The sequence below is a fragment of the Pleurodeles waltl genome, chromosome 2_2 (genome assembly GCF_031143425.1).
Source record: "Pleurodeles waltl isolate 20211129_DDA chromosome 2_2, aPleWal1.hap1.20221129, whole genome shotgun sequence".
Taxonomy (NCBI): Eukaryota; Metazoa; Chordata; class Amphibia; order Caudata; family Salamandridae; genus Pleurodeles; species Pleurodeles waltl.
In genome coordinates this window covers 489,557,767-489,701,945 of record NC_090439.1, presented here as the reverse complement: position 1 = coordinate 489,701,945, position 144,179 = coordinate 489,557,767, and positions in this window count along the sequence as shown.

Sequence of the window (144,179 nt, the reverse complement as noted above, 5' to 3'; positions counted from 1 at the left end):
TTATTGATCCTGACGGTGCTCATAGGGGGTGGTCGCCGTTTATGTTGTCTCCCTCCTGTGAACGAAATGACAAAAACGTCCTCTTCCTTGTCATATATTGGCATTTTTGTGTCCCCTTGTGTTTGGAGTGTGTGTTCTTCTTTTTCTATGTTCTTGACTGTGACCGTTTTCCCTCTGGAATCCCGTAGTCTGACTCTTCCCATCTGGCACACTTTGGCAAAATGGTTCCCCTTGCCGCACTTGTTGCACACTTTGCCCCTCGCAGGGCAGCCGCCCGGCGTCTTGTGTTCGTACCTGCAGCTGCCACAAACCCCATCTCCCTGTTTGGAGGTGCTCGGCTGCTGCCCCGGGCCTTGGCAGGTGTGATTGGCGTCCACCTGCTCTTCTTTTATGGCGAGTTGCCGCGGGGATGGTGGCGCTGACATGGTTTGTCCCCTTACGACCGCCATTGCGTCCGCCCGGAACACAGAGAGCTCATGAGTGCGTGCTAGGATGAGGATTTCGTCGGGGGTATAGCAGGCTGCTGCATTATAAATTTGTGCAACATGTTGGAACGGCACCCTTGGATGATTTGTGCCCTTATTTCTTCATGCTGGTTAAGTCCTACGCACGTTTTGGCAAGTTTTCACAGTCTGGCATAAAACATGTCGACAGACTCCGTCTCCATTTGCTGAGCTTGGGGCAGTTTAAACCTTTCGTAATTGGGATTAAGTTGAGGGTCAAATTGTTTGTTCAGTGCCGCCACTGCGGCATCAAAATCTGCTGCGTCCTCCGTGTCGGGTAGAGAGTCAAACTACTTGTGAAGCTCATCGCCTTCCATGTGCAGCATTAGCGATCTGCGGACTGCTCCATTCTTCTCCCTCTTTGCATAGAAATAGTTCTCTAGGTGGCCAAGCCAAAGGCGCCACATTGGTGCCGCTGTGGTGGGGTCTGCTAGCTGGCTGAAGGGGAGCAGCGCGGCCACCGATGAGTGAGATCCTGCAGGAGCAAGTTGTGGGCTGTTGTTCTTCATCACTCATCGTATCTATATATATATATTTTCTTTTTTTGTATTCTGTTGATGCGTCCCCTTTTGTGCCGTCCTTTCCCCAGGATGTGTGTGTTGTGTGCTGCACCTGCTGCACACTCAGAAGGGTCAAACCTCTCACACCCCCTGATGCTTATGAAGTGTCTCTATGATGAATTGTAGAGTTAGGCCCTCATTATGAACTTGGAGCTTCAGACCGCCATGCCGGCGGTGGCTGAAAAGACCGCCACCGGCATGGCGGTCTGAACCGTCATATTATTAACTCAGGGAGGGCTGCCTGTGGCGGCCCTCCACCACCACCAGGCTACCACCGACAGGCAGCAGGACGATGACAGGTTACATTATCCAACAGGGCAGCCCTGCAAGCAGCACTGCCTTCCGGATAATGTACCCTGTTCCCCCCAGCCTTTCTCTGGCAGGTTCCCCTGCCAGAAAACAGCTGGCGGAAGGGGTGCTCTGGGGCTCCCCTGGGGGCCCCTGCACTGCCCATGCACTTGGTATGGGTAGTGCAGGGGCCCCTGTGCAGTGCCCCGTCGTGCAGGTCACTGCCCGATTTACAGGCAGTGATCTGCGCGACAGGTGCTGCTGCACCTGCCGCACAGCGGCATTGACTGCGGTTCCATGTGGAGCCGTCGGCAATGTCCCAGCCCAGCAGAATGTTCATTAAGTGGCCGGCAGGTTCTAAGGGGGGCTGGCTGTGTACGGAAAGACCGCCAGCATGAACACGCTGTGTTTAACGCCGTATTCATAATGACACCCTAAGGGGCATATTTATACGCCGAATGTGCGTCAAAAACTTTGACGCACATTCAGCGCAAATGTTGGCCCATATTTTAACTATGACGCCCGAGCACGCCGTGTGCATAATTTTTGGGATGCGGCAACCCGCCTTGCGTTAATGATATGCAAGGTAGGCGTTCCCGTCCAAAAAATGACTTAAACGGCTGTGCGTCGTATTTATGCTTTTGGGCAAAAATGACGCACGGCCGAGAGGCGGAGCTGGAAAATGACGCACGGCCCGATTTGCGTCAAAATGTAATGCCTGGGTCAGGGCAGGCGTTAAAATGGGGCAAACACACCTGTATTTAATCAGAACACACAGAACAAACAGCAGAGCAGCAGAGCAGCAACAGGGAGCCATGGAGGTGATTCTAATCCAGTGTGCACACAGACGCAGAGCCCAGAAGCAACAACAGCAGCTATAACAACACCAGCAGGGACCCCAAAGGCAGCGCAGAAGGCAGGAGAGGATATTCCGCCCCAGAACGTATTGATTTGTGTGCTTTTACCTGACAAGCACTTCCCCCTGAGCACTCCCCAGCCCTTCCTGTTTTTGGGATTCCCCGCGCAGTCGAGCTAAGGGCTGACGCGGGTCTGAAATCTCTTGGCGCCTTTTCGCCACTCAACTCTGGCCACGCCCACACCCGTGAGGCCACGCCCACTGAATCCTCTACATAAGGCGTGCTGAAGCCAGAGCCCGCAGTAGAAGATACTAACTCCTGAGGCGAATAGCCGGGAGCACGCTCGCTTTTTTTTTTTTTAAAACAGAATTGTATTGATTTGTGTGTTTTTACCTGACAAGCACTTCCCCCTGAGCACTCCCCAGCCCTTCCTGTTTTTGGGATTCCCCGCGCAGTCGAGCTAAGGGCTGACGCGGGTTTGAAATCTCTTGGCGCCTTTTCGCCACTCAACTCTGGCCACGCCCACACCCGGGAGGCCACGCCCACTGAATCCTCTACATAAGGCGCACTGAAGCCAGAGCCCGCAGTAGAAGATACTAACTCCTGAGGCGAATAGCCGTGAGCACGCTCGCTTTTTTTTTTTAAAACAGAATTGCATTGATTTCTGTGTTTTTACCTGACAAGCACTTCCCCCTGAGCACTCCCCAGCCCTTCCTGTTTTTGGGATTCCCCGCGCAGTCGAGCTAAGGGCTGACGCGGGTCTGAAATCTCTTGGCGCCTTTTTGCCACTCAACTCTGGCCACGCCCACACCCGGGAGGCCACGCCCCCCCTCCCTATAAAATCATGTGCCACCCCCGGACGCGCAGGGGGCGCGCCACCGGCGCGCCGAAGGCGCGCCAAAGGCAAGCCCGTCTGCGCCCGTCCGCGGCCGGACGGGGACAGGGGCCACCCCCCCTGTCCCTCGCCCCATGATTCAATATAACCCAGCTGACCTTCTCAAACATAATCCTCCCAGGGAAGCTCTCTGCCTCCACCGCTACCACCCCCTAAGCCTTCCATCCGTCTGCCAATCCTGCAATACCAGACTAAACAGCACTCAGCAGACATCGGACCAGCAAAATTATTCCTTATTACTTTTAAATTGTAGATCTCTGCCAAAACATAGTGCAGATATCTCCCTATTAATAGAAGACCGGGCACCTGATGCCATCTTTCTGACAGAGACTTGGCTGACTCCGGATTGTGACCCCGACGTGATCCAAGCACTACCCTCTGGCTACAAGATCTCACGTAGAGATCGCACGCAAGGTAAGGGAGGAGGTATTGCAATTATTCATAAATCCCAGTATCATTGTTACTGTACCCCAGACCCACTTCAGGATTGCGAAAGCATGGCTTTGTGCCTGAAATTTACCCCCAATGACAGTCTAACAGGAGTCCTCGTGTATCGTCCCCCAGGCTCACTTTACGACTTTCACTCCCTACTCCCTCCGCTAGCAGCAGAATACGTAATGTCATCCTCCAACTTTACGATTCTTGGAGATTTCAACATGCACTTTGATAATATCAATGACGGCACCACTAGGGAGCTAGTCGGAAGCCTGGCTGCGATTCAACTGGAGCAACTAATCCAGTCTCCTACCCACGACAAGGGCCACCTGCTTGACCCTGTCTTCACTAATTGCCCCAACCTTTCGGTCGGCACCATCAAACATCTTTCCTGGACCGACCACTTTCTTATCCCCCTTGACTGGAAGATCCATAAATTCACTCCTCCCATTCCTACACCATGTAAAATGAGGAAATGGTCTAAGCTTCCACTGGTACAATGGTCAAATCTATTATCTGAAACAAAGCCGTCTCTATCCCAAGACACCATACTTGACAATAGCAAAGTCCACAAATGGATCGAGGACTCCATCGATTCCATTCTCCCCATGAGGAGAACCATTCTAAAAAGAGCACGAGCAACCACTCCGTGGTATTCAGACAAGCTTAGGAAGAAAAAACAGCAGTGTAGACAATCTGAAAGAAAATGGCGCATGGGATACGACCCCGTCGAAAAAATCAGGTATAGAGAAGCCATTAGGACCTATAAACTGGAAATCAATACAGCCCAATCCATCTACTTTAGAGAGAAGATTATGTCCGCCAAGTCCAAACCAAACGAAATCTATCAAATAGTTAAGAGCCTTTCCAAGATCTCCGCTCCGGCCGCTCCAGCCGAAAACCCCACAGATAGATGCAACGAGTTAGCTGAATTTTTTTACCAAAAAATAAATAAAATCTATTCGTCATTCTCAACCCCTGTACCTGAACCCATAGCCACTGAACCTTGTTCTCCTACGCTGAATGAATCCCCCGCGCAAGCAATGCTAAACAAATTCCCACTAATGGACTCAGACTCACTTCAATCCCTGGCCTCACAAATAAAGTCTGGCTCCCCCGTGACCCTGTACCCCCCCGTATGATGAACATGGTTAGCCAAGTCATTTTCCCCACTATCTTGGAATTCCTCAACGGCTCTATATTAAAGGGCGTAGTGCCCCCAACCTGGAAACAGGCGATGGTGAGAGCACTACTCAAAAAACCTACCCTCAACCCGAATGACCCAAATAACTATCGTCCCATCTCCCTGCTACCCTGGATAGCCAAAATTTTGGAGAAACATATTAACATTCACCTCACTAAATTCCTTGAAGAGAACCAGCTTCTGGATTCCACCCAGACCGGATTCCGTCCCAAACACGGCACAGAAACAGCCCTCCTAGCTGTGACGGAGGAATCCAGGAGGATCCTGGATCAGGGGGGATCAGTGGCAGTGGTCCTCCTGGACTTAAGCAGCGCGTTCGACACTGTCTGCCACAAAACTCTTCTTTGCCGGCTATCTCATCTGGGACTCGCCGGGGCCACCCTTGACTGGCTGAGCTCCTTTTTGAGCGGAAGGACTTTTCAGGTCTTCGATGGCGACTCCTGCTCCACCAGTAGATCCCTGGATTGTGGAGTGCCCCAGGGCTCCTCCCTAAGCCCCACGCTGTTCAATGTGTACATGAGACCGCTGGCTGGGGTTGTCCGCCAATATGGTATTAAAATCATTTCTTATGCGGACGACACCCAGCTGGTGGTCTCCCTGGCACAGAAGAACAGCGGGTCCCCTCGGGACAATCTGGCGGCCTGCATGGAAGAGGTGAGGAAATGGATGACAGCATCCTCATTAAAATTAAACGGGGATAAAACCGAGGTCATGCTCCTCGGCCCCTCCACCCTCACTGACTTCGACCGGCTATGGCCCCCTAGTTTAGGCCCACCACCTACTCCGAAGGAGAATATTAAAAGCCTGGGAGTGTGGCTTGACAACTCACTCACTCTGAACACCCAGGCCACCAAAACTTCAGCAACTTGTTTCAGCATCATCCGGATGCTGAAGAAAATTTTGCCTCTCCTACCTTTCGAAGCCCAACAGGTGGTTTTTCAGGGCCTCATCCAGTCCCGGATAGACTTCAACAACGCTCTCTATCTGGGATCCCCTGAATTCGTGCTGCAAAAACTTCAGCGAATCCAGAACTGTGCTGCACGTACGCTACTTAAGATACCGAGAAGAGAATCTGCCAAAACGGGAATTCGATCACTCCATTGGCTCCCGGTGAGGGATAGAATAAAATATAAAGCCCTATGCATATCCCATCAAGCATTTCACAGAGCAAACCCAGAGATCAATCATTCTCTTCTCACTCCCTACCTCCCCGGGAAAATGCTGCGCTCATCCAACGCATTTCTAGCCACCGTACCTAGAATTAAGAGGTCAAGAGCAGGAGGTAGGGCATTCACCCTCAACGCCGCCAAATTATGGAATTCACTTCCCCTATCCCTTAGATCCAATCCCACCCTCCCTTCCTTCCGCAGGGAATTAAAAACTTTCCTGTTCAGGAGCTAATTCCCCATTGACTCCCTCAGTGAACCGTTTTTTTCTACTCAGCGCTTGGACGCCTTAGGGCAGCAGTTGCGCTTTATAAATCCCCTTTCATTTAATTTCATTTCATTTCATTCATTTCAACCACCCTTCAGGGCCTCAGGGAACACGACATCATCCAGAGGTACCGGTTGAACTGGCAGGCCATTCAGCAGCTGCTGCACAACATTGAACCGCAGTTGGCCCCCACTTTGCTGACACCCCGCACCATCCCAACAGAAACCAAGCTGCTTGCCATACTTCATATGCTGGCAAGTGGCTCTTTTCAAACAACTGGTGCCCTGGTTGCTAGAATATCACAACCATCATTCTCCGCCTTTTTGCCCTAAGTACATGATGCCATCATTGGACTGACACCCCGCCACATCTGCTTCCCTAACACACTGCAGAAGCAGCAGGAAACAAAACAGGGGTTCTACCTCATCAGTGGCTTCCCACACGTCCTTGGTGCAATCGACTGCACACATGTACACCTTGTGGCACTTGCTGCAACTGAACACCTCTACCGCAACAGGAAGCACACACATTCCATCAACGTGCAGGCCATAGTCGATCACCAGGGATTGATCACCAACATCGTGGCTAAATATCTTGGGAGTGTACATGACTCCTTCATCTTCCGTCACTGCACCATCAATGAACACTTCCAGGATGAACGGTATGGCAATGGACTACTTGTTGGTAAGTACAAAAACCTACTTATATACACACTGCACAGCAACCCTCTAGGACACACAACACATACACCACAACAGCAACATGTGAACAGGAACATACTGAGGTTGTGACATCGCTAGCCATGTTTCTTATGTCACCATTGAACCTGTCACACATCGGAAATTACTGTACAGCCTAATGTTAAGGCGTCAAAGATCACAACGTGTGGAGTGGGTTGCCCAAATGACACCTTGCAAAATGTAAGTGTCCCAATGACCTTTACATTAATCCATTGCATAAGTCTAAAGGTATGGGATGTCCAGGGTACATTGATATGAACGTGTTAACAACACTGTCAATTTTAACCTGTGTATGGAACTATCACCTCACCCCCAATGAAGACACACGGACACCTGTATCATAAGTCACAATGCTAGGGAGGGCACACTGTACTGCAAATCCCAAAACATACTGCTGACAAACGGTTATCAGACAAACACTTGTTCAGCCAAGGAAACAACACAATGCAGATGGTACATCCTACAAGCCTATGATGCTACATTATAACACAAAAGGGTCACAGACAACACAAGACAACTACTGCCATGAAAGGTGATTTCAATAGGGCCAGCTACATCAACATGATCCCAATCATTTTCTCTTGCAGCTGATCAGGGGTATGGCATCCAGCCATGGATTATGACACCATTTGGCAACCCAAGTACTGCTGCAGAGCGTGCCTACAACGACGCACATAGGAGGACACGCAGCATTGTCGAGAGGACCTTTGGCATCCTCAAGTCAAGGTTCCGGTGCCTCGACATCACTGGTGGTAGCCTCCTATATTCGCCGGAGATGGTCTGTAGGATCATCCTAAGATGTGCAATATTGCACAGCATTTGCATCAAAAGGAACATTCCCCTCCTGGAACCAGAGCCACACATGCCTGAAGAGGAGGAATAGGAGGATGCTGGCCTGCAACATGAGGGGGAACTACAGAACACAGCCGCTGGTATACGCAGGCGGCAACAGATCGTCAACAATTTCTTTTGAATATAATCACCTTCACCACTTTAGTTAACTAATTTAAATAAACACCTATTATAATCACCATGTCATGGTCTGGCTATTCATTTTTGCACATATTCATCTCTACTTATCATAATAAGAGTGTTGCCTCATGGAGCATTGCTGATATACTGATTAGGACACTGAACATCCCAGAGCTAATGTGATGCCTAACATACAATGGTCACATACACACACACTGTTAATGACATTTATCATGTACATTTCTCCTTTGAAGGCCAACAGCAGAGGACCACAACTATTTCACACATACATGTTGAAATCAAGGTCCAACGCAGCATATGGCACACAACTAAAACACCATCACTCAATAAGGGGAAAACAAGCCTCATACATGAGGCAGTCAATGTGCTTTGGCATCAGTAACAGGAATGCCTGACCAGACCCTTGACAGCAGTAAGTCCAACTGCATCCAATATTTGCAAGGACTATCTGTGACCAGAGTTCCATAGAAGCAGAACATAGACAGCGCAAGTGCCACACATATGAGCAGCATTGCACACATGACATTCCATGTACATGTCAGCCCATTTCCTAACTCCTGGCACATCCATGCACCTGGTCACAACTCACCTGTCGGAAGAGGTCCCTGGAATACTAAGATGTGTACCCTGATATTCCCTCCTCTACACACACAGACCAACATTAGCAATCCAGTGTGCCACACCCTTTCCTATGGTATGCCATTGTCATAGAACATCTGACTGGATGGACGTCAGGTTAATTTATACACTGTCTTCTAGTTTCAAAGCCCTGTTAGCACCTGTAGATTGCTTCCCATGTGAAAATGTCTGTTGGCCCTTAGAATGCAAGTCTCACCTACAGGACTGGTGAGAAACAGATGCAGCCCACACCTGTGATCACCTCCATGCACACCACCCATTTCAACAAGCACTGCCCCTGCTGATGCCTGGAACAGCATAGGAGTTGCCATTTAGTCAATTACACCGTTAAGGATTGATACTAATTAAGCTGTGTAACACAGCCCTTGGGTTCATTTGTCACCTTCAAAAACACAGGACATACACAGTTTGACATGTCAGCTCTCTAGTTTGTCCTCCAAACAGTCTGAGTCAGACCACTGATTATGTAACTTGTCAAATTGCTGGATCCTGAATCACCCTGCATTCTGTCAGCCTGACTGGCATCTGTCTGTGCGTCACACTAAAGTATCCCTGTGTCTACATATGTGCCACACTTGCGTTAGCAAACCTCTCATTCATCGGGGTATTGGGCATGGGCTTCTTCAATGCATACACAAATACATTGTATAGCATCATCTGCCTTTTAACTGTACCATTTGAGTTTAATCCTCTGGGAAAAGCTAAATTTATGGCCCATCCCTTGTCTGGGTCACATTTATGCATGAATGACAAAGTGTGACAGTGTCCCAGGGCCGTAGGCAGGGATTGGGTATTTGGCTTTCAGCACAACCAGCAACCTCTGATAATGTCCATGAAAAATACACATATGTCAGGACCATGACAGTTCACACAAAGAATCACAGTGCTCACAACATAGTGATGGGCTTGTGTGGTGAATAGCTGCGAGAATAATCAGCACAGAGGCTATGATGTTCTTAGATGCAGTGGGAATTGCAGAGGCTAACCTGTGTACAAATGTCGTAATGACACCTGCTGGAACATGACACCTGAGACATTATCTCACTCAGCACACCAAGGTTGCCCTGTTGACTGTCTCATTACACGTCTTTAGTGACAGGGTGGGACCATCCCCATGTAGGTTCACATGTCCACATCCACTTTACTCACATTGATCAACCAAGGATACTCAGTAGATACAGGAATAGCTGCCACTGACTCATGATGAGTCCTGGACCGAACTGTGACAAATTACACCCCAAACAATATACAGGATCATCATTGGACCACACACATGAACAAGACACCTATGTGCAATTGATCACTGGAAATATGTGGACACGTGCTGTCTTGTATGCTGGTCCACCACAGCCACTTGAGAGTTGGGGCTCACTTCTATGGCCTCAACTGTGGTGCCATCATACATTTGAGATTCACCCTTGTCTGTCTGTGCAAACAACATGGTACCCACTTCCTCAATGCATGTGTATGACTCACTGTGGGATTCACCAACTAGTGCCTAGGAAGCTGTTACCAATACTCTAGGACATAGGATGTAGAAAATGTGGACCATTGACATGAACAAGCGTCTGCCATCTATCTGGTGCATGCTATGTCACATGTGGTGTCTACGTGACCCTAAATCTTGGAAGTCCACTTTCCGGATGTTGCTACATGTATGACTAACACATGCCCTCTCTCATTTCCACAATGACTTGAATCTAAGGATTGGACACATGGACGTCACATTCATACAAGCATATGTACAAATATGCTTCATGTGATACACACACACTTGGTCAACAAATACTTTAGTTGCCAAAGCACACACTTTGAGCCAAAGGCATTTAGGTATTGTACATATGTGCATCACATTGCTATCCTCTCCTTATGCCAAACATGCACAATTTGTGCAACACATATATGTAGGCCACACTTATGACCAACTATTGCGTCAGCCAACCGTAAAAATACTGTGAAGGGAGAAGCGGATCATGGTCCGCTGCAGTATGATGTCACACATGTGAACATACACCATCAACACCATAGTGTTTTCAATCAGCCTATCTCTGATGTGTCCCAAATGTAACGTAACCAAAAAACAAGAAAAATTGCCCAAAACCAGTTAATGCACTGTAATTTTGACGTTCCTAGCGTTATGCGTAATTTTTTGTCTACCAAAACTGTATTTGCGTTATTTTTTTTGACGCACAGGAGTGAAATTTAGCCAGCATCCAGATAATAGTACAGGCCATGTACTATTATGTGGATGCGGGCTAATTTTCACTTCTGTGCGTCAAAAAAAAAATGACGCAAATACAGTTTTGGTAAACAAAAAATGACGCATAACGCGAAAAAGGCAGGACTTTTCATACAGGAAGTGATGTAATAGGATATCCTGTTTACAGATCATGTACAGTGGGTGTACTTTCACTTTCACTTTGCAGTCTATGATCCTTCTAGACTGTGTGGCTTTGTGGAGAGTGGTGTCCTGAGATTTTGTGCTTTTTTGTCCTGTGTGCTATCTGTAAAGTCAATTTGTGAAATACATATTGTTGCTGTTAACTGTACTACTGTGTTTTGTCTACATTTGTCCATTTATCTAGGGTTTTTGTTGTTTGTGGGAGTCTGTTGTGGGTAGTGTTAGTTTGGGGATAGTTGGGATCTTTTAGTGGTTAAGTTTACTTTTCATCTGTCTTTGTACCCTACTTTCCCCCTTTTCCCCTTTCTATTTCTATTACCCCTATTCCCTTTCACTTCCAAGTATATCTGGTAGGCCACGTCTTGGCAGGATGGGTGAAGAGGAGTTGGGGGGGTTCATCTGGCTTGTGTGCCATTTCTTGCCACTCATGATCCAGGCAGGGGGCAGGGTGATACAGGGGTATCCAACAGAGGCGCACAGAATCCGGTGGGGAAAGGTGCTGCATCACCTGCAGCGTGTGTATGCCAGCCAGAGGAGTGACCACCAGCTGAAGCACATGTGGGCTGACCTCATCACCAGTGAGCAGGATCTCTTGGACCACCTGGGAATCATGATTGGTGGCACTGTTGGTGAGTACTAATCATGTAAATGTGCACGATTAAATGCTCTGTAGTGACATAAGAGGATTTGTGCAATGTCTGCCAGCTAACTTGCTGACTGTGTGCAATGCTGGGGAAACATAAAGGGATAATTGATGAACTATGGCAAGGATCACAATTGCTAGCTGTCAGGTAGCACGTGATCAGCAAACTTACAGGATACTTTTCCATGAAGTAAATTGGTGCGGCCTTTTTGTCAGAAAACCAAACAAAATAGGAGCCAATCATGTCTATATAGGGTACTATTGACAGAGAAGTAAAGATGTACCAACATATTGGCTAACTTTGTTGAGGCAATAGCTAGACTGACTTTAGAATCACTATATGATGCTGAAAATGAGTGCTGCTTTCACGTCAATTGATAATAGCAAAGTGGCTCAGACATATGTCTCATGTGAGTCTGGTGAGTGTGGAAGGAAAGCGTTCACGGAAGTACTGTGAATGCTTGGGATTTTTGTGTTCCTTTATCTTTTTGGATACATGTCAGATCTGGATTTGAAAACATCGTGAAAAGTTGTAAGTTGCCCTCAGCTAACATCTTAGAATGTTTGTTGGAGTTAGTTGTGCCACATTCCAAATATGGATGGCAGTCCAAGTGTATGCACATGGCTTCACATCTCCATGGTTGGTGCAAATCACCATAGCTGGGCCACATCAATTGAATCAAATGTAACAACAGGGCGGCTTACAAAAGTCCCTGCCCCTCCCTCTGTACATTGTACCTATGTGTCATTAATGTGTCATGGCCATGAGGCATGTTTGACTGGTAATGCAGTCCTCAAGTAACAAGGCTTTGGATGTCTCTCTTGGATGCACATGATGAGATGATTACACTCCATAATTGTTCTGCTCACCAATTACGGGGCATGTTTGCAACCACGTGATAGTTAGGGCCAATCTATGTGTGCAGATATGTGTGTAACTGTCACAGGAGACCCATGCTATGTACAAGTTGGCCGTGATATATCGGATGCATTACCATCATGTCTGAATGGCTGCCATTTCCTTATTCAGCCTACACATTGTATATGTTTATGAAATTGTTGCGCTGTGCATTGAGCACATTTATTCCTTCCATACCTTAGAGGTGGACCGGCACCCTACACTGTGGGAGAGGTGGCGACATTTGAGGACCCCGACCACTCCAATAAGGGTTGATATATCTGTTATGTGTTGTGTTTGCTGGTTATGGACTCGTGTGAGTTGAAGGCATAGCAAGGTGTGATGCGTTGGGCAAGCTTTTCTCTTGTTCCATGAGTGAGAATTCAGTTTCTCACATGTTTTGAGTTGGCCAATGCGTATCCAATGGTATTTTGTAGGGATTGTAGGCCATTCCTGTAGGCCCCACTGTGAGTACAGGGGTTAGTCATGTGGATGACACTTGTATCAACAAGAGTCGCACTGGAAGTCAGCTCCGATTTAGTCAGCCTGTCAGACCCACATTCTCCAAGATTGGTCCAGAAAATTGCTTTCCAATAGACATCTGCTTCCTTATTTACCTACGTAATTATGAAACAGTAGGTAGAACCTCCTAGCAGCATGTACTTCCATATGTAGTGCTACAAGTATGTGGAACTTGAGTGCAATAGCCTAGGTGTGCATGTTCATGATCATGGGTGTTCTTGCAACTCTGTGTCTGATGTAAGTTAGGCCTTACTGGAAGTATATGTTGTGTACCAAGTTCTGCATTTCCTGACATGTGTGGCCCTATGATTGCTCTAGGGTTTGCTGACTCCTAATTGTTGATAGACCTTACCTGTGGTGTGTGTGTAGAGCCAAACATGTGTGGAGTTTTCTATACACTCCTCGGTGTACATGTTGTTGGAAATTGATAGTTGTTTATCCACCCCCCACCCTCAAACACGGGCATGGGTTTGTGAATGGGGTATCTAGTACTGATGCTACCAGTATGTTACACATACATGTGAATAAGTGACGGTTTGGTTGCAACCTAGTATACACACTCAGGTTTGGCACTTGGTACTATACGGTCAAGTCCAGTTACAACTTGCAGACCATGTGGCTTTAGTTTTGCTTTCCGTACACTGACATTTGTAGCCCAGGTCTTGGCGGAGGATATGCAGCACGATTCTTAGCTGATAACTGCCAGAACTCAGATTGCAAGTCAAAGCCAGTTGTTACCCATCTTGTAGGTTATGGATGTGCTATGTGTGATGTGACCTTTGTAGGCTGGCCTGCCATGTACTTCCTCAGGGACATTCAATGATCTGTATTGTGATATGAGCTGTTACAAGTACAGTAGATGTATTGTCTGATTAACTTCTTGTGCCATTTCACACAATGCAGTTACTAATGTAGAATATCTGCATTTGTCTTCACAGCTGCAAACATGACTCCAGACCAGGTCTGTGAATTCCAGCGCCGGGCCATGAGATACCAGCACATTAGTGGGTGGGGGTCCAGATTCTTTATATTTTTACTTATTAAGTGTGTGGGTGGGTGTTGGGCTATGTTGGGGTTCTTGTGTGCTTAAATAAAAAAAGCACACAAAATAAAAAAAATAAAAAATAAAAATAAAAAAAATAAAAAAAATATATATTTGTTTAGGATAGTATAGTATGTGTTTAGGTTAGTATGTGTTGTCCTCCATGTGTCCCGTCTCATAAGGGGGGTGGGGGGTGGATGTTTAGAACGTTTCGTTGCATGTGATAAGTAAGTGTAGCTTAGGTTAGTTAGGGACAGTTGTGGGTAATGAGTAGTCAGGGTAGATTAGGGTAGGTAAGATTTTTCCCTCAGTTTCCTCTTCTGTGATTAGCATTTAATAAATATTTGGTTAACCCTTAATAGTATGTGTTGAATGGTACTTGATTGTGGGTTTGGATTCAGTGTACATACATTTTGTACTATAACATCTGTGTCCGATGCTACAAACAAATCTCAACTGAGCTGTACGATTGGCAGCTAGCCCAGAGCTACCTTGCAAAGTGTCGACCCTTCGTTGCAACCACCAATCACAGTTAATATGGATGACAATGTGTTTCTGTTGATAAGTGTGTTTTGAAAGTCACAAACAGTGCTTCCAGACTTGGTATTGGGGAAACAGTTTTAGGTCTGACTGCAGTGTGATGATCATGGACACCCTTATAAGATGAGTTCTCATTGGCAATTTTGTATTCTTGTCTTCATGACTCTCATACATCATTTGTGACACAGTTCAGCATGATTACCTATTTGTATGTACACTCAGACACCTTCATTTATGCAGTTTTTGTAGTGTTTGCTTAGATTAGTGTGCCATGTTATTTGTGTTATTTTTGCATGTTGACAACATTTTGCGGCCACTATTTGATGACTTAGTTATCCCCTGAGGAAGCATTCTTCTGTCCAACATAGCATGATGGTGTATGGTTTCTCACTTCATCAGATTTGTCCCTCAGGATGGGCAGAGTATGATGCAATCATGGGCACTGTGCAGATTTCTCTGACTACATATTATCAGGACAGTTGTATTGACAAGCTGCGTAATTTGACAGTAGGCACATTTAAGTTATCTACTGCACAGTTGATATGTAACATTACCCAGAGACAGATTTGTTTTGTAAGTGCTATTTATTGAAAAGTGCTGTAGTGCTATCTGTACATTGTCCATGATTGTGAGTCCATTATAGTGACATCTTACATTGTGATCCAACACAAGGGTTTACCAAAATTCTTTTGATATGCTGGGGTTGCTGTTTCAGACAGTGCAGAGGGACAGAATTTGCCAATGAGTTGGAGAGAGACAATCACTGGGCTAGGTGACAAGATATACAGTGGTTTGCAGAACAGTGCTTGAGTACAGCTGTTGCAAGACTGGCAAGTTACAAAGTGCAGGACCTTGGTAAATGTTGGCCATGTGGCAGGGACTAGTGCTTTCGGGTCATTTTCCTTGTAAATGTGATCTGTTCCATGTCTTCTTCTTCTGATGTGTGTGTTGCCTCCTTTGTCCTTGGTGGTGGTGGTTGTGAAGGGGCAACACACACCTCAGTGTTAGAAGACGTGGAGTCAGACATCCCGGTCGCTGCTCCCTGTGAAGGTCTTAAGGGCAGTACTGCAGCAAGGAGTATCTGCTGGTTCTTGAGAATAGCAGCCACATCACGATGGTAGGCAGCAAGGTCGGCCCTGAGGGGTTCAATGTTGCATTCGTGCACGCGTTGACAGGATTGCTGTTGTAGGTATTGGGTCAACTGAATTACAGCTGTGCTGATTTCCTTCTGGGTTTTCTGCAGTTCCTGCAAGTTAGATGTTAGGGCTTGTATAGCTGCTGCCTGATCTGCAGATGACATCATGCACGAACACATCCCCTCAAGGCTGGCTGCCATATTTTGCATCCCCACCCGCACCTCCTTGGCCAGCTCCTGCTGTACTCAAACTACAGTTCTCTCAAAGCTGGTGCCAGTGTTGTCTAAGTCCTCAGCTGTATTGGAGTTGGCAGGTCTTACAATTGGGGTGGTGGGTGGGTCCTCTGCGATGGCTGCTTGTTCTGTGCTACTCCTTGTGACTGAAGGTGGGGTCTGGAGGGTTTCAAGGACCTTTTGGATAGTCTCCTGGGGAATGTTTATGGGCTCTTCATCCATGTCATCAGGGAAATCTGGGACAGGCATGTCCGCAGGAGATCCATCTTCCTCTGCAATGAAACAGGGTACAATTAGTGTGTCTGTGTTGTGGCAATTTTGATGTGACGTGCCTGCCTTTTGATGAATTCACTTTGTGATCTTGTTTTGTGTTAATTGCTCCAGTCCTTCAGATGGGCATTCTTCCAGGCCTATGGCCCACCTGCATGTCACATGTATGTTATTGAGTTATTAGACTTGTCAGCATCATCGCCTCTAGGTGTTGGTTTAGGCCAAATAGAGAATTGCCACCTACTTTTCCTACTCAAGCCTCCGTCTACATCCATTCTCGTGGTGAGACCTTTCACTGGCTGTGGATGTTCTGATGGCCCTGGCAGCACACTTAACAATCTGGACCTGCCCCAATCTCTGATCTTTCACATCCACTTAAATGTATTTGACATGTGGCATATCCTATGCATGGCAATGTTATGATCTGATATGGATGTTGACATTGGTAATGTGTACTGCTGATGTTAGGGAATGTGTGTTACATTGGATTGCCCTGATAATCGTATCAGTGTCCTATTTCCTCCTCTGACTGTGCAGGTGTATTTCAGTGACCAGTTACATGTGTCCCCCGTCTTAATGCTGTTGTCTGAGCAGTATGACATTTGGGATGTTGCATTGTTACCCAGGCACAGGATGGACCCTGACATGTGCAGCATGGGTGTGTCCTTAGTGCTGTGTAGCTTCTATTGTTGTTTACATTGGCTGATGTTTGCGACAACTATGGGCATTGACATTTGAGAGTACTGGGGCCTTTGTCTTGTTTCTGGGGATTGTTGAAGTTGTCTTCCTCACCCCCTAATTAAGGTGTATATGATCCATGGGGAGGTTACTGCCATTGGCTACTTGAGCTGCACATAGAGCGGAGGTGGTAGTGGCAACTGTTGTCGCAGTTACACTCCAGTTGTCGGTATGGCTAGAGGTTGTTAAGAGGGCCCTAGTTAATGTAGAGGTATGTTGGCTGACGTGTGCTGGGATGTCAGTTTGACGTTGTGACCTTCCCTCCTGGCGTGCCTTTCCCTTTGCTCCATCGTTGGCATGACAGCATGCCCCCATGGAACTGTTGTTGGTGTTGTGTAATGGTGTGCCCCAGGTCTTCTCAGAACGGGCAATGCCCCCCTGCCGTGCCCCTTTACCCATGCCACTCCATGTATAAGATGACTTCCGTGCATTTTGTGGTCGGTATCCCTCCCCCCCGGTTGTAGATGACATTTGTGCATTATAATTCCCCATGCGACTTACCCTGCATGTGCGTTGTCTCCTGGTAGTCTGCGCTGTCCTGTCCTTGAATCCCTGTGACGATCTCCTCAGGGATGACGGCTGCGACCATCTCTTCCATGTGGTCCAGGGCCTCCTGGTGTGCTGGACTCCCCCCTCCAGTCTGCAGTGCTGCCTTCCTGTTCCTGGCCATCTTTTCCTTGGTCCTGCGCTTGCAGTCATGCCAGCGTCTCTTGCACTCGATGACTGTTCTGCGTACTGCAGCCACACTGTTAATCTTGTCGACAATTTGTTGCCATATGGCCTCTCTCCTACTGATTGGCAACTCTGAGGTGACAAACAGTTGGTGCTGGTGTTCTGTCACCTCTTTAACCAGAATTTCCTGCTCTTCTGCACTAAAGCGACACTTTCTTTTCTTCTTAAAAGTGTCCTGGTTCTTGTGTGGGTCATCCTGGCTGGTTCCTGGTCTGCTGTCATCTTCCTTGGGTCTGTAGTGGCATATGGGATCCATTTTGGCTCTCCTCTGGTGAAATGGCAGTGTTCGCGGTTTTTTTTACGCTATTGCGTCAAAAAACGGCGCATATCTGGTTTGCGGGGTTGTAAATCGACCCACAGTCATTTCCGCCGCATTAACGTCGTTTTGCTTTACGACTTGACGCTGCGGTGTGCGTCAAAAATAATGACTCCCACCTGTGGTTTGCGCCTTGCGTCAAAGTATAAATATGATGCCCGCACGGCGCACCAAAATGGCGTTAGCCGGCGGTAAAACAGTTTTGCGTCAAAAAGTATAAATATGGGCCTTAATCTCTAATCAGCCCAGTATTGTAAATGCAGCCCACGTGGAGAGGCTCCCACTGGCGTGGGATGTGAGTCTGGAATGTCTTTGGGGAGAAAAGGCCTCTCACCTGGTGCACACGCTGAGGGGTGTGTGTTGCCACGTTGATTAATACGTCTTTCTGTGTTTTTTTTATTATTATTTATTTTCTGTCAGGCCCCGTAGTGGCCCTCTTTCCGGGGCCTCGCAGTCAGGGCCTCTGAGTAGTATGGCCGTGTCTCTTGCCGCCTCGACCGAGGCCTCCTGCACGTAAGCAGCGCCACCATGCGCTTCGCCTGCCGTGGCCAGCGTGAATCCTGCGGAGCAAATGCAATACCGACGATGGGCCCATACAGCCGCTGCCTTCCTGCGACACCGGGTGCACCTCGCACGCACTCCCCGGATAGCAGGTGAGCCGACGCGAGGTGCAGATGCTGGTTTCTACCTCCGCACTGTGTTCGGTGCGGCCTTGAAACGTTGAAAAGCAACCTCGAAGGGCAACAAAGTATTGTAGAACCCGCATGGCTCTCTACAGCCGGGAATTCTATGAGATCATGTCCTGTGGGCAAGGATTGTGGGTTTTGGGGGCTTTAAACAGTAAGCTCTGCAGAGTTGGTGAAATGATTGTTTGGGGGACATTGCAGCTTCGTAATGTGGAGAAATATGAAAACTGTAGTCCCATTTAAGATTGTTGTAGCTACTCAATCTGGGCCCATGGTGTTCAGAACTTTCAGCAACATATGTTTATAATTCACAAAAAGGTAGACAGAGATTTCTTTAGTAAGCTGTAAATGTTATGAAGTTTTATCTTATTGCATAGTTGTGTTTTTCCTCCTTTTTCCCTTCAAAACTTTTTCTGATTTTTTGTTACAGTCTGTTTACCAACTTGCAATGTGATTTAGAATTCGGCAGACTGATATACGTTACCGTTGTGACAGTCTAACCCCTCCGCCAAGTTCTAAATCGGGCCCTTAGAAATAATGTGTTAATATATATTGCTTGATAAACGTTTTCTTGTGGGCATACTTTGTGTACTGATATTTTTTCCTCTACATTGTTGTAATTTTCGAATCTGATACCTGTTTAATGTAGTGCTTTTAGATTAGAAGGGATGTATTAAGTAACGCATACTGTTAATCTGTTATTTTACAGCCCCGAAGAAGCAATGTTGTAACCCCGAAGCACATGTTGGCTGTGGCTGTTCATTCTCTTTTTGTATTAGGCATAGGCTGTCCATGTGCTGCTTCTATGATGGACTTCCTTAACAATGTTGCTTGACGAGTTATATTAAATTGGAATATGTAACAAGTCTACTCTCCACCGTTATTCTTTGCAAGAAGTGGATTTGTGATTAGACTCATTATTATGGTTCTTCACTTGAGTTATGTGCTTTATGTAAATTAAAATTGAATTTGATCGAGTAGAGTTTACAGCCAAATGACAAATAAATGCTTTTTCATGTTTTATGAATACTGGTGACAGTTGTGTGTATAAGTAATATTACTCCTGATGCTTTATTTCTATGAGCTGGAAATGCTAAGAGCCAGAAGGGAAGCTAGCTTAGTGCGTCTAGGCCTTCTGTTCTGTCATCCCCAAAACGGGTATTTACCACCTTAAAGGAAAAACCTGGTCCGATATTTATGCATTCCTGGTCAGACATTTTTATACGTCTGCTCATAGGGTGCCAAATATTATGCAGCAATTGTTACACTAAATTGCACAAGGAAAAGAGGAATATTTTTAACCTACAAAAAGGTACAAATGTAGTTTTAAATAGAAACCAATGTACTGGTACAGGATCGTTCAATACAAGAAAAAAAGAGCATTAAGACTACATTCTTTGGCGGACCTTGCAGAGAAATAAGCTGAAGACAAATCGATGGTGCAAAAAATTCATTTTAATTATCTTAGAGAGTACTGTGTGTAAAAGTTGCCTTGAATTCCTCTTAATATCTCAATCTCTGAGTTTTATATGTTGATGAGAATTTTTGATTAAATCATTTTGTTCCCCTGAGTCAATGAAAAATGTAAGTTCTACTTCTCTGTTAGTCAGATATCCAGGTTTTTGGTTTCCAAAATCTGGCCACTTTTTTACATATGTGAGATAAGCAGAGGAATCTACACACACGAGAAAATAGTACACGGGAAGAAAAATCTAATTTAATATATCCTTACCAAGCAGCTTAGTTCAATCATGCAAATTTAGACATTTTTCAAGTGTTCTTCAGGTATTAACTTTCTGACTCACCTAACCCTTCCGCATAAAAACTTCTGTTTCAATTTCATTAACAATAAGAAGTTAGGTGGTTCGCCGTCTTGCACCTTGCAAGACGGCCACTGGACTCTAAGACTCCCGGTCAGCCAAGGATAAATACAGGGAATTTACCCTATGCCGCCTCCTTCAGGGCCCAGATTCTAAACTCTGAAGGAGAACGTCTTCTTCCTAAATGCTTGGTTCGCTTCTGGAGAGAGGCGCTGTGCAGATTTCTGCATGTGACCATGCACTCCAACTGACCAGCTGCCATTTTGTTTGCCTGACAGAAATTCATGAGGTGAAGGCACAACAGCCCCAGAAGATGACTACCTCTCTTGCCATCGTGAAAATTAGTAAGGTAACAAATACTTCGTATTTGAGGCAACTGATATGCTCCATTAAAAGACGCTCAACAGCTCTTTATTATAACCATTATAGTGGTGAAATAGGCTTTCTTTTCCCATTTCTAGTAGAGTATTTTAGCTCAGCAATCTAGACTCTTACTGAAGTTATTTTCTTTGAGGATCATTATTCTCAGCGATGTTGCCGGGACCACATCTAGTGGTCAAAGTTCCTGGTGAGTTGATACTTGGCATTTTCAATATTACAGTTTTTATGCTCTATCTTCGTATATGGGTGAACCTTTAAAACAAAAAGACAAAGACAGACCTATTGTCTCCTCTGCACTCGTCTAAAAACACAGCAACTGGACCTAATTCCTAAGACCTTGTTGGTCCTAATAGAATGTGCAAACGAAATAGGAATGAGCTGTAAAGCTCGAACATTTGGTGGCATCTTAAACAAACCTCTACTTCAGGCAAACGCCACAAGAAAGACTCAGAATCAACTCCTAAATAACCTTCACCTTTCACTTTGGAAGGCGTCATGATGGAAATCAGAGCTGTTTTTGTTGGCCTTAGGACTCTGTGTACCTTACCACTGCTAACTAGTGCTTGCATGTGGTTTACTTCCTGATTAAGACAGACCACAGGCCCCTCAAATGACTAATGCAAATTAGGAGTGAGAACCTACAATTGTTTGAATTGTTCCCTCTCCCTACAAGGAATGGAATTTATGGCAGAACACATGCCTGGGTCAGCTTTCTCCAGTGACTCCAGGTTCGTCCACCTTAGTGATGAGAGCTCACAACAAGTTAGGTAGTTCTTCTCATTTTCATCTGGGTGGCATACATGTTAGTCCTGTCAGCCTTATGGTGGTCTTCCCCCAAACATTTTGTCTACTTGCATCCAATCCATTTTGATGGATTATGTTTTTGTTGGCCTTCGGACACTGTGCACTTCACCACTGGTAACCAATGCTTGTTTTGGACTTACTTCTGGGTTAAGTGATCCTGCAGCACTTATTATGCCACATACTTAAATAGCACCCTAAACCATGTCCCAGGCCTGCCATTGCAGCCTGAAAGCAGTGTTGCACTGCCATGTCGACTTAATCCTCCTTGCCAAGCCTCACACTCACCTTTTATAACTTAGAAAGTGTCACTAATGACTTAAAAAGAGTGGTAACCCTAGAACGACCAAAATGTGACATTTTTGATTGAAGCAAGATGTTCAAATTGTAAGAGAAAACCTGCATTGTACAGGTATAGGCAGTGCCCAATCATTGTAGAAATGTATTTAATTAAATAGAAGGTTTAATCAGTGAAAATTTTTAATGACCCCAACGTAACCTACTTGCTCCATTAACCCTTGTGAACATTACACCAATAGATGAGAAAATGTCCATTTGACCTTTGATACAGCCCATTTTATGGCATATATTTGTTATCAGGATCAATTAAATTATCTACATGGGGTCATGAATTGTTGTTGATGTGGGTTTCAGAGTTTTCTTTATGCACAAAATTTTATTGTAAAAACTTTCCTTTCCTTTCACAAAAAAAGTTTTTTATTCTGATATTTGTTACAGATACTGCTCATTACCTCCTCTGTCTTCCTGGTCTTGTTTCTTACATCTTGGACTGTTTGTTTCAATGCAGAGAATCAGCGACCTATCCATCCTTTAATACTTTCATAACCTTCCTTCCAATGTTCATTGTCCACCTTTCCTATAAAGAAGAAAGCCTCCATACATCACTTCCTGTTTTATCGTTTCTGTACCAGTGGTGCCTGAACTTATTTTGGCAATGGCATTATAACATCTGCTTCGGATGCGAGATTTTGTTACCTAGGAAACAGAGCAAGTGGAATACCCCTAGCGAGGACAATTAGCATCTTTAGTGTTTTGATCCAGTCAGTGATGGTGTTAAGTGTCTTCCTTTTTTTTTAATGGAAGAATTCGGGCCCATAATTATGGGCTTTTGGCTCAGGGAAGTGCAGCAAGTCATCTTGCTGCTCTGTCCTGTGTCAAAAGGAAAGGGCAGTAATGCACTGTATCTATGGCATACTGCACATTCCAGTCATTTCCCACTGTGCTTGTGCCATTTTGGCAGCCTAGTGCCACTGCAGACAGCCTTGCACTAGGTGCAATGGTGTCTATGGTGTAGTCAGGATTGTTTCTGTGCAGGAAAGGGCACCTTCCTGAACAAAAGCAATCATGGGCGTTTTTTTCCAGAATGCAGCGCACAAGGAAAGAGGAAAAACAATGAGAAATAAAGATATCTCTGCCTGTTGTACGTCTCCTGGGGAGGTGGAAGATTTTGGTGCATCACTAGGTTTACATGTCTTGTAAATCTGGGGATGCGTAAAAGCCCATGGATGTTGCGTGACAACGCCCACCACAACACCTATGGAATGCCTCCATTGCTCAGACTAACTAAACACTGCAATTTGTGCTGCCATGCCTTACTTCCCAACTACAAGACCAATAAAAGCCACGCAAAGTGGCTTTGTGTGGCCTCATAGATATGACTTCAAGATTTGCGAAGCCATTGCCTCACAAAAAATGATGCAATGTTGGTACAAGGGGCCCACAAATATGCTCCACACTCTTCAAAAAGAGGTACATTATGCGGTAAAGTAAAACATGTACCAGGAACAGAAAGCATCAGGAAGTGGGTCTTTCCCCCCACTCACCCATGGCTGAGCAGACTGAGCATGAACCTTTACAATTCCACATATAAAATTCAATATTGAGAAGGCTATCACTGCAGCAAATCCAGCGAAAGAAGCTTTGAATCCTAAAGATGCATTTTTTTCCTCTTCATGATGCATTTACCATTACATTTGATCATAGAAGGTGTCAAATCCCTAATGCAATTCAGTCTTTTTTTAAAGGTCTCCTAGACAGTGGCAGACCATATACAGCAGGAGGGGGACCTTATTGGTATTTTGTCCATGATGGACCAACAAGTCTTTGTTTATCTTGGATATTTCTTTGGATGCTTTATGATCATCATGGCTGTTGTTGGTGCATCCATTGCTGCTAGAAGGCATATTTAGATTATTTTGTCGACAGCAGATGCCATGCAAAAAGTATTGTCAATGAGTGTTCCTTTCACCAGTTACAAACCTTTTGGATTTCAGTTAGAGATTCATAAAGCAATTTGCCAAGGACAAGAAATAAATGAGTCACCAGTGTTCTGTTTCTAAAGGTCTGGGTTTTGGTTACAAAATAGCTTTTGGACCAATTTTACTTTCAGACTATCTAATGAACCATTTTAAGAGGGGGTTTGTGGTGTGGGGCACTACCTCATATAAACTCCAGTGCCAGGCAGTTGCAGCAACAGGAACAATCTTTCTTTTTCATCCAAAAGAATGACTATCAATGGCAACAACCTCTTCTTTCAGTCTCATTTTCTGGTGGCATGAAAAACATCTATCTCAGAGAGTTGTATCTGTTAACAGGGAGAACAATGTTCAAAAGATGCAGTTTTTGCAGACTCCAAAGCACACTTTGTAACAAATCCCTTTTATGTGAGTTCTGTGAAACAACAAGTTTAGTTAAATGGGAATATGGCATCTTCTAAACAATGCACCAATTATTATTTTGCAAAGGAAAGGTTGTCACTAAATCCCATTCATGGAATGGAAGGTGTTTGAGGCCTCAGGTACTGAAATTAAAGATTGTCAACACATTCATTCATCATAAAAATTTCAAAATAATGCCTCATCAAGTGATTATGCATTTATAAAGGAGACTTGTTAGTGCCCCGGGATCTGCTGGATACACAACTATACATTCCACTTCACAAATCCTACCTTCAATGTTCATACCTTCAGTTTTCAGGGAATTCACTATCAATCCCAAATTCACCTCCATGGTTTTTACCAAAGTCTTGGTGCTTCTAGTAGGTGTGATCCATTCTAGAGCTATCCAAGTTTTTTCTTTGCTTTGATGATTGGTTAATTTCCTGTTTTCCTAATACATGGGAACACGTAACACAAATTTACAACATATATCAAGATTCTGGATTCCTAATCAACATGAAGAAATCTCATCTCAAGAGATTCAGTACATTGGCAGTATTTCCATAAAAGACATTAAGGAAATTTGATTCCCTATAGCAAGGCAACAGAAATTGAGAACACATATTTCCAAGCTTCTGAGCAAACCGGCTTCAACAGCCCAAGCTCTGGTTGCATACTTAACTATTCTTCAATTTGTGAGACTACAACTCCAGCCTTTTCTGAAGCATGTGCACCATGTCTTGGATCTGGCCTCCCAGGAGTGAGAAACCAACATTTCCAGTGACAACAGAGATAACTCACAGTCTTCAGTGGTGGCTAATCCCACTGAATAGGGACAGGTGATATTCCCTATCATCTGTTTCTCTAGTGACAATGGACACCAGCAGACTGGGTAAGGAGAAATTCTGGAAGGAATATCAGATCATGATCAATGGACTGTTTAGGAAAGTAAAAATTAATAAAACAGGAGCGATTTGAATACTAATGCTGTTAGTATTACTGCACTTTTCTCACATTCAGAAAAGACCCCTCTACAAATAAGGGTGTGAAATTTAATTGTTCATATCTCAACTAACCAGGAGGGAAATGTGATGGGGATAGAAGAGGCAGATGGTGCAGTATCCCAGTTCTATGTTAGTTAGCACATTTTGAAATGCTCCTGGACTGAGGTTAGCCACCCATCCCTTTCAGTAATATATCTTCTGGTGAGGGAGAAGAAGTCTGCAACCAATTGGCACCAGTTTATCATTATTTGATGATTCAGGGCCTCATTTCGTGTTCGGCAGATGGTACGACAAGTCCACCGAACTACCGAAGGGGAGGTTGCTGCCTTACTGGTGACCTCCCCACTGGACCTCTTATGACTTTCCTGCTGGGCTGACATGGGGAAACCAAGTTTTCCGCCTGTCAACCCTTTGGGAAAGTGGTGGCAGCATTGTTGCTGGCTTACAATCTAGCCAGTGGCAATGCTGCCGCTCGCAGGGTGCACCAGTACCCTCGTAATGCCCACTGTCTGCACGACAATGAGCATTGTGAGGGTTCTGCGCAAGGGGACCCCTGCACTGCCCATGCCAAGTCCATGGGCAGTGCGGGGGCCCCCGTGGCTCCTGCACTGGTTTTCTGCCAGTCTATTCATGGCAGTGAATCCACCATGAAAAGGCTGGCAGAGAACCAGGTCGTAATCAGCAGGGCGGCGCTGACTTCAGCGTCGCCTTGGCTGATTCTGACCTCTGCCAGAATGTAAACCATTGTTGATTTTAGTAATTGTGTTTTTTCACTATTTTTTGCATAAAGACATATTCCAAGTTAAAATATAGTGCTATGTCTGTGAAATTACTTACAGTAGCACAAAAAACATATCAGACACATTTTGCACACTCCTACTATAAGGAAATCACTTTTTGTTACATGATCCTGCCCAGTTTTCAACCCTGTAGGCACACTGAGTCCTATCAAACAGGCTTAAGTGTCAGTGTTCTGACCATCTAAAAGGTATATGTTTGATTGGCTCACCCACAATCGTCATAAGTTCACTTACTTATAACTCCCTAGTATATGGTACCAGAGGTACAGAGGGCCTGTATGCTAAAGTGCCCCTCATGGACTGCAGCCCCTGTTGTGCCACCACAAGTGTGACAAAGCAAAGCAGGACTCCCAGTCAACCATTGCAGGCTGGCAGAGCAGTTTGTACACTGCTAGCTTGACTTTACCTTTTAATTTAATGGCAAAGGCTAGATTTTGCCTTTTAAAATAGATGCCACCCATAAGAAAGGCCTAACAGGCCCTGAGGCAGGGTGCTCTATAGTAAAAAGCAGAACATGTCTTTATGTGTTCTGACAGTAAAAACACTGCATTGCCGTTTTTACTGTGGAAAGGCTACTATCCCCATTGGCAAGGACAGAGTTACTTGCTGACAACTCAGCAGTGCTATCATCTGAATAGGATCAGTAAATATGAGACTTCAAGGTGTCAAAAGAATTGTTGCATTTAACCCTACTTGGTGCTCCAGTAAAATTGAATGTCCCTTTTGCAGAAATGACAACTTTAGAACATTGCTGACCTCAAGACAGATTTCTGCCCTTCTGAGGGGTAATATGAATAACTCTCAGTAAAAACCATAAAGGGGCTGTCATTGGAAGAGGTGTGAGATCAAACTGCCAGCTTTAAAGGAGAAGCCGCCTTTGAAAGACAAATGGTAGTCACACACAAGAAGGGCTGATCTTTTGTTTCAGAATACAGGGAGGCATTGTGGACAGAGTGGGGGAAGCTGCTGCCAAAACATTTTTTCTGTGGATGTGTAGCCCCAGGTAAAAACACATGTGCAACAGGTTGTTGGGTTTGAAAGGAGATAGGGTTGAATGATATTTAAATTAGAAGTGATTGTATTTTAATGTTAATTTGTTATTGCCAATTGATTCGATTACTAGTGATCTAGTTTTTTAAGCAGTATGTTCTGCATTTAAAATTTAAATTGTAGTTTTTATTTTATTTTTATTATAACTAATAGTAAATTATATTTTAGTAGTGGGTTGTGGCTTTTAAGTGGTGTAGGGTAGGAAGTTAATTGAGCTATAATAATTAAAATATTTTGTTAGCTTTTATCTGTTAATTGAGTATTTAGTGGTTTTTTAACTATGTAACCAGTTTAACACTGTTTATTTATGTATTTTTTAGTTTATACTTGTTGGTCTTGTAGGGGAATATGATCAGAATTAAAATAAAATTAAAGGTATTTTCATTAAATGCTAAATTTCGTATTTTAACTAAGTCTAAGTTGATTTATTTATATGTTAATTACTTAATTTACTGAATAAATGTGGTACTATTTTATTTTAGTTTTTACATGTTGATTTTTCATATATTTCTAATGTTATTTTTTAGGTAAGTAGCTTGATAAGAAAATAGAAATCTGTTCTTTATAATAATTGGTATTTTAAAATATAATTTATTAGTGGTGATTAATTGTGCCTTTTCCTTTCTTTCTTTTTTTAAATGTATATATCACTTATATATATTTTTTACTTATATAGATTTGTTTATATATATATATATATATATATCTACATATATACTATATATATATTTATATATATATATATACACACACACACACATATATATATTTCTGTATGATGTATCTTAATAATATTTTATATAAAGTGTTCACAAATGAAACCCCTCTAAAGTCTGAAACTTTCCCTACGGTTGCTTGACTGGAGAAGGAATGGTAAACGTAAGCCCTTTCAACTCCAACACTTTCTCTACAGTTGTTTTGGTTGGAGTGTGATTAGTAAATCTAAACCCTCTGAAATCCTACATTTCCCTTATTATTGCACAGTCTGGAGTAGGAATAGTTAATTTAACCAATCTGAAGTCCAACACTTTCCCTTACTGTGTTTAGATTAGAATTAGGTTACTGTAACTATTCTTTCTGGCGTCCATACGTTTCCCAAAATTGCTGAAATACACTTTCTTTCATTATTTGTTTATATTTTATGCTTAATAGGGTTTGTTTTTAATTTTTTATGTTTAGATTTTTTTTAGTAAATATGTGTTTAGGGGTTTTGAGATTTTACTTTTTTCATATTGGTGAAATTAATTAATGTATTTTGTAAATGAAGTATTTATATTTTTTATGTTGTTTTTTAAATTTGTGTATGTACTTGTGTATATTTTATACTACAATATAAAATATAAAAAAATATATAATGCACAATAACCATTTTAAAATTATTCTGTCTTACTATATGTGTGTGTGTGTGTGTGTGTGTGTGTGTATTTATATATAGTAAATCATAATTAGTGGAATTCATTTTGTTTACCTTATATTCATTTTATATATCATTATAATGTTTAACATGTACTTCTTTAAACTGTATATACATTAAAAACATTGTTTTTGTATGTTTGTGGACAATTTGTCCTCAATATTTTAATATGTTTTGTCATTTACATTTTAAGTATAGGAACACAATATTGTGGTAAACAATATTTTTGACACAATGGCTCTAATTATGACCCTACTGGTCTTCTGACTGCCAGGGCTGTGGTGGGAGTCTGAGCATGGCCAAAGCGGTCGTTCAACCGATTTGGCGGCGGTCAGACTGCCACATAATGACTGTGGCGGTCCGGCCACAGTAGGACCGTCAGAACCACCAGATTCCCTCCACTGGAGGGACTGGCAGTGCTGGTGGTCCTAATCAACCAGGGCAGCTCTGCAGGCAGCGCCACCCTGGGGATTACGAGCCCCCTCTCCACCAGCTTTTACATAGTAGCAGAGGGCCCCATGTGCATTGCAGGAGCCCCAATAGACAGACCCGTTGTGCTTGAAAAGCACAAGTGGTGCTGTTGCACCCTACGCACCGCAACATTGCCGCCAGCTCAATTATGAGATGGTGTCAATGTTGTGGGCTGTTCCCCGCTGGGCCAACGAGCAGAAACACAGTTTCCACCCGCTGACCCAGTGGGAAACTTGTTATAGGGCCCAGGGGAAGGTGACCACACTGGCTGCAACCTGACTGCAGGAGTTTGGTGGGTGGGCTTTTCCCCAAGACAATTTATCATGTTTTTATGTCAATGAACCCAATCTGGGCTATCTGGATACCAGTCTTCACAGGAAGGTGTCACTTGTAGTAAGGCACCTGGTAGACCTATAGCTAGTAGTTGATGCACTTCTGGAGGGCAGGAACGGTACATAAAAGTGGCATCTCTAGCACCCAGACCTCAGACAACATCTGTACTGCAGAGAGGCCAGACAAAGGACTTCTCTGCTGTTCTCTGGACTCAGAAAAAAGAGGCTGTGCCAAAGACTGGAATGCACCTGCTACTCCTTGGGCTAGCAAAGAGAGGACTGTCTCCTGCTCAAGGAATAGTCTTACCCGAGCCCCAGACTGAGAAGGTGACTCCAAGAGTCAGTTGGCTGACTTCCTGTTGCAGCTATAGGGCCACAAAAACTGAAGAAGCTCCCCTTAATGAGTTGGTGGCCAAAAGTGCCAGACTGCTGTTGACCATCGGAGTCTAGACCCTCAAAAGGTGCACCTGTTTCTGGTGGACCCAGGAGAGTCTTCAGAGTGCAGATTGATTGTCCAGCATGGAAGTCACTGACAGTTAAAGTTAAACAGGTTTTGCGTAGGCTTTACCCAGACTTTGAGGGACATCAAGCCCTGTGGCCAAAGGTGCCCCATGGTATGTTCGTGGACCAAGTGGTGTCTCCAAGAAGACCTCTGTTACTGGCTCAGCAGCCTCAGTATCTTTGAGCTTCTTCAGCATCCTGTATCTCTTGTATCATGACCACTCCATTAAGTCAATGGTGGTTCACCCATAGGGCCTGAAACTGGACTGGAGACTCCCTTGGCTGTGAGATAACTGTTCTATTTAAATGTAGTAGTCCAGTGACTAGCTCCCTGTTGTAGCTGGTTACTACAAGGGTACCTTTAAAACTGTTTTCAAGTTACTCTTCATGGCTAGCCCTAAACCGCAAGTCATGGTAGATTACAGAAATGTATTTGGTAAGGTAAAATCTGTGATTTATTGTTTCTGTGAACATTTATTTCACAAGAACCCTCTGTTGGCTTTTTGTGTTAGAGGCATACATTGAACCCCTTTGCTGCCAGGATTTTTCCCCCTCGGGTGCCAAGCCTTTTTTGGCTATTTGGGGCAGTTTGTGATTAGGCCTCATATCTTTTTGTCCACATAAGCTACCCATGCTACATTTGCATCCTGTTTTCCCACATCCTAGGGATTCTAGAGGTACACAGACTTTGTGGGTTCCCCTGAAGGAGACCAAGAAATTAGCCAAAATACAGCGAAAATTTGGTTTTTTTCTAAACAATGGGAAAAAAGGGCTGCAGGAGCAGGCTTGTGTTTTTTTCCCCTGAAAATAGCATCAACAAAGGGGTTGTGGTATAAAAAATCACCATCTTCCCAGCTATCAGGAATAGGCATAATTGAACCAGAAAACCCTATTTTCAGCACGATTTTGGCATGTTACTGAACATACCCTATTTTTACTAGTTTTTGTGCTTTCAACCTCTTTCCAGTTAGTGTCAATAATGGGTGTGAAACCACTGCTGGATCCCAGAAAGTTAAACATTTCTAAAATGTAGACAAAATTCCTAATTCAGTAAGGTGTAATTTGTGTAAATCCTACAAGGTTTTCCTACAGAAAAAAACAGCTGAAATAAAAAAAATATTGAGATTGTGGTGAGAAAACAGCAATTTTTCTCCATGTTTTAATCTGTAACTTTTTCCTGCGATGTCAGTTTTTTTAAAGCCATATACTGTTACGTCTGCTGCACTCTTTTGGTTGAGTGGATATATAGGGCTTGTAGGTTCATCAAGAACCCTAGGTACGCAGAGCCAATAAATGAGGTGCACCTTGCAATGGGTTTTCATTCCATACCGGGAATACAGCAATTCATTTGCTGAAATATAAAGAATGAAAAATAGGTTTCAAGAAAACCTTTGTATTTCCAAAATGGGCACAATATAAGGTGTTGAGAAGCAGTGGGGTATTTGCACATCTCTGAATTCCGGGGTGCCCATACTAGCATGTGACTTACAGAGCATTTCTCAAACAAATGTCTTTTTTACACACTGTCTTCCATTTGGAAGGAAAAAATGTAGAGAAAGACAAGGGGCAATTGCTATTCTGTGTTCCCCTAAGCCTTCCGATAAAAATGGTACCTCATTTGCATGGGTATGTCTAATGCTTGGAACAGGAAAAACAACATGGACTCATCACATTTTTGCAATGAAATCTGATGTGTTTTTTGCAAAGTGCCTAGCTGTAGATTTTGGCCTCTAGCTCAGCCAGCATCTAGAGAAACCTACCAAATGTGCATTTTTGAAAACTAGACACCTAGGGGAATCCAGGATGGGGTGAACTGTGGAGCTCTGACCAGGTTCTGTTACCCAGAATCCTTTGCAAACCTCAAAATTTGGCCAAAAACACACTTTTTCCTCCAATTTTGGTGACAGAAATTTCTGGAATCTGAGAGGAGCCACAAATGTCCTTCCACCCAGTGTTCCCCCAAGTTTCTAGATAAAAATGGTACGTCACTTGTGTGGGTAGGCCTAGTGCCTGTGAAAGGAAATGCCCTAAGACACTATCTGGGCACATCAAAAAGATCAAATACAAAACTACCTGTTTTTGCGGGGGCACCTGCGTTCTTGGTCCTGGGCTCAGCAGCCATAGAGGGATACCTACCAAACCCAGACATTTCTGAAAACTAGACACCTGAGGGAGTTCAGGGAGGTGTGATTTGTGTGAATCCCCCAGTGTTTTCTTAACCAGAATCCTCAGCAAACCCCAAATTAGGTAAAACATCAAATTTTTCCTACATTTCTGTGTGGGACCAATGCGCCAGGACAAATCTCCTACCACCCAACGTTCCCCGCGGTCTCCCGGTAAAAATGTGTAGGTAGGCCAAGTGCCTGTGACAGAGAAGAACCAAAAACATGTTAAAATTGAGGGGGCACCAAAGCTGGTCCAAAAGGGCAGTTGGAAATAAATGAGCTGACAACTGGGTCAGAATTTTTATTGATATGGATGAGACAATGCTGGGTGGTAGGAATTTTGTGGATTCCTGCAGATTCCGGAAGGTTCCATAACAAAAACGGGGAAAAAATTTGTCATTTCCAGCAAAGTTGTATTTTTGCAGGGCATTGTGGGTAAGAAAATGTGAGGTGCATGTGAAGCACACCACTCTGGACTCACCCAGATGTTTAGTTTTCAGATGTGTCTAGGGCTTGTGGATTTTTCTACATGGCAGCGTCCCAAAGTCCAAAAAGTGCAGCCCTCACCATTCCAAGTGGCACGATTTTGAGAGTTAGCCAAAACCCAAAATAATCAAATGTCCTCTGGCTTGTCGTGGGATAAGATGTTGTAGTGTGTGGGGGAGAGCTGAAAGACTGTTACCACCTTCAGTTGAGGTGGGGGCATAACCAGGCCCATACTGGTTGGTAGCCACCACCCTACAATTTTTTTTTAATTCCCTGGTATCTAGTTGACCTGATGCTGCCCCCGTGGTGTGGATCGGGGGTAATCACCCTCTCTGCCCACTGGTGGGCAGAACAACTTTGGCCCCATTTTTTTTGGGGTGGGGGTATAGCCATACCCCCACCCTCTTATTTTAGAATCTATTTTTCCCTGGTCTTTGGTGGGCTTTATGCCCCCCTTGGGGGCAGATGGGCCTTCCAAAAATAGGCCAATCTGCCCCCAAGGGGGACAGATATGGCCAACAGTAATGTGCCCCCATGGGGAGCCACCCATGCCCAAGGGGCTGTCCCCTCAAACAAAACACACACATACACACACACATCAATCCCTGGTGTCTAAGTGTTTTCTGCCCCCCGGGGGCAGATCGACCTAATAGAAATAAGCTGATCTGCCCCCAAGGGGGGCAGAAATGGCCTAAAAACAACCCCCCCAGGGGAGCGACCCTTGCCTAAGGGGTCGCTCCCCCTATCAATATAAATACAAAATAAAAACATCCTTGGTGCCTAATGGCTTCTGCCCCCCGGGAGCAGATCGGCCTAATTAATAAAAACAGCGATGGGTGTTTCCTTCTCACCCAGCTACGCAAATCCCTCTATGGGTTGGTGGGAAAAACATGTAGCATGGGGAGAAGACAATGAAAAACTAGCGGAAAAGGCAGTAGTCTAGTTGAGATACACTGATGATCTCTTCATTATTTGGAATGGTACAGAGGCGGAATTTGTGCAGTATTTTGAAAAACTTAATTGAAATTACATGGGTCTTCAATTCACGTACAATATAAGCGACACATGCGTCCAATTTCTGGATGTGAAAGTGTACATAGAGAACAATCAGACTGAGGCAACATTATTTCTAAAAGACACCTCTACCAATAGTATACTGCATGGAGACAGCTTCCATCCAAAACCATTAAAAAGGAGCATACCATATGGAGAATTAATCAGGAGGAAACGTAACTGTTCAACTGGACAAGAAATGGAACAAAAATTCAGTGAAACTAGGAAGAGATTTCTTCAGAGGAAGTATAGAAGTAAAGATATAAAATCTGGAGAACTTAAGGCAAGAGCTCGGACAAGAGAAGAGCTATTGAATACTATGAAGATTAACAGCTCATATGAGGATCAAAAAAATCGATTTATCATGACATATAGCAAAGAAAGTCATTTGATTTTGAATATCTTGAACAAATATTGGGATGTTTTAAGGAAGGACCCAGATGAGGGCTAAATGGTGGGTGACAGACCAATGATAACCTATGAAAAGGTACCCTCCTTACAAGATCTATTAGTCAATAGTCATTTCCAAATTGATAAACAGTCAAATTGGCTTACAGCACAAACAACTGGCTTCATATGTTGTGGTAAATGTAAAGCTTGTCGCATAGGTCAAAATACGAAGGAGTTTGTGGACTTTGTCAGAGAAAAGGTGAAGATCAATAAAAGGATCACTTGCAATTCTAACTATGTGGTGTACATAATTCATTGCATGTGCGGACTATGACACTTGGGCAGCACTATTTGCCCACTCAGGAAACGGATCCTAGAACACATTAGAGCTGTCCAAAACAAGGATTTGACAGATGCCAGGGAAAAACACTTAATGACCCATGATGGAGCCAGCTGGACAGATTTGAAATTCTATGGAATTGCAAAAATTGACAGTAATGAAAGAGGAGGTGACAGGGAGTTGAAACTGAGACGTCTAGAGTCTTGATATATTATACAGTTAAGAACCAAGAGCCCGTGGGGTCTGAAAGGGGATGAAGAACTCCACTATCATCTGTTGTTAAAATTGAGGCTATGAGTATATGATTAGGTAGTGAGGATGTTTGAAATCAGAAATGACTCAATACAAAATGTAAATGGAAGTTAAAAACTACCACACGTATTGAATACCCCAAATTTAAGAATTAGTGAGTGTAAATGTGATTTATATCTCATATAAATCAACATATAAAGGCTGCAATTGATGGCTGAGAAAACTAGAGTTAGTGGCTTTGTAAACATCTCTTACACTTCACACTTTGGGTGGTTTGGTTTGTCGCACTGAATGGAATTCTTTAAGATTGATCTAGTATTATGTTTAAGTAATATAGGTAGTTGGTATCCTTGGTATAAAATGTGTGTAATTTCTGTTATTTTTTTATTGGACTACAACTACCAGAATGCATCAGCATGGGTAGTAGTGAAAAGAATATAAATAATAGACATTGAAGAGGGACTTAGTTATTGTGATCAAGACCAGTGGGTCGAAACGCGTCGGTGGTGGTGGTTGGTGACACTTGACTGCAAATAAAGAAAAGAGTAAAGCATTCTCCTGGAGTGCGGTTTTACAGTTGTCTCTATTGCCTCAACTCTTTTGTTTTTTAATTTTAAGAGGCAAGGTCCATCCCTCTGAACTGCACCAGCATGAAATAGCGCACCATAAAAAGGACCGGAATGTTTGTATATATATATATATATATATGTATATATATATATATATATATGTATATATATTTTTTTTTCAATGTATTTAAATGTGGAGTCAAGAATAGTAAATCTATACTTACCTATTTGCACTTGCCTTCTCAATATTTTGGTTCAGCTAATCTGCCAGTGATCCAGTGGAAGAACTTAGGATGGCCATCTGTATTGGCCTGGTCACTCTTAGGTCTGTTTTCCATTCCAAAGACCATACCATGTATGGAATGTATGGAAATGAGCCTCTCGCCTGCATAAGCCACTTGAGAGGTCTCTGGTCAGTTTGAACGCTGAAATGAGTCTCAAAAATACAGGATGTCAACTTCTTCAGGGACCAAACCACAGCAAAAACTTCCCTCTCACTGGCACTCCAATGCTCCTCTCTAGGGAGAGGTATCCTACTAATAAAGGCAACTGGTTCATACTGGTGCATACTATTTATCTGAGGCAACACTATCCCAATCCAGTGTTCAGAACCATCTGTCTGGACAATGAACACCTTTATGTAGCCGGAAGCTTTCAAGGCAGCTTCTGAACATAAAGCCTCTTTCAAAATGTCAAAGGCCTTTTGACAATCTCCAGTTCAAATAACATTACATGGAAGTGAGTTCTGTGAATGGTGCCACAGTGGTGCCATACTTCTTCATAAGCATTCTGTAATAGCCGTTCAGGTTAAGTAACATTCTGACCAGGTTCTAAGTCTTAGAAGCCTCACAAGCCAGGATTTTCCAGATTTTGGGCTGAAGAGGTTGTACATGGCCTCTCCCACTTGGTGACCCAAGTACACCATAGAGCATGGGTACTCGCAAACATTTTCCCAGGGGCCAAAAAGTTTGGTCTGTGACGTGCCTGGGGGCCGCATTGATGTCAGGGCATTGGCAGTAGGGTGGGGTAGCTGGGGGTGATTAGTGGCAAGGTAGGTGTAAGAGAAGCAAATTATATACATTTAGTGGCTGAAAAAAACAATGGGAAACCAGAAAACCTGGAATTAATCCTGGTTTACCCACTTATCTAAATTGTGTGATCCTAGGCAATTGTTTAGTCTCACTTTCCCTCCTTTTTCTACATTATCACATTTAAGATGACCTCGAAATATATGATTCATGGTGTGCGCTGCACAAAACCTGCTTCTATGTTTGATTTATTAAACTACGATGCTGTTAATGTATGATAGGAACCCAGGCCACCAGTAAAGGGCACATACCAAGTGGCTTGCCTCTTTAATTTACTATTGATGGTGTTCTCAGGGTAGAGGAAAGAATTTATGTTTCCAAATTTATGTATGAAAACTATCACTTTTAAATGAATACATCTCAATGCACTGATAAAATAAATTGTACTAAGGCAAAAAATTTATGAATGTTAACTCAATACACTTTTTAATTTTGAAGAGACTGTCTTAGTTTTACACTTGTACTGCAAGATGTCTTTAAAAATGAAGCTGTTTCTAAAGTTAAGTGCAGCAGTCCCTAGTTACTTCCTTTCTTTAACACCAAATAAGTTTGAAAGAAATGATTGTGTGTCTATTTCATATTTTTGTTGTTAGTGCGGAGTCGAGCAAACAGCTGCCCAGTGCTCCTGTTGCTCGAAGGGCCACATGTAAAGGTCAGAGGGACCGCATGATGCCCGCGGGCCGTAGTTTGAGTATCCATGCCATAGAGCCTTGCTTTTTTTTCATCTGACTTGCCCTAATAGTAATGCCTGCCTGATGCAGGGCCCGAAGCCTGTCCCTCAGGTAGACCAGGTGCTCCTCTAATTGGAACAAAATACACCTATGTCATCAAGAAATGCGGCACTGAAGGTTTTTAGATCTGAGAGAACTCCAACCTTTGGAAGGTTGCAGTTCATTTCCAAACGAGAGTGCATCGCTTCAAACTAAAAGTGGCCTCCAGAGGTTGAAAAGGCAGACCTCCCCATGTCTCCTAGGGCTCTGTCATGATGTGGTTTAAGTCTAGTGATGTTTCAGTCTCTGAGGGTGTCTTGAGTTCCTGCATATGCCAAAAAGGTGACTCCTCCTTTTTTACCAAAAATTTGATAGGGCCATGTCCATGTCTCCTAAAGGTCCCTGGGAGGTCCAGGCTGCAAAACCCACACACTGACTTGGCTTGTACATCACAAAGGACATACAGTGGTTAACATGTCCCAGGTTCGCATCTAGGTACTTGTTTGCCTTATTCATATACTCAGCCATTCTAGAGCAAAGGCCCAGTACGTACTGAACTATGTCCTGTTTCGGCTCCTTGATGACTTTCCCCAATCCTTCTCTTACCAAACCTTGTGCAGCCTGCACAGGGTGGCCAAACAAAAGTTCAAATAGGCTGAAGCCCACTCCTACAGTACTTCCCTGCAGACAGACAGTAGCTACGAAAGGAGAACATTCTATCTCCTTCTCAGTTTCTTTGGTAGACTCATAATCATGCCCTTCATGATCTTGTTATTTTATGTTATGTTAGATTTGTAAAGTGCATGTTTACCATTCGGTTGCATGGCGCTGAGGACAGAGTGGTGCTGAAGGTGATGAGACTAAGGCCCAGATATATGAAAAGTTTGTGATGCCTTTGCGTAATTTTTTTATACTCATAAGCAGTGCAAACCTAACGGCATATTTATATTTTGACGCTAAAACCATTTATCATCAAATTCACTGAGTTAGTGCAATTTTTTTGGGAGCACAAACCCACCTAGCATCGTATTGTGACAATTATATGCAAGGTAGGAGTTCCCTTCCAAAAAATGACGCTAGCCTCCCAGCGCCTTTTTTATATCACAACACAAAAAAGAGGCACAATAAGGAAAAGGACCCAAAAAATGATGCAAAGGTTGATTTGTTTCAAGTTTTAATGCCTGGTTAGACAAGGCATTAAAAAGAGGCCCACACACCACCACTTAAGGAAAACACGTAGAAGGACCATGGGCAACCTCCTGGACAATATGGAAGTGTTACTACTCCAACTTGGCACACGTCGCAGACATAAGCTACAACAACAGGTCCCTCCACCACCACGGCAGCAGCCCCAAACACCACCACATCAGCCACAAAGGCAGCTCTGAAGGTGGAAGAGGATCTTTTGACAGCATACAACAATCCTTGGGCTTAGGGAACAAGATGTCATCAGGAATAATCATCTGAACTGGGAGTCAGCACCTGCTGCACCACATTGCACCAGACATCACTGCAAGGGTGGTACCATCAACAAACATACCACCCATGACCAAACTTCTTGCTGTCCTCCATATGCTGTGCTGGCATTAGGATCTTTTCAGACAACGGGTCACTAGTGGCTGGTATCTCTAAGCCATCCTTCTCGGTCTTCCTCCCAATGGTTCTGGATGAAATCATACGCCTCACACCCCACCACATATGCATCCCAAACACCCAGCAACTGCAGCAGGAGACCAAGCAAGGTTTCTATCTAATTGCTGGGTTCCCGCGTGAGGTGTCCAACTGGTGCCATTTGCAGCAATGAAACACCTATACAGGAACCACAAGCACACCCATTCTTTAATGTGCAGTCCATTGTGGACCAGAGTAGGCTTTTCTCAAACACCCTTTTCAAATACACCGGTGGCGTCCATGATGCCTACATTTTTCAGCATTCCACCGTCAACAAGCGATTCCAGGATTTCCAATATGGCAATGGCCTTCATGTAGGTAAGTCGCCATACCAAACAAGATACAGACAAAACACCTACCATGTAGGACAATCAAGACATACACCACACTATACACATATAGGCAGGGGAACGCAGATGTGAAGGAAACAACACATATGCCACACTACACCGCAGTCATTGCATATCACAAACACATATACACCCACATGTACATAATACAGCCACAGCCTGACTGACACACCACAAGAGAACAGGTGGATCTATGTCCCCTTTGCATACAGAAGCTGGGCACAAACCACTACAAGTGTCCACTGTTTGACAACTAAATACAGATCCAGACATATTACACCTAATAATGTTTAGCTCAGCAATGTGAATGGCATAGGCCATGTCTATCTAAAGAAAGTCACACATAGGCACAGCCCCATATCAGTCATGAGGTTCAAGCATCTGGCGCCACCAACATCAAATGCCACCCAAGTGTTGCTATTACCAACTAAATATCACCTAAACATACCTGACATACCTGTAGTGTGCACATTCACTTGTCTGCTGCATTGTGACCCACACATAGAAATACAACATTACCTGCCATGAAAGACCATGGGGCAGAATGATGAGAAGTTGGGTAGCACCTAGTACAGTGCTACCTCACATGTGCCCTTTAGTGCCCCCTAATGCCAACATGTGTGTGTCAAATACAATAAATGGTCCACTGTGGTTCAGAGTTTGTGCAATGCTGGAAAGATCATGGATGCTATTCTATGACTCTGTAGGAGTAGATGACATACCTGACCTTTCATGCACCATGGATAGGGACCCATGTAAAAGAATGGTGTGCCCCCTCCCACTGCCAGCACTGTGCATATGCTGAAAGTGTCTATGGTAAATCATGTATAGGAATTTTGGAGATTCACTGTAGCAGCTTTTGATCATCCTACAAATGTGTGATTCAGAGCCTAGCACACTTGATTGCTGGCACATCCATCACATGTCACAAAGGGTCACTATGTGTTGCAATGCATGCATAGTGCCACATTGTAACATGGAGGTCAGAGTTTGGCTTTGTAGGGCTACCATGGTGTTTCTACATATGACACTATTGTGGTGCAAGTAGGTGGAAGGTTCCACCAATAATAGGACACTGGCACAAATATGGACAACACAACAAATATTGGCAAGGGCAAAACCATGTGCTTGAATTGAATATTACAATCCCCAGGTCCCTGAGCCACAATCCAAGATTGGCTTATCCATCAACACAGACCTATGAAACCATTTCACAAAACAGGAACATACACTATACCAGAAACAAGTCTGAGTCACCACTCAACTTATAACTAACAACTGCTAAGGTATATATACCAAAACACTATCAATCTTCACCAACACATCATCTCTCATTCCTTTGCAACCAACAGAGTTTACAGCATCCAGCCATGGGTCATGGCTCAAATGGCAACCCCACAATGGTAGAAAAGAGTGCATATAATGAAGGACACACAAGAACACAAAATGTGGTGGAGAAGACAGTTGGGCTTCTGAAGTCAAGGTTCAGGTGCCTGGCCCTGACAGGGGAAGACAGTTGTAAGCTCAACCACTGGCGTGTAAGATCATACCGGTATGTGCAATCCTGCATAGTATATTTATACTGACCAATGTTCTCTGGAATGAACAGGGAGATGTCCCCGATGAGGATGACAATGGTGCAGCACATTTGCAGGAGCTCACAACTACACATAGTCATTATATAAATATAATCACTTTGTAAATATCACCATAAAATTACTTTGCACCTGAATCTCCATGGTCTAATGATTCTCCACTACATATACCATTGGAATGTAACTCATACGTTAGAGAGCAGGAAAGAAACACAACAGTTGCAAGTATGATAGCAACTTAGTTGGTGATGTAAGAGGGTCTAGTGCCTCCATGTCACACATCAGTGTCACATAACTCATGGGAATGTGGCTCTGGCGGACCTAGATTCATGCACCACAGCATGTGCCATTAATGGTCAATGTGCAAACTTGAAGCTCTTTCCCCCCACATCACCACGCTTGGCAGGATGTGTGCAAAGTGGGCATACATAAGGTCGGGCTGTTATCAAATGGCATTTAAGTAATGTAGGAACTGAACAGTGTCACATCTCAGGCAGATTGCTGCTTTGCCAGCGCTGTGCAAGTGTGACAAGGGGGGACATCATTGGTAACTATGGACCGTCAGTTACTGTATAGGGTTTGTAACCAACGTTAGAGGTAGAGCCTGCACTGTATCCATAGGCTTTTTGGGCACAATCCTGGCACATGGTGTGCTGTATCTCACTTATGGCACAAACATGTTGGCAGCGGAATGCACTATGGGTTGCCAGACAAATGAAGCAGCAATAGGTGCTGAATCATTATCCAAACATATGGCCCACTGTCAGGATCTAAGAATAAAATGGGACAATGCACCAGCAAATTATTGTCTGGTTGGAATGTAGGCAGAGTGTATACCACTCCCTTTGTACATTCTATACACACTTGTCACACAAATATGCTGTCTTGACATATGCATACAGCAAATCCAGATATACATGTGAAAACTGATGTATGGGTGTACAGCTAGGCAGCAAAGGGTTTGCAAATACCAACAATGATTGACATGTGTCAGCAAGGTAACCTAGTATGGTCTGCATTACACCAACACACAGCACGCTGCAATACACATCACTCATTGTCACTCACATGCCAGACCAAGAGCAAGGTAGAAACAGTGACAAAATTCCCTAACATGTTTTGGTCTCCAACATGCCAATCAGGTGTGGGTTGTGCAAGTATGTCTAGCAATGTACAAACATGTCACAGACCCATTCAAAAATGAATGGGAGTAGAAGTAGACATATATGTTGCATGTGGCTAATGAAAAAAGCAGCACTGAGATGATTTCATGCATCAACATCAGACAGTCATAGTAAGAGTGACATAGGTTGTGGAATACAGGAATAAATGACCATGTACAATGAAGGATATGGATGGACAGCTGAGAGATACCCACAGATACTGGGAAATACAAAATGGGAGGTCACTTGAAGACGACACAAGTGTTGTGGCAGGTGTAATGTCATGTGTGTGGTACTCATTTTAAATCTTGCAAAGCCAGGCAATAGGATGGTAATTATCATGTAACCGATAGTAGAAGATGTGTACAGCTACAATTTACACAAGTCACACATTGCATCGTGTCCATGTATGACCTGACAATGGTGCTGTAGAACAATTGTACAAAGTGGAAGCAGCCTAAAGATTGGAAGCAATGTAGCACACAAAATAGTAATGTGGTAAAATGTGGAGAAGGAACACCCATAGACCAATACTGACTGTGCAACACATCAATGTCTACATGTGACCACCCAACATATCTACAGAAAGGGTGGCTAGATAGCCCACTCATGTTTGTCACTACTATAACCTAGTAGTTGCCCATTGCATACCAACATGACTGGAGGCAGTGACAGATAACACCATCTGTCCCCTGGCATGTTCCCAAAATAGAAGTCACAACAGAGATACAAACCCTAACCAAGCTGCCCATGGAAACTCCTAAAGACATCAAATCATCTCTGTCAGACCACAATGAGACATATCCTACGCATGCAAGTAGGCAATCCTCTGTACATGATAGGGCAAGGCTGACATCAAATACCTCACAGGAAAAATTGATATCCCAATACAGGGAGTGCAGAATTATTAGGCAAATGAGTATTTTGACCACATCATCCTCTTTATGCATGTTGTCTTACTCCAAGCTGTATAGGCTCGAAAGCCTACTACCAATTAAGCATATTAGGTGATGTGCATCTCTGTAATGAGAAGGGGTGTGGTCTAATGACATCAACACCCTATATCAGGTGTGCATAATTATTAGGCAACTTCCTTTCCTTTGGCAAAATGGGTCAAAAGAAGGACTTGACAGGCTCAGAAAAGTCAAAAATAGTGAGATATCTTGCAGAGGGATGCAGCACTCTTAAAATTGCAAAGCTTCTGAAGCGTGATCATCGAACAATCAAGCGTTTCATTCAAAATAGTCAACAGGGTCGCAAGAAGCGTGTGGAAAAACCAAGGCGCAAAATAACTGCCCATGAACTGAGAAAAGTCAAGCGTGCAGCTGCCACGATGCCACTTGCCACCAGTTTGGCCATATTTCAGAGCTGCAACATCACTGGAGTGCCCAAAAGCACAAGGTGTGCAATACTCAGAGACATGGCCAAGGTAAGAAAGGCTGAAAGACGACCACCACTGAACAAGACACACAAGCTGAAACGTCAAGACTGGGCCAAGAAATATCTCAAGACTGATTTTTCTAAGGTTTTATGGACTGATGAAATGAGAGTGAGTCTTGATGGGCCAGATGGATGGGCCCGTGGCTGGATTGGTAAAGGGCAGAGAGCTCCAGTCCGACTCAGACGCCAGCAAGGTGGAGGTGGAGTACTGGTTTGGGCTGGTATCATCAAAGATGAGCTTGTGGGGCCTTTTCGGGTTGAGGATGGAGTCAAGCTCAACTCCCAGTCCTACTGCCAGTTCCTGGAAGACACCTTCTTCAAGCAGTGGTACAGGAAGAAGTCTGCATCCTTCAAGAAAAACCTGATTTTCATGCAGGACAATGCTCCATCACACGCGTCCAAGTACTCCACAGCGTGGCTGGCAAGAAAGGGTACAGAAGAAGGAAATCTAATGACATGGCCTCCTTGTTCACCTGATCTGAACCCCATTGAGAACCTGTGGTCCATCATCAAATGTGAGATTTACAAGGAGGGAAAACAGTACACCTCTCTGAACAGTGTCTGGGAGGCTGTGGTTGCTGCTGCACGCAATGTTGATGGTGAACAGATCAAAACACTGACAGAATCCATGGATGGCAGGCTTTTGAGTGTCCTTGCAAAGAAAGGTGGCTATATTGGTCACTGATTTGTTTTTGTTTTGTTTTTGAATGTCAGAAATGTATATTTGTGAATGTTGAGATGTTATATTGGTTTCACTGGTAATAATAAATAATTGAAATGGGTATATATTTTTTTTTGGTTAAGTTGCCTAATAATTATGCACAGTAATAGTCACCTGCACACACAGATATCCCCCTAACATAGCTAAAACTAAAAACAAACTAAAAACTACTTCCAAAAATATTCAGCTTTGATATTAATGAGATTTTGGGTTCATTGAGAACATGGTTGTTGTTCAATAATAAAATGAATCCTCAAAAATACAACTTGCCTAATAATTCTGCACTCCCTGTATGTTTGATCACAATTGTGCATGTGATTGTGCATTGCTCTGCTGAATAGCAATAATGAAGAGGTTATATCCCTGTCCGAAACACCCTAACACCACTGCTCTGGCTACCAAGACTATTGACAATGTCATGGGCCTGATGCATGTGCACAGTGGACTGAGCAGTCTGGAGCTCTGTTAACCTGTGCCTTCACATGCAACCATGTGTCTGTGTTGGCATAATGACTCCCACAGTATTAATAAAGAGTAGGCTGTCATCTTTGCCAGACTGCAACACTGCTACACAGTGGTATTGTATGTGACAGTCATAACAAACATGATGTGGATGATTGTGAGTACCTAGTTGGTGGGGGGCACACAAATGTCACATCTCTCAGCACACATGTACCACTTAAATGGCACAGGGCTGGCAATGTCTATTGGAGTCTGAACAAAAGGCAACTTACCACAAATGTAAGTGCATATGTATCACAAGATCATTGACAGAAATAAATGACCTTTGCATGTGTTCCGACATACGGAAACATAGGTGCCACTGATGTGTCCATGCAGGAAGAAAAATATCTGAGGTTTCATACCCATTAACACACCGCTGCAGTCATATGTTACTGAAATGACATTATCCATATCTTTACACACACACATGGCATATAGCAACCTTCATTGACACATGTGTGTACACCATCTCCTGCAACTAAGATGCATGGGGAACTATGGCCCTTATTGCAACCCTGGCGGTCGGTGATAAAGTGGCAGTAATACCGCCAACAAGCTGGCAGTAAAAAAATTGGAATGATGACCATGGCGGAAACCGCCAACACAGACAGCCACTTTAACCCATCGACCTCCACGGCGGTAGCAATGAGCACTGCAGTGGTAACCACCAACAGCCAGGCGGAAGACAAGGTTCCGTCCACTGTATTATGACCAGCCTATCCGCCACCTTTTCTAGGGCAGTACCAATGACAACAAAAGCACGGCTGAAACAGAACACAGAAGTCAAAGGACTCACCTCTGGACACTCAGGGAACAACCACGACACCATGGAGCCTGAACTGCAGATCTTTCCTATGCTGCTCTACCTCCTCCTACACCAGGAATACCAATGCCGGCGATGACGACCTCGGTGAGTACTGCCGCCTAGCACACAGGGGCGGGGGAGGAAAAAAGAGTGACACATGCAACACGCAACACCCCCATCCCCAACAACATACACACAAACAGATGCAGTAACAATACATATTCACCCCCATCCCTCAGGAATAATGCAAGGACAAAAGGAAGTGATTAATGTGTAATAAGATAAAAATCCATAAAAACATTCTCTAAATTCAAAACAGTATTTAAAATATACAAATGGAGGGACACTGCCCAGTCCATAATGTCCGTGGGCCACAAGGCCTCATCACATAGGCCATGGCCCCATCTTACTCCTGCATCAACATGGACAGAACAATGCTGGGGCATCAGGTCAAAAATACACAAGCACCTCAGGGGGACCGGGTGATGGGGGGGGCACCTTAGCTGTAAGATGGTGCAACATCACTGGTCATGGAGGTGGCAACATGCCCACTGCTTGGTCCTGGGGAGTGCAAGGCCACAGTCTCTCTAGTGGGTGGTTTGCCCACTGGTTGGTCCTGGGGAGTGCAAGGCCACAGTCTCTCAAGTGGGTGGTTTGCCCATTGTTTGGTCCTTGGGAGTGCAAGGCCACAGTCTCTCTAGTGGGTGGTTTGCCCACTAGTTCTGGAGGGAGCCTTGTGCCCAGTGTGCTTCATCCTGGCAAGGTTGCAGTGAGTGGATGCCTTCTTCCATTGGTTCTGGAGGGGGCCTTGTTTCCATTGTGCTTCATCATGGCAAGGAAGCAGTGAGTAGATGCCTTCTTCCACTAGTTCTGGAGGGGGCCTTCTGCCGAGTGTGTTTCATCCTATCAAGGATGCAGTGAGTGGATGCCTTCTTCCACTGGTTCTGGAGGGGGCCTATTGCCCTGTGATTTAGATCTTTGGGAGTGCAAGGTCACAATCTCTCACCTGGGTGTCACAGCCACAGGATTTTCAGGGGCCAGGACGCACTACAGTCCATGGAGGCAGAACTCTACACTGCCTGCCGGCGGTGATGGCTGCCCACTGCGGCTGCTGGCAGTGCTGCCAGTGGTGGGGGAGGATCCAGCCCGTCCCCTGCAGCCTCGGACGGCTGCCCACTAGGGCTGCTGCTGCTGGCAGTGGTGCTGGGGGCAGTGCTGATGGCAGTGCTGGTGGTGGTGCTGCTGGCAGTGGTGCTGGTGTCGGTGCTGCCAGTGGTGGAGGGAGGCTCCAGCCCTTCCCCTGAAGTCTCGGATGGCTGCCCACTGGGGCCGCTGGCAGTGCTGCCAGTGGTGGGGGGAGGCTCCAGCCCGTCCCCTGCAGCCTCGGACGGCTGCCCACTAGGGCTGCTGCTTGCAGTGGTGCTGGGGGCAGTGCTGATGGCGGTGCTTGTGGCGGTGCTGGCAGTGGTACTGGTGTTGGTGCTGCCAGTGGTGGAGGGAGGCTCCTGCCCATCCCCTGCAGCCCACTGGGGCTGCTGCTGCTGGAAGTGGTGCAGGTAGCAGTGCAGGTGGCGGTGCAGGTGGCGGTGCTGATGGCGGTGCAGGTTGCTGGTGTCAATGCTGCCAGCCGTGGGAGGAGGCTCCAGTCCTTCCCCTGAAGCCTCCGACGGAGGAAGTGCCATGGTTGGTTTTGTGGGCTCAGATTCTGTCACAGCACCAAGCCTCCTGTCCCTCCTGCCGGCAGGGGCAGGCCCTTTGCCCTTGCGGTGTGTTGGTGCCTCCTTGTCCTTGCTGTCTGGTGGTGCCTCCTTGCCCTTGCAATTGCTGTATGGTGGTGCCTCCTTGCCCTTCCCCTTTTCAGCTAGTGGTGCCTCCTTTCCGTCTTGTGGTGCCTCCTTGCCCTTCCCCTTGGCAGCTGGTGCAGGCAAACTACCAGTGCTGATGGGTGTCTCCTTGGACCCTCTCAAACCTGCAGTAGCTGCTGAAACTACAGTGGCCGTGGACTGGGTGGCTGAGGTGCTAGCCTGGGTTCTGGACACCCTGGCCCGACGTGAAGGACAGAGGGGGGAGAGGCAGGGAAGAGGTCAACGGTGGAAAGGAAAAGCTTCTTAGGAAAACGGGGGCGGGAAGAGGAAAGAGGGTGAAGGTTTGGGAGTGGAGGAAGAGGGAGTGGTTGTAGAAGGTGTCTGTCTGCTGTATTTGGGTGCAGGTGCATCGCTGGATGCTGTTGTAAGGTGGATGGCTGTTGGGTGTGTGAGTGCTTGCGTTTGTGTACTTTAGGAGAAGGGGGCACAGACACAGTGGGAGAGGACACAGGGGAAGTGTGCATGGATGTGGGGGTGGTAATTGCCAGTGAGGGGAGTATACTGATAGGTGTGATGGTGATGGAGGCAGTGGGTGTGGATGTGATGCATGCAGGTGTGGGTGTAGAGGCTACTGAGAGGGAGGTGGACGACATGAAGGAGGGGGACACAATGGATGCAAAGCCGAAACTTAATACTTTCCTATGCAGAAAAAAGATACCTGGCCCCTGAGCATCAATCGCAAGTCTAAAGACCTTGTCAGGCACAATGGGAAAAAAATCATTTCATGACAGTCATGCGTCAAAAAAAGGACGTTTAGCTGAAAACGTGACACTCAGGCCCAAGAAGTGATGAAACAGGACATCCTGCCTGCATACATAGTACAGTGAGTTCACCTTCACTTTCACTTCACAATCTTATTGTCTGTGACTGTGTGAGGATATGTGAAGCTGGTGTGGATGGATTGGAGTTTTTGAAGTGTTTTGTGCTGTTTCCTGTTGCTGTTGTGTTTTATTTGTCTTTTATTCAATCCTTTGTAGTGTATTTGTACTGTACCTCTCACTGTATTGTGGCATGTTTGGCTAGGGGTAGGATAGTTTGTGGGGTATTAGGGGTAGCTGGGGTAGTTTTTTCTTTTTTGTTTTCCTGCAATTGCATTTGCAGTTTAAAAACCCTGCATGATGTCTGGGAAGGGGAGGAAGTAGAAGATGACAGCTAATGAGCTTTATATGGCTTATGCAGCATTACCTGCTGATGATGCTTGTATTGGGTGTCCGCGTTATCTAGGGCTACCCCACAGAGGCCAGGAAGCTGAGATGGGCCAAGGTGCTCCAACACCTAACAAGAGTATTCGGAGCATGACGTAATGACCACCAACATAAACACTGTTGGGCTGACCTGATCTCAAGGGAGCAAGACCTACTGGATCACCTGGGGATTGAGATTGGTGGGCCGGTGGTACGTATCCCAATTGATTAGCAATACCATTATTTGAATGTGCATGAAAGATGGTAATGAGGTTAAGTGCAGCATTTTTCGTCAAAGGATCTGGACAAGTAGTATTGTGCCTGTGTTAGACCTGACAGCCTTAGGGTGGTCACCCCTAACTCTTTGCCTGCCTCCCTCCACTTTTTGAACACAGTTTTGCTGGTTTTAGGACTCTGCGCACTTTACCACTGCTAACCACTGCTAACCAGTGCTAAACTGCAAATGCTCTCTACCTTAAAACATGGTGACCTTGGATCATACCCAATTGGTTTATTTAGTTTACTTGTAAGTCCCTTGTCAAGTGCACTACATGTGCCCAGGGCCTGTAGATTAAATGCTACTAGTGAGACTGCAGCACTGATTGTGCCACCCAATTAAGTAGCCCCTTAACCATGTCTCAGACCTGCCATTGCAAGGTCTGTGTGTGCATTCTCAACTGCCAATTCGACTTGGCATTTAAAAGTACTTGCCAAGCCTAAAACTCCTCTTTTTCTACATATAAGTCACCCCTAAGGTAGGTCATAGGTAACCCATAGGGCAGGGTGATGTGTTGACAGAAGGCAGGACATGTACACTTGTAGTTTACATGTACTGGTAGTGTAAAACTCCTAAATTCGTTTTAAACTGCTTTGAGGCGTGCTACTTTCATAGGCTAACATTAGGGCTACCCTCATATATTGTTTGAGTGTAGCTTCTGATGTGAAAGGAGTAACAAGGTCATATTTAGTATGGCCAGAGTGTTAATACAAAATCCTGCTGATTGGTGAAGTTGGATTTAATATTACTATTTTAGAAATGCCACTTTTAGAAAGTGAGCATTTCTCTGTATTTAAATCCTTCTGTGCCTTACAATCTATGTCCTGGCTAGGTTTAGTTGACAGGTCCCTTGTGCATTCACTCATGCAGACCCCAAACACGGGATGCTCAGTCACACTTGCATACATCTGCATATTAAATGGGTTTTCCTGGGCTGGGAGGGTGGAGGGCCTGACACTTACATGACAAAGAACAGTAGCCTGCCCTCACACAAAGGACTGCCACACCCCCTACTGGGACCCTGGCAGACAGGATGAAACTGAAAGGGGACCTTGTGCACTTCTAAGCCACTCTTTGAAGTCTCCCCTACTTAAAGGGCACATTTGGGTATTTAAACAGGGCCTCTGCCCCTACCACCTCATACACTTCCTGACAAGATACCACTGTAGAAGAAATCTTGAACCAGAACCTGCAACCTGCCAAGAAGAACTGCCTAGCTGACTGCTTTTCTGAGAAAGACTGCTGCCTTGCTGTTGCCCTGCTGCCTTGGTGCTCTCTGGCTGTGCTGAGAAGTGCTCTCCAAGGGCTTGGATAGAGCTTGCCTCCTGTTCCCTGAAGTCTCAGGACCACAAAAACTTCAGTCCTGCAAGGGAACTCCCTGTGTGGTGAAAATTGACTCACAGCCTGCAAGAAACAACACACAGCTTGCATCGCAGTGAGAAAATTACTGCACGCCAAACCGGAATGACGCAGCACGTCTTCGAAAGTAGAAGATTGATGCAGTGCCAGCGTAGCAACCGGAAATTTTACCACGGCTCACTGGATCTACGCAAAGCTGAGCCATAATGACGCAGCCCGACTTCCTGAGAGGAATTGACACAGCGCCTGCCGTGTGGTAGACATTTTCACGCAACGGGCACCGGATCGACACAGCCCCTGTGACTTCATCCTGCAAGCGCCGGATTTCAAAGCATCATCCCCAGGGTATCCGAAAACCCCACAACCCGAAGAGGATTCCAAGCTATGCGCCAGAAATGGAAGCAAAGCTTGCCCTGCGTGAAACTCAATGACGCATCATCTGTGTGCACCTGAAAAATCAACGCACACCTGCCTGTTTTCCACGCATCTTCTCCCCTGTGGTCCCTCGTGGAGAATTTGAACGCAAACCAGGTACTTTGTGCTTGCAAGAGACACTTGTTTTTTTTTAAGAGACTAAAGGCACTTTATATCATCTTTTACAGTGATATTTCAACATATACTTATTGCATCTTAATCGTTTTGACCTGCGTCTTATCAGAGAAGTATTATATATTTTTCTAAACATTGTGTGATGTATTTCTGTGTTGTTCCACTGTGTTGTTGCATGATTTATTGCACAAATACTTTACACATTGCCTTCTAAGTTAAGCCTGGCTGCTCAGTGCCAAGCTACCAGAGGGTGGGCACAGGATAATTTGGACTGTGTGTGACTTACCCTGACTAAAGTGAGGGTCCTTGCTTGAACAGGGGGTAAACTGACTGCCAACCAAAGTCCCCATTTCTAACAGCCTGTGATAAGAGCCCCAGTGCCTCCTTAAGGCTGCCATTGTAATGAACATTTATGAAGCAAAGCCAGGGCAGAAGTGACCTCTTCCCTGCGCAATCACAACAAAGTTGTGCGATGCATGCATAGTGCCACTCAGTTTAGACCAGTACAACATGAGGCCTGCACCAGTCATCAAGTATGGTAGGGGGCCCTACACCTGGTTGGGGGGTCTAAAGAACATGCCTATGGGGAATATGAGACATTTTCTCTTGCCATACTTCCTGCACTTTGAATGGCTGCTCAGAGCAGGTGTTATAAGGGTGCATATAACTGTATAAGATGGGCCCCTATTACTCAGCAGAGGTCACGCTAATCATTTTGTTGCTATTCCTGCTGAGTACATCATTTGTGTCCATATAAATTTACAAAATCTGCACCATGCTGCGCCGTATTTCTCATAAGGTGCACACATGGCAGTGGAAAGGGGTGCACTATGGGCCACAAGGACTGTAGTGATGCACTTGGTGCAGCACCACTTTCCTTTAATCTGCCCCTTTGTGTCATTGGTCAATGCCATTTAAGGGAGCTTGACTATGCACTGGGTCCAGAATCCTAGAACTTTCCTCTTCCTGTACATTGTGTATCACATACACCCCAAAATGTGTCTATTAACCCACACATATGCTGATTTTGTACCACAGTCCTGCCTCAACTTACTGACAGCGTGGGCCAGGCATGCAGTTGTACCAACACTAGCACATTACTCAGAAACCTGCACCAACACAGGCATCCTTGGACCACAGAGCAAGTGTGTCTGTGTTGAAGCATATGTCTATGCGCATGTTTGTATCCCTTCCAGGACAATTAATGGAGTACCATGGCAACAATTTCTGGCCACACAGTATTGGCAAGACATCTGTAATTTCAATCAGTTAATGTGCAGGTAGGAACAACTAAATAAACATAAGTAAACTGCCATGGCATTATAGCTCAAGTGTGTGTGCATTGTAATGGCACACATATTAATAACTAGAAACATGGATGTATCAAAGCATTCCTCACCACTTTGGAATACTGACACAACCCCTGGGCAGTTGTCCGTCTGTTTGTGGTGACAGTGAGTTAGATGTCTTCAACATCTGGGGCAGGCTCAAAAGCTATGGGTGTCTCACTGGGACGGCCACTGCAACATCCATTGCATGCCCCTCCGATGCAGAATACAGTGTCATGCAGCCCCATATGGTCATGGGGTTGTAAAGCAACAAAAGAACTGCATGACACTTCCATGTACATATGGTGTGGTGAAATGTACCACAGGAGTGTCAGAGAACGTGATGGTTTGTAGGTACCAGGGTCTTCATTATCTGAGACTATGTGTGACTGACTGATTATAGAAATTTGACAGTTGGTCTGATCTACCACTAGGTTGACTTGCTCACTCAGCCTAACAAGATGATTTTAATACTGTCATCCATGCACAAAATGTCCAAATATCACAAAGCTATGTTTTCTTTTCATGTATTGCAGGTGGACCTCCCCCCTACATCTGTGGAGAGGTGTGCAGATTTGAAGACCCCAATGCTGCCAGTAAGTGTCACCTTTTGAGTCATGTGTGGCAATCCAGGGTTTGGTGTGAGGCAGACTGATGTGTGCAATGAAATGAATAAAGGTTTTGTGTGAGCAATGCTATGATATCATCGGAGTTAGGATGGTGACATCATGTCTGATGCAATGTTGAGCATTGAGAATGGCTTGATTGTTGCACAAGTGAAGTGTGCTGCTATGGAACTGTTGGTGTTAAGAAATGGAAAGCATGGCCACATATACATTGATGGCTATCATGATAAGTGTCAGAGCAACTGTTTATGTGAATAGCATGCCTGTTGACAACAACTTTGTCACTGCACTTTTGACAGCAGTATGTGCCACACATAGCTTACAGTTACTCATGAAATGGTACAGACAAAGGAAATGTATAGACACTTGCACCACTGGTGCCTCAGTACCCTTCAGGTATAAATTGAGGTTGCAGTCGTGCAAGGAGCCATATTGTGCTAGACAACAATCAATAGAGTACACAATTAGTATACAACTCAGCTCCAGATAGTTGTGGATAAATGTCAATGGATTGTGGCAAGCTAGATCTCAGCAGATTTACCAACATGTCTTGCCATCATGATATTTGTGAGTGACCTTGGTCACATCACATGTGCATCTGATGTGAATGCTGAATGTGTACCTGATACTTAAGTGATGTCTGACATGCATGTGCACATGTTGTTCAATAGATACGAATAAGGTAGCAGCACCCAGTACAGTGCCAATCTTACGGTGGCCCTAAGAGAACTCATACAGCCACTATGTGTGAGACACATTACACATTTTGCACAACATAGCACAGGGTAGGGAGCAATAGTTACGTAGGCTTTGGCCAAACTTCATGGGGACTTTGCATTATTTGTAAATGTGGACACATCATGAGCAATGGTGTACCCGCTTGTAATGTATGCTCAGACCAGGTCTTAAACCAGGACACATTAATGTAGCTTTAATAAATCTTAGAATAGCCGGTGGAAAGTTTCCAGCCCTACTATCAGATGACCCCCCACCTTGCATCCATGATGCCTGGCAAGGCTTGATGTAGCACCAGGGGTGTCAAAGTGGTGATATGCATACAAAGTCACTCATATTGACAATGGCACAAGGACTCTAGACTTGTTGGGCCACGTGATCCTCACTAGTTTGTTAACACAAATATTGAGCAATAACGCAGTAGTCCACTCACCTCTGGGCCCTGATGGTCAACAATGGATAGCTGTCATCCCAGTGACATGTACATGATACCCTAGATGGCTGGTAGTAAATAGTCATAGATTTGGAGTAAGTCATTGTTGAGGAATGTGTGGTGGACTGTATGTGTCATCTGCAGATGCTGTGTATATAACATACCTGTTCTACCTCCACCCAATGCTGAATGTAATACTTTATTCTCCTCATCTTTCAGCTGCCAATATGACAACAGCAAAACGACATGCATTCCACAAAAGGGCAGACATATACAGGAACATTTTGGATGTGAATGCCGGGTCCCAGAGGATGGAGAGGAGGTTTGGGAAGGAAAAGGCCACAGGGGCATGGCACGCTTTCCCACATGGGGGACTTCCGCATCAGCCACACAAAAAACAGACCAAAATGGGGAAAACATCAGGGGTCCAGGTGGCCTCTGCGGGTATGACTCTCTCCACATCAGCTGCACCTGTCACAAGCCAGGCACTCATACAGCAACCTGCTGTAGTCATCACACCTAACTTTGAAAGTGAAATGAGATGGGACATGGCTGCCATGATGGCCAGATTGGAACGTTTAGAGAAGGAAAGTGCTAAGAACCACAAGTTGTAGAAGTACATAAAGAGGAAACTGAAGAAAATGTGAAGTAGCAGTGCGCAACCTCCCAGTTCCTTCCCTCTCCCTTTTACAATTCATAGAGTTTTCGATTGGGGTTTAGATGGGTAGTGTTAGGTCAGTGAAATAGAGTTGGGTAGGCATTAGGCTAGAGTAAGTATAGTTGGGGGTGGGTTTTATTTGGGGGTATATATGTATTAAAAAAAATATATATATATATGTATATATATATATATTTCTGTATATATATGTGTATATATATATATTTATATATCTATGTGTGTATATAAATATATATATGTGTGTGTGTGTGTTTAGGAAATAGGTTAAGTAAGTACATGTGTAACCTTAGTTTATACTGTCCAACTTGTATCTTGTCTCTTAAGGTGGGTGGGGGGCCAATGTTTATTGTGCGGTGTTAAATGTGTAAGATTAGTTTAGAATAGATTACATAAGTGTAGTTGTAAGTTAAGTTTAGTTAGTTTAGGTTAGTGGTGTGTAAGGTCATTTTTACAATAGTTTTAGGTACGAAGTTTTAAATAATTAAAAATAATAAATCCTGTTTGTATTAGACTATTTTTTTCTCCATGTTGATTGAGTGTCTGGGTGTTCTCGTGTGTACACTGGCCAAATTGGAGGAATGGCATACTGCCTTTGTTTCCATTGATTACCATGTGCATCCACTATGACCAAGGAGCTGTCAGATTGGTTGCTAAAATGACATCAACTAATCCCTACTTTTGTCATCCACTGTTCCAGCCATTCACATTGTGTATATGTACGTTATCTTGAACAGGTAAGTATGGAACTTCAACTGTCATTGGCAGGGTCTTGCAGTATCATTGTTGGCAAGTGTGGCACATATGACAACAGCCAAATTTGGGACTGTATCCTGCAACACTGACAGGTGCCCGTCGCTTCAATGATTAGTCTCTTCTGTACCACACAAATTAGTTGTACTGGTTTTCTTATCTGGGTAAATCACCATTGCCTTGGTTCTGAGCCATACATGCCGTATGTCAACTTCCAAGGATTTCTGTTCAATATATGTATTGAATAATCTGTAAGTTCGTTGTAGCCCACAATACCATCATTCACCTTTCTCATGTTAGGGTCCTAGTGTGTAGCTTTGTGTCTGACAGTATTGCACTCATGTAATGATGTTCTGTACTCATTGACATGATTCACACAACACATTCATTTAGCAGAGTTGATGGATCACAGTAAACGTGGAAATGTTACAAGTGAACACAGTGCTTTATTTACAGGTACAGGTATAATTTCAAATGCTATTTAATGTCCGGTTCACTGACCCCATGAGAGAACCTTCACCGCTTCTAGAATAAACAGAGTTCAGGGGTGAGGTACATGTAATGGGACATGGTTAAGAGAAGTGTGCATTAGCGAGGAGGTGTCAAAGTTGCCAATAGGTAAGAATTGAGACAACAATAGTACACAGCAGACAAGTCAACAGTGGTTGAGTGAAGAGAGCACATTTCATGCTGTCACAACACTGGCATGATTTTAAGCCCAGAACAAAGGAGATACTGTCCAAGTGGCACAGACTGGTGCTACCGGGTAGATTTCCCTGTGAATTTTGTTCCTTCCACATCTTCATTCTCTGATGTGTGTGGTGTCTCTTGTGCCACTGGTGGTGCTATTGTTGAGGTACAGGGGGCACACACACATCAGGGGTACAGATGTGGAGTCAAAGGTCTCAGCATCTACCATTTCTGGGAACACATAAAGCATCACTGCAGCAAGGAGGAACTGCTAATTTCTCAACACTGCAGCAACATCACGTGGTAGGCAGCCATGTTTTCCCTGAGGGAGGCCACTTCCCACTTTATTGACTCCGGTGTATTCTGTATACCCCCCAGCCTATTGTCTATCATGCTGCTGCCACTTTGGGAGGGCAATTGTTGAAGCTTCTGTCTCATGGCAGCAGCTAAAGTGGCCAGGGACTGTTGGAGTACATGCAGCTGGGAGTGGGTGCCTCTGATGACAGCTGAGTTGTCATTGATTGGACTGAGGTACCTCTGCACTCCCTCTAGGCTGCCTGCAATGGTCTCCATCCCCACCCGCACCTGCTCGGCCAGCTCCCACTTGACTCCTACCACTCTCCTCTGGAAGGTGATGTCTGGGTCCTAGGAGTCCAGGACTGTGTCAGTACTGGCTGGTGCTGTGTGTTGGTAGCTGGGTGGTTCATGTGGAGATCCTGCAATGCTGTGTTTCCTCGCTGCGAATGGAGGTGGTATCTGGAGGGAACCTAAGACATCTTGGAGAGTCACTTCATTGATGGTCGACAGTTGGTCATCCATGTCTTCTGTAAAATCCAGGACATGCAGGTCGGCAATAGGTAAGGCATCATCCTCTGAAATGAGATAGTGAAATGTCAATCTTGGATAGTGGTGGCTGTGACATGGCACATCATTTTCTTGCTACTAGAGGCTCAGTGACATGTGACAGTCCTAGGTTACAGTTGTATATTATGTGTAGCATTGTGCATCATGCTTGGGTCAAGCTCACAGGTTATTTTGGGGCATATTTAGGTGCCCCCTAGCGCCACTTGTATGTTACTTTTCGTAATGTTCCGGTGGCACAATAGCCTGTGACGGTTTTACAATGTGGTGCAAAGTGACTTATTGTGGCTTAGGACCATCTTGTAAAAAGGGCCCTACACACACAGCACTTTGCGTGGTAGGGGCATGCAGTGGGCATTGCTGTGGGCTTGCCACAGCAACACCCATTACATTTTCACAGTGCCTCAGATTTACGTGTTATTGTAAACCAAAGTCTTTGCCTAAATAATAAACTACCCCTGGGGTGGCATTGGCATGGTGCCATGAAGTTATTTCCCATCTTTTATCCTCATTTTGTACTTGTTCTATGTGTGCTGCATTTAGCAACACACATAGACAGAGCGAATGAGCTTTTAAGTATGTTTTTGTGCAGAAAAGTGTTCCTTCCTGCACAAAACAATCTCCCCTCAAAGCAGCCATCCTTCCACTATAGTGCAAGGGTTGCTGGATTGGCCCACGTCAGCTAATTTAGCTCTGGCACAGGGAGTGACACAGGGGTGCCCCATATTCCACTAAATACTGGCTCTAAATACTGGCTATCAGTGAGTTTTTAAAATGACGGTGCACAATGCTGCCAAATTTGGGGAAGCGCGGCACACCATAATTTCCTATTACATCTGGGCCTTTGCGCTTTGATCCCACACAACCTATTTCCTTACAGGCTCCTTGTCCCTGCCACTGACACCATGGTGGCATGTAATTAGCCTTCCTATTCACCATGGTGGACATTGTCACATTAGTGTGATGTGTAATGTGTACTGTCTCTCTTTTGGTGCATTGATGCATTGGCACAATGAATGTTGGGACTAGTGCAGCATAGCACAGGTAGGTCCATTGCATACAATGCTTTTGTTACATTCTCATATGCCTGTAGCAGGCCCCACACATGTGCTAGTTGGAAGGGACAGTGAACCTATTATGGATTTATCTGCACTACTAGATTGTCCCTCCCTAAATTTTGTATATTTCCTTGCGCACAAGATATCAGCAACAGGCACGTGTTGGTGTAAGGATGTTGAATGTGGATCAATGCATGCATTTTGTGACTTTGTAGATGTGGCACAAGGGGAATGTGCAGCTTAGTTCCACATGGGCTATTATTAGAATGATGATACAGTTGCATTATGGGCTACTGACATTGTGCCGGTAGTGCAACACTGATGCTACTGGTGCCAGTTCTCACGCTTATTGATTGTACCACTAAGCAGTAAGCCAGCCATTCAAACAAGACATTATGGCCCTCATTATAACATTGGCTGTAAATGCCACTTACCGCCGCACTGACGGCCACCAACTTACCGCTGCGCTGGAGAATATCTGTTCACAATATTATGACACACACACACCAATCCGACAGAATACAGCCACATAGATACACAAATCTGCCAGACCAAAGGTCAGTGATAAAGTGGTGGTCCCAAAACCCATACCGTTGTGCCAACAGAACAACGCCCATCACATTATGACTCACGAATCATCACTACGGACATTCAATAGCAGTAAACCATTGGCAGTACATACCGCAGCGCTCACAATGGACACCCACATACAAAACAACACTACATTGGCCAATTCAAACACACACCTGACACCCATATACACACCACACCCACACACCCACACCACTATAAAATACACACCCACATTACCCACAACCCTTTACCAACAACTATTGCCACCATGAGACTGAAAAGAAAAGCACAGAGACAACCAGACACACACACCACTCACACCCATACACCCCTAACGCACTCCACATCACACACCCCACCACATTACCCAATACACCCTTACCAACACACATCACACAACATCCATGGCACCACAAAGGCATCCCCATTTCACTGAGGAGGAGTGAAGAGTCATGGTGAAGGAAATCATCAGGGTACAGCCATACCTCCTTGGAGCACAGGTGCAGCAGATATCAATAGCAAGGAAGATAGAGCTATGGCGGAGAATGGTGGACAGGGTCAAGGCCGTGGGACAGCACCCAAGAACAAGGGACGACCTACGGGGGAAGGTACGTTCCATTGCAGCAAGACAATAGCCCTCCATACATAGGACTGGCGGTGGACCCCCACCTCCTCCCCCACAACTCACAGCATGGGAAGAGCAGGTACTGGCATTACTGCATCCTGAGGGACTCGCCGGATTGAACACTGGTAAGTCAACATTTAACAATTATCACCCCTCATACCTGCATGCCATCCCACACCCTCACCCAAACTCCCATCACTCCACCACATCCCACACACTCCACCAACACATCTCACTAATCCCAATGCCAGGCCCTGCATGCTGTACCAATGCATGGACACCCCTCCCACCCCTCATGGACACTCATCACCAAAGCATGCACAGCATAGGGAAACTAACATAACCACAATAAACCAACATACACAAGCAAAAGCTGGCAGGGGAACAACAACCATAGAGGGGAAGCTACAGAAGTACAAATGTCAGACACCTGAAGCATAATACATGATTTACATCCCCACAGGTACCCCAGCCAATGTCACTGGAGAGGAGGTGCCACCACTATCCAGTCCCCCAATAGAAGAGGTCCACAGTGATGACAGTAACTCTGGATTTCAGGATCTGGATGATCTCCCTGGCCCATCAGGGACCACTGGACAGCCGGCCACACAAGCTCACTCACAGACCACCACAGAGCCTCCCCATCAGGAACGAACACCACAGCACCCACCCAGTGTACCCACACCTCTGTCCCCAGGACACGTCAATCAGCAGTGTGCCCACCTGTACAGGTACCCTAGGCCACAGCTCGCACACAAGACAATCAGGCACCTGGAGTCAATGGCAGTGGGTACACCGTTCAGGGGACAGAGGCACAGGCCAACAGGGACACTGGGAGATGCGCCAGGAGGAGGACAGGCCCAGGGAACCGACTCTTCAGAAGGCACTCTCCGAGATTCTAGGAGCCGAACAACATTCCCAGGACATGATAGGCCAGATCTTGGAAAATGTGCAGGAGAACAGGTGGCTGCAGAAGGGATAGTATTGGGGGATCAGGGAGGACTTGCAGGCCATTAACAACACCCTGATCTCAGGGTGCTGGCAGACATGGCCAACATCATGAGGGAGGCAACAGCACACCAGCGGGCCTTGCCATTAGCCAGTCATCCGAACAACCCCCCACTTCAGCTGCCGCTAGTGGCCAGGGTGCCCCGGTACAGGACCAGCAGGCCACCAGCACCCCTCCCCCTGCAGAAGGTGACCACATCACAAACATTCCCTGCAAACCAGACAGAAGCCAGAGTCACTTGCCAAGACCACCGCCATGAAATTAATCTCTCCTGATTGTCCCCCTTGTGTCCCTTGAACTGCTATTGCTCCCCTTCCCAGGTCCCCATGGACAATGCACCTGTGCTACAAACATATTGGAACAATACCCTGGACTTTCCTACATCATCACCCCATCCCATAGCACTTCCCCTCTATATTTTAGCACTACAATAAACACCCTTGGATAAAAATTGACTACTAGTATTTCATGTATTGCAAATTTGTATTGATTGAAACAGCTTCAACCATTGCAAATGAACTGTAAGTAGTATGAGCATAGAATTAATGACCTGTAGCTGGCTGTTGTGATCACACCAGGAGAATGTTGTCATATCACCAACATCTGCAAAGTGAATATCCATAGGTAACAGTAAGAAGTGGAAAGAAGTGGGTAATACACCAATAGTCATAGAAAAGTTGCACTGTCTCACCTGTGTGTCATTGGAAGTACTGACGTATCACTGATGTTCTGTTGTCCATATCCTCATCCTCTGCCTCCTCATCCTCACTGTCCTCAGAGTCCACTGCTGTCCCATGGGCATCTCAAGTCTCCTCCTCCTGCAAAAAAGGTGCATGGTGTCTGAGGGCCAGGTTGTACAACATGCAGCATGACACCACTATCTGGCAGACCTTCTTGGGTGAGTAGCACAGGGGTCTACCTGTCAGATGGAGGCACCTGAACCTGGCCTTCAGGAGGCCAAAGGTCCTTCCAATGATCCTTCTGGTTCACCCATGGGCCTCATTATAACGTTCTTCTGCCCTTGTCCTGGCATTCCTCACAGGGGTCAGCAGCCATGATAGGTTTGGGTAACCACAGTCACCTGCAAATATTGAGGGACAACATTTAGCCGCACACTATCCTATGTGGCCAACACCATAGGCATACAACAACATATACTGGGTGGGAACCAGGGCTCACCTATTAGCCTCACCATGTGCCTCCATAGTTGGGACATCACATTTGGGATGCTGCTATTCCTTAGGACAAAGGCATCATGCACTGACCCTGGATACTTAGCATTGGCATGGGAGATGTACTGGTCCGCCAAGCACACCATCTGCACATTCATGGAGTGGAAACTCTTACGATTCCTGAACACCTGTTCATTCTGGCAGGGGGGACAAATGCAATATGTGTTTCGTCAATTGCCCCAATTATATTGGGGATATGTCTCATTGCATAAAACCCGGCCTTCACAGTGGCTAAATCCTCAACCTGGGGTAAAGCAATGTAGCTGCACATGCTTTTTATCAGGGCAGACAATTGTTAGTACAATTGAGAACATTGGCTGTGACATTACTGCTGCCACGCCCACTGTCACTTGAAAGAACCAGTTGCCAGGAAATGGAGCACTGATAGAACTTGCACAAGAGTGGGGATCCCAGTGGGCTGATGGATCGCTGATATCAGGTCAGGTTCCAATTGGGCACACAGCTCTGAGATTGTGGCCCTGTCCAGTGTAGCCAAGTCCACCAGGGGTCTGTACACAGGGGTATGTCTCCATCTCCTATTTATCTGAGGTGGTAAGTATCTTAGGGACACAAGAATGAGTAGGCTGTCACAAACTGAACAATGGAGCCACAACTGCAGTTCACATTGTGCAAACATGTTATGGGACAGTGTAATTTATAAAGTATGTGCCTATTTATCCTGTGATGCAGCAATTATGAATAGGCCTGTTCACCCCCCTGAAATAGCGACCGCCTGTCCTGTGTGGAGGGACAGGTGGAAGTGAGGTAATGAGGTTGTGTGCCGTGGCGGCAGGCTGGCGTAAACTGCTGTGTAATTCCTCATTGGATAATATTGGGCCCTATGGGGTACAGTGGTCAACGGGACCTATGCCGGCGGTGATTGTATGCACAGCCACGGACGTGACCGCCATTATCTATCTCAATCCTCACTTGTTTCCTGACCTTCCCTAGTAGAGGACCTACACTGCATGTGCTGCTGTGACCTGTGTCTGGAACCTACCATGGCCTGTGTATCTGGGGAAAGGGCCCCAGCCTTCACTTCTGAGGTGTTGGACCGACTGGTTTATGGGGTCCTACCCCAGTATGGACTGCTGTTTGGGCCTCCAGACTAACAGGTAAGTACACTGTGGGCACGATGCATGTGGCATGAATGCATGCAGTTGTGTGTGAAGACATCATGAAGGTGGGTGGATGACCTCTTGGCGGTGTACATATTGTGCGCTGGGATATGTGTGTGCCAATGGTGATGCAAACGGGTATGGTGGGCCATTTGTGTGACAGGCTGGACTGTTTTTCTAATGGTGTTCTCCTGTCTGTATTGCCTCTGCAGGTCAGTGCCCATCAAAAGAAAGGAAGGTGGCATGCCATCACTAAGGAGGTGTGGACCCTGGAGATCTACAGCAGGTGGAGCACCCACCGTCCGAAACGGTGTGAGGACCATAGACACTGGGCATGGAAGACCGCGGAGGCACAGCTGGGGATGGCCTCCCAATGAGGATGGGGTGCCCGTCGGACCCTGACCCTCCTGATGGCCTGTATACTGTTGGTGGCCTACCCTGAGCTGGATGGGCGCTTGAAGGCATCACAGCAGCCGCAAGGGGGTGAGTACAGTGGCTATCATTACAACTTACGGCTGGTTGAGTGGTATCCTGGTGGTGGTTGTGTGTCCTTGTGTGCCACTAGGCCAGGCCAGACATAGCAGCGTAGGACCTCTGGTGGCTAAGGGTTTGAAAGTAAAATACTGCTTACCTAGCTTGTTAGTATTCACTTCTGGGCAGGGCTGCGTGCGTCCCAGGTGTGCTGCACTTGGCAGTGTCTACCCTTCCTCATTCCTTTATGGCTAGCCATTTCACTGGTAGTGCAATGCATAGTGCGTAGGCCTGTTCCCTGTGTGGGAGGGTGCTGTGTATGCCAACGGTGGTGTTGGTGCAGTCATTGACTCTGTGTATCTTTTGTCTCTGTCCCCCCCTTTATTGTTTTGTCATCCTATCCTTATGTGCATTAGCATCATCTGGCAGAGGAGCAGAGGCATCGGCGACAGAGGGAGCTGCATCCCACAGGACCCTGGAGGCAGAGTCCACTGACCCTGAGGGAAGCAGTGGGATGGAGGGCGAGGGGAGCACCACGGCAGGGGCTGGAGGGGACAGCACAGGTTCTGATACCTCCTTCAATGGGAGCGCCCCAGGGTGGCAGACACCACTGTGACCACCCCAGCTGCAGGTACAGCCGCTACCCCCGTACCAGCACCACTCTCCCGGTAGCACCTGAGCGAGTTGCCCGTGTCCGCTCACCCAGGAGGGTGGGCATTTCCTTCACCCCAGGCACCTCAGGCCCTGCCCCAGTGAGCTCTGCTGCCCTGAGTAAGGAGGCTATTGACCTCCTGAGATCCATCTCTGTAGGGCAATCAACCATTGTGAATGCCATCCAGGGGCTGGCAGCACTGGAGGGCATTCACGGTGGATTGGTGGCCCAAAAGAGATCAATTCAGGCTCTGACCTCCTCTCTGGTGGCAGCCATTGTCCCTGTTTCAACGTCCCCCCTCCTACTTCCACTTCCCAGTCCCATTCTCCTCAACCCCAACCTATCCTAAGCACACAGACAGACCAACATACACACAATACAGCACACAAGAGTGGCACAGGCAAACACAAGCACCACACTTCATCCCACAGGCACTCACACAAACACCATTCAGTTGCACACGTGACAACATCCATTTTCTCCAACATCTCCCCCTCCTCCTCCACCTCCTACCTAGTTACGTCCACACTCACACCTGCATGCACTGCATCAATATCCAATAGCAGCATCATCACCACCCCAAGCAGCACACACACCTCACTGGCAGACACCTCCACAACATCCATGCACGCGTCCCCTGTGTCCTTTCCCACCGTGTCTATCCCCCCTCCCAAAGGACACAAACGTAAGCACTCAGACACCCAACAGCCATCCGCCTCACAACAGCATTCAGCCCAGGCACCTGTACCCAAATCAAGCAGACATACACCTTTGACGACCATTCCCCCATCCTACACTCCCATTACTCCTCCCTCTTCCCATCCCAACATACCTAAAAGGCTTTTCCTCTCCACAATTGACCTCTTCCCTGCCCCTTTCTACATCCTGCACATATGGGCAGGGTAGCAAGAACACAGCCCAGCACCTCAGCCAAACAGTCCACGGGGACAGTGGTAGCACCACCTACTCGTGGTGGTAGAGATACCAGACCAACAACACTGAAGGGGAAGGGGGCAACACAACCTGGGATGAAAGGGAAGAGTCTGGCACCATCTGTGAGGAAGGGGAAGGAGCCTGCACCAGCTGGGAAGAATGGGAAGGAGCCAGTACAAGCTAGGACGAAGGGGAAGGAGCCTTCACCACCAGGCAGAAGGGGGAAGAGCCCATCCACCCCTGCCAGGAAGGTTAAGGGATCCCCAACCCCTGACCAGGAGGAGAAGAGGCACTCTACGCCAGCGGACGCTGTCAGGCAAACACCGCCACCACCACCACCAGCTGTCACAGGGCCCCCACCACCATCCGTGGTTGTGCTGCCATCACAGAGTGCAGGGACTGTCCAGGAGCCTTCCCCTACCACCACCAGCATGAAGTCATCACAGAGTGCAGAGGCTGTCCAGGAGCCTCCCCCAACTACCACCAGCATGCAGCCATCACAGAGTGCAGGGGCTGAATAGGAGCCTCCCCCAATCACCACCAGCATGCAGCCATCACAGAGTGCAGGGGCTGACCAGGAGCCTCCCCCAAACACCACCAGCATGCAGCCATCACAGGGTGCAGGTGCTGTCCAGGAGCCTCCCACAACCACCACCACAGTGCAGCCATCACTGCTGGCGGACGCCATGTAGTCCACCCTCCAGGAGCTACTGTGTGGTCTGCCCCCTCTAGAACAAGTGGGCAAGTAACTCACTCAAGAGACTGTGGCCTTGCACTCTCTAGGACAAAACAATGGGCATGTTGCCCCCTCCAGAACCAGTGGGGATGACACCCACCCGGGAGACTGTAGCCTTGCACTCCCCAGGACAAAACAATGGGCATGTTGCCCCCTTTAGAACCAGTGGGGATGACACCCACTCAAGAGACTATGGCCTTGCACTCCCCAGGACAAAACAATGGGTATGCTGCCCCCTCCAGAACAAGTGGGCAAGTAACTCACTCAAGAGACTGTGGCCTTGCACTCTCTAGGACAAAACAATGGGCATGTTGCCCCCTCCATAACCAGTGGGGATGACACCCACCCGGGAGACTGTGGCCTTGCACTCCCCAGGACAAAACAATGGGCATGTTGTCCCATCCAGAATCAGTGGGCTTGTTCCTGCATCCAGCTGAGGTGCCCCCCATCCTCCTGAGGGGCCTGCCTATTTGCCTATTTGACATCTGATGTCCCTGCAGTGTTCTATTCGGATTTGGGCAGGATTCAAGTTGGGCCTTGGACTGTGCCCTGTGGCCATGTAGGCCCTTTGAACTATGGACTGGGCAGTGTCCCTTTTTTATACAAGTTTACATATTTGTTTCATGGCCAAATCGGATTATTGATTTTGTTGTTGAACTGATTACAATCACGTTCGTCAATTCCTGTTGTCCTTGCATTATTCTGCAGTTTGTCGGGGTCAAATTGTTTTTATAATGTAGCTGGTTGTGTGTATGTTTTGTGTGTGTCGGATGTGTGTTGTGCGTGTATGTGTCATTTTCCTCCCGCCCTCCCTTGTGTGCTAGGTGTCTGTACTCACCGTTGTCGTCTTCACTGGCGTTGGTATTCCAGGTGGAGCATAATGTAGAAGATCATCTGGAAAACTTGCAGTTCGGGTTCCATGGCAGCGTGGTTCTTCCCTGTGTCTCCAATGGTGAGTCCTTTGACTTTTGTGCTCTTTTTCAGCCACGCTTTTGATGGGGTTGGTACCACCCGTAAAAGGTGGCGGTTTCCTGTGACAAAATATGGTGGGAAGCACTTTGTCTTCCGCCTGGGAGATATTACCGCCATGGTCTTAATTTGGTGGTGCTTACCGCCAGCCTGTTGGCGGTATTACCCCCACTTTATCACCCACCGCCAGGGTCTTAATGAGGTCCTTTATCTTGTCAGATGGTGAGATTGCAGCTTCTTGTACAGCTGCACACATGATGTTCACAAACTTGCCCCATGTGCTGTATGTGTTGACTTTTGTGGTCATTCCAAAATGGCGTGTGGAGTTGTGTGAGAGGTGTAGTGGGTTCATCCTGTGTGGTTTGTGTTCCACAGGCTGCACACTTTAGGCCTGATTTCTTCCCAAGTGGTACAGCTCAGTGCAGCAGCAAGATGTGCATCAGTTTAGAAATGCAGGGATGTGCCATGTTTACTGGAATACGGTCCATCCCTGCAATTTCCCCCTGCACCTGCGCAGATTTGTTCTTCCTGCACCAACGCAGCCATTGCTGCAGCATAATGAAGGGATTGCCCCCTGTTTTGCCACTGGCTTGATAGATGACACAGGAGCGACAGAACTCCTTCACTTTCTCTAGCATTTGAGGCCAATTAAAATAAATGCCCAAACTTTTCCAGGTTTTGGTCTCCTCCAGATAACCATGAGCTAAGTTGAGTAAAAATACTGTTTATTGTTGGGGGGCCACCACTCCTGGTTACCCCTAGTTGGGGACCCTTGCCTCACTCCACAAACTACCTCATCCCTGTTCACCCTGTGAGTATCACTTTCATCCCCTGTTATTGCCTTTCAGCTAATTGCCTAAGGTCCTCAAGAGTGGGGCAAGTGCTTCTTGGAAGGACCTCCTGCCAAGTTCTGCCAACTGTAGCATGTCTCTCAAGGACACATGTTTCTCTACAGACACCAGGCCCTTCTCTTCAGGGTTAGATTTCTGCTGGGTCTGAGGACTAAGGTTTGCTGGCAGACCTCCTGCCCTTTCTCAACATTTTGTAGCTACCTGAACAGTACATAGGGGAACCGTTATAAATAATGGTGTGCCCCATTTCAACGCCTGCTCTGAGCAGGTGTTAAAAATTGTGGAAAAAATTATGTAAATAAATCTCTAAGAGGGGAACACCCCCCTTGCATACATTATGCCTAGCGCAGGCATAATGCAGCACAACTTTGAAAATATGGCATGGCATTTTTGGCCATCTAACCCCACATTAGCGTAAGAAAATGATGCTAAAGTGTCATTAGATGGCACTAGACCTTCTTAAATCTGGGCCTTAGCATTTTTGTTAGAGTTTTCTATCTAGTACACTTCATCAGGTTTAATGTATACGTGCTGCTTTCCTGTGAGTATAAGACTCTTCCTACTCATCCTCTTGTGTCAGGAGCCTCTCTCTCCATCTCTCCCCACTTCTGGAACAAGTTTTCACAATAAGGACCCCCAGTGCTGGCCACCGACCTTCCTCATCCTGAGAGTTCTCTCATAAATGCCAGCCACTTATCTATGTCACCCCCCTCAACATACCTAGGCACAATAACTTTGGGCAGTGTGGGATCATAGACAACCCCTACAAGTTCCTCTGGCACATATTTATCAACAAATCATGCAGCACTGCAAGTAACCTTGAACTGCTGTGTGATAGGGAAAGGGGAGAAATGTGCCATACTTAACATTGTATAGTACATTCCCGGCTTTTCCCTGTGCTGGCACACAATGTGCATGGTGCAAGGGTACCTGCATTTTAAGCAGGATTGTTTTTGTGCAGGACTGAACACCTTCCTGCACAAAAACAATCTCCTGAGACATATTCCTCTTTCTAAGTGCAGCACACATAGAAAGAGGAAGCAATGAGGAGAAATACAAATGTTTCGCCTTGTTACTCATCACATGGGGAGGCATAGGTTTTTGATGCATTCCCAGGTCTACCAGTGGTGGTAAATCTGGGAATGCTCTAAAGTCCATGGGTGGATGTGTGGAAACACCCACACTCCACCCATGGAACACCTTCCCAGGGCAGAGTAACGAAAGCAGAGATTTGCTTTACATTGCATTACTCTAGATTTATCAAACCAGGCAAGGCCATGCAAGGTGGCCTTGCCTGGCTTGATAAATCTGCCTTAAAATGTGTGTCGCTCTTGCACCATGTGTGTGGTACAAGAGTGCTGCAAATCTCTTATAAATATGGCCCTCAGTTTCTTTGTTGCCTACACCATTCTCTGTGGATTTTATGCCCAGCTTGATCCTCCTCCTCTCTTCTTTCTTCCTTGGTCAATCTTCTCTCCTTTAGATACAGAATGCTTACTTGGGTGTCAAGGTCCCTCGGACGCTTTCTCTGAGGTTGAGCACCTCTCAGTGCCAGATACCTAGGGGAGCCTTGGACGAATGGTAGGAGTCAGAGTGTAGTTATCCCCCTCATCCTCATATCTGATGACTGTAATCATCCTCTTTCCCACTGTCTGGGTGTGATTTCACTTTCCAAAAGTGTCTGGGCTCTGTGGGTTTCTTCTCGGGCCCTGAGGAGCTCCTCAAGATCTTCCTTCTTAGCAAAAGAGCACAGGTTAATCTTTTTATCCTTACACAGTCCTCTCTACTCATTGATCTTGAGCAAGGACAGAGTCACCAAGTCAGTCTCCATGTTTCCTGAATATCTGAAGACTTTTAGAAACTGTTGCAAAACCACGTTAAACTTTGTAGAACTTTATTAAACCTTTTCCAAATGTTTCCTCTTTTTTTAAACTTTCTGAAACTTTTTTAATGTTTGCAAACTCTTAGAAATGGTGCCCTGGAAATTTCAGAACTTTGCTAAACTGATTGGAAATCACAAGTATTTCCTTCAAGGTGGTGACCTGGCTATTTTCTAGGTTTTCAAACTCATTAACTGAATAGTTTTGCAAAACACAAGTTCTCAATCTCACCACTGCCACCAAAGTGAAGAAAATTGTTTATTATACAGTGTGCTTGTCTAAGTTCACCATGAATAAATTCACAAACCTGTATCAAGCCCGGGTACTTTCATTTAAAGACCTTAGCTCAATCCTGTGTAGCTGAAAATCAAATCAGAGCAGTCCGCCTTTATAAAAGGAACACATGTAAAGAATTTAGAGGTACTAATCAGTGGAGTAAGAAGAAAACATAACACAATAAAATGTATATACTAATATATGAAAACAGGGTGTATTTTTTTTTAAATAGACAACTCAATGACAAAATCCCTCAAAGCATTCAGGAGAGACAAATTTTTAAAGAAACAGTAAATCACAGAATGGATCATTTCAATCTACTGTGTCTCGCCTTTAGGTTTAACCACAACAAGTAACTTGAAAATGACCAAAAATGCACTCTTCCAGCAACCTGCTCCAGCAGGGAGCCAGTCACTGGGACAAATAAGGTTGGGTAGAACAGTTACCTCGCATTTAAAGTTGTCTCCAGTCCAGTTCCAGGCTGAATGGGCAAACCTCCATGGACTTCAATAGAATGGTCCCGATGCAAGGCATACAGGATGCTGAAGATGCCCAGAAATGTTGAGTTGGCGACAAGGTCTTCCTAGGGTTACCCTTCTGCCCGCAAACATGGTGTGAGAGGAGGCCTCTTTTTGCATGGTTAGCCTCCACTTTTTGCCTGTTGTGGATGTGTCCTAGAAGTTTGTAGTGCCAAGGGCCCCTGCTAACCAGGTCCCCTGGGCCAGAGCTCATTCCCTAAATCTTTTGTGATGATTGGCACAATTGGATACACTTTTACATATCACTGTAAGACCCTAGTAAATGGGTACCTTAGTACTCAGGGCATGGGATGGTAGGAGTAGGCCCCTACAGGCAGTAGCACTGATTGTGCAACCCTCTAGGACCCTGCACGCAGATGAACCCAGCACTGTCAGTACAGGCTGAGTGTACTGTGGCAAACCTAAAAAGGTAAACTTGACAGTGCACACTCCCTGTGTGCCCTGTCCACCCTACACTGCATATGATATGGTTTAGTCACCCCTCTGGTAGGCCTTACAACTTAAGGCAGGGTGCGCCATACTATATGTGAGGGCATAGTTGCATGAGAAATATGCCCCCACTGTGTCCCTGGAAACCCTGGGACATAGTGAGTGAACAGAGCAGACATTTTCAGTACATGTACTGGACACTGGTCAAACACGAGTTCTCCAATTATATGATGGCCACACTGTACCCTGGGTTGTTTGGTATCAAACAACTCAGAATATTAAATCCAAACCAGTACCAGTATTGGATTTAACCCCAAAAGCACCCAAAAGCTAACCTAACTGGCATAGTTGCTGACTGGTTCCATCCAGCCTGCCACTTCCAGACAGCCAATATACAAACCTGGAGGAGAGCCCTGGCTCTCTGGTTTGTAAAACAATGCCCTTCCTGGGTGGAGGAGCAAATACTCCCTCCTTCAGGAATGTACACTCTCCTGGTGGTGAGCCTCAAAGGGCTAACACCCTTGAAACTTGAGCCCCCAGGTCTGCTGATAGTAGCAGATGGCTTCCCCCTTTGTTAACCCCCACTTTTGGTGGGAGCAAAGGTGTGAAACCACACAAAGAGTAGGAGGAGGGGTCTTACTGAGCATGCACCATCCCTAGGGGCTTGCAGTTGAAGTGGACTCCCGATTATTCTGCATGTTGGATGGCAGGAAAATATCCAATGAGGTTTAGGGAAGTGACCCTTCCCACAGGAAGTGGTCACTGTAGTGGGTGTGGCCACCCAAAGGTAACTGTCCCATTGGACATTACCAGGTTCCCCCAAAAACACCCACTAAATTCAGTATTTCGTAGGCTCCCCTCGACAAAGAATTTAGATTCATCTGGAAGAAAAGAAGACAGCACCAAAGAGCCCGACAGGAAGAGAACAGAGGACCTGTTGCACCAGAAGAGGCTCCAAGACCACTAGAGTCCCGACAATCGCCGCTGCGGAGGAGCTGACCACTGGACCGACCTCAAAAGACCCTGAGGGCCTCCAGGCTTTGCAAATTGCCCAAGATCTCCCTCCAGAGTGGAGGCACCACTCAAGAAACCAAAGGAATCTTCAAGGAACCATCAAACCAGTGAGGGTCACTTCACCAGCTGGATGATATTTCAGCAACCGGAAGTCGCAGCCACACCCAAGGACACACCAACAACAGCCCAGATAAGACCTGCAAGTCTCCCATGGCTGAGTTGTGACAATACACCAGGTACTGGTCAGTGCACATCGGACACCCCAAAAACAGCTTACCCAGAGCTGCAACTGGACCAAGAGGAAGCCCCGGTCGAGGGACTTCAGTGACATCATGGACCTCCCACCAGAGCACCCACGGCATCCAGAGAGGCCCACGGAAGAAGACTTACCTCCAGCTCCAAAGGGTCCATTTGCGCACAGCATCCAAGACCTTCAAATCGCCCTGGACCTGGCAGCCCTGAGCCTTGCATCACAGGATCTGCTGTGTGCCCCAGGTCCCCAACCCCTTGTGACCTCAACAGCCCAAGGTGATCCTTAGGCACCATCTTTGAATCTGCAAACCAGCTCTTTTTCCAAGTGGCCTTCCACATGGCCGTCTGCCTCTGCAAATAGACTTTCCAATGCTGCTCCCGCCAGAACCAGGAGACTGGTAACTCAACTGTACGATTTTTAATGCATTTTTAAAAGTGACTACCTTTTGATTCCTATGGTGCGTAATTGCACACAGATAGACAAACTTTATGAAATCTTTAAAAAGTCATATCTCAAAAAGTACTTAACGTATCTTAAAGATTTTAGTTTTAAAATGCATATCAAAGTCTGAAGTATTTATAAATTCTGGTCTCAAGTTATTCATTGAGTGTGTGTGGTGCATGACTGGATTTGTGAGTACAGCAAATACTTAGCACATCTTCTAGATTAGCCTAACTGCTCGACCAACTACCTTACAAATTGGAGCATTAGGTAGTCTAATTTTGACCTCTGGAAACCAACATGTGGTTGCCTGGACCACCTGCACAGTGTGCCTAGTTTTGCACACTACATAGGGGGCCAGCCTTCTACAGATGGTGGCATACCTTTGACCACAGGGGTCAATGTCCCTGAAAGTCTGGATAAAGCATCAGCAAAAAACACTCGCCACTGGTCAACTGGTCTCCAGTTAAGGCAAAACCAGTGATTACATTTTACTGGTTCTGACTGTCTCACTGGCTGACCAAACTGCACTCTGATGAATCTCCTGGGGCCAACAGACTTCCGTGCAACTTTTTAGAGTCATGACTCCCTGGCTGTTCTTTGTCCGTCAGCAGTGGCCAGGCGTTCTTGGCTATCAAATCACCAAGACAAGTTTCTTTAGCTTTTGTGCCCGGAAGCTGTAACAGGAAGTCAGCTTACTGACTCTTGAAGTCACCTTCTCTGTCTGAGACTTTGGGACAACTTTTACTCAGGCACAGTCCTTTCTTGACTAGTCCAAGGAGCAGCTGACACAGTCCAGTATTTGGTGCAGGCTCTGTTTGCTGGGTGCCAAGAAGAGCAGGACAGTCCTTCTTCAGTCCTCTCTCCAGTAAAGCTATGGTCTGAGGTCTAGGTGCCAGGAGTGCCATGTTTATGCCTAGTTCTTACACTCAGAGAAGTTGGGATTACTAGCCAATAGACTACCGGGTCCTCTCCCGCCTAGTGATGACTTCCTGTGAAGTGTGGCATCTGGCTTACCCAGATTGCATCATTCTGCCCTCTCCCAATATGGACTTTTTTCTTGGTGTGTGGAGCTCCTTAAACCAATCACTGAGGTGTTGCTATCTCAGGGCTACACATCCATGGAAAAACAGTTTGGCAATGGCCTTCTCCTCTCTCCACAATACCGGCCTGTCTGCTAATACAAAAGAGCAGCCCCTCTCATGTGTGATTACCATTTACCCTTCAAAGGTAGTATTTTGGGGTCACACCCTGTTTGGCCATCCTGCCAGGAGGGAGTCACAACTCTTGCAACAGCAGTTCCTTTGTGTTTCTTCTTGATAGTCATTCTCAGTTCTCCTCAAGAAGGGCAGGAGGCTGCCTCAAGGATAGCAACTATAAACTGCCACTGCAGAATGGGGTTTTTCCTGTCAAGACATGTAAAGACACATGTCCTACTTTTTAATACACAGCACCCTGCCTTAGGACTCATTAGGCCTGCCATAGGGGTGACATATATATTGTAAGGGAATGTCTGGGCTTGCCATTAAATTAAATGGCAAAGTCCAGCTAGCAGTGTACAAACTGCTCTGCCAGCCTGCAATGGTGGGCTGGGAGTCATGCTTTGGTTTCTGACACTCCTGGTGGCACAATAACTGCTGGGATTCCCGAGTGACAATTTGACTACAAGCCAGAGGTACCTCTGGTACAATATACAATATACTAGGAATTTGTATGTACGTTAACTTTTGAAAATTGTGACTGAGCCAATGAGGCATATACCTTTTAGTAGGTTAGATCACTGTCACTGAGGCCTGCTTGATGATGTAAATATGATGAGGTGTTTTTGGCCTTCTAACGCCACATTAGCATTAAAAATGACACTAATGTGGTATTGGAATGGCGCTAGGGGCTCTTAAATATGCCCCTTCATAGCTAAAAGAGAACAACAGATGTATGCCGAAAAAGTGGTTTATCTGATTATATGAAGTCTGCACGTATAGGTGTGATTCTTCACTGAGCGCGACATTGTATGTTTTCTACAAGCTACGTCACTCTGAGAATTTAAAAGGGCTGTGCTACTAAACTGATGTTCTTTTATTTTAAAATCAGAAAATAATGTTGGTGAACAGCGTTTTTAAAAGAATTCGGTGATTTCATAGATACCTTTGCATTTTTCATTGGTTTGCGGGTCCTTTGTTATTCATTTGTGCTAAAATTACAAAATAGCTAACTCTCCCACAAAATGTGTTACATAACGGTGCAAAGTCAACCTTGCTGAATAAATTCGTTTTCTACTATTGCTGGCCATGGTTAGAGTTTGTTGGATATGCAAAGTAATGCTGGCCTGTCCACCTTACCTGAACGGGACTACAAATATTCTATTGACATTTGAGCTGAGAATAAGATGGAAATTTATTTGCTTGTTTTACTGTGAATAATTACAAGCCCTGCGACTATTCATGCTCTTGCAGTGGTTGTATTTCCGTTTCTGTAACAAGCAAGGAGACAGCAATGCATTCTCAAACTCTCAACCCGTAGCTCCCCTGACTCTCATTCTAAAATGTTTGTTTATTCTGACCCTCCTACTTGGTCTCGGAGTGAGGGCTAAGGCATGATACCTACGTGAGGTTTGGAAGGTGCTACTGTTTTACTGATCTCACGATGATGGCCTCTTGTTGATTGTCCAGAAGCCATTTAAGAACAAAACAAGTTCCTCGTTGTTGTGCCCTTCTGGACTCCTCCAATTCTTTTACTGCACACAGTATTTTGCAAAGGAGGTTGCAGGCCTGTTGACTGGCAGTTGACACTAAGTCAGACTCTCTATGAGGGCTCTTCGGCCAGAATACATGTGTTCAGATCTCTCTTTTCCGTCTTTCGTTGATGATCTGGCCAGTCCAAGATGGCAGCGGCCTTCCAGCAGACACCTGATGGGTCGAACACTGTGCAGGGCATTACTGTCTCACACATTTCATTGGGTATATGGAGTTAGCTGCTTGTAGATAGATGGGGCATAAAGATAAAGTACAGTACATATATCTCTAGACTGCTGCAGGTAGGTCTACATAAGAGCTGGCAATAATTACATGCAGCTGCCAAGAAGTATATAGAGATGCAGATAGATATAGGTGGGGTCTAGGCCATCTACATTTAGGTAGCTGCAGATTTATGATAATTGGAGGTAGCTGTAGAGTTATGTAGGTATGGATAGTTGGATGTCGGTAGCTGCTTATGTATATCTGTATGTATAAACGGATGAGTGCTTGGGAGAGTGCAGGTATCTGTGGTTCAATGGATGGATGCAGGTAGCTGCAGATGTATGTATGCATGGATGCAGGTAGCGGTATATGTATGTCTTTTTAGATGGGTGAATGGATAGATGAATGTAGGCAGCTGCTTATGGATGGATGAATGCAGGTAGCTGCAGACGGATGACGGATGAGTGCAGGTACCTGCAAATGGACGGAGGTAGGTAGCTTCAGTTAGATGAATTGATGCACGTAGCAAATGATGGATGCAAGTAGCTGCAGATGTACGACTGGATAGATGGACGGATGTGGGTCACTGCAGATGTATGAATAGATGGAGGGGATGCAGGTTTCTGTGGATGAATGGGTGGAAGCAGGCAGCTGCAGATGGATGGATACTGGTAGTGATATTGGGTGGATGGATGGATAGATGAATGGATGGATGGATTGATTGATAGACGCAGGTAGCTGCTGATGGATGGACGCAAGTAGCTGCAGATATGCATATCGCTTGATGCATGCAGGAAGATGTAGATTTATAGATGCATAGAGCTGCAAAAGGATGCAGGTAGCTTCAGGCAGAGGGATACAACTAGTTGCAGATGTAGGGATGCATGGATATAGGTGACTGAATGTATGTGGATAGAGGGTGCAGGTATGGATGGATGGATGATGGATGGATAGATCGATGGGTGGATGGATGGATGGATGGATGGATGGATGGATGCATGGATGAAGGTAGGGCCAGATGTATGGATAGATTAATGAATGCAGATAAATACAGATTTATGGCTGGGTGAACAAAGGTAGCTACAGATGCATGGATGCATGTAGGCAGGTTCAGCTGGCTAGCTGTTGTTACCTGCATAAGTATTTATTTATAGAGGTATAGATGCATGGGTGGATGCAGGTAACTGAAGATGCATGTATGTATGCAGGTAGCTGCTGATCCTTGGTTGTGTGCATGCAGGTAGATGCTGCTGCTTCCGATGGATAAATGAATGTAGTTTGCTGGAGATGGGTGGATGCTGGTTGCTGCAGAAGGATGAATGCATTGTGGTGCAGATGGATGCAGATAACTGTATGGGTGGGTGCAGTTAGTTGCTCATGGATGGATAGATGCAGGTGGCTACAAATGGATCGATGACTGCAAGTAGCTATGGATAAATGGCTGGGTGCAGAAAGATCCATATATTGATGGATAGAAGCAGGTAGATGCAGATGTGTGTATGTATAAATGAATGCAGGTAACTACAGATGTATCCATGGACAGATGCAGGTATCTGCACATAAATGGATGGATGGATTGATGCATGAATGGATGAAGGTAACTGAAGATGGGAGGATGGATGGATGGATGAATGTAAGTAGCTGCAGATGGATGGATGGCTGGCTGGATGGATGCATTTAAGTAGCTGCAGATGGATCTGAAGAATGCAGGTAGCTGCAGGTGGATGAATACATACAAGTGGATGCAGATGGATGGATGCACCTTGGTTTGCTGATGATGGATGGATGCAGTTTTCTGCATTTAGTCTGATCCAGTTCATGGATGGATGAATGGATGGTTGATGGATGGATACAGTTTATTGCAGATAAATGGCTGGATGCAATTACTGATGTGTGGATGAATGGATGCAGGTAGATGTAATGGATGAATGGATGGATGGATGGAAAAATGAATGGATGGATAACTAGGTGGTCGCTGGAAGCTGCAGCATATATTATTGGATCAATGCAGATAGCAGCAGATATATGTTTGAATTCATTCAGATAGCTACAGATGTATGCATAGGCGGATGCATTTAGGTGCAGACGTGTGTATAGACAGGTGTGTACAGGTGCAGATAAATGGATGCACGTAGCTGCAGATGCTGGGATGAACTAGATGGTTGTGGGTGGAAGAAACACAGGTCACTTCAGATGGATGGGTGGGTACAAGTGCCTGCAGATAGATTGATTGATGGCTGGATGAGTGCATTCCTGGTAGTTGCACATATATATATATATATAGATATATATATATATATCTATATATATATATATATATATTACGCACTTCTTCGAAAACCATATAAAAGATTACCCGGACACAAATGAAAACCCAAATTTCTTTAATCACCAATGCTTCCTCCCAGTACAACGCGTTTCAGCCGTAGCCTTGCTCACTAGGTTGTGTCTTGGCACCATTCTTATTTGCACTATATATTAATATGTTGGAGGCTGCCTTATGTAGTATTTATTATGAACCACCCCTCTCCCTGATCCGTAATAGACACATACCTTGTTTGCTTTACACTGACAATGCTGTGTTTCTATCTCGTACACCTCGGGGTCTGCAGCTGATACTCAGCGGTTTCGCAACCTTTATAACCAATCTTGGCCTATCAAAATAGGGAAAACATGTGTTATGAAATGTGGCAGGCTCAAGCAAAAGTGCCCCGATTTTAGGAATCAGAATGTCAAATTAAGTTTTACGTTAACATTTTGCTGCCTTGGTATTTTATCTGATGAACACGGCTCATGGACTTCTGTTGTAGAAAATATGTTGCAGTATTTTAACAACTCTATATGTGCTCTAATGTTGCTAAAAAGCAAGGGGCAAAATCGGCCAGAGAATTGTTAACAGTCTATCATTCCAAATGTGTATCTATAGCTCTTTACGGAGCAGGACTCTAGGGTTTTAAAAAATACCTTTGAACTTCGGAAACCACAGACGTTTTCTTTAGGAATCTCTTGGCTGTCGCCAGTAGCTGTTCCAGCTATGTCTGCCACACCGAATTAGGAGCACCCTTCGTAGTCGACCTAAGCAATATCCAACATTTACTACTGTGACACAAGGTTTGGACCAGTGATTTTACCGCCTTGAAATGCACGATTTTGGCTGACTGTTTAAAGTTCAACTTCTAGTGGCTCAAGTTTGTGAAACTCTTTTGTGCGAATCTTGGCCACCCTTAGGGGCAAATTTATACTCTGTTTGCGCCGGATTTGCGTCGTTATTTTTGACGCACATTCGGCGCAAATACTGCCCCATATTTATACTTTGACGTCCGACGCAGCGGGCGTCAAAGTTCCACCATGTGCGCCATTTTTTAGAAGGGTGAATCTGCCGTGCGTTAATAATATGGCGTTCCCTTCTAAAAAATGACTCCCAGGCCTGTGCGCCATATTTACACTTCCGTGCAAAAATGACGCACGGGAGTGGGCGGGCCTTAAAAAATGACGTCCAGCCGTGTCAGCGTCATTTTTTAACGCCTGCTCAGGGCAGGAGTTAAGGGACCTGTGGGCTCAGAAGGAGCCCAGAGGTGCCCTCCCATGCCCCCAGGGACACCCCCTGCCACCCTTGCCCACCCCAGGAGGACACCCAAGGATGGAGGGACCCACCCCTGGGACATTAAGGTAAGTGCTGGTAAGTATTTTTTTTTGTGGCATAGGGGTGCCTGATTTGTGCCCCCCTACATGCCACTATGCCCAATGACCATGCCCAGGGGACATAAGTCCCCTGGGCATGGCCATTGGGCAAGGGGGCATGACTCCTGTCTTTGCTAAGACAGGAGTCATGTTAATGGCGTCTGGGCGTAAAAAAAAAATGGCACAAATCGGGTTGAGGCGATAATTTTGCCTCAGCCTGACTTGCCCAATTTTTTGACGCCCAAGCTCCATTTTCCCCTACGCCGGCGCTGCCTGGTGTGTGTCATTTTTTTTTACGCACACCACTCCGCAGCGCCGGCTAACGCCGGCTAACGTCATTCAATAAATACGGTGCCCGCATGGCGCTTTGGAATGGCGTTAGCCGGCGTTAAATTTTTTGACGCACAACTGCGTTGGCGCAGTTGTGCGTCAAAAAGTATAAATATGGTCCTTAATCTTTTGACATGACTGATGTTTTATCTAATGTTGGGAGAAAAAAACTTCAAAAACCTATGCTCATTCCATCTTAGTGACCAAAGGTTCCTTCGAGAAATGGCCAGACCTAGTGTCATTATAAATCAATTAACGCTGGTCACAGAAGGGGTACACCTCACTGAAAGAAGAACTACCCACTATAAGCGCCGCATTTACGTCGTTTTTTGATGCAAAATCGGCGCAAACTTACAAAACACAATTGTATTTTTTTAGTTTGCCCCGTTTTTGCGTCAAAAAGCGGCGCGAATGCGGCACTAAAAAAGTATAAATATGGGTATATGTTCAACGTAAGGTCTGGGATGAGAGGGAAACAAACAAGAAATAAGCGTACAAAATCTCACACAACCAGAATTTCTTCCCATATGGCTCAAAACAGCTCAAATGGTCTGACCAGAAGCATTGCTATTCTTACAAATACATTTGTATTGTTTTTATTAATTTTTAGCATTTATTTTCATATTAATATAATTCGCACAGTTTATTTCACAATATTGTACATCTTCATACGTAATTCCTCTGTACGATTATTAGTTCTTTACATCATATTCCTTCTTTTTTTCTAATAACACACATTGGTTACCAAAACAATCACTATTAAAATATTTTCTTAAAACTAGACATATATTGTTACATTACACGTCTGCTTTTACCACTCCCTCAATATCTTACCACTCACTCCTGCATTTGTACTGAAGCATTCATTCACTCACATATACCGTTCATACCCACCGAGCCACTCATCAAATAATTCCTTTTATGTCGTGCCACGTACTTGCTTTATTTTACCTATCCTATCGGTGCAGTATTTTAGGCAATGTCGATATGCTTTGCTGTTTTTACAACAACTTGACTCTTAGCAATTTTCAGTAAGGTTGCTTGCTTTTTATGCTATGTGATATTTATAAGGGGAAGTTTGAAGATTTGTAAATTTTTAAGAAAGTCGAATAAAGCTGCTTTTAATTTGTTTTTTGATTTGATTTGAACATGTCCTAGCAGTGAACCCCCCCCAAATCATTTTTCACTGAAGCAAGGCTAGCTTCCCCATAGACTAATACTGGTCTACCTTATTACACTTAACAAGTGATACCTTCATTTTAGGAGCCCATAAGGAAATACTTCTACGACTCATTTGATTTGTAATTTGAAATCGTCTCTAATGGTAAAATCAGATCTTAAATTACTATTCTAAAAATGTAACTTTTTAAAAATGGCATTTTCATGCCCAAAACATATGTGCCTGTCTGACAGTGCCTGGGGTCACATGATGAGGGGACAAAAGGACCTTGGGTGTGGGAGTGGGTATTCATCTCTTGAGAAAGGTGGCCCAGGTGCTGTACTCAGGCCTTCCTGAGCGTCAAATGGTTGCTTGAGGGCCATGCCCCACCCCTCCTGACTCCTGAAGCTACCTGCCCTTCAACTGACAAATTCAGCTCACACCTGAGCCTACCTGTCTGCCTTATATTGCACTAGACAGGTTGGAGCCAGAGCCAGGGACAGGGGATGAAATGACCAGAAACAGTTTATTGTTCGGCAAATGGGGTGACCATCATGCACAGGCTAGCCCTGGGTATCAAAGTGACATCTTCAGAACCTCTTCTCAGAACACTCCTGTACATGCCGAGACTCAGAAAAAGGAATACCCTACTGCCTGAAGCCTGAAGGATGATTAGACCTGCTTGCCTTAAATCTATGATCCAAAAAGTGACTTCAAGAATCATTTGGCTGACCTCCTGTTGAGATTCAGGAACACATAAGTTTCCAAAGGTCTTCCCTGCAACTGTACAACTGACTGTGGAACCTGCCTGAACTCTGCTGCATGCTTCTGCTGCAGTGAGTTCTAACTCCCAAGAGGAGCCCTTCAAGGTCCTGGACTCTTGGCTGGTGTTAGAGTATACTCCTCCACCCTACAGACTGCAAGAACTGGACTCCAAGTGAAAATTCAAAAGTTCTAGTCACTACAATTACAATCAAACTTTACAGAGGCAAGTTTGGTATCTGTATCCAATTACTGATGTGACCCTCCAAGCTACAGATTTCAGACTTCACCCACATGGTGCTCTTCGCTTCAGCAATTACCATCCGCATTTCCCACAAACATGAAGTTCTGATCGACAAACATCTGTTCACACCAACAACCATCTCCTTTCTGTACATTGCCAATGCAAAGCTACGAATGAGGCAGCTTGTTAGAGCACTGGACTAATTTAGAATATAAACTCTCCACTGGGGCAAACCTGGTCCATATATCTCACCCATGCTCCATTGCAGTCAGCCTGGCCTTTTGACTTTGCCCTATTCCAGCACACCCAGATTACCACAAGTGACACTGCATGCTAGTTGATGCTATTTTTACCCTAAACTTTAAAAATTCATAACTGTAGACTACTTTTTGGAAATTTGATGATTTGGTGCACTTTTACATGTTAAAATGCACTCTATTTTTTCTAAGTTGGTTTGGGATTTTTCTTATGTAGTGTTTTCCTTTTATTACTGTCTGAAGATCCCATGAATACTTTACACATTTCCTGTAGGTTAAGCCTGGCTGCTTTTGTGCCGAGCTACATCAGGGTTTTTTCTAATCTACAAAAATGCAGTAGAAAGGAAGGTACATACATATAACACTGATGGAATCCACATATTCAATCGTTTCTCAAGCAAAATAGCATTAACTGCATGATTTATTTTCTTGTTGATATTCCCCATGACCTAAGTTGTTTCTGACTTCTAACTATAAGTAGTTGTAAGCATGGAGCAGCACAGTGGCAATCTGATTATAACCCGTGAACTACCATGTTGTATTTTATATGTCTTTTGTTGGCGTTATGTTGTGTCTTTCAAGCCTTTATGTTATTTGCAGCAGTCATATGATTCCCAAGCGAAAGCACATTGCGTAGAGGTGGTTGCACATAAAACATGAACCTAAAACAGACAATGCAAAATTAAGGGTGTTTGAAGATTTTACTGCCAGTGTGTAGATATACAAGCCTGAAAATATCCTCATGTTGCATGTTTCAAGCATTCAAAGTAAAATGTACTAGATACATCCTGGCATTGTTAAATGTGATTTCAATGCTGTGCCTAGTATTGTCTGAAGTGCCACATTTTCAGACTTTCTGAACTTCATATGGTTGATCATCATGCAATGGTTAAGTCTTTGGATCCAACAGAAAGTGAGCAGTGGTAATTAGTCGGGGAGTGTGGCAGTTAAAAAGCTGTTGTATAAAGCAAAGACCTTTATTATGCAGTGCCTTAAAACATAGGCAAGGGCTTTCAAACATTACAGCCTAGCATTCAAGATGGCACAGGGCAACTGAAAGGCTTATTGGGAATTTAGAAAGCCATGCAAATCAGGCCATGCCTGGCCTGATTTGCATGGTCTTGTGTGGCTTTGTTAAGAAATGCAGGGCAAAGCAGCAGCTATGTGGCATTGCACTTCTTAGTGGTAGGCATTCCATGAGTGTAGGGTGGGTGTTTCCGTGCATCTATTATTGGATTTCATGCAATTCCAGATGTACTTAGGTCCATGGTTATGGGCGTTCGATGCAAGGCAGCACAGCTAGTCACCTAGCTGTGCTGCCCTGCATCAAAAGGAAAAGGCAGGAATGCATTGTGTCTATGCAATATGGTGCATTCCTGACTATTCCCAATGCACTGAAACCATTGTGACTGTCTAATGCCAATGCAGGCACCCTTGCACCAGGGTGCAAGAGTGTCTGCATTGTAGGTAGGATTGTTTTTGTGCAGGAATAGGAAACTTCCCGCACAAAAGCAATTCTGTGAGGCTTTTTCCTCTTTCCATGTGTGCTGCAGAATGCCGGTGGCAAAGTCTATTTCCATTGAAGAGAGCGAAAAAAGTAAGTTTAGTGCAGTGACCAGGCCTAACATCCATTTTTTTAGGAAGAGGTGGCGAAGAATCATCTTCTCCTCTTCTAGAAAAAAAAGAAGCAATCAAGCAATGTAAGGATCATGGAATATTTGGCCTTTTAAATTGTATGTAAAAAACCTTTTTAATGCAATTTTAATGTGATAGTGAACAAAACACCAAGAACAATACAATTTAGTCCATAATCTAAACACCACAGGCTCGATTCACAAAGACAAACTTAGACTTAGAGCTTTGGACTAAGTTTAGTCCAAAGGTCTAAGTTTCCGACTTTTACGTATTCACAAAGGTAAGTTATGAGTAGTATCTTTAAGTCCACACTTGTGGCCGAATCTCTGCACACGGAGTGGAGATCCACCCTGAGTGCAGAGATTCTACTGTGGGTCCAGAGATTACATTCTGGGTGCGGAGTGGAAACTCTTCACTTGGGGCAGAGATTTCCCCAAGTGCAAATGTAAAGATACTACTCATAACTTACCTTTGTTTGTACAGAAAAGTCATAAACTTAGACTTTTGGTCTAAACTTTGACCAAAAGTCTAAGGGACTCATAACAAGTCTGGCAGTCTTGCAACCAGCAGTCTTGCGGTGGCAATCGGACCACCACACACCTGGTGGTCCGACAGTCACATAATGACCTTGGCGGTTGGACCAACAGGGGACCACCCTATCCACCAGTGCTGAGTTCAGCACCGCCGTGCTGATCACGAGCCCCATACCTGCCAGCCTTTTCATGGCGGTTAAAAGGCCTGCAGAAAGGAAGTGCATGGGGCAATGGGTGGCCCCTGCACTGCCGCAATGGTGTTGTGGGCTGTGCAGGGGCCCCCTACTCAGCACCCTTGGAATGTGCACTTTGCAGACAGTGCGCATTCCGAGGGTGCTGTTGTGCTACGGTATTGGCCTCAGCACCCTTAATGGAGCTGAGACCAATACCGTAGCACTTTTCCCGGTAGGCTAACTAGTCAAACTTGTATCCAGGCCCAAAATGTACCTTTGTGAATTGGGCTCCACATCTCTAATCCATGTATCTAAGACGGTAATCAGATAGGGACATATATCCTTTGAACCTATCCACTGGGCAATTTTTTCGCAAGTTCTTGGCCACTAAATAGGAGCTGTCAAGATTAGAATGTACTATTTGCATCTTTCTGTTTAGTAGTATTTTCCGTTTGCGTAAACGTAAGGTTCAACCCACATCTGGAAAAGGGAAATCTTTGTTGAGGTTAGAAATCAGTAAGTTCAAAATTGCAGGCCTCCCTAGCTAAAAAAACAGTTGAATTTACCCTTGTTTGTAGTATGCTCCAACAATGTAGGAATAGCAGTCTTCCCAAGCATTAGTGAACACGTTTCCTGTATCAAGATGATATTCAAAACAAACAGTTTTAAATTATCGTGTTTGTAGAAATCTCAACAATATTTTCACACACTGAGCTTTAAGATGGCCCATCAAGCACTTTGGTAAATTTGAAATAATTCTTGTCTAGTTAGAACGTAGTAACTCCCATACTTGGTGTTAATCCTTCTCAGGGTATTAAGGGGCATATTTCGGATCCCCTAACGCTATGTACTGCACCGCATTTACAAGGTGGTGAGAAGGCACTTTTTGTGGCTTAACGCCACCTTGTAAATATGTCCCCTTCACACGCAGCACTTTGCGTGAAAGGGGCGTGCAATGGGTGTTGCTGTGGGCATGCCACAGCAACACCCATTGCATTCTGACGCTTCCCCAGATTTAAGAGTTTTTGTACACCTGAGGCAGCGCCAAAATCTAACGCCACCCAAGGGGTGGCATTAGCAGGGCACAACGAGGAGAAATGCTTTCATTTCTCCTCGTTTTTTGCTCTTTCTATGTGAGCTGCATTCTGCAGCACACATAGAAAGAGCAAATCACCATTTAAGATTGTTTTTGTGCAGGAAGGTGTTCCTTCCTGCACAAAAACAATTTCCCCCTCCACATATGGTGCAAGGGTTGCTGTGTTGGCGCACAGCAGCAAATTCAGCACTGGCGCAGGGGGAAACACAGGGTGCACTGTATCCCACTAAATACAGCTCATCTCTGTATTGTGAAAATGACGGTGCGCGGCACTGCCAAATTTCTCACAGTGACACGCACCATAATTTCCCCTTACATTTGCCCCTAAATGTGCCCAATAGGACAGCCTCAAAAAAGAAAATTGTGTTGATCAACTTGATTTGGACATTAAGTCCTGAATATTTAGAGCCCTGGACCTGTTCCAGACCTTGCTTATTTAAATACCACTGGAAGTTAGTCAGCTTTGCAGAGAAAATTAATGTTTTGTCGACATTAATAATAAATTTGCCTTGTCCCCAGTATATAAATCCTGCCTGTTGTCTTTCAAGGTTTCTTTTGGAATATCAGTTTCAGAGATTACTGATAGAATAGCAGGGTTTCCATTTCCCAGGGTCCAATATTCCTCCTTCTCCTCCCAATGGGGTTTGAATTAATAATTTTCCTATGGACAAGATGAACACTATACTTAATTTTAAAAATGTTTAAGCATGATGGGTAGAATCACAACTATCCTTTTCAAACTTCTGCTGAAATCTACAAAGGCCCTTTCTGACTTTCTGGCAGCAACATCAAACCATCCACTAGAAGAATAAAATAATTTAGACACATTGGCCAGAAGGCATAGTATTATATTTAAAAAATTCTTAAAGTTTTCAATAAAAATCTTGTGAGAAACAAAGTCAAGACAATTTAGAGGGACAACTACAGGGAGCTGTTAGGTGTTTATATGAGTTTTAATAAACCATGCTTCTAAAGTCACATGGCCGCTCTTACTTAACTGGATTACTCTAAAGAATTTCACGTTTTGAAAATCTTCCATTGAGATAAATACACTGGGGTATATGTATACTTTATTGATGCATTGCAATGCAGCAAGAAAACCTGCTGCACTGCATCAAATAGAGAAGGCAAGAATGCACCATATCTACCAAATATGGTGCATTTCTGTTCTCTCTCTGCGCTGGTATACTATGTGTTGCCTCCTAGTGCCAAAGCAGGCACCCTTGCAATGTGGTGCAAGGGTTCATGCATTGTAGACAGGATTATTTTTATGCAGGAAGGATTACCTTCCTTCACATAAAACAATGCTTAGAGGCGTTTACTCTTTTTTAAGTGTGCTTCAGGTTGCAGCATGTTTAGAAAGAGAAAACAATGAGGAGAAATGAAGATATTTCTCCTCATGTTGCCTCTGTCAGGATGGCATCCAATTTTGATGAATTCACAGGTTTACTAGTCTAGGTAAATAAACTTGTGTGGTTTGGTACCAAAAAACCCAAGGTCCGTGGCTTAGGAATTTTGACTTAAGAATTGTGTTGCCTTTGCAACAACCTGCTTGACAGTAGGGCAAAACAATCCTTTGATCGATCTGAGCTCTAGTCCATCAGAAAAGGTCCGTTTCCAAACTTATAATTGGGTATTGCAGGGCTTTCAGATCTAAAATAGCCATTTAAATTAATCAGGTTATGTGTGGCAAATAAATAATAAATATTCTGCATGAGTGCTACAGTTATATAATCACACAATGGATTCAGGAATCTCATTAGCCATTAATAGGTCTGAATACACATCATCCAATTTACCAAGAAACAATTTTAAATTCAAATCACCAGGTAAAATAACAATCAATAAGAGGTGCATAGATGTTAATTTTACAAGAATGTTGCCTAGTTTTTGGCTTCCATCTGGAAATTGATTGCTGATGGAGGAATATATTCTTTAATAGATAACAACCTGTTCTGTAAACCATCCTCAATCAAATTCCAAAAATACAGCCAAAATCCAACAGCAATTAGTGGTAGTTACCACATCTCATTTTAATGCTAAAATATAATTAGTAAACCCAATGTAACCTTGGGTAGGGAGGTTTGCCACAAGCCACATCTCTTGGAGTAGTAAGAGCTCAAATCTCTTCAAATTGTTTCACAGTGGGTCTGCATTGTCAATGGAATTAAGCCATGAGCATTTCCAACAAAGATCTGCCCCTTTCCTTGCCCCAACCTACCTTATTATCAGACCATACTTGTTGGACTTGTCAGTCTTAGGGTAGTCTTTCCCCAAACCATTTGCCTTTGATCTCTATTGTTTACTGAATTTAATCTTTGCTGGCCCTGAGACTCTGTGCACTCTACTCATACTAACCAGAGCTAAAGTCTGTGTGATCACTCCCTAAAACATGGTAAGATTGGCTTACACCAAATTTGCATATTCCATTTATGTATGTGTCCCTTGTAGAGTGGCATATCATATACCCAGGACCTGTAAATCTAACCTTCAGCACATATTTTGCCACCCACTTAAGTAGCCCCTTAAAATGTCACAGGCCTCACACTGTAGCTTGAATGCAGTTTAAACTGCCAATTCAACCTGACAATATAGCCCCATTGCCTAGCCTTAAACCCGGTATTGCATAGAGCAAGGTGCACTGTACTTAAAAGATTGGACATTTACTTTAAAGTTTATGATGCCTTGGTAATGAAAAATTCCCCAATTTATTTTTCACTCTTGTGAGGCCTACCTCTACCATAGGACAGCATTGGGTTGCCTTATTCCTTATTACTGATGATCGGGAACAGGTAAACATTGTATGTTTGATGTCTGAAAATTTGTAATTAAAAACCTCTTTAATGGAAAAAGTCTGACCTTAAGTTACAATTTTGAAAAATGCCACCTTTATAAAATTGACATTTTCCTGGCTTAGATATTTGATGCCTGTAGCCTGCCCTAGGTCCTATGACTGGGTGTAGTTGGCTGTTGGATTTTGTTTATTTCTCCCAGACAGCCAGAAAGTAGAGGCATTAGAGGTGCCTGGATCATCCATCAACTTGCAGAATCAGGAGGAGCTGGGTACAGCCCCACTTGCAACTGAATAAGCTGTGCTCTGTCTTTATGCAAAGGACTTGTGTTCATGCAGCCAGCTTGTACCCAGGGCAGGGAGTCGGGAAACTACAAGCACTTCAAAGGGAATTCCCTGGAAACTTCTTTAATTCCAAGGAGGCAACAAGTATAAAAGTATGACCTTCAGACATTCTCTGCAGTACACTTCTGGACCTGTGAAATACTCAGAAGGGTTGCTGTGCTGCGCTTCAAGAAGGACTGCTACTCTGCTTCACCAGCTGTTCTGCTTCCTGCTCCCCTGATGCTTGAGCGAGGTACTAGACCTGCATCTTGAACCCAAGAGCAACAGAATGACTCTAAGGAACAATTTGTTGACTTCCTGATGAGAGTCTCAGGGACAGAACATGATCTAACCACCTCAACCCCAGCACCTGGTCTATGCCTGCTATGAGGCCTAACTCCCAAGAGATGCCACCCCAATCTGGGGCCCTTGGAATGGGCCTGAAGGTATTCTGCCAAACCTTCTGTGATACTGTGAGCAGAACTGATGCAGTGCAATGCATCTTCTCACAACCCTACTTCAAAATTGCTGCTGTGTGAAGCCTCCCTGATGCAGAAATTCACACCATGGCCCAATGTTTTCTCAGGACTGCCACTATGGGACACATCCTTAACACACTGATCTGTCAGGAGCTGCTTTCACATGATCCATATGGAGCGTGAGAGACTACAAAATTAGAAGGTAAGGGGGGGGCATGCTGGGTCTCTCTAATAGAGGGCAGATTGGGATTTTTCACATAATGCAGCAGATGTGCTAAGCTCTAAGCAGGGTAAATTTAAGTGGGTTCCCCACAAGTGTTCGCATCATTTGGGTTTCGGTCCATCAGTACTACACAGAGGACTGTGTGACAATGAGATTGGTGAAGGGTATTAGTTAATACAAATCATGAGCCACCAGGAGAAAATATAACATTTGATTGATGACAAAGTCATGAATTGATTTACCCACGTGGATGTGTGGTCTGTATCCTTAATATGTTTTATTTCTTCATTTTAGTGTTGATCCAGATACCTACTGACAAATACTACCCCAGCACGTGAAGAATGAGTGCTCCTTGGTGGTCTGGTTTCAGTTTATTAGGTAAAGTTTCATTAAAACAGACTTTTCTGATGCATATATAGTAAATTAGCCTCTCTCTATCTTTTTTTCCCTGATAGATGGTGTGCCAGACGCCATGTTTTTTACTGAGGAGATCCTTTTAATTTGTTTGGAGGTTTGAAAAGTCAACATTGTTCAAGAGGATTGTCTATCATGCAATTACAATTCAAACAGGAACCAGTGAATACATTTTGGACTGCTTTGTGTGTATTACATTCCTGAGACATTCCTGACGTACATAAGTATCATTTTAAATGTTGCACACCACTGCACCATTGAGCACTGCGCCTCCTACACCTAATTTGATTCTGTCTATGTTTTGAATTACACCTATTTGGAAGAATAAATGGAGTAAGTTCTTTCCTATACCATGAGAGAGAGTTATATTGATTGCATAAGAAAAGATTCCCACAGAACCATTTTGTTTGTTTACACATTGTATCCTGGTTTTGTTATTGGGCATAAAGGTTAGGTCCTGTAAATTGTTATGCATCCTCAATGACAACACAGACTCTGCATCACCGCCCTGCAACTTCCTCAGAACTGCTGGTGTGCATGCATCTTTTATGTAGAACATAGCTGTGCAAGCCCCTCATCAATGCCACCATTGATGATGATGATGTAGGACCTTGCATCACACCCTTGCAGCTCCTCTGAACCACTGCCGCGCAGTTGATCCTCGAGGTGGGATTTCGCATTGCTCCGCAACCAGCTTCTAAGGTACTTTGTTCAGCAAGCCTAACCTACTCCCTGTGTCCAGCCCATGCTCCATCATGGTCAGCCTGAACTCGTGACTTTTTGCCCAGTCTGGCTCCTCTGCTCAAAGGGCAAGTCTCTTTTGAATTAGAAAGAAGAAGGGGTGTCAGACCCAAAGGAGGGCTAGAAGCAACAGAGACTTGTATGATCCTATCAAGGAAATTCATTTAATTGTGTCCATTCCAAGCACCTTCTACCTTTCTGCTGCCCATCCCAGCTCTTGTCTGGGAGGGTTTAGTCCTCAAGCATGCTCTCATGGGACCTGCCATGGAAAAGAGTAAGCAAGAGGTGAGAACACTTTCAATTGCTACTGCTGGCCAATGAAGACCTCTAAAAGAACATGAAGCAATGTAGCAGTTTGTACAGATATATTGATATCTGGACATGATTTTGGCTTAACAAAACTAGGGTAAATCATACAGAATACACAACCTTTCAAAGACTTGTAACTCCTCACAGCTCCTCACATGGCAGCCCCTCACAGATTCATGCCTCACACTGTTCTCAAGGGGCATCTTCCTGAGGCACCTTACAGGAGACATCAATCAAAGGTCCATGTATCCAAGCCCAGTCCTCTCAGCCTCATGAGATTTCACCAAACTGACTGGGCCCCTGTCCTTCTATGCACCTCCTCCTACTCATAGCTGTTGCAGCATCACCTTTCTGATTCCATCATTTTTGCTGAGGCCTTGTGATTTCTCTTTTGGTTCTGGACCGTTTTCCATCTATATGGTCTAAGGTTTTTGTGAGTACGTTTAGATACTCAGAGGCCAGGAGCTCACTGATGTGTCCTCCATCTCATGCACAGAATAAGGCCCATATTTATACTTTTTTAGCACCGCATTTGCATAATTTTTTGACGAAAAAGGAGCGCAAACTTACAAAATACAAGGGTATTTTGTAAGTTTGCGCCGATTTTGCGTAAAAAAAACTACATAAATGCGGCGCTAAAAAAGTATAAATATGGGCTTAAGTTTCCAGGCGAGATCTCAGCTGGTGAAGAGTGCCCTCCCAGGGGAACACAGTGAGGAAGGGGTGGCTCTACCAGTTCTTGACTCCTTCATCCTGAAGAAAAACAGTGATTGGTCGAAACTCTTGTCTCCTTTGCAGTGCAACGGCTTATAGGTCCTGGAAAAAGCTGTTGTGGCCCTCGAAAGTGATTGGAGCTGCCGCCCTGGCTGTCACTATCATGAACTCTTTCTTGTTGACTGGTGCTTTTGTAAAGTTTGCAAACTTCACAAATTTGACAAACAAAAATGTGTGCAGTTGCAAATTCACAAAATGTAGAACTACGCGCTACCTTGTTCAAGTTCAGTTTTACTTTTCTTAAGTAATAGCTAATTCTAATACTATGAAATGTGCTTCCTTAAAATATTCAAGGTTGACAAAATCTTGACAAAAGTAGAATAGTACCTACGCACTTGCTCTCAGAGACCCATGTAAAAAATAAATACATTGGAGTGAATGTCTAAAAATCGGATTTCGGTGGAAAGCATGGCACAGCCACTGTATTTGTTGAAAGTCTTAATGCACAGATACTAGTTTATCATATTGATCGATGTTGATGAGATGCACTTTGCAAGGGTTATTTACAATGGCTAAAAAAGATCAGAAGCTACAAAGCAAGAGGCTGCATTCCCTTGCGGAACTATGCCATGCTCTTGGACGACCTTGCCAGCACTTCTAAAACATTGAATCAAACAGGTTTCTGGGAGATTGATCACCTACTTTATATAAATGGGGCGATGCCCTTCACGGATATACAACAGAAACATGATGCTGAACATGATAAAATGAAATTCCAAAGCGCTCATGTTAAAATTGTATCTGAATAGCAATTTATTTATTTGATTATTTGTTTCTTCTTGTTTCCTTTATGGACATTTGTAACAAACAACTTCCCTTGCACCTTTCGAAAATTAGTATAGTGCTAATATAAGATTGGAATTATCTGTGTTTATATTAGTGTGTTAAGTAGTAGCTTTCCTGAATAGATTGGAAGCTTTTTTGCAGAACAAACTTGATGGAAACTAAAAAGGGCAAGACAAGAATTAATCAGCTGTCCAGGATGCTGCTGTGATGTGCTCAAGATGACGCTTTGGGCGCTGTTTTGTGTTAATATACTGTCAACGGATTTGATAACGTCAACATCGCAGTCCATTTGAATAGAAACCGTACAATAAGAAAACAGTGGGTAAATAATTCATCTCATGGCTTAAGATGAGGTCTTAGCCAAAATATGGATGAAGGGCTGCACAAGGTAATACCTGAGGCTATGAGAAAAGTAAGAACATTAATGGTGCCAGATTGATCACGATGCAAAAAGTGACACAACTCAGCACAAAGGCTTGAGTTTCTGATTTGTACTGGGAAGTAGTACTTTGCCCTACTTTGGGCCAACAGAGCATCCCATGGATTGCACATGGGCGTTCCCATGGAGACACCTATGTTTTTTTATGCTACTAAGGCCCTGATTTATTCCAAAATGGCGCAGAGCGGTGATGTGCCATAAATAGCAGCACAACGCTGCACCACTTTGAAATGCAGGGATGTGCGGTATTTACAGGAGTACGTTGCACCCCTGTGCGTCCCCCTGTGCCTGCGCTGAATTGAGCTGCCTGTGCCAACATAGGCATCCTTGCACCATGGTGCAAGGGTATCTTTCTTGAAGGGATAGATTGTTTATGTGTGTTAGCGCGTCAATCCTTTATAAGTAAATTTACAAGGGGACGCGTATAGGTCAATGAACCTTTTGATTTATTTAAGGTGGTCTTGCCATAGTTTCAGCACAGAATCAATAATCAACCCACAAATAATCAATAATCATTAGTCAAATCAACAATCAATGGAGTCAGTACATTTCAAACACCATGCCTCTTCAGCCATGAATTACCACACCTTTAATTATAAGTTTAATAATTTTATTTCCCTTATGTTAACAATACTAAGTCATGAATCTTAATCATCAACTCAAATCAATTATTGTAATAATGCTTGTTAATCAACAAGTTGCAGAAAGCATGATCTAATCAAAGCTTGAATCAAAAGACATTTTAAGGCATCAACACAGACCATTAGTAAACCCCATTTCAGCAAAGTTATGAGGTCCATAAAGTTCAGCAAAATAGTCTGTCAACCATTTGTCTCTGTAATTCGTCAGTCGTCATGTGAGTAGCCTCTACTAACACAGATAAGCATCAGAAAGTGGGGCTTCGTGCAAAACAATTTAGAACACCAATATGGAAAACATCTACCAAAAGAAAGTATTTAGACAGCGCAGTTGCTACCTAGAAAGCAAAAGACAAAAAAATGCAATTCAGTCATTGTCATACCTACCTAGCCACAGTGTGGGTCAGCTAGCAGAATCAGTCTTCGTCCTCAGGTCATCAATCAATCAGCAAAACATCAGGCTCTCAGTCAGAGAGTATGAGCCCAATGACAGAATCTCAAATCTCTTCTTCTCCCAAATATCGGCCCACAAATCAGAATAAGTCTGAAGACTTTTTCCTCTGTCACATTATATCAAAGTTCCCCAAAACTAACCCCAATTTCCAATTGGTCAATTAATCGTACAATATTACCTTGCCCAATGATGTCCATATACCAAATCTATAAATTCTAATATTTCACAGTTCACATGTCTTACGATGATCTCATCATCTGGCTCGTCAGGAATCAATTTTGTTGTATCTTCGTCTCCAGCCAGTGTCTTCATTGTTTGCGTCCTGGGAAAGCACATCTCATACACATTACAGACGATTGGATACATTACTAGAGACTTCATCTCCTGTCCGTCGGTTCCCATAGAAAGTTTCTGCTAAGCATTTTATTAAAACAATGAGCATTTCACAGTTAGTTCACCCTGTCAGCATTTTGTATTAAACACAAAGAAATACAGCTTCTGCATGAGGCCTGGGAAAACTAATCCAAGACACTCGCTAAGTTAAGGCCTACAATTAATAAGCAAGAACATAATTCCTAACCCATAATATGACATATTACTACATAAATCTAATACATTTTCAATATTTCGTATAGATTAATTATATTTTAGTACATTTCGTGAACACTGGTGTCCATTCTTCGAGGTCACATTTTCAAACATGCACATTATTCTTCTGCGTTATTCATTTTTCTACATAAGTCATTATTCAAAATACATAAACATTCATTAAAAATTTCTAATTAAGACATCTGCTTCAGCAATCCCTCCTCCGATGACTAAATATGTAATCACACCAAATTTACTACTCACAATTTTTCATTTCAAGTTCTTCTACATTTTGTCTTTTCAAATTAATTATTTTACATAATTTACATAATCCCCATATTCCTAATAAGAAAACCTATGACAATTAATATTCCCTGTATGATTTTCAATAGTACCCCATTCCAAATACTACTAAGGCAATTTCCCACTGAAGCAAACCCCTTATCAACCTTTTCCCAAACACCTGGTTCTTTCAACTCCTTCAAATCACTACCTGCGTTAGTCAGATTAGTAAGTAAGTCTCTTATCTCTTTACTATTGTTAGGAATGTAAGAACAACAATGCCTAGAGTTAATCATTTTACAGACTCCGCCATGTTTCGCTAAAAGAATATCTAAAGCAAGACGATTTTGAAGAGTCATAGCTCTATCGGCAGCCAGTTCAGTATCTATCAGGAGTATAGCACCTGAAAGTGTTTTCAGCATGTTATCCACAATAGTAGACAACTTTCAAATCTTGATTGAATTCAGGATGACTCCCACTGAAGGAATCACATCACCAAATATATCTCCCACTATCGCGGAAGAGGTTTCCCTCCTCTGTCTCTTACAATGTAATTCTGTCAATTTCGGAAACCTTTTCAAATCCTCTATCTGATAAATCTTTAGGAATACTATCCCCAAATAACATGTCCCATACCATCCTCTTGGAAGACAGTAATAAGCATTAAGTCCACAAATATAATAGATCCCCAGAATCTTGCCCATTCAACATAAATGTCCATTTACTCTGAAACAAAAACACATGCCTACATTCACTCATACCCTCAAATAAAGTGTCAGTGCGCAGCTTAGGCCTATATATACAAAGATTCCCTACGTGCAGTGCATCTAAATCTAATTTCCCTTGTGTTTTAATTGCAGTGTAAACATAATCATTTTTGTAAGTCCTTTTCTCTAAGACTTTTTTAATTTATCTTTCAATGCCTTTCTCCTATCATCACTATGATCTAAGAAGCTGTTCTCCAGAGGTGTAAGCAAGCATGTAAGATTATGTTTATGAGCATAGGCTGTCCCAAATGTTAGTGTAGGTTCAAAGAATCCTCTAAGTAATTCTATGTTATTATCCTTAGCTACTCTACTCAAGTAGCTAATAATAGGAACAAACGAAAACACAAGGTCATGATAGGAGTAGAAATACTGGGTGTACTCCTGATAATAGAACCTTGTTAGTAACAGACTACAACTTATCCCATTCGCTATTGGAAGACTATGGTAAGTGACTCCTTCCTCGACTGATGAAGGAATCTGTGTACACAAAAGTCAATCCTTTACATCCATCATCTCAAGATGCTCACTCAGCAAACAATAGAAAACATTGGAAGAAATTTCTCCTTGAACATTAGACAAGTCACGCAAATACTTTTCATCTAACTTGATTCTTACTAAGGCCATTAATGTAGTAGTCTCAAAAGCAGAAGTATGGTTGGCTCCTTTCGCGTCAAGAACAGACATTTCCATGATCAATACTATAAACAAAATCCCACACATAATTGCCAAACCAATGCTCATATTTTTACAGCACCTAACATCCTTAATTTGTTAATTTACATCAGCCATGATCTGTAAAGAATCAGAAAGCAGAAGTAACTTAGAAAACGTGCAGCAAAAATAAAAAATAGACAATTCTTTCAGCAGATCAGTTTCACTTCCAGGAACCCTTCTCCTTGTCAGAATCGGTTAGCAGCTTTGTCAAAATCAGGCTTCAAATGTCAAATCAGGTTATTAGTGTCTTTTCTGGTTATTTGCATCAGTCTCTTTCTCAGAAATATTTCTCAGATTGTTTCAACAGTTCAGTTCATTAATCTTCTTCAGGTCACCTCAAAATACTGACTTAGAACTTTCCTATCGAAACAAAAATACATAAACTTGTGTTGCCATTCGTTTGTAGTTGCATATGCCCATTTAGAACCTGCGTATCTTTGTCTTGCTATTCTCTTTCTTTTCAACTTTCGATCATCATCCAACTCACCTTTACTTAATTCCTCCTTTCTAATAGTATTTACTTCTTTCTCTATTGATGGTTCGAAATTCACCTCTTTCCTTTTCTTCACTTGCAAATTCGGCCACTTATCTCCTTTTCGTGTACCCTTTGTTAATATTCTCTTCAGGATTGAACTTGAATCTTTTTCTTTCTCTGTGGTGTTTTTTCTTGACGGACCTGCAACAGGTTCAGGAGGAGTCCAATCACTTTGACTTTGATCCAGCAAAAATCCTTCCCCATCTTGGTCTGGCACTTGCTCGGTTTGTCTCTAAGAATCGTCTGCTTTTGGGAGAGCTCGCTCAGTACTCTGCTATTCTGCTGGTTCAGTTCTGATAGGTTCCTCAGCACCCTCCTGGAGATCGTCACCTTCGTCTCTCACAGGAGTGAGGGAACCTTCCTTAACGAGCTCAGGTTCAGTTTCAGTTCTTCCTTGCTTGATCATTTTCTTGTTCAGGTGCTGTAATTTGTCTCACAGTTATTGGTACTCTCAACAATGCTTCTTGATGATCTAGTGGACATGCCACTTTCTTCGTGTGACTCGGGTGAATCCAGTTCGGGATCCCAGAACACTTCACAGCTGTCGTAGTTGTTAAAACCACTTGGTATAGATCCTTCCAACGAGACTCCAAGCACGTCTTGCGAAAATGTTTTTGAACAACAACCCAGTCACCAGCTCTCAGGTTGTGACCTGGATCCTGGATCGGTGGCAGTGTGGTGGCCTCCACCTGCTGAGAGAAAGAGCGGACTACATCAGCCAGACCCTTGCAGTAATCCAACACCATATCATCTGTAATGTGGACAAGTGCAATGGCTGGAACTGCTGGCAACCTCAGTGCTCTACCCATGAGAATTTCGTGGGGTGACAATCGTGTCTTTCTGTTAGGTGTGTTTCACATTGACATCAACACCAAAGGCAATGCATCAGGCCATTTAAAATTCGTAGCTGCGGACATTTTTGCAATTCTTGACTTCAAGGTACTATTCATCTGCTCCACTAGTCCTGATGCTTCAGGGCAGTAACTACAAGGCAACTTCTGCTCAATGTTCAATGCTGCACACAACAGTTTAATCACTTCATTATTGAAGAGCGTTACCCTATCTGATTCTAAAGAGAACAGAAATGTGAAGCGCTGCATCTGTTCCCTAAGCAACAACTTTGCTACCGTGAGGCCATCAATTTTCTGTGTACGGTACGCTTCAATCCAGTGGCTAAAAATGCACACAATCACCAACACATATCTCAAACCTCCACATGTAGGCATCTCAATGAAGTCCAATTGTATTCTGCTGAATGGACCTCCTGCTCTTCCGATGTGGCTCAGATTAACCACTGTCCCTTTTCCTGCATTTAACTGCTGACAAATGACACAATGATGGCATACTGCTTTAGCTGCTTGTCTAAACTTAGGGTTAAACCAATCGATTTTGAACAGGCGAACCATGGTATCCCTCACAATGTGTGCCTTACCATGATAGTACCTCGCCATCTGAGATAACAGACCATTTGGCAATACCATCTGACCCTCCTCAGATACACACAAGTCATCCTGTCTCTGAACACATTTCATTTTGCTCCATGACCGTTTCTCTTCCTTGTCGACATTACTCTGCAGAGTTTTTAAGTCCTCTAATGTGTCAATCACTTTTAATGCAAAGCTCGTACATGACTTGTCCTTGAACGATATACAGTTCAATGCGCAAAACCTTGCGACTTGATCTGCATATCCATTTCCTAGTGACACGAAGTCCTGTGACTTTAGATGCGTACTGCATTTCAACACGGCAATTTCTTCAGGCAGTTGAATCGCATATTACAACTCCTTTATTCTCTCACCATTTCTCCCTGGTGATCCAGTAGAGGTCACGAAACCTCTCTGCGACCACAATTGACCAAAATCATGACCTATTCCGAATCCATATTGGCTATCCGTGTAGATAGTGACTCTCAATCAAGCAGAAACATGCTACCTGAGCAGAATACACTCCTCGAAGCCAGGAATCTTCTAAAGTACCTGTAATTGTGCACTCTGCACATTCTGCTCTCAGTGTCCCTATGCTGTCTCATTGACAAAAACTATTTGGTCATTTTCTTTCAATCAGGTGTCTCTAATGTCAGGTCTCGGTTTCATGAACAACTCAGTTACTTTGAGACAATCATGTTCAACATCCTCTTCTTTCTCAATTTCAGTAGTATCACTTGAAAGTAAAGTTGCCGGGTTCACCACTGTACATCTTTTCAGTGTCACGTTTGGCGCACCCAAGATACTTGTCTCATATCAAGTCAACCTAGCACCAGTCAAGTATTGGGTTTTCGTCCTTGTCAGTAAAATCTCAATCGAGTGAGGGATCATTACAGTCAGGGGATATCTCATCACTACTCCTTCACACTGTGAAAGATTCTGACCAACTGCAACAATGCATGCAGACAGCCTGATAAGGCTGCTGCAACTGGGTCCAAAGTAGCTAAAAAATATGCTACTGGGTGATGAGCACCTCCATGGACCTGCGTCAAGACAGAAAATGAACATGCATCACGCTCATGGCAAAACAATGTGAATTGCTTTGTGTAGTCAGGCATACCCAATGCTGGAGCTCTGCACAAACTCTCTCGCAATTCAGTGAACACTTTAATCTGATCTTCATCTAACACTACGGGGTCTGTGACATCCTTATGGGTCAACTTCTGCAATGGTTTTGAGATTTCTGAAAAATTCAGAATCCATGGGCGACTATACCCACCACTCCCAGGAACATCCTTACATCTCTCTGTGAAGTTGGGGGATTTATCTGCAGTATCATTGTGATCCTTTCTCTGTATATTTTCCTCAACCCTGTCTCAATTTGATAACCCAAATACTTCACTACCTTCTGAGAGTACTGCAGCTTCAATGGTAACACTTTGTGACCATACTTTCTCAAATGATTGAATAGGGCAATCGAGTCGTTCTTACACTCGTCCCTTGTCTTGGATGCAATCAACAAGTCATCAATGTATTGCACCAGAGGCGATTGGAAAGGCAATTCTAGTGACTCCAAATTCTTTTTCAAGATCTGATTAAGCAAGGATGGTGACTCTGTGTACCCTTGAGGAAGTCTACACCAGCAGCAGACTTGATCTAGGAATTTGAAACTGAAGAGAAATTGACTATCCTTGTGAAGAGGCACAGAAAAGAATGCTTGTGACAAATCAACCACTGTGAACCACTCTGCATCACATGGAATCTGAAACATTATTACAGCTGGGTTGGGCACTACGGGACAACACTTGACCACTATGTCATTTATTTTCCTCAAATTCTGAACAATTCGAACTTTTACACATGGCTTCTTCAAACCCATTATCGGTGAATTACAGGGGCGGCTCAACACCTCCTTTAAAACTCCCTGCTTCACAAAATCTGCAATTATCTGAGCCAGTTTCATCAGGACATCTTGTGTCATATTATACTGGGGAAGCTGCGGAAACACTGCATTCGGCTTTAGAATAACTTTAATCAGCTCCACTCCCTTGATTAATCCCACTTCTTTCCCTGTCAAATCCCACATGTTCTCTTGCACTGTTCCCTGCAAATCGGAATGAAGCTCTCTCACTGTGAACATCTGGAAAAACTTAATCAAGGGATACTTCTCATTTGTAGTTTCATACTCAGTTTCTGGGGTTGGGACTTCCTCATCATCACTATTTGTCTGGATCGCAATTCCATCATTTGAACAAGTAATCAGACACCTTGTTTTGCACTGCAAGTCTCTTCATAGTAGGGATACCGGGCTTGAATCACAGACTACAAACGTATGCAGTTCCTGAAAATGACCAATCTCAACTTGCACTGGATCTGTAATTGGGTTTGCCAAATACTGATTCGCTACCCCCACAACCTGGACCTGAAAGGGTCAAATTTGGACCTTCTGCATTTCTTACTGTAGAGCACGTAGCTCCTGTGCCTACCAGAAATGAGACTCTGTGACCCATAACCTTTCCTCTCACATAGGGTCCTCTCTGATCTACTTCTAGAGAAGTCGCAAGCACACATGGCTCCTCGTCAGAACTATCGCTCATCCAGTCACCATTTATTTTATTCTCGCTATGTAATGGGACTTGGTGCATGATTACTACTTCTGTCTTGTCTCTGACCTGTGACCTGTTGAGAAAGCATCATCTGTTGCTGCTCTATCGGGGATTGAGGTATCTTCATTTGCTGTCTAGGCACCATGGAAACCTGCTGCTGCATCGGCTGCAACTGTGACCCTTGTGCACGAGGCAATTGCACCTGTTCCATAGGCTGAAAATTATGCATTTGATTCACATTATTCTGGAAATTTGGATTAGGACCCCTTAATCTCGGTCCTCTCATATTCTGAAATGCGTTAACGTTGTTATTTTGCTGAACAATACCCTCTTGTGCCATTATCGGACACTCCCGTTTCCAGTGTCCCACGGCCCCACAAATGTGACACACCAATAACTTAATTCCCTGCACATCACTCTGAACCACTACAGTATTCAAATATGGACCACAGTTCATATTGCCTCCACAACCCCTACCTCTCATCTGAGACTGGTACATAACATTTCCCAGCTGTTGTGGCATCTGTTGCACAAAAGCCCCCTGTACTCCTGTTTGAGCTGCCTTAATCTGCATCACTATTGCTTTCTCTTTCATCTTTTTCTGCTTCAACTCAATTTCATCACTACAGTATTTCGCATACTACAAGACCTCATCAATCGGTTTGGCATGCAGCAAATCAAATGACTCTTAATCATCTGACCTATTTCAGGTCTCAACCCTTCTACAAATCTAAACACGAAGTGCAGAATGTCTTTTGGCTCAATTGCTTCCTTGCCACTGTACTACTTGAACGCCTTCAACAATCTCTCATAATACACATGTATTGATTCCTTCACCTCCTGCACTGTCCTGTCAATTCTCTGCCAATCAATGTTTTTGGGCAAAATCCTCGTCTTCAAAAACTCAATCACCTTATAATAATGTTTCATTACCTCAGGAGAATGTGCACCTGTACTGTTATCCCTTTCTGGCTCACTTGTCGGCCAATCTACGCCTCTCTTTCACTCGACCCACAAGTCAGCTTGAACCACAATTTCCAGTAAGGTATTTAAGTCTTCCCACAAACATTTTGAGAGCTTCACGAATCTGTCTGTCTGCTGATACCACTCTACCGGCTTTTCCCTCAGCTTTGGATAATCATTTGTGAATGACAGAATATCACTCATATGCCAAGGGACATGAACAAACTGTCCCCCTGGGATTTCTCTCATTGGTAAAATCATTACTGGATCCTTGCCCTGTTATATATTCTCAGGCACCTCTAGAGAAGCTTGTTTCTTTTTATCTCTTTTCTTTGCCCATCTACCTTCCCACTTCTCTAATGCTCCCCAAACCTGAGCACTCTGCAGTAACTCCTTAAGGTGCGCATTCATTCTGGCTGACCTCGTGTGTTCAAAATCCTTTCCCTCAAAATCCAATCTGTAACTTCTTTACAAATGCTTTGTTTTCTTAATTTCTATGCCATGCTTCTCTGCCAAGTCTGCTAATCTCTGATGTACCTTGCTCACCTCTCTTGTAATTCTCGGGCATAAGTATCTCAACTCTTCTTCTGTGTAGGACTCTGATCTATTCACCCTCATTGTCCCCTCAACCAGTTCACCTGCTTCCATGCTTAATCTGACACAATGTATCTGCTCCTCACTATTGGTAGCATTCTGGGGAGTGTTCAGCTTGTCAAACCATTCGGTCAAATGCTGAGCTGTCAATCCCTGTAACTAAATGTTACTCGCGTTTACCGGTTGTACCTGTTGCACCACTGCACTTGGTGTCTGCAGTGTCAATAATTTCAGGCTCTGACCTGCACTAGGTCCATTCACAGCATCTGGAAGTGCAACGAGTGTACTGAGATCTAACAATGATCTTGACCCATCAAAGGTCTGACCCATAGAGGAGACTACCTGAACTTGCTCATTTGGTCCCCTCCTCACTAGACTCTGCGACATCTCTCCGTGTTTCTTCTGCACAAATAATGCTACCGCTGGACCAATAGTAATCAACAGCGATATTGCATCAGGGGCTGCTTTAGCACCTGAACATTGTGGTGTCAACTCCGACTGTGTCCCTGTCATTGGCGTAAACCTCGGCATCCCCTGAGGTTGTACCTGGGGCAACACAATCGGAGTCCTCTCAGTCTGAAACAACAGTGGTCTTGGAACCACTTGCTCCGTAGGTACCACTAAGTTCGAAGTCGTCTCTAAGATGGCCACATTTGAATAGATTCTCTGTATGGGTGGCGGATGCATCTGTGCCTGAACTACTGGAGTAGTCAACACATTAGGTCTTTGCACGACACCCTGTGTCTGGCTAGTCTTAACCTGTATCGGACTCACTGTCCCCATTGCCTGTGCTGGGGCTATTAGATCAGCACTAGCACTCGGACCATCGTCATGCACCGCATATGATGGTGGTTGATCCCTCAATATCTGTGTAACAAGATCCTCAGCATCAGATACTCCTCCACTATGGAAGACTTTCTTGCTTCCTTACTCTCAGATGACCCCTTATTAGACTTTCCTGTTGCTTTCTTTCCTTCCGTCTTGTCTTCCTGCATAATTGCCGGAAACAACTTGACATCTTACAATGTCACTGCTCTCTATTTCTTCTGCTCCCAATTCCATCTTGCCTCTGCTAATGACTTTTCTACCTTTCTTACTCTTCTTTCAAATTTAATTTGCTGTTGCTGCCTAGCTGCCAGCTCCCAGACTGCTAATGCTTCAAACTGTGCTGGTCTCGGAAAGGGCTTTGATTCATACAGCGCCATCCGCAATTGCTCCAAAATTCTCAAATTAAACGTCCCATTCTCAGGGATTGCTAAGCTTCCGTTTTTCTCTGTTAACTTGCACCATTGCTTTAACCAAAGACATGGCGCAACACCTCGCTTCTCCATCACAATGTAAGCCAGAGTATTCTCTGGCGGTGTAGGCTCTCCTACATTTGCTCTAATGTAAGTATCTCCCTTTAGGGCACTCTTTAATGTTTTGAAAAATGTCATCTTTTCTACTTTTTGTTTATTCAAGTTCAGATCAGGAAATGACTTTTACTCCCAAGATTCCTTTCACCCACATTCTCAACCAATCCGTGTGCGAACCTTCTCACTAACCAACCTATCCCAGCGCGGCTCCAATGAAGTCACATTCACTCACACTGCGACTGACAAAGTCTTGCGACTCGTCTTTCTAAACTCCAATTCACGCAAAACTAATGCAAATTATTGCAAGCACTAATCAAAATCCAATAACCAGAAAACAAATCTGCTAGTTTACTTCAGGAGGGTAACACAATCGCTTCAGAAACCTTACGGATTTTCACTGATGGGCCTTTCGCTCATGCAGCTATTCCCCTTTCTCGGTCTCCCAGATTCACAAGCAAAATTCGACCCACAAATTTTTATCTCAACTGATCAGTGGGTCTGTCCTGGTGCACATAGGACTCACCAAATCTCAGTTGAAATTTTCCTCTCGCCCACTTAACATACACACTGACTCGTTGACCATGCCCGATCAACCTACTAAACCAGACAGATTACAACATATAACCAAGTGTCTCATACACTTTTCAATATACGCCGCAGTCTTGGACCACGCAGGGTCTGTACATCAACAAACCACATGGACTATTTTTAGCACAAAGTGCCACTGTCAGAGTCACCAGATCCTCGGGGTCTGCGCACGTTCCCAACACGTCCACCACTGAACAGCTCCAAGACTCTGATAGATAAATCACAGAGGCTGAGAGAGTTCAAGAGGGGATTAGGAAGGGAACAGCTGGGAAGGAGACCTATAATAAGCAAAAAGGTTAGAACACATAGTATGACCTGAAATCAATACTAGACTAATGTTTTAAGCATAGTCATTCTGAAAACATGAGCAATCTAAGAATGAAGTTTAAAATGACTAGGTTTCAAGATGGTCGGATACCTGTAATGGAATCAAGATGAATACAATGAAAACTTTCTTATTCAAGCATGAATCAGAAAAAAGAACATGCATAATAGAAGCATACAATATTACATTTAGAAACTCTGACCTTTTGTGTTTTCTTGAAATGTTTTCTTGAAATGTTTTCAACACAGATTGCACTCTTTACAGATATATATATATATATTTATTATATATAGTAAACACTATGGAAGAATTGTGTTTCAATGACTTAATACTATATGAGTTCAAGAAATAACTCACACACTTGTCAACTCGAATACCACAAAACAAATGTTCTAGAATGGTAGTATACAATGATCAACATAAAATAAACTTGAGGAGAAAATCGCACGTCCTACTGACTCGAATGCCACCATGCAAAATGTCAAGAAATGGTAGCATGTGATAAACAACAAGGTTTAAATCATCATGAAACGAATCGTGTGTTTTTCTGATTCGTAAACCTTCATGTAAATGTCAAGAAATGGTTGTGCACAATAAACAACAAGCTTTAAAATTATCTTGAATCGAATAGCACGTCTTGCCGATTCGTAGCCTCCATGTAAATGTCAATAAATGGTAGCGTGTAATGAAACACAAGTTTTAAAGCTTCATAAAACGAATTGCACGTCTTGCCGATTCATAAACGTCCATGTACATGTTAAAAATAGTAGCGCGTAATGAAACACAAGTTCTAAATTTTCATAAAACAAATCGCGCCTCTTGACGATTCGTAAGCGTCCATGTATATGCTAGAAAATGACAGCGCGCAATGAAACACAAGTTCCAAACTTCCACAAAACGAATCGCGCGTCTTGCCGATTCACAAACTCCCATGTAAACACTACAAAACACTCAAGTGCACTTTTTCTGAGCTCAAAGCAATATGTTATTCAAATAAATAATTAGACCCTAGAATACAATAGTTCTGAAAATAAACGGTGTTGGGAATAAACCCAACTACCTTCTTACCCCCCAAGAACAAGATTCACCAATGAAGCAAGAAAAGCAGAGGACTGGAAAATCAAATAGGCCACCGGGACAGGAACTCTGGAAATAGCTGCTGTTCTGCACCGGGACCTATGAATAGTGAGCACTGGGATTTGGGCTGGCTCTTCTTTTATAGAGTCTTGGCCCAGGCCACAACCACGCCCAGGCATGCTGCAGGGAAAGTCTATGGAAGGCCCTGGAAAGGGCCACACCCTAACACACTTTGAAAACCTGCAACAATACATTGCAAAGGAATAGTATTTGTAAGCATATTCAAAATCAGTCTTCAGGATTTAACTCTGCAATGAAAAAGTTTAAACCACAACATAGCAGCAAAATGCATAAATTACAGTGTTTTGAGAGTGCTGGGTTTTTGCATTCTAGTCACCAATAGAGCGCGTAATGCTCTGGTGTTGACAGCCGCACACATATGAAGTTCGATGACTTCCCTACTCTCATACAGGGGAGTCCGCACACTCCTACTAAAACGTCATCCAGATACCTTAGATCCTCCCATACGTCACAATTCACCTGCGATTTGCATAGCTGTGCAAGCGCAACTTTTCTCTCTCACTCTGTCACCGGAATGCCGAGAACATACCCAACACTACTAGCAGGATCCAGGATCTGGGAAAGTCATTTCTGGGTTTAAGGGAACATCATTCTCTCTACAATTGCAATTTTGGAAAACAAAATATAAATCTCAATAATACAGAATTCTCAAATGGATCAATCTTTAAACTAGTACCATAACTAGGAACACCTGTCCATCAGTCTCCTAGCATAACTGTCAACACCTGTCACTCTATACCAGGCACCTATGGCAAGCACCTAAACAAACTAGCCATCAGTCTGCTACCATAATTGTTAGCGCATCAATCCTTTATAAGTAAACTGACAAGGGGACACGTATAAGTCAATGAACCTTTTGATTTGTTTAAGGTGTTCTTGCCATAGTTTCAGTACAGAATCAATAATCAACACACAAATAATCAATAATCATTAGTCAAATCAACAATCAATGGAATCAGTAAATTTCACACACCATGACTCTTCAGCCATGAAGAACCACACCTTTAATTATAAGTTTAGAAAATGTATTTACCTTAAGTTAACAATGCTAAGTCATAAATCTTAATCATCAACTCAAATCAAACTATTTTAATAATGCTTGTTAAGCAACAAGTTGCAGAAAACAAGATGTAATCAAAGCTTAAATCAAAAGACATTCTAAGGCATCAACACAGATCATTAGTAATCCCCATTTCAGCAAAATTATGATGTCCATAAAGTTCAGAAAAGTAGTCCGTTAACCATTTGTCAGTAAAGCTGACACAGATTAGCATCAGCATGTGGGGCTAACGCAAAACAATTTAGAACACCAATTTGGAAACCATCTACCTAAAGAAGGTATTTAGACAGTGCAGTTGGTACCTAGAAAGAAAAGGCATGTAAATGCAATTCAGTCATTGTCATATCTACCTTTCCACGGTATGGGTCAGCAAGCAGAATCAGTCTTCGTCCTCAGGTCATCAATCGATCAGCAAAACATCAGGCTCTAAGTCAGAGAATATGAGCCCAATGACAGAATCTTGAATCTCTTATTCTCCAAAATATCGGCTCACAAATCAGAATAAGTCAGAAGTATTTTTCCTCTGTCATGTTGTTATATCAAAGTTCCCCAAAACTAACCCACAATTTCCAATTGGTCAATTAATCGTATAATATTACTCTGCCCAATGATGTCCATACAACAAATCTATGAATTCTAATATTTCACAGTTCACATGTCGCTGATTGGTTCGCCTTACGATGTTCTCATCATCCAGCTCTTCAGGTATCAATTTTGTTGCATCTTCGTCTCCAAACAGTGTCTTGATTGTTTGGGCCCTGGGAAAGCACATCTCATACACATTACACACAATTGGATACAATACTAGAGACTTCATCTCCTGTCCGTCGGTTCCCATAGAAAGTTTCTGCTAAGCATTTTATAAAAACAATGAGCATTTCACAGTTAGTTCACCCTGTCAGCATTTTGTATTAAACACCAAGAAATACAGATTCTGGATGAGGCCTGGCAAAACTTGGTCAAGACACTCGCTAAGTTAAGGCCTACAATTAATAAGCAAGAACATAATTTGTAACCCTTAATATGACATATTACTACATTAATCTAATATATTTTCAATATTTTATATGGATTAATTATATTTTAGTACATTTCGTGAACACTGGTGGCCATTCTTCGAGGTCACATTTTCAAACGTGCACATAATTTTTCTATGTTATTCATTTTTCTACAGAAGTCATTATTCAAAATACATAAACATTCATAAAAAATGTCTAATTAAGACATCTGCTTCAGCATGTGCAATCATCCATGGCATTTTGCTTCCTTTACGTGTGCTGCAGGATGCAGTACACATAGAAAAAGGAAAAAAAGAGGATAAATAAAAGCATTCCTCCTCATTTTGCCATGCTAACACGACCTCTGTGGTGGAGTTCGTTTTTGGCACTGCCACAGATTTATGATTTTTTATAAATCTGGGGCAGCGTCAAAAGCAATGGGTGTTGCAGAAAACACCCACTGCAACACCCATTGCACGCCCTTCTGATGGAGAAAACTCCATTGGAGGGGCCCATATTTATAAGGAGGCATAATGACACTAAAAGTAACATTATGCCTCAGTGTAAATATGGAGCAGAATTTAGTGTCACAAGAGCGTCATGAAAAGTGACACTCTGGTGGTACTAGGGACTCTTACATGTGCCTCTAAATATGGTAAACATAGCTTCATACCAAAAATGTATGCCTCCTCAAGGCAGATTTACTTTTGGAAAAAGGTTTTCTCTGCTTCCACAGTTATCTAAATTTTCATTTGTGTTGCAATGTACGGAGCACAACAAATTTGGAAACGTATTTAGCTATGTCAAGACATTGGCCCTCATTTTGAGAATGGCAGTAAATGCCGCCTACTGCAGCGGTGACGTCCGCCAAAAGACCATCGCCGCAGCTAACATCTGTCCGCCATAATATGACCACAGCCGGATTGCTGTCACAAGAAGGGCAGAAATCCAGCTGTGGCCATGCTGGCGGATGGTGTTAAGGTGGTGCTGCTACCACTAGCAGTGCCACGCCAGTAGACAGCTGCCAGCTGTATTATTTTCAATAATATGGCCTGGCGGTGTTCTGCTAGCGGGCACTGCTGCCGGTAGCAGCACCCAGTCACGTCCCCTGCCGGAAGACCCCCTGGTTTCTTGTAAGTCAGGTTTCCGACATGGGAAGGGGGGGGGTTGTTGTGTGGGCGTGTGTGCATGAATGTGTGAGTGTGTGCATGAATGCAAATGTGTGTGTAGTGTTCTGCATGAATGTGTGAGTGTGTGCATGAATGCAAATGTGTGTGTAGTGTTGTTTGCATGTGTGTGTGCATGTGTGAGGATGCGTGTATGAATGGAAATGTCAATGCGTGTCTGCGTGTCAGCGTGAATGTGTGTACGGATGTGTGCGTGCATACAAATGTGTGTGTAGTGTTGTTTGCGTGTGTGTGTGCATGTGTGAGAATGTGTGTATGAATGGAAATGTGAATGCGTGTCTCCGTGTCAGTGTGAATGTGTTTACGGATGTGTGTGTGAATGAATGGATGGATGTGTGTATGCCTGTGTGAGTGAGTGTGTGAATGTGTGGTGTGTGCCTGCAAGTGTGTTTGTATGGGGGATTGGAAGGGGGAGAGTGTGGATGGAGGGGGGGTGGGGGTCATCTGGGGAGTGTTATAGGGGGTGGGGGGGCCTCCTACCAGTGACAGGGAAGGAATTCCCTGTCACTGGTAGGACCTACCTCCATGATTTTCGTGGTGTTACAAACATGGTTAACCAGGGTTAAAATGCTGCTGGTGGTACAGTAGCAGCAGCCAGGTTGGAGATTGTTACCTCCGGTCCGGCGGCTGCTACCGCCATGGCAGTCGTTATGGTATATTTGCAGGTTGGCTTCAGCCAACCCGCCAATGTCTTAATGTGGTGGTACGTACCGCCAGCCTGTTGACGGTACTACCACCACATTTACACTGATGGCCGTGGTCATAATGACCCTCATAGTATTTTTTATTGTGAGAGCATCCTTCCAGAACAAAAACCTAAGCTAGACTTTAAGAAACAGTGTCTTATTTTTAGTACAGGATGGAGTATGTCAGAATGGCTTACATGCAATCGATTAGTGATTGGGTTAGCAGAAATTCAAATGTACAGAATGTAAAATATATATATGTGGGTGTGTGTGTATGGTAATAACAACTATATGTTAGAAAAAAACTATGGTAGGTGGCTTGGAAAAATAATTGTTGTGTTTTGTGTTGTTTTTGTATTACTTTTGTTCTGTAATGGCGGCCAGAACATCTCAGCTTGATTGCAGCCAGACAGTCGGATCGCTCAGTACCAGTCTCACTGAGCTGAAGTGACCCACAGGCAATACAACCCTCTCGTCCAATCAGATCTCACAGTTTTTCAATTTTTTTGTACCACAGAAGTGTTACAGTACCAACAGTCCAGCTATCGAGATATTTTGACAGCTATCTCCACAAAAACAGTTGAAGAGATTCACAACAAATTACAAAAACATGCTTTCTCTGTTAAGACCTAGCTTTCTGTGAAATTTGGTGTAATACTGTTCAGCTGCTTTTCTCTATTGCTTCCCAAAATTTGCATGGGAAGTTGCATGGAAAAATGTGTTTCGGTCCCCCCCTTTTTCTCAGACCCCGTTTGACTGACCACTCCAGAACTTTCCGGGAAGGAGCTAACATGTAGGAACTGTTTTTTGGAAAGTTTCATGCAAATTCATCAAGTGGTACCAAGGTTATTAACAAACCAAACATTATTGATCCTAACTACAATTACCCAGTGGCAAATAGGTTTATATAGATATATATTACTGAGTGGCAGTCACCAATGGGTAGTTATAGTTGGGACTGTGTTTCCATAGTGTTGAAAATGGCCACTCTGAAGGGTCACCCCAAAATATTTTGCCTTCCTCCTCTTCTTTTTCTGACCTCATTTTTTGCTGGCTTTAGGATTTTAGACACTTTACCACTGCTAACCAGTGCTAAAGTGCATTTGCTTTCTCTCCAAAATCATGGTAGCACTGGTTCATACTCAATTGGCATATTTAATTTACTTTCAAGTACCTAGTGCAATGCACTGCATGTGCCTAGGTCCTGTAAAGTAAATGCTACTAGTGGGACTGCAACACAGATTGTGCCACCCACATGAGTAGCCCCTTAACCACGTTTCAGGCCTGCCATTGCAAAGTCTGTGTGTGCAGTTTCACTGCCACTTCGACTTGGCAGTTAAAAGTACTTGCCAAGCCTTAAAACCTTCTTTTTCTACATATAAGCCACCCCTATGGTAGGCCATAGGTAACGTATGGGGCAGAGTGCAATTTAGGCAAAGGGCAGGACATGTACATATGTGTATTATATGTCCTGGTAGTGATAAACTCCTAAATTAATTTTCTACTACTGTGAGGCCTGCTCCCTTCATAGTCTAGCATTAGGACTGCCCTCATATACTTTTTCAGTGGTAGATTCTGATCTGAAAGGGGTACCCAGGCCATATTTAGTATGCCAGAATGGTAATAGAAAGTCCTGCTTATTGGTGAGGTTGAATTTAATATTACTCTTTTAGAAATGCCACATTTAGAAAGTGTGTAAAACAATGAGGCAAATACCAACTAACCCTTATGACCAAGGTAATAAATGTAGTCAAATTCAAGGTCAGTGCAAGGGGGAAGTAACCTAGACTTCCGATGGGATATAGCAGACTTAAAGAATTCTCTATGTACCATGAATGAAATACAAAACGAAATTTATTACTTCATATAAAAATAAAACGTAGATTATATTAATCCAGATGTTTTTCTTGTAAATTTCAATTTGAAACAGTCATTCTGTTCATGAAAGTGTGTTATATTTTACATTCGTAACGGTAGGTGCTCCTAGGGAAACAGTGAAAGTGCTGAAGTGCAGGTAAGTGAAGGTGATATATACAATCAGTGCAGAGTGTGGTATTAAGACAAATATGAACTTCAAGTGGCTCCTTCAATCCAGGAAGCCCTGAAGTTTAACAAAATTTCTTTGTATTTGTCTCATCCACTCTTTGGAGATGTGTAATAAGGTGAGTCAAGCTGGGGTCATCATCAGGACGAGGATAATGGAAATGGAAGCACCTACGGGTAGTCAGTCAGTCAGTCAGTCAAATAACTTTATTCGGCAATTGCCATAAAAGTACAAACCAAGACACATTTCCCAATCTATAAATAGTCAAATAAAACTTTAAAACCATTACTGGAAGCACCAGATGAACATCCAATCTGAAACCCCTTGACATACATAGATAAATATACTAGACATGATTAAAAATCACAAAGTCAGAAAAGTACAAATGTTAGCGTTAAAAAGATATACTATACGTACATAAAATATTTAAAAAGGAGTAGGCCTTTTCCTAATACGTAAAGAAGCTGTGACAAAGTCTAATACATGGTGACAAATTTGGATATTAGGCAATCTCTGAAGGTATAGCAGGGCTTCCTTATAATGAATAGGTCTAAAAAGACGTAACGTGGGTAAAATAAAGGCCCCTCTAGGTGCAGCATATAAAGGGCAAAAAAGAAAAAAATGCAAAGTGCTCTGGGTTGATTTGGAGTCACAGGGACAAAGCGGTAAATCCTTTTTCCAGAAACATGGTTCAGGGAAAGCTACCTTAAAATGAATTAGATTAAGTCTAAAAAGTGTTAAAAAGGAAATTATTTTAAAACTTGAAAACCAAGACAAATAGGGTTCAAGGCATGGAACAGTCACAATCCGAGAATAAGAATCGAAAGATTTCAATTTCAGGGAACTATAAAATCTCAGCTCTGATATGTGCTTGGAATAAGTAGACTTCAAAACAGACCTAGAGTTTGTGGTTAATAGATGGGGATCATCAAACATATATCTAAGCCCTAGGTTCTCAAAGGAGTTTTGCAGAAACATAAGCCAGGGAATCCTATTTGAGTATTCCAATTGAAGACAATCAGTGATACAGTCTTGGACCAAACTTGCCATAGGGTTTGACCAACATTTGATCCACAGCAGTAGGGGAGCCATAAAGACCCTGTCCTCCAAAAAGCACTGACCCAGTTCTTCATGGCAGATTATGTTTGCGGTGCATTTTGGAACCAACAATAATCTGCGCAGGAATTTATTTTCTACACTCTGAAGAGACGGTATTTTATTATAGCCCCAGACGCCTGCCCCATAAAGGACTGATGCAGTGCATTTGGAATTATAAAGAGTTTTCAACTGAGCAAGGGGTCTGTGACCTAGTTTATTTGAAAAGCGAAAAATTGCTTCATTGTTCCTTATCAACTGTTGGAGCTTAAAATTAATGTGTATCTTCCAGGACAAAGAAGAACTCATGTACATGCCTAGAAAACAAAATTCTTTGACCTTATTAAGAGTGTGCCCTCCCATAGAAAATAGTTTAGACTTTGTATTGCGTGGGCCACAGGTCATAACAAAAGTCTTTGGGTAATTTACTTTCAGATCCAGATTCAGCATAAAATCGTAAAATACATCCAGTAGTCCCTTTAAACCGTTTGCAGTACGGGCAATTAAAACTGCATCGTCAGCGTATAATAAAACTGGAAGGTGTCTCTGACCCATCTTCGGTATGTCCTTTGCATGTTTTAAAAGTGAATCATAGAGCCCATTTATATAAATCAGAAAGAGAAAAGGGGCTAAGATACATCCCTGCCTTACGCCCCTAGTTGACGGGATGGGGGAGGTTCTCTGCCCATGTGAGCCGACCTGAACAGAAATTGTTAGGTCTGTGTGTAGGCGTTTAATAAGCTCCAATAGAGGTGGATCACAGCCTAAGGCTTCCAAAATTTGCCATAACTTTGACCTATTAACCATATCATAGGCACTGGTTAGATCAATGAAAGCCATGTGAATAGACTCTTTTTTGACTGTCACATATTTGCTGAGTATCAGCTACAAGTTTAAAACTTGCTCAACTGTGCCTACACCAGGTCTAAAACCAAATTGAATAGGGGATAAAATCTGGGCCTCGGACACCCAGTCTTCTAACCGGGACAAGATCACACTACCTAAAATCTTTGCCGTCGAATCAATAAGAGAGATTGGTCTGTAACAGGAAGGATCTTGTCTATTACCTTTTTTAAAGATAGGAACAATAATGGCCGATTTCCATGAAAGGGGCACGTTACTGTTTACCACACTATTCAAAACATTTGTAACTAGCGGACCCCAAAGATCAATTTCTGATTTAAAAAGATCAGCGGGAACCCCATCGGGGCCGGGAGCTTTTCCCTGCCTTGATCTATTAATAGCATTTTTGACCTCGTGGAGGTCAAAAATAATGTTTGGGGCCTTAGTTTTGGAATCTAAATTGAAAAGTGCAGAAGGATATACATGCGAATTCTCATAGGTTCCTGAACAGAAGACTTTCCTAAAATGAGTTAACCAGACATCCTCAGTAATAAGACAGTCATCGGCCAAAGAGTGGTGACCAGAAAAGTATGAGTGATTAATCACTTTCCAAAATTTAGAAGTGTCCTTCTGCTCAGATGCAGCCAAAAGATCGCCCCAGGCCCTGGACCTAATTTCTGATTTCCGTTTGTCAATGGCAGCCTTATAATCAACTCTGGCAATTTTAACTAATTGACGGGAGAGAGGAACTGCTTTAAGTGCATCTTTGAGTTTTTTGTGGGCAGATGAACACGCGGAGTCGAACCATCTGTGGGCCGCCGGCCCCTTCGCAGGCCTGTCCACCGCCAAGGCGCGTGAAATGTCAGTGCTTAAAAATTCAAATTCACGCACTATGCGGTCAGAATCTAACTGCTGGGAGAGACACATCTGAATCGAGTCCGACCTACTTCTTACAATTTCCTGGTTAAAAAGTTTTGGATCTATTTTGTCCCATTTTAAACGTATGCCACAGTTTGGATTATAAACAGTAGCAGCGCTCAAGCTTTTATTATTGGGTGCCTGAATAATTTTTAGGTCCAATATAATACTAAGGGGGTTATGATCACTCGCACAGTGGGGCGTAATCTTGAATTCTTGAATTACGTAAAAATCAGAGGAGCTGATAAGTATGAAATCGATAATACTCCCCCTCAAATTCCCTGTAAAGGTTGGTATATTGCAGGCGTCAGGGGCCAATTTCTCGGTAACATGGACCAAGTCAAATTTACAAGTAAAAAGGTTTAAGGCATCTCCTTCAGATGTATGGTTAAAATGAAATACTGACTCTCTGCCCTCAGCAGGAAAGGCACACAGGTCCATGTGTTCTTTGCTGCACAGAGGAGTGTTGAAATCGCCCACCCATATAATAATTAGGTCACTATTCTGCAAAGCATGTGAAGAATCTATAAAATCCGTTACCTCTTCCAAATGACCCATAAGGAGGCCCCGAGGGATATTGTTATAAAAGTTTAAAATAAGGATATCCTTTTGGCCACAAATAGAGACTAGGACAACCATAAAATAAAGGGAAGACCAGATTAAAGACACTTTTAAAAGCGGGAGATGTACGGAAACGAGAAATAAGAGGCCGCCACTAGCTCTCCCCATCTGGGAGGTTAATGCCGGCTGACACAAAGAGGTGAAACCGTTCAGGAGGAACGTATCTTTGGACCAGGTCTCCTGTAGACAGATTATATCGTAGGAGGAAATGAAGCTCTTCCAGTCCGAATTGTCAGATTTAGATCGCAGCCCTGCTATGTTCCAGCTAAGCAGAGTTAATGGTCTAGACACAGGACATGACATTAGAACTTTAGTATTTATAGGAGCTTTCAGGTCCAAATCAGGCTTTCCTGTGTCCCAGATACATTCAGCGTGGACATTCCCAGGCTTTGGTCTCTCCTTTTTAGAAGAACAGGGGTGGGTCACCAATAGTCAATCGTTCACGTCAAGGTGACTGAGAGTCGAGAACCGGTTGCTAGAGGGTACATTTACCTGTAAATGAAGCCTTTCAAAATCTGGTCTGCGAATACTAGAATTAGTGACAATGCGGTTTGGTAGGAGCACAGGGTCGTAAAAATGATACAGGGGATGTATTTGAATCCTGTTAGTTGACATTTTACAGTAGTCCAAATTGGTCAAAAAATTGTCTACTGAACGAGGATTAGCAAAATTTAAAACAACATAGTCTCCCTCCTCCAATACTTTGGAGTGTCCTACCCTCCTCACTCTTCGGGCCATGAGAATCTTATCATTGTGGAAACAATTGGATTTGAAATTGAAGTTCAACCAGTGACCAGCTTTTCTAATTAGGGAGTGGGTATCTTCTTGTTTGGAGCACTCCAGAGGAGGAACATTTGAGAGAACCAGAACGTACGGGTTGCAGGCAGGTGGTAAATGTAAAAAGTCTGCATGGTTAGTAAGTTTAGTAGGATCTTTGTCATGCGTTCTAGAGGAATAAACTTCCCTTATCGGCCCTGATGCAGGGTTGTCAGCGAAAGGTCCTTGACCAGAGACGGTTCGTGGATCAGGCAAAAAATTACTTACTCCTTGGGGTACCAAAGTAGGGGGAGGAGTAGACTGATGTGCTGGTTCGGGGCTATGAAGTATTCCCGTGCATAAAGGACCTGGTTTTAAAAAACTAGATAAAAACCTGGTCACATCGTTACAAAAGCAATCGAGCTTCCTAGCGATCAAGGTGGAAATTTTTGCCTCAAGAGTTGCGCAAAAGGATTTGAGTGTCAAGTCAATAAAACTAGAAAGATCTTCAGGAGCATCCTTACTCGGAGGGCATTCGGGGAGGGAGACCAGGGGGATTGGGGGTTGGTCACTATGGGCCAGGGAGGTAGGTAGATTCTTATTGGAGCCCAGGGCCTTTTTTGTATTTTTGAGCTTTTTCCCGGCTCTCCTCTTCTTCAAAGGGGGAGAATCGGCCTGAGAGCAAGAGCTTTCAGGAGGAGGAATAGCTAAAAGGAGAGAAGAATTAATTTGGTCGGTAGTGGGGAGTATATCGGCGGCCAACTGGCTGGTATTCAGAGGCGAGATCAGTGATGAAGGACCAGTCCTTGGAAAAGTGGAAATATGGATGGTAGGTTCCAAGGGGGGGTGTTGAACAGTACTTTGGACAGCCCCAATCCTTTCTTCTACATGTTCAAGTTCGGATTCAATGGCCCCCATCACAGAAGATAAATAACTAGTAATGGAGGACTGAAGGGAGCTGGACCCGGCTTCCCCCTTCTGAACATTAGACTTTCTTTTCCCCATATTTGGTAACAAACTCACACAGTATCTGAAACAGCACCCCGATGGAGATTCCACAGGCAGAAGAAGTAGACGTTAGGGGGGGGGCCCAGCCCGGCCTCTTCCGGTTGATGACGGGCGAAGGACGGGCCCGCCCTTGGCCCGGGCTTCGCCCGGGCGCCGCCCGCCCGCGTCCCGCGCAGCAGGAGCGCGACAGAAATATAAAGGGCTCCTGCCCCTCCTCCGCTCACGGCGCTTCCCGCGACGGCGGGAGCGCGACAGAAATATAAAGGGCTCCTGCACCTCCTCCGCTCACGGCGCTTCCCGCGACGGCGGGAGCGCGATTTCAAAGTTAAAGGGCTCCTGCCCCTCCTTCACTCACGGCGCTTCCCGCGACGGCGGGAGCGCGACAGAAATATAAAGGGCTCCTGCCCCTCCTCCGCTCACGGCGCTTCCCGCGACGGCGGGGAGCGCGACAGAAATATAAAGGGCTCCTGCCCCTCCTCCGCTCACGGCGCTTCCCGCGACGGCGGGAGCGCGATTTCAAAGTTAAAGGGCTCCTGCCCCTCCTTCACTCACAGCGCTTCCCGCGACGGCGGGAGCGCGACAGAAATATAAAGGGCTCCTGCCCCTCCTCCGCTCACGGCGCTTCCCGCGACGGCGGGAGCGCGACAGAAATATAAAGGGCTCCTGCCCCTCCTCCGCTCACGGCGCTTCCCGCGACGGCGGGAGCGCGACAGAAATATAAAGGGCTCCTGCCCCTCCTCCGCTCACGGCGCTTCCCGCGACGGCGGGAGCGCGATTTCAAAGTTAAAGGGCTCCTGCCCCTCCTTCACTCACAGCGCTTCCCGCGACGGCGGGAGCGCGACAGAAATATAAAGGGCTCCTGCCCCTCCTCCGCTCACGGCGCTTCCCGCGACGGCGGGAGCGCGACAGAAATATAAAGGGCTCCTGCCCCTCCTCCGCTCACGGCGCTTCCCGCGACGGCGGGAGCGCGACAGAAATATAAAGGGCTCCTGCCCCTCCTCCGCTCACGGCGCTTCCCGCGACGGTGGGAGCGCGACGGAGCGCGATTTCAAAGTTAAAGGGCTCCTGCCCCTCCTTCACTCACAGCGCTTCCCGCGACGGCGGGAGCGCGACAGAAATATAAAGGGCTCCTGCCCCTCCTCCGCTCACGGCGCTTCCCGCGACGGCGGGAGCGCGATTTCAAAGTTAAAGGGCTCCTGCCCCTCCTTCACTCACAGCGCTTCCCGCGACGGCGGGAGCGCGACAGAAATATAAAGGGCTCCTGCCCCTCCTCCGCTCACGGCGCTTCCCGCGACGGCGGGGAGCGCGATTTCAAAGTTAAAGGGCTCCTGCCCCTCCTTCACTCACAGCGCTTCCCCTACGGGTAGTATAATTCACTGAATTATTAGGGGTCTGGTGAATTCGTTTGCATAATATAATTAGTGTACATACTAGAAACCTCACCTAAATTCCAGTGTACAGAATCAAACAGGTAATCCGGGACATCTTCCTGCTGGATAGTTGATTACATAATTTAGTATGCCAGACAATCATAGGGATTAGTCTGTGTGAAAATAAATTAAATTAAATTAAAGGACTTACAAGGTACGGATTACTCCCAAGGTCTGTGGAGCTACGCTTGTCTGCTGTCGTGATGAACAGGAGAGCCAGAGATTGCTAATATCTAGTGCTCGGGAGACTTCTAGAAGAGAGATATATTAAGTTAAATCGGTATCCAGAGAAAGCACAGGACTGGATACTTGAGGAGATGTAAAGGTTAATGAAAAATTATTTCACTTACAGTTAGTGGATCAATCTCACTGTGTAGGGTTGTTTAAAACAACCACGGGCTGTGAATTGCCAAAAAACGCCATGATTTCCGGGGCTTAGAGGATCTATAATGTAAGGAGTGTGGGTTAGTGAAAGTAACCACAGCTGTAGAGAGGGATGAATCCTGAACCACTTACTTGTGTATTCAGACTGCTGCCGAAGCAGTCAGCATGCAGTAATGAATACGGCCGGTTAGTCAATAACCCGGGTTAAAGAAACTCCTGGGTGCATCCACAATGAATCAGGGAAAACCGCTGCACGTATTGCGGACGTATGGGCTTAAAAATGCTCTGTCTCCATATTGGAGTGAACATACAGAGCTGAGATTGGTTCCGGTTCCAACCAATCACCGAGTGGATTGCACTGCCCTGGCGTGGCCGTACATAGAAGTGGAAGACGGACCCAGAAGGGATGGTATACATTTTGGTCCGCTCGGTCCGCGATAATAATTGTAAGCCGCACTGTCTGTAAATGTGCAGGAAAAGTGTGTGCGGGTTCCGAGTGTCGTAACAGAACATGCGCGTGGGCCGTGACTGTCTAAAACTAAGCAGGTCTATGTAAAGACAAGGTCCAATGTCAATGGTGGCATCCAGAATGACTATCTGGTTGAGGTGGTAATGCAGGCACATGCAATATCTATGTCAAAACAAAGTATCGGTGTGAGTGATGGCAGTCAGAGTGACTAATTGGTTGCAATAGCCATGCAGGCTTACACAAATCACTAGGTCATAGTAGATACAGATAGAGGGCAGATGGTGATATTCGATTACAGACAGTATTCGTAAATGCAATTACAGGTTTGATGAATTATAAACTATTGCATATAAGGAATCTAATCGCAGAAGAAATAGCGAAATACATTGAAAATAAAATAAAAATAAAAATAAAAATTGCATTGATAAGTGTTTAAAAACAACATCAAGGGGAACAGTATTGAGTGCGTGTCAATAAGGCCATGTGGTACATATTTATTAATATGCATGTCATGATGACCCGGAGGGTACATGTACATGTGCAATCATGCAGGGCTGACTGTATTGCGGAACACCCATGAATCATCAAAACGGTGATCTCCACATTATTTAGTCACATATGGACCCAGAGATGAACTAACTACATAGTGTGCAGCAAGGAGTCCGTGATCCTGTATCTACCTGTGGCATGCCTGAGGTCTTGGTGTCATGATTAGCTACGACTTGTTATGGTAACTGTCCAACATGTTGGTGTCTATGTGTGGCTCAAAGGACAGAGTGCCGCCAATCTTCTATGGTGTTAAGTCCCTCATTTCTCGATCCAGAACAGTTCACGTTTCAATAGGATGTACTCTTTATCTCCGCCCCTTGGTCCCAGAGTGATTTGCTCGACCACTTGCCATTTGATCTCTTCACATGTATGATGTGCTGTCTCGTAGTGTTCAACAAGTGGAGCGCCAGGTTTTTTGCACTTGATCCTGCTTTTATGTTGAAGGATCCTACACTTAACCTTTTGTGTGGTCTGTCCTATATACAGTAGTCTGCAGGGACACCAAATGGTATAGATGACGTACTGTGTATTGCAATTGGTGAATTTTGGCAGTGAGAGTATATGATTTTTATGGCAGAATTCAGTGGTGTTGAAGGTCATTTTGCATGCTGGGCAACTGCTACACTTGTAGTGGCCGACTACAGCTGGTAAACCCCATCGTGTGTTTGCATTTTTCTTATGTGCCTGAGGGAGGAGTACACACATGAGGCTGTCTTTCAAATTTCTACCTTTCTTGAATGAAAACAGCAGAGCCTCCTGTGTGTGTAAGTGTTCCTTAATCAATGGCCAACATTGTAGGAATATCTTTCGGATATGGTTGCTGGCAGGGTTATAAGTGGTGACACAGGCCAGCCTGTTGTTTTCTGTTTTGGCTTGTTTGGGTTCCAGGATGGCCTCTCTATAGTTCAACCAAGTGTGCTTCCTAGCTTTTTTTACTAGTCTCTTAGGGTAACTCCTTTCTAGCAATCTATTGATCAAAACATCCGATTCCTTGAAATAATCTATTCTGTTCGTGCAGTTTCTCTGGATTCTGAGGAACTGTCCGAAAGGGAGGTTGTCTCTAAGACCTCTCGGGTGGTGACTCGAGTAATGCAGAAGTGTGTTTCTGTCAGTGGGTTTGCGATATAGTGTCACATATAGTTTGGCCGTTTCTACTCCTATTCTTAAGTCCAGAAATGAGATACTTTTTTTGCTGGATTCAATAGTGAATTGGATGTCTCTGGATTTGCCATTTAGCCATACGTGAAACTCTTTTAATTGTGTGGCGGATCCCCGCCAGATCAGTAGTACGTCATCGATGTATCTAGACCATTTTCTTAGATGGACTAAAAAAGGGTTAGCTTGACTGAAAATGTGTTGTGTTTCATAATCAGCCATTTAAAGATTCACCAGATTCGGTGCAAAAGTAGCACCCATGGCTACTCCCTTGGTCTGGTAAAAGAATTGGTTATCAAACATAAAGTAGTTCTTTCACATAGCTATTTCCATCATGGCCACGAGACACCACGTGGGTACTTGTGCCGGTTGGGTCCGTGAGTCTAGTATTTTCATTAGGATGGTGAGCGCTTGGCCTTGGGGGATATTTGTGTACAAAGATTGTATGTCCATGGTGATGAGGATCGCTGTCTCCATGGAGAATTCAAGTACCTCATATAACATGATAACATGCATGCTGTCTCTGGTATATGCCTCAGTGAGGGGCACAAAAGGTTTAATAAAGTAATCTAAGTACTGGCATAAGGGTTCTAATATGGACCCACAACCGGAGACAATTGGTCTGCCTGGTGGATTTGTCAAGTTTTTGTGTATTTTGGGCAAGGTATAGATCACCGGAATGCGTGGATCTTTTTTGTTAAGGAATTTGTGTTTACTCAAGGTTTCTATATCTTTGAGTACCATTTTATGAAGGTAAGGATTTCAACTGGCATGGAGGTAGAAGAAGATGTAAAAGTGGAGGGGGGTCTGAAGGCCGTAGTACTTATAAGGGCCTTGCAAGGGGTTATCCTTATAGAAATTGCTTAGACGAAAGCATCTAAAAAATCTCTGTAACTCAACTTTGGTTTCGAAGAAGTCTGGTCAAGTCGTGGGTACAAATGATACACCCTTGCTGAGGACTGCAAGTTCCTGGGGTGTCAAGGGGTGGCGTGACAGATTAAAGATGGGAGCAGTCTTAGTGGATGTCGTCTTGTCCCCTGTATGTATTGTTTCCAGTCTGCTAGTGTCTTGAGGAGGGGGTAGGGAAGGCTCTAGAGGGAGGTCAGAAGTGGGCCTGTTACCATGAGTATTGTTGTCGTCTGTTCTGGCGTTCCCCATGGGGTTCTTGGAAGTGGACACGCCCTCTGTTCCTTCCTCTGCCTCTCCCTCTTCTCCTTCTCTGCCTGTTCTCTTCTCCACCGCCCCTCCCTAAAAAGGCCTCTGGAGGTTGTTGATTGAAGTGTGTGGAGCTAGTGCCTGGTTGTTCACCGTCTGAGCTGTCTGATGCTGATGTATCGGAGAGGGTGTAATATCTCCTGTAACCACCCCTTCCCCTGTTTACAAATTTACCTGTCTGGTCCTGTTTATACTAGTCCTCATCTAAATATGGGTACGTGTAGGTTTTGTCATATTTAGTAATGTCCTTGGCTAGTTTGTCAAGTTTTTTCTTTTGGGTAATGTAAGTAAATTCCTTAGCTGTTTTCTCCAGGTCCTCTACTGCTTGGGTGCATTAGTCAGTGCTGTATCATCTAGTATTTCTCTTACTAAATCACCAATTTCTTTTTCTAATTTATTTATATGCTCTAACGCTGTGTCAATGCCTAACACCATCCAGTGTCTGGAACACTGATTGGCTACGAAGCTGAAGTTTGTCCTATGAATATTGCAGGTTCATTCCTTACTTGTAGACCCACTGGTGTGACGTTGGAGCCTCTGGAGTACTCTTTCATAAGGTGCTCATGTGACTGTGTCCTTGTCAATTTCTTTTTAATTCTTTCTAATTTTGTAATTTTATCTTGTAGGGCATCAGATACAATGGTGGGTGCAGCTTCTAAGAAAGAGGAACCGCTGATTATTCTGTTTATGTAGTCTTCAGTATAAGAAAGGGTATCCCTTTCCGTCATTATAGTGTAAGGTACGGATATGGTTTGACCCCGAAGGTCTTCATTCCAAACGGGCCTTCACAGTCAGCTGACTGCACTCTAGTATGTAAAACAATGAGGCAAATACCCACTAACCCTGACAAGCGTCGCTCCACAGACCTTGGGACTATTCCGTACCTTGTAAGTCCTTTAATTTAATTTAATTTATTTTCACACAGACTAATCCCTATGATTATCTGGCATACTAAATCATGTAATCAACTATCCAGCAGGAAGATGTCCCGGATTACCTGTTTGATTCTGTACACTAGAATTTAGGTGAGGTTTCTAGTCCGTATACTAATTATATTATGCAAACGGATTCACCAGACCCCTAATAATTCAGTGATTTATACTACCCGTAGGTGCTTCCATTTCAATTATCCTCGTCCTGATGATGACCCCAGCTTGACTCACCTTATTACGGGGTTGAAACGTCAACACATCTCCAAAGAGTTGATGAGACAAATACAAAGGCATTTTGTGAAACTTCAGGGCTTCCTGGATTGAAGGAGCCACTTGAAGTTCATATTTGTCTTAATACCACACTCTGCACTGATTGTATATATCACCTTCACTTACCTGCACTTCAGCACTTTCACTGTTTCCCTAGGAGCACCTACCGTTACGAATGTAAAATACAACAAACTTTCATGAACAGAATGACTGTTTCAAGTTGAAATTTGCAAGAAAAACGTCTGGATTAGGGACCTCCCCTAGGACCAAAAACTGATATTTTTTTAACAATAATGTTGCAACAATTTAGTAGTGGATCCACAAATCAGTGGCAAGATGTTTAAAAAAATAGGGCAGCTCCCATGTTTTTAAAAAAGTACTCCTCCCTTCCTTCCGCCCCCTCCCAGGGGTGGGCTAGAGCTGGGGGATCAGCATGCCTTTATTTTGATGAGGTGGCATGCAGCCCTTTTCCCTAAGCCTCTACAAGGCCCCAGGGACCCCATCCCCAGTTCTTATGTAATAGTAATGGAAGAAGAGCATGCTGCCCCTAACCCCATGCCTCAAAGAGGCTCCTGAGACCACTTCCTTCGAGGCCTAATAGGGACAAAATGGGAGGGGAACATGCTGCCCCTGCCTGAACCACTCTGGGGTTCAGGGATCCTACCCCAAGAGTGAATTTATTTATTAAGAAAAGGAGGTCCATGTGCCCATCTCCCCAAGCCAATATTGAACGTGGGAACACAATCCCCTTGAGCCATATACTTAACAGTGTCCCAGTAAGCCCACCCCTGGGAGAATGTGGTTCCCTGTCTGGGAGAGTGCGTATATACCCTGCCTGCACTCTCCTGGGAAGGGAATAGAACCTTGGTCCCAAGGGAGCAGTAAAAAAATAAATACTGTTCCCACTTGTGCAGGAGCAAAGGAAAGGTGCCAGCTCCTGCCAGCACCCATTACTTTCCTGTAAGGAGAGCCTGCTGGGACAGCAGGGGCTCTCCCTATGGCTCCAAACAATGGAAGGAATGAGGGTGTCCCAGTGGGCACTGAGGCTCCCATCATAAAATTACTAGTTGCCCGCCTTCCGTCACAGTAGTGGCTGGAGAGCCAGCCAGGACTGCAGGGGGCCCTGGGCTCCCCCCATAGCCTCAATGTAAAAAAAAGGTAAGGTTGCTCCTGGTGGGCATCGGGACACTCAAAAACAAACATTATAAAAAGATAATTAGACTAATAAAATATTGACATGATGGTCTCATTTATTATTCACTGCTCTACTAACAAGCACCCCATAATGCTATGTAATGGCTTTTTCTTTATATTTTTTGAAGCTCAGTTGTGCATCTAAAAAGGAATAACAAAATTTGACAAAATAAGCAGGACCACTGTACAATAGTAGAGCTGCTACTAAATTTGTGGCATCACTCAATTTAAAAAATATGAAAATGATAAGGCCATCTCAAAATCATAAAAATGAACAATTAGAATGTTAATTTGGCACATCATTAATCACCTTGAGCTAAAGGTACAGTGCAAAGTAAGGATTGAATATGATTTTAGAAATCTATGAAATAATTCATCTTTATTAAAGCCATCTTTTAAGGATCATAACTTGAAAATGCAAAAACTTTCTCTTTCAATCTGCTTTGCCTATTCCCAATTCTTCTATAAGCGTTGATGCTTTCAAATGTCACAGATTTTAAACTGGGAATTTCAGAACTACATACAGAATCTAAATATGTAGTGACATGGTATAAGAATTGTCAAATTTTTCAGAAGGGTTCCTTTAACTTAGTTTTTGAAACATTCTCAAGCAATCATGTAGATGCAAAACATTGAGGTACATTTTCGAAATGTCCTAATAGGGTAGGTTTCTGAGAGATCCAAACCCTAAATTGTTTGCTGTTGGTGTAGGGAGAATAAATGCACTTTGAACAATAAAAAAGACAGGCATAGTAATAATGGCCTTTTCAAGGACTGGTTTCTTTGAATATCTAATGGTGCCACTAGGGCATGAAAGATTTTTGAGGGTGAGTGTCCACCTCAGTGTTAGCGCTGGTCTCTTGTATAGGCATTGTGGTGCTTTCTTATCAAGTCATGAGAGATACAAATTCCTAGGAGAGATTCTATAGCTGTCTCCATAGAGAGAGAAATAAAAGATTTAGAAGATGTTACAACTCTCCATCCTCTTTACTGTACTAAATTTCGCCATTTGATCACCATGATTATTTTTTGGGAATGTTTGTTTGAAGAGTAAGTCATTTGTGTTGATTTTGGCAGCCACTTAGGGTCCTTATCAATAAGTTTGTAATGAAACCCTCTGTTTAAGAAGCAAATATTTTCCCCCTCTTTACTGTTCACAATTTCCATCACTGTTCGTGTATTTATTCTCATGTTGTTTTAAATTATATTTCACATGGCTTTTGTTTTTCTTTTCCATTTATTCCAGATATTACAGAGATTTTTCAAGACTTACACAGACTACGTGACACAGCACTGTGTGAGAATGCGTTGCACTGCATTGTACCACTTTTCTGTGTCATGGATGTACCATATTTACTAGAAGTGCACCATGACGCAGGGCCAGGCAATGGGTCATGCAGCCTGACGCAAGGTTGCAGTTGCAGGGCAGCTCACCTTAACGCATTTACTACCTGTGTGATACAGATCTGACTTGCATGTCGCAAGACACCTATAGGTGCCGCATGTCAGAAATGCATCTTGCAGGAGTGCAATGATTGCTATGAAAGTTTTAAAAAAGCCACACAGCACAATGCAATAGTCTGTACCAGGACCACACCATTTTGCACCATCGAAGGAGCATCAGGAAGGCGATACAGCATCAACCCTGAAGATGTTCTGAATCCTAGGGCAAAAAGAAGAGGAAGATAAACTTCAAATATTCAAATAGTGATAAGTGAGGTGATCAACAATGATCATCTTTTTTGTCACCTGTAAATAGTTGTGAGAAACTAGGTTAGTTGTTGCTGTAACACAAAGATCATGTTTTCATTGTGAATTGTCAGGCCAGCAGCTTCACGGTGGTACTCCCCTTGAGCAGTAGATGTTGTAGCAGGAATGGTTGGGTTGATGGAACTTTGATGTGACGGGCAGGGTGGGCTTCAAGAATTTTGGTACCAATGGGCATATTTACAGTTGCAAAGAGCTCACAAACTTCAGTTAAACTCCACTGAGACTACACCAAGGGTCAAGGACCTGCAGGGCACTACTAGGAGTCAGAGTCTTGCTCCGGCTGGATCTGGATGCAGGTGATTGGAATCCAGTTATGTCCCTGTGGCTGTGAACAGGAGGCCAGCAGACTAGCCCCTGGAGGAACTCTGAGAGTCTTGGATTTAGGTGCAGGTCTCAGGGAGGAAGGCAACAGGGCAGAAATCCAGCCGTGCAGCAGTCCAGCAAGGCAATAGTCTAGTAGGGCAGCAGTCCACCAAAGTGGCATTCCTTTCAGAGCCTTCTTCCTGGCAGAATCTCCACAAGTCCAGAAGTGTACTTAAGAGTTGGTGTCTGAAGTTTGATATTTATACCTGGGACCTCCTTCAAAGAGAGAGAAACATATAAAGGTTTACCTATGAGGTACAATGGTTTCCTGACTTCCCTGCCCTGGCTCCGGACTAACTACAGGCTGTATGCCGCCCTTCATGTAGAGGCAGAACACATCCTATTCAAGTGTAAATAGGGCTGTGACCAGCTCCGTACTCCCATCCTGCCAGTGATGGCCCATCTAGGCACACAAAATCCATTATGTGTGACTGTCTAGGAACAATACACAAAGCCCAAGTGTCAGCTACTTCCAGTCATGTTACCCAGTGACAGGCTGCAGGCAGTAAATGGCTAAGGCCAAAATGCCAACTTTCTAAAAGTGGCATTTTCCAAATTGTAATTTAGATTTTGACTTTAACATAAGAGAGGATTTCTCAAATGGATCGCCTTATACCTCACTGGCAGAACCCAAAGGATCAGTCTCCCACCTTTAACCTCAGAGCCCAGGAAGATCATCTATGGAGTCCCCCAAGGGTTGTCCCTCAGCCCGACCCTCTTCAACACCTACATGACCGCCCTGGCCATCACCGTCAGATCACATGGACTCAACATCATCTCCTACATTGACGACGTACAGTTCATGCTCTCACTGTCTGAAGATCCCACCACCTCAAAAGGTAACAATCACAGATGCATGATGAACATAGCGGATTGAATGAGGGACCCAACAGTCTATGCCCGCAACCTCGACATTATTCTGGATAGGAAGCTACCCATGAATAATCAAGTCGAAGCAGTCGCATTCACCTGCTTCTACACCCTTTGCATGCTCTGTAAGATGTTCAGGTGGCTCCCAGCAGACACCAGAGGGACCATCATGCAGGCCCTCATCACCAGCAGAATGGATGATGGAAATACGCTCAAAGTAAGAATCACAACATGCAACCTGTAAAGACTCTATACAATACAGAACTCAGCGGCAAGACTCATACTCGACTTCCCCAGAAGTACCCACATCGCGCCCCATCTCAAAAAACAACACAGGCTCCCAATTCAGAAGAGATGCCAGTTTAAGATGCTGACCCATGCCTACAAGGCCATGCATAAACGAAGGACCAGCTTACATCAACAAACACCTGATCTTCCACCAATCGACCAGACACCTGCGATCAGCTTCCTTCTTCCTTACAGACACCATACAGATCTATTGAGCCAACAGCGGAAGACACTCCTTCTTGCGCCTGGCAGCCAAGGCCTGGAACAACCTCCCCCTACATCTCAGGACCATACCATCACTCCAGCGATTCAGAAGGCAAATAAAAACCTGGATGTTCGAATGATCATTCCTCCATGTAGCAGCAGACAGCTCTGTCACATCGAGACCTTCATGGGTGATTTGACATGCTCTATAAATGTTTGATTGATTGATTACATGTAAAAAGACACTAAAAATGTAACCTGATCCCATTTGAATGTTACATCCTAATAAATGTAATAAGGTAACTACAACGTTATCCAACAGGAAAGGTAGGCCTTGCAGTAGTGAAAAACAAAATGTCTAGAGCCTACTGAGGGATGACTTACTTGTATTAAAAAGGAAGGTTTGGGCCATGCAGAAGGTTTAATTTGGCAGGTTGAAATGTCAGTTTCAAAACTGCACACACAGGCTGCAATGACAGACCTGAAACATGTTGAATGGCTACTTAAGTGGGTGGCACAATCCGTGCTGCAGGCCCACTAGTAGCATTTAATTTACTAGCCCTGGGCACATGTACTCTCACTTTAATAGGGACTTACAAGTACATACATATGCCAATTGGGTACAGGCCAATTTTACCGTGCTTTAAGGATAGAGCGTAAGCTTTTAAGCACTGGTTAACAGTGGTAAAGTGCTCAGAGTCCTAAGGCCAACAAAAACAAATTCAGCACAAATAGGAGGATTGAATGCAAAATGTTTGGGGATGAGTCTGTGGGAAGGGCCAAATCCAACATATGCCACTAGTCAAGAAGGTCCCTTTGCAGTGAGCAATGTTGCTGAGCAATAGTGGACAAGATCAACTCTGTGAAACAAACAAGAAGGACTGTAGTGGAATGTACAAAAAAGGTGGCATGACCACAAATGCAGAACAAAAGAAAAACTGGCCAGCAACCTTAAGGCTGTGATGAGTACCGGAGAGCACAGGATGTTCATGAGGACTTGAATCCAATGGATGAGCAGGCGGCATAAATTATTTTAACTAAGCTGGTTGCCTCAGTCGAGAACATGAAGAGAGATGATATAGAGGACCAATAAGACATACAAGGTGAGTAATAACATAATGCATGCAATGTAAATATTAAAATTTGCAATATGATCACTTACAAACATAGCAGCACAGTTACCGAACTTTCACACAAGGCAGTGGAATATTCAAAGTTATTGCACTGCGTCACATTAAAGGGAGAGAGCAGAAATGCTCCATATTTACAAAGATATCAAAATTTCTGGTCTCTCCATATGCAGGTGCACTGTGCACAGCCTAATGTGTTTTATTTTTTTCTAAGTGTGCGGCAGAATGTAGCACACTTAAAAGAGGAAACAAAAAAGAGAAAAAATAAATTTCTCCTTGTTGGAGATCTCTCAAGAAAGTGTACTAATCCGAGGCTTTCCCAGTTTTATTTGTCTTTGTAAACCTAGGAAAGCACCAAAAAGCATGGAAACACCCACTCTCCACCCATGTAACAGCTCCCCGATTCCGAGTAACTCAAACCAGCAGCTTGTGATTTACTAATGCACTCCGGCACATGCAAGGTGATTATGTGTTGCTTGATTAATGTGACTGAAGCATTTTGATGCACTTGTGTCACTTAGCAGGACGCTAGGGCAACACAATATTTGGCAAATCTGGGCCTCATTTTGTACAAAAAATAATCTCTACAAGTTTTCTTTTAGAATGTTGATCATTCATGAAATGTAACCTATGTACTGAGGTGTATACAAACTTATTATGTGTCTGTCAACATGTTACATTGTTACATTTACATATCAACAACGCTACAGTGCAAAATTAGTTTGTGAAACCATCCCACATGCACTTACTGGTGACTTTTCCCTACATGCAAAGTTCCAATGTTTACATGTTGGTATGTATGCTTGTAATATACCTGTGTTTTATCTTATCTTTGTAATATGTTGTTTCAGATTCACTGATATGATGCTGTGATGCATCAGCAGAGTGACAACTTTGCACACTACCATGCTACCCATGATTCAGCCACAGGAACCAAGATATTATGCATATGGCAGGTGTAAGTGTCTTGCATATTTCTTTACACATTTAACATTACCCCTGCTCCCTCAAAATAACAAATACGTATAAGCTTACAGAACGAACTTAGCCTACATAAAACTAACTAGCTTACACTAAAGTTAACTACATTTACTTCCTAACTAACCCTATCTATCTACAATAACAAACTAATAACAACAAGAAGGAAAAGATGAAAGGAGGAAGAAAAGGAGAGATCCCATAGCTGAGCTATTTCTTTGACAGGGCCTACAGACATGTCTGCAGCAAAAACAAAATACTACGATTAGAGTGGTAAATTTGGCTTCTTGTCCAGGGAGGGTGTTAAAACTCCTCTGGTGCTTCCTCATGTAGTGCAGCATTGCCTGTCCAAATTTAGGTCCCTTAGTATTTTTTTATGTCCAGCTTTTCTAGCTGGACAATCGCTGCTTTTGCTGGTGGCCTTCTTCCCTCCCTAAGGTGTGACCTTGCCTATTGATGTTGAAGGCATTTGGCATGTTGGTGGGTGAGTCCATGTACCTTTAGGTTTTGCCTCCTTGTATTGTCCTTCTTTGTCCGAATGCCCTTGCCACCTTACTGATTTTGTCATAACACACTCTACTTGTTGTGAATTTATTTATTTCTTCAGCATTCATATTGGCTACACATAAAAAAAATTGTTATACATTAGCCTACAAAAGGTCTGTGCTCAATAGCACTGTAAAGCATGCTATGTGTACACATGAATTCCATGTTTTACTGTGCAATGAAAACTTAAAGTACACTTAGTGGTAATGGTAGCCCATCCATTTTCCAGGGAGAGGAAACTTAACTTTGTGCATGAATCTATTGAGGAAACCTACATAGTTATACTTTTATTGATACCATCTATAGATACATATGTTCTTAAATTTTGCATACGGCATGTCGTATGCATTTGTGTGGTCTATTTACATGCAGGCTAAAGTAAACTTTGTAATGGTCTATCAACATTTGCTGCACCCACATCCATTCTCATGTAATTTGTGTACCATTCAGCATATACTAAACAAAGTATATTTCATTACTAAATAATCATGTATGTTTATCTGTATATTGACAGTGAAGGTGATAATATAAAGATGGGACCTATGCAGGTGATAAAGTCAAGTTGCTTGCGTATTTTTTATCATGGCAAGATACTAGTAATGGTAAATATTAAACTTATGTGCACCATGCTCTATCTCTCCTTGGACATGCTTACCATGTGCAGTCTTGCTCCAACTATGGTGCAGGTGTGCTTGCATCACAGAGATCATTGTTTTTGTTAAGTAAAGGTTCACCACCATGCACACAAAGGTATATTCCAATGTCTGAGTGTGTTGCCGAATGCATCACACATAGCAAGAGGAATTTACCATGATAGTGTAACATACATCACCCTGTTAAGGCTCGCTTGGGATGGCGTTGGGGTTTGACATATTTAGAGGGTCAATAGTTTTTCACCATTGTCAGTGTGGGAAATACCATTGATGCATATGTGGGAGCAGCAACTCTCCCCCCATTTATTCCTTTCCGAGTGCAGGGTACCACATGGCATCTCCTTGTGCAAGCTTCCATTACTCCAGATTTAACATTCCACACAGAGCTACACAAGAAATATCTGTGTGTCACATTGCAGTTGACTTTAGTATTTGTGTATCCTTGTGTCACCTTGCTTAACACAAGGCCTAGACAAAGCCTTCCTACAAGTGGGACACAATTGCTCTGCATTAACACCTGTACTGCCTCATAAATGCATATATATGTATATGTATATATATATATATATATGTGTATATATATATATAGCGTATGTGTGTATAAGCGGTCATGCATTCAACCGTTGCAAATTGAGACTATCCCTGATATAATACAGGTAGTATTGTTTTATTTGGTAGGAATATTTGAAAGCATTTTGAACAGGGTTTTAAAAAGAATACATAAACTCAGTTCTCTTATTTTCATATGTATATGTGTACAACATTAGGCAGCACAGGTTGCAAGAAAAACATGTCTTTAAGGATTGATTTTGTGCAGTAAGTTATCCATTCCATCATGCGATGTATCCTGTTTGTAACGCAGACACAGAAGCACCATAGCGCTGGGGTGCCTGGTTTGGCAGTGGGCTGCACTCATTTCAACACTGGGGTTCGAGGGTAGGAATGCCATATTTCTAGTCAGATATGATGCATTCCTGCACTTGCCCTGTGATGCAACACTGGACAGCAACTTGACTTGATGCTCATCATTGTGTCTCTGTCCACTACAGCTGGACTTTCCAGTCAATGCTAGTTAAAGCAAACAACCAGTAATGTAATCGTTGATGTTTATATAGTAGTCCATTACTAACACGTGCCTTCAGCATTAGGGTTGGAGAAACTTGAATTTTTGGCATCATCATAAGGCTGGTGTCAATCTGAAAGATATAATATGTGCAACATACTAGATCTCGTCCGAATAGACATTTAACACAGTAGTGATTATGAAGTCAAAGAAGTATGTGTGACATTGGTTACATGTCTGTTTTTAACACACACTTCACAGCTATGTCAAAAAAGTTTTGTACATATATTGGTGATTATTTACAGAGAGATAACTAGGTTTGGAGTGCAGCATGTAGGGGGAGGTCAGCTATCTACAATACATACTAATGTATGGCCAATTCTTGATGTTTTATGGCCTTGCTCTCTCTTGCTGCCTGGCACACAATCGCAGGCCCCTTGCACCCCTCTCCACCATGGTACCTGTGTTACAAGCTTGATGTTTTTTGCACAGGAAGTGCCACCATCCTGGACAAAAACAATTGTTAGAGGAATTATCCTTCTAGTATGGGAGCTGCAGAATGCAGCAAAATGAGAATAAGGAAAAATATCAGTAGAAACAAAGAAGAGTTGCCTAATTGTTCCTTGATTGTTTATGTGTTAAACTTATACATGTTACCATGTATACTGTTCAGCATACATCTTGTTTCCCCACATAGTAAGGCAAGGGATCAAATTAAGTTGCCTTGTGTTACTGTAAATTTACTAAGACTTGCGCATGGCCACACAAGGTGGTCTTGTGTTGCTTCTCAACTTGCCCTGAAGGTCTTGGATTATTTAGCACCACCTTTTGTTAAGGTATGCCAGCACAAGTGCATCATAACTCAGGTCCATGATATTAGGAGAAACTGAGTGGATTAGAGTAATTCTAAACCATATTGTGTTATTAACCAAAGCAGGCCAATGTGTACAGAGTGCTGTGCAGCTTTAGCAACACAAAAGGTTGCTGAACAATGCAAACACTCACCCCCAGTCACAGATATGGGTTTAATCCATTGTTCTTTTGCTCACCATGCCACCCCAGTTTGGACCCAGCCATATGCAAATCAGTCAGTCTTGACCCTGTTCCTCATAGGAACAGTCCAGCCCGAACTGCCAAGCCAGGTCCTTCCTGGACTGGAAACAAGCATCCTGGGACCGTTTTCAGGGTATAACCCTTCATCAGCCAGGCTAGCTTGAATCCAGTGGCACAGTGAGAACGGGACCCACGTCTGGGCATACCCTTCCCACTTAGGGCAACTTTAGCAACACTAAAGGATGATGGACAGCGTGCTGAACAATACAAACACTCACCCCCAGTCACAGATCTGGGTTTAATCCATCACTTTTTTGCTCACCATGCCACCCCAGTTTGGACCCAGCCATGTGCAAATCAGTCTTGACCCTGTTCCTCATGGGAACAGTCCAACCTGAACTGCCAAGAAACAATCATCCTGGGACCGGTTTCAGGATATCACCCTTCATCAGCCAGGCTAGCTTGAATCCAGTGGCACAGTGAGCAAGGGACCCACGTCTGGGCATACCCTTCCCACTTAGGGCAACTTTAGCAACACAAAATGATGATGGACGGAGTGCTCAACAATGCACACACTCACCCCCAGTCACAGATCTGGGTTTAATCCATCGTTCTTTTGCTCACCATGCCACCCCAGTTTGGACCCAGCCATATGCAAATCAGTCTTGACCCTGTTCCTCATGGGTACAGTCCAGCCCGAACTGCCAAGCCAGGTCCTCCTTGGACCGGAAACAAGCATCCTGGGACTGATTTCAAGGTAGCACCCTTTTCTCAGCTAGGATGAGTGCTGTGCAGTAAATGTCTGATTATTGTTTCTGCACATTGATAACTTCCTATATCTGTGAAGGGCTCTACACATAATGTATATGACAATATGCAGCATTGTAAATTATGAATATATGTCAGGATTGTAGTTTTTGGATACTAGCACAATGTATGATGCAACTCTTTCATCTGCAGGAAATACCCCAAAGGAAACGCATGTTGGCCTTGTTTTATAATAGTTATTTTGAATTAAATATATATATAATGCTTTCAGGAGTTTTTTAGTTACATTCACACTCAGTGTAACAGTATAAGTGAAACATTTAGACTATTTAATGTTGTCCACTTAACACATGATCATAGGAATTATTATTTTCAAAACTGGAATATGTGGAAAACTGAAGTGATTCTGTAAATCACTGCAATACAATCCCTTAACTGTAAAGGGGAATGTATCTAGAGATTATTTTTCAATAACACTAAACAAATGTACATTGCTAATTAGATTACATTGTGAGGCTAGACATACACAACAACAGACCCTGGAATTACCAGTCCAAGGAGGTCCAGCAGATCTGTCATCTGGACTCCAGCGTCAGCCAATTGGTGCTACAGCTCAGAGATGCTTCGGTCCATTGATGAGACACCACTGAAATGTTTATGTGTACATTCCCAACGCACTAGTCAGTTAGCCAGCCAATAACCCTGGTTCACTCAGCTGCCAACCCCAAGCATTTGAGGGTGGTAGTGTACAACAAACAGATTAAGCCACCTATCTCTCTCTCCGCAAAGTTTGCAATGCTCGCCTATCCAGACATAACAAATCCACACCCTATACCTATAATACCTGTCAGCCTTAGAGTGGTCTTCCCCCTAACGTTCTGCCTTCCTCCCCCACTTTTTCTGACCTTGGTTTTGCTGGTATACGGACTCTGCACACTTTACTTATTTGGTTAAATCAGAGGAGTACAGACATTCAAACTTCCTAGGTTTGACAATCAATCATTCGAAAGGACATATATGTATACAACCTTGTATACAAAAGAAACTGATCACAATACTTTTTTTTACAAAACACTATTTTCTATCAAAGAGATCTAAAAGATAATTTACAATACACACCGGAAGGAATTGCTACATGAAAAGGATTATTTTAATAATTCCATGCTACAAGATAGACAATACACTAAGAAACCTCTAAAAAGAGCAATAAAACATGCTTGGTATAAACTTCCATTACCGAAAGTCAAAAAGGAAAGTGCCCAACTGGTTTGTTACAGCTTGTAACGGAACGCCAAGTTTGATTAAACAAGTGAATATTATTTCCAGATTCACAGAATTTCGAGAACTACCACTGTTTGTTTTCAAAAGGAACAAAAATATCAAGGATAAAATAGTACATAACAGAACAACAAAGACACCACAAAAAGAGACATGTGGAGTTTTCTGAGTCTCCCTCCAATTTAAGGACATCATAAATGCAGCAACTGTTCATTGTGTGCCAGTTCAATTGAAGAAGATTGTTGGAAATGGCCCTTTCTGCAGGGTCCTCCCAAGCCTTTTTGCCTTCCTCATCCTCTTTTTCTGTCACTGTTTTTGTTGGCTTTATGACTCTGAACACTTTACCACTGCTATCCAGTGCTAAAGTGCATGTGCCCCATGTCTAAAACATGGTAGCATTGGCTTCTCCATGATTGGCATAATTGATTTACTAGTAAGTACCTACCAAAGTGCACTATGTGTGCCCAGGGCCTGTAAGTCAAATGCTACTAGTGAGCTTGCAGCACTGGTTGTGCCACCTATTACAGTAGCCTTTCATACATGCCTCAGGCCTGCTATTGCAGAGCCTCTATGTGCATTTTAAACTGCCATTTCAACCTGGCAAGTTTTACCCACTTGCGAGGCCCAAGCCTTCTTTTTTTTTTACTGTTAATACACTCCTAAGGTAGGCCCTGGTTAGCCCCAAGGGCAAGGTGCAGTGTACTTAAAATGTTAGACATGTACTTTTAAGTTTAACATATCCAGATAGTGAAAAACTCTTAAATTCGTTTTCACTATTGCAAGGACTATCTCTCCCTTAGGCTAGTATGCTGATTGCCTTAAATAATCTTTTAAGAGTAATTACCAATTGGGAAAAGATACAAAAATTTAGTTTGCTGTCTTTGGACTCACAATCTGAAAAAACATCTTTTGTTAAAGGTGCTTTTTTAATTGCAGGTCCGAAAATGCCACTTTGAGAAATTTGCCATTTTCTTACTTTAACCATCCTGTGCCTTAGCCTGCCTCCAATCCACGTCTGGTCTGTGTAAGGTTAGATGACAGCTAGCTTTGTGCATTCCATTTCGAGAGCCATAATTACAGGACACTCAACTGCCCATGCATGTCATCTGCATACTGATGAGTTTTCCTGGTCAGAAAGGGTGGAGGGGCTTTCACTTACACTTCAAAGGGTAGTGGCCAGACCCCACACAAGGGACTGATAACCCCCCACAGGCCTCCTGTCAGACAAAACTGGGCTGAAAGGAACTGGGGCACTTCAAAACTACTCTTTGAAGTCTCCCCCCACTTCAAAGGCACATTTGGCTATAGGTACTGGGCTTCTGACATATATACTCGTAATGCTTCTGGACTGAGGACAATTTACCAGGAAGAAGAATCGCAGTGTTGTCAGGTAGGACTGCTACTTTGCTGTCTGCTCTGGTGTGTTAGCCTCCTGTTTGCTACGTTTTACCTGGGAGTGAGAGTCCGTCCCCCTTTAACCACTGCAAGCCACGACTGAATCTTACGTTTCTCCAAGGCCCTGACTAAGGTTGCCTCCTGTTTCTGAAGTCTCCGGGATATCAAAGACTTCACCTGCATCTTGTTACCAGCACCTGTGGGCCTCTGCTGTGAGTCCTGCTCTGCCAACTGGTGCAAAATCCAATTCTGTGCCCTTGGAGGTGAGTGTGGTGCTGCAACACAAGAACTGACACATCCACACCTCTGCATCCCTAGCCGCTGCCTGCACCGAAGCCGCTAGCATCGCTCGCATAATGCAAAATGCAAGAACCCCTACTTACAATGAAGCCCGTTCTTGGCCGACACAGCACTGATGCATTGGAACCAGTACTCATCTCTTCTGGACATCGACGCATCAATGAAGTTGCCCGATCAGGAAATAACATATTGCCTGCAAGCGCAACACATCCCCTCCTCTGGTTCAACACATCATCACCGAGCATTTAACAAAGTTACTGTCAGAGGGTCTGCTTGATTTCTGTACTCGGCTCACGCTCCATCGTGGTCAGACTGCACTTTTGGATTTGCCCCGGATCAGCACAACCTGATAATTCCAGTTTGTACCTATTGTCTTTTAAGCACTGCATTTTGATTTCCCTTTACAAAATCATAACTTGACTTGTGTATGTTGGATTTTTGTTGTTTTGGTCTTGTTTGACTCAGAACAATATTGGCTATTTGTCTAAACTGGTTTAGAGTCCATTTATGGTGTTTCCACTGTGTTACTGTGTGTGTTTGTGCACAAATACTTTACACATTGCCTCTTTAGTTTAGCCTGACTGCTCTGAGCCAAGCTACGATAGGGTGAGCAAAGGTTTGCACTAAGCATCATCCCACTTTAGCATCCAGAAGCAATACAAGACATGTTTGCATTACCCAGCGTCCCTTTTACCACACAGAAGCACTACAGGACATGTTTGTCCAACACAGCATTACATTTTAGGACGCAGGGGTCACCAAATACAAGTGTGTCCTATGCAGCATTCCATTTTAAAATATATAGGGGACACCCAATGCACACTTGTCCTACCCAACATCCCATGTTACCATGCAAAAGTCACCCAATACATTTTTGCTTCATGCAGAATCCCATTTTACCATGCAGAGGCCAGCCAATAGAAGTTTCTCTGATGCAGCATTCCATTTTAGCCCATGAGGTCACCCAATACATGCTTGTCCTACGTAGCATCCCATTTTACCACATAGGGGCTAACCAATAATTGTTTGCCCTACACATAATCCAAGACATGTTTGAGCTGTGCACTTTGGTGTCAATCTACCTTTAACACAACACAGAGCAACAAGCAAATGTTGCCCTACATTCAATGAGAAGTGACGCTACACAGCACAACAATGCACCTTGCTGCAAAGGGTTGCATGATAAGAACATGACAGAAATGCCAGATAGTTTCAAATATGTACTACATTTCAGCTTATTCATAGTGATGTTGCAGTAAGTATTGCCTAGTGCCAACTGAGTGGAAATAGTGCTAGAGTGGCTGTGTTTGAGGACGATTTGGTGGTCCGCAGTGAGGGACAAATTATGGCCCAACATAGTTTACATCAAGTGATTTTCCTCTTTCTATGTGTGCTAACTCATGCAGCACAAGTTGAAAGAACACATAGGCCCTCATTCCAACCCTGGCGGTCTATGACCGCCAGGGTGGAGGGCAACGGAAGCACCGCCAACAGGCTGGCGGTGCTTCCAGGGCCATTCTGACCGCGGCGGTAAAGCTGCGGTCAGAAAAGGGGATCCGGCGGTTTCCCGCCGGATTTCCCCTGGTCCGGAGAATCATCCATGGCGGCGCTGCTTGCAGCGCCGCCATGGGGATTCCGACCCCCTTCCCGCCAGCCTGTTTCTGGCGGTTTACACCGCCAGAACCAGGATGGCAGGAACGGGTGTCGTGGGGCCCCTACAGGCCCCTGCACTGCCCATGCCACTGGCATGGGCAAATGCAGGGGCCCCCTAACGGGGCCCCAGTGAAAATCGCGACGGGTGCTACTGCACCCGTTGCACCCCTGCAACTCCGCCGGCTCCATTCGGAGCCGGCTTCATTGTTGCAGGGTCTTTCCCGCTGGGCCGGCGGGTGCCCTTTTGGCGGTCGCCCGCCGGCCCAGCGGGAAAGTCGAAATGACCCCCACAGTCTTTTGACCGCGGTGCGGTCTTTCGACGGGGTTACTTTGGCGGGCGGCCTCCGCCGCCTGCCAAAGTTAGAATGACCCCCATAATGCTTTGAGCATATTATCTATATACATATTAGACAGAACTTGTGAAGGTGTAGACATTTTGCACAGTCCCACATATGCAAATATATGTCAAACTGGGAGTATGTGACAAAACCTTTGTGCATGCATGGAAACAACAATGCTTCACACGTTACACTACTAAAAACATTATCATGTTGAGTGATGTAGCACAAGCAGTATTGTGTGTTACAATTATTTACAATTCAACACAAGGCAATGCAGGCCCTTAAGACTGATTATTTATGTGCCACAGAGCTTCAGTGCAGAGCTCTGAGTAGCATGGTAAATCAGGATTCTCACAAGGCTGTGCGTGTCACTGCCTTGCCTTACCATATACTGGGAAAGAATTACATGGGAGGAGCATGTGTATCGCGACATACCTACCCATGCTATTTGGTGCATTCAAATATTAACTTATACAGGCAAACCTGAAAATAAATCAAAAGCAGATCTCTTCCCAACTGAAGCATGACATTGACAGCTATGTTTATTTCTGGAAGTTACTTCCACACTGTATGGGTGCTGTATTTTGCATCACACTGTGAAAGAAGAAAATACCTTGAGGAGTTCTTTTAGTGCAAGGAAGTGCCCAGTCCTACATGGTAATTCCTACACAGAATCTATCCCACCTGCAAGGCAGGCACCCTTGCAGCATGAGGCAATGGTGCCTGTGTTGGCACAATAATGCATGCATTGGCCCAGTGCAATAGGGGGTCAGGAATGACCAATATAGTTTCACATATGGTGCATTTCTGCACTATCATGTGATGTAACACATCACAGCCAGTGGAATAGCAACATTGTCGTGCATCACTTAGTTTGAAATCCAAACATATGTACCTTAGCAGAGGGTTCATCAATGTAGTTATCCAATGTTGTGGGCAGAACAGAACAGTATGTGACACATACAATTAGTCACACATGTTTTTGGATATGTTTTATTGCCAGTAGATTTGTTTACTGTTTGTGTTAATGTGGACCTATAGCACAACAATGTTTTCTAAACTGAAGACATCATTGCTTACAATATTGACATACTGCGATATGTTAGTGTCTTTGTTGACACTCTAGTTACACATACTACCAGCTTCTCGTCCACAGCATGCCTGATTTAGAATGGTGAAAGTGCTCAAAGTTCTGCAATCATAGATGGGCCTATGCATACGTACACACATAATCCTTCGAAGGTCACCTTTACAACACAAGGGTGCCAAATGAAGAAACACGCATTAGTGCACATTATTTTTGGTTACACAACACATACTGCCAAAGAAAGTGTGTTCCATGGCTTAATGCATACCAATTTTACATGCGTGGACAATTCAGACACATAGGTACCTCAATTACTATGGTAATATTTTCCTGATTACTTCCCCCTATGAGTCCATGCCTGATACTACATAACTTATATGCATCAAAATAAATAGATTATTTTTTAGAAATATTATAGATACTCTACATATACACGAACACACATCACCTCTTCTCCTTTGTTCATATTCTACACGTTCGGCATGAATCATGGATTGTGTCCAGTATGATGGAATGACAATCTTGATTATGACACTATGATATAACATCGGACATACTACGGTGATGGCTTTAGGAGGTATTATGAAGTTTATATATACCTATGTTGATGTATCTTAGGTGACTCTCCTCAGCTACCATCATACATTCCCAGATTACACAGCTTCGGTTTGCTCATGCCTCAGATGTCTTCCATTGTATAGGAACCATTCCTCACAGTTTTACTGTACTAGTTATGGCAAACAGTGATATATGGTTAACTGTAAGGGTTTAGTGATATAGTTAGCACTTTGCTTGTTTGCCATTGACACAAACAGAACAACAAGAATTCCTATTTTGTGGTTTAAACAAACATGTTTCTTGAAGTACACCTGTGCACATTTATGTATTTTATTACATTATGCAAAAAAATGTAGCACAAATTCTTCCCTTTTCCGGCATGCCCTGCCACTTAGTGCCCAATTCCTGAACGTGATTCTCCTTCCTCATCCTCCTCAGAAGTCACTGGACATTCCAAGTCCCATTGTAGATGTGTTTTTACACATATGTTTTACAGAATTTCACTAAAAAAGATTATCTTAAACACCACTGTGTTTGTCTAGAGGCGCCTTCTGCTCGACTGGTCCAAACATCGGAAACGTGAATTTAATACACCAAAAATGTGTTCCACAACATTGTGGGTTTCCCTTAAAGCAGCACTGAATCTTTTCTATCTGTCAATCTGTGTAGAAGCAAACGGGCTCATCAACCCTGGCTGTAGCCCATAGCCTTGATCACCTGATGAAAGAGATAAGAAAATACATTAGGAATAGTTGACGACTTTGATACACATACTGAATTATTGATAGTTGCAGAAACAGTTTACACCAACAGTAACTGATGACATTGACAAGGTGCTATTTTTAGGGCATCACTGGTATATTTTATCGTACTTTTTGTTACGTTACTGTGAACATATTTGAGAACAAAGGGTTTACACATATGCTTGTATGGAGGCCAATTCTACAATGTACAATCAACATTTTTTCATCATCCATAGTTATGTATCCGAATGGGATAAGATTATGTTTAGAATCTTGAAAAACCCGCGACATTTTGAAACTGAAATTCACAAATTTGACTTAGTGTTGTGTACGTAATCTGAGACATATGACATATAGTACTATATGCATTTTGGAAACAGAGACACTCTAAGTCAAATATACGTTGTAACGGGTTCAATACAGTCAAAGGCATATATTCACAGATATATACGTTATTGGAGGTAATATACATATTTGTGAAAACACTCTATTGCCTTGCTTGAACCATGGGTCATTGTTCTCCGCGCTGCACATTCCTTAGATTACCTTTATTCACAGTGCAGCACTATGGGTATGTATGCTATGTTTTTGAAGTAACATATACAATATTGAGAACATGGGTAATCCAATTAAGGGCATAACCATTTTATTCAATTAAATGGGTCATGTGCAGACATGTCCCTATATCTATTTTATGTGTCTCTGTGTAAATGTTTCTTAATTGAATAAGAGCAGAGATTGCCATGACACCCATAACACACAGGTAATGTTATATTGTTGCAAGGGTATGTGACATATTCTTATAATGCAACAACTGTGAGCCCAGAATATGTGCAAAGTAAGCCTTTTCTTTGCACTTGTGTCTCCAAGGGGACAGGAGTAGATAGAAAATAGTTCAGTGTTTTTTTGTACACTAGGCAAGCCAACCTTTGAGTGACTCTGAGTGTGCTTGTACATACCTTTCACACAAGGCAGCATCCTTCTGTGGACTTACGTGACATTTCAGGCTGATAGGCATTGCGCAGTTGAGTCATGGACAATCACACGCATTAACTCAATGTATTCCACACATTGGTAGAATGAATGCAACTATTAACTTTGTGAACGCATGCAAATTGTGTGGATCCCAGACTCTGACATAACATTGTGATACATCTTTTGTACTCCTACCTATTCGATCTGTCAACATGCACTACTGCCTGCAGCACCAAGGATTTCAGCCTAATTTGTATTTAATATGTTGCCCCTTCTTGTCAGTAACGAGTTTGTGGTACATAACACAGATACCCTTGAACTATGGTGCAAGGGTACCTGTGTTGTTGGTAGAATGCACACAGTGCCCCAGCCCATATATTTGCAGATTTGGTGGATGTTTACTTGCTTACTTTGATGTAACACAGCACAACACCTTTGTGTGCTGGCCTGCATTGCATGAGGAAGTAGTACATTTTACAACCAATGGTACACAATTGGCTATCTGATTGGTTTGATTCCACCCACTGTGTGTACAATTTATTTATTGTATATTTCGATATTGTGAAATATATTTCTGGCCTACCAATCTGTAACCAATTTACATATCTTCCATTCTTGAAACATTCATTGATGGTGCTGTGCCTAACTATATAGGCATGATGGGCACTTACTGGGTGCTTCACTAGGACATAGGTGAAGAGTCCATTATGGTCCACAATTGCCTGCAAATTGATTGAGTAATTGTGTTTCTGATGACTGTAAATATATGCAGTATCTGCAGGCGTCACCAATTGCACATGGGTGCAATCAATTGCACCAAGCACATGAGGGAATCCAGCCATGCCATAACATCCATGCTGGGTGGCTAGTTGTAGATGGCTATTTTTTGGAAAACCCATGTACTATGGGGTAAGCTTGATGATAGCATCCAACACAGATGTCAGAAATGCAGAAAAGGCACCCTTTGATATGCCAGCCAACATTGCAAAGGTCTTCTGAAATGAACCAGAGCCCAGCATGTGCATTAGTGCCATCAATATCACATGTGGTGGGTTGGCATTGGTCCTTCTTGTTTGCTGGTTGAAGACTTGAAGAGATCTTCTCCAATAATTCCAGGATGCTCTACTTCTTGATTCTGTATTGCCGGATCACCTTCTGCTCCTTGAGATCAATGGGGGTGAACCTTTGCCTGAATACACACTCCTTCTTCCCTTGCTGTCACTGTTGTCCTCCCACACCAACTCCTGAATTGTAAAAAAACTACCTCTAGGGTTTATATTAGCTTGCCAAAGAGTTTTGTGGTGAACATCATTTTATACTGATGCCCTTGAGTCATTGTGTGTGCCTGCATCACTAATACATAGCCTTCTGATGTGTTTCCATTGCTGCTTTCCACTGTGTGATGATGGTTCACACAGTGCTATGTTGGTAAATACCACTGCATGAAGGTTGCATTGAATTTTTCATTGGAACTCCTTTGCTAACGCGTCCCAGCTTGGATAATTCACTTAAAATGGGACTCGTTTTAGGCCAGTGAATCGATTGACACTGATTGGAGACTCCTCAGGACGACATATCTTCTTATCATCCCAACTGATAAATCAATAATCAAATCGATATGCACAATTTCTAATCAATAAAACTAATAATTCACATTTAATAAGAATGGAACACACCATGACCTTTCGGTCACGAATAACCACACACATCTAGTAAGATTTTGGATATTTATTCCCTATTAGTTACAACCTACTAGCATATTCATTAGTCTCAATACCAGTAAGCACATCAATAAAACTACAATATGGCAACTGGAATAAGATTTTATCAATGCAAAGATCATGAACATTAGCACAAAACACGAGGTCAACATGAATTAAACTTTAGCAAAGTATTATTAGTACAGTATTCAACAAAGCAAAGATTCAGTCATTTGTCTATTTGTCCCGAGTTTGGTGAACTCCTTGACTAACCTCTAATTAGCATCAGCATGTTGGGCTTCTTGCAAAACAATTTAGTAACATGAATTTAGAAAACATCTAACTATGGCCTCTGTCAAAAGAGCAGTTGGTACCTAAAAAGAAAAGGCAAACAGACAATCACAATTCATCATCAGATAGTTACCCATCCAAATGGGGCGGCATACAGTGACAGTCTTCGTCCTCAGGACAGCAGTCGATTCGCCATCAGCCAGGATAAGCAGGTAAGGCTCAGCAGGGCATAGCAAAGGGCTCTTCCCGCATTAGGAGGAGAAGTGGAAATCAGGCAAGGGGTACGGCGAGGATGGTTAAGAGCATCAAACAGCTAAAGACAAAGGCCCTCATTACAACTTTGGCGGTAAATCCTGCTTACAGCCGTGCTGAAGACCGCCAACACACCGCCACAGCCGCGGAATTCCGCCACAGCTATTACGACCCACAGCTCAGAATCCACCAAAATCTAGACACCCACACAAGTCCGCCACACCAAAGGTCAGTGATAAACTGGCGATAACAAAACCTCCACCGTCACGCCAACAGGAATATGGCCACTCTATCACGACCCACGAATCCACGCGGCGGTCTTTCAACCGCGGTATTCCATTGGCGGTACACACC